Source organism: Amblyomma americanum, chromosome 2 (assembly GCF_052857255.1).
Source record: "Amblyomma americanum isolate KBUSLIRL-KWMA chromosome 2, ASM5285725v1, whole genome shotgun sequence".
In the NCBI taxonomy this organism is placed as follows: domain Eukaryota; kingdom Metazoa; phylum Arthropoda; class Arachnida; order Ixodida; family Ixodidae; genus Amblyomma; species Amblyomma americanum.
In genome coordinates, this window is record NC_135498.1 from 72,477,229 (window position 1) to 72,621,407 (window position 144,179).

Consider the following 144,179-nt stretch of genomic DNA (forward strand, 5'->3'; position numbering starts at 1 on the left):
GACTATTAACATTGTTCAAATATATTTCCCACCCAATGTAAATAAACACACTGGATTGATACAGTTACAGCTCAGATGGGGTGACGGTCCCAATTTTCAGCCCCACCCCTCCACTAACCCTCTTAAGCTAAAATGATATCACCATTTGGAATAGCCGCCGTGCTGGCTCAGTGGTTATGGTGCTCGGCTGCTGACCAGAAAAATCTCTCTGTCTCAGGAAGGCTCTAGAAATCTCGCAATAAGGTTCAAAGCTGCCCTATAAACAACGGTTTTATTAAACACCAAAACAGAAAAGCCAAGGTTTATGAAGAAATTTGGAATAGTGAAAAATTGTGCATTGAGATTTAAGCGATTAAAGAATAATAAGAGAGATTCAGTAATAAGGAAATGGATATATAAATATTAAGTAGTGGTAGTATCGATAAGGAGGGGTAGAGTGACGCTGGCGTAGCATAATATGATACTTCAAATCAGGAAAGACATTTCAACAACAGTACTTTAAGCAAGGTTTCGAAAGCAAGACAGCTATCTAAACCAAAAAAAAATACTGCGTGAGGAAAAAGAAACATATATGGCAACACGGAAAGTTAAAACAACTAGTGAAAGCAATCTTTCCCCCTCTTGGGTAAGCACTTTTACCATTTATCTTGCTTACCAGATCCGCGCTTGCATCGTCCTGGCTCTGGCCACCAGCGCCTTCGCTGGCTTCGTTGGCACCTCTGGCTACGGTCTCGGCCTGGTTGCCGCCCCAGCTGTGGCGACCTACGCCGCTGCCCCAGCTGTGACTAAGGTTTCCACCACCTACGCTGCCGCTCCAGCCATCGCCACTGTTGCCCATGCCGCCCCAGTTGCCACCGCTGTTGCCGCTCCAGTTGTCGCCACCTACGCTGCTGCCCCAGCTGTTGCCACCGTCGCCCACGCTGCTCCAGTTGCCACCATTGCCGCTGCTCCAGCCGTGACCAGGGTTTCTACCACTTACGCCGCTGCTCCAGCTATTGCTGCCGTCCAGGCTGCCCCAGCTATTGCCACCGTCGCCCACGCCGCTCCAGTCGCCACCTACGCCGCTGCTCCAGCTATCGCCGCCGTTCACGCTGCCCCAGCTGTTGCCACCACCACCGTCCACCACGCCCCATCTGTGGCCACCGTTGCCCACGCTGCCCCAGCCCTCGCTGCCTACCACGCCGCTCCAGTCTACGGCTACGGTGTTGGAACCCTCGGCTACGGTGTCGGCCACTATGGCTACGGCCATGGTCTCCTCGGCTACGGCCTCAACTACGGCTACGGCCTTGGCACTCCATTCCACTACGGCGCTCTCCTCCGCAAGAAGTGTGAGTACATAACTTTTTCCCTCGTATTTAGGTGTGGGTATGATACGTAGACAGTGTCTTCGCTGCTAGCAGCAGGTGCGCCGTATGAGAGATGCCCAGTTGTCAGAAATTGCGCCGTTACTCGCTACTTATGTTCCTGCGGTAATAATAGTTTTCTCTAGGATGTCATTCAAGCAGTGTGAGAAGAATTAACGTATCAATCCAGCGCAGTTCCTCGTGAGTTTCCTATTCATAGCAATTTTGCAGTAGCACTCAGTGCGCCAAATGGCAAGCACAAGTGGCAAAATAAATTCATAAACAGGGGTCTGCGTGAAATATTTCTATTCAGCTCTAAAGTATACTTTACTTCCTCTTCTTTTCTTTTACAGAAACAACTTTCAAGCTCGTCAGCTTCAGCAATATTACTGCCACATTCCTTCGCTGATTCTACATCATCGACGGAATGACACTTCATTGGAAATAAATCTATTTATTATTGTAAAATCAGTTTTTATTCGTCCGTTTGTTATTAGGTGTGTCGGATTTTTTTGCTGGCTCAAATCTCGTTCGGTTATAGTTTCGATAAAAGTGGCTTGCTTAGTACTGGAAAAAAATTTGGACCTTGAGTCTTTTGCTGGCATGGGGAAGTAATAGCGATGGCGGTCCTGCTCGCCGGCCTCCTAATTCAGCTCTCTCCAAGAATCACGTGACTATATCATCACTTCTGGCACATCGTCAAAATTACACAATTCCCAACCCGTTTGTGGTTTATATAACATGCAGGCTATCAGACCGTCATTGTCTTTGAGCAGCATATAAGCACGATTCTTCTGGTTGACACCATGCTACGTCACCCCTGGCAATGGATATATCGCATAGGCCGCGGAATATTTATGAATTAACATTATCGGCTGAAAAAATATTTCTCGTCACGGATATTTCATGAGCTGAGATTACTTTCGCCTCATAAGATTGAGCCGACGCTTTATGCACGCATGAACCAAGTGCTCCACTCTCGTCGTAAGAGGTATCTGTCCCGAAACCAGTGAAATGAAATCTTTCAAAGTAGAGTGCAGCGCTGAGCGCCGTGAACAATTGTTGGCACAAGGCTTCTATGGCAATTTGAAAATGAAAATCAGTAGTGCAATCAGGCAGTAAGAGCCCTTGCTTACTGCAACACTGCAATGGTTTGCGTAGAATTAGAGCATTAGTACTGTCTTCCCTCCTCCATGGTAGCAACAACTGTAGCGGCAGGTAAATTTATTTCTCTGCGAAATGACCTGAAAATGTTAGCCGCTACAGGGAACGCCAGAAATCACGCGCATACCCTTCATGCTCTACGGCTTACTATGAAGTCCCACTTCCTAGAAGGGCCTGCCACTGCCGGCGCGGTAGCCGATCACCACTCGAGGACATGGATTGTGAACTAGCAGATGGGGGCGCCAATGTGTTTCGGAACCAACCCGCGGTTTACGAATACAAAATAAGAGAGATAACATGGTCGCCTCGAGTCAAATAACGGACAGATACACTGACCTTGGTACTAAAGGTCTAAAGGTGGCGCTCTCTTTCCTCCTCACAGCGAAGTCGATACACCGTGGAATTATTTCCCTAAGCGTCGACACTCCGAAGAGGTACCTCAAAGTTTGTCACAGCCTCAATTTGATCCCATATCAACCAAAATAATTGTTTTTACATTTACAAGGAAGTCTTTATCTAATGTGCCATTGATGATAGATGAGGTTACCTCACTCCCACAAAAACACCATGCTTTGCTCTAAACAGCACTACGGTTTCTAAAACTACGACCAGTAAACCCATGCAACGCATGTGCTTGGTAAATAAGGGTTTTATTTCCTTCTGTGTGCCGTCCGCTGCGTGGGCCTGGTCATATGCGCGGTGGCTCGTCCATAGTTTGCCAGGGCTCTCTCTAAGTCCCGGGTGTCTCTTTTGAATTTAAAGATCACATGCGACTCTCGCACTTCTGTGTCATGATGCGTGCGAAAGTTTAAATTAAGGATGGTTATTTTAGGTTTATTGAATTTGTGACCATCCATAATAACATGTCTGGACAAGGGGAGATTGGGAAGAGATTTAGCGTGTGCACGATGATTATTGAATCGTATTCAGAAGGGTGTCTCCATTTGGCCGCTATATTCAAACTGACACGTTGAAAACTCTATAAGGTATAACATGTTAGAGCTGTCGCAATGTTCCCGCTGATTTTGGTGGAAAAGTTGGAAGCTGTGCTGAGTGCGGTAAATGACGCGGTCATCTAGGCGCAGACCGGACAACGAGGCTTATTGCAGGGTGCGCCGCCCGCGCTTTAAGGAATGCTAATTTTGGGCGAAGTTAAAATGTCCTGAATGTTTCTGTTTCGTCGGTACACGACCCTTGGTGACTCTGTAGCGTTAACTTAAAGCGAGTATATTTTATTGTCTACTTGGAATGCGCGAGACATTTGGTAAAGAGGCACTGTGTGTGAAAATGAGATTCGTGCGGCTAGATTTGTCGGTGGCATTGGAGCTCCTGAAAATCTCTTCGGTGTTCAGTCTGCCCGATCTGTCTACGGCTTCTTCAATGATTTTTGCGAGGTGTTTTTGTCCCAACAGTGCGCCTCTTAGTTTTTTGCAGTTAGACCTGAAGTCAACATTCCTTGGGAAGATGCGCCTAAAGTGGTGTGCTTTGCTGTAGGGGACGGCTGTTTTGCGGAGCTTCATGTGTCTTCTCACAAAATGCAAATACTGCTGAGATTCTGTGGGTTTCGTAGGGCTTAATAACGAGCCGATTTTGATATACCGAGGCTGTTACGTTAAGTGCTACATTCAGTGTGATTAAAGATATTGACCTTTTTCCGCTGGTTTTCCCTTTTTTAACGATGTACTAAATTTTCCAACTATCCACCTTAACTTGATAGTGTGCTGTTGTCAGTTAATCTCTCGTTTAATGACCGGTTGTAAATATGAAGTTCTGTTTGAATTCTGTCAGTTTGTAGCATGTTTGCGCAGAGTGACGCAACGTCTAGAGTTACAAGAAAGGAATCGGTACGTATAATCATAGCTGAAATTTCGGAGAGAAAGTGGTTATTGTCCTTGATATAGGAGAAAATATCGACGGAACTATTCTTATGATGCTAACGTATTGGGAAATGTTTTCAGTGGCGGCACCTGCGGCGGAAAACCTTCGTGTGACGGGATTGAGTGGAATAAAGTGACGGGCTGAGCGCTCATAGATTTTTTTTTCTTCCTGAAACGTGTCAAGAGTCTCCTTGATAGTTTGTTTGACTTTTTTTGGTGGCGTTATTGTCCACTCGTTTGTAGAATGCCTTACCGGATAACTGTGCCTCGGCTTCCGCCGCATAATCGGTCGTATTCATGATAACAATAGGACCGCCTTTATCAGCTGGTTGGGTTACTATGTCCTGGCGCCTAGATAAGCAAACCATCACGAGCTTTACTTTCGCTTAGCGAGAGGTTACGGCGAAATGTTTTTCAGCGTTTATAAGCCTCTAACATGTCCCGTTGCACTGTCTTCGTGTTCAATTCGAGATATTTCACACGCAGAGGGGATGGTGTCCAGAGTCTTTGACTAGGCAAGCTAGCTGTATTTTCGTCCGTGTGGGGGTGATCAAACATTCCCGTAATCTTATGCTGCGGGCAAAGTTATTTAAATCTTTAACCAATTGCAATTCATTGTGCCCCCATATTCGTGGACAAAAACTGAGGCCTCTAAAGAGGGTTCTCACTTCTGCATTGCTAAGTGCGGCGCTAAAAATGTTGACTGTCGAATGATTAGCAATCTGATATCGTTTCATGGACTCTAATAAAGGAAGAGTGTGAAATGAGAATTTCGAAAGCGTGGGGACCGCTGCCCCAATCACGCAACAACGTTTTTTTTTATAGCTTGAATAGTGCAATTTTTTCTCTCTTGGTCAGAAAATTTGACTTCCGGTCAAAAGAGAATTTCCTTTACTTCACCGTTACGGTTTCCAAAAATCGGGTCGTTAACAGGCCCTATCAGAAACCCACTTACTCTGAGCAGTATTTGCACTTTTAGAGCAGCCACATGAGGCACTGCAAAACGGCCAATACTTAAAGGCAAGTAGGCCGTTTCAGGCGCATCATTTGAAGGAAGGATGACTTCAACTTTAACTGTACAGAAATAAAAGGCGCACTGTTGCCACTAAAGTACCCCGCAAAATTCATTCATGACGCCATAGTCAAAGCGGGCAGACTGAACCGCAGAGAGATCCTCAGGAGCTCCAATGCCACCGACATATCTAGCCGCACGAATCTAGTTCTAACACACTCTGCCTATGTTCCAAATTTCTCGCACATTGTAACAAGAAATTATAACATATTTACCGTAAGTGAACGCCGCAAATATACTTTTACGGAGCCAGCGCCGGTCGTGTACCGACCAAACATCAACATATCGTGACATTTTAACTTCGTACAAAGATAGCCTTCCTTTAAGCTTGGGCTGCGCACCCTGCAATAAGTTTCTTTGTCAGGTCTGCGTCCGGAAAACCACATCAACTACCACCTTCAGCTCAGCTTTCGACTTTTCCATCAAAATGAAAGGAAACCTCATGACAGCTCTAACGTGTTATATCTTATTGAGTGTTCAACGTGTCAGCTTCAGCTCTCGGCCAAAAGGAGACGCCCTTCCGAATACTGTTCAATAATCATCGTGCACACGCTGAATCTCTTCCCAATCTCCACTTGTCCAGGCATGTTAATATGGCAGGTCACAAATTCAGTAACTTGAAAATAACCACCCTTTAATAAAAATTCAGCACGCGTCATGACAGAGAAGTGCGAGAGCCGTATCTCATCAAGAAATTCAAAACTGCTTTCTGGGACCTAATGAGAGGCCTGGCGAACTAAGCTGCCCACCTAGTGCGGAAAAAATGCTATTTCATCTTCTTAGTTACGATTCGAAAGAGTAGGACTATTTCACAACATTGTTTTTCTTTTTGTGTTTTTTAATCTTTTTCCAGTTTTCGCTGCATTGATTGCTTCTTTACTGTTTACAATGTCGTTTTGTATTCTCTCGTTTGGACATTCGTATTTTTATTATCATTTGCACCTACCCTGACACACGCGGGTGAGTCCCTGGGGGGCGTTGACGCGACGCCACAAGTCACGTCTATTGTGTGCAACATGAACCAAGGTGATAAAGGCGCAGGGCACAGCCTGCGCCATTGCCTCGTCTCTTTCCTCCACCCCTCGCCACGCCTTTGGCCAGATGTACAGGTGCCTGTAGTAAAGACGCCAAAGGCACCATTTCTAGGTAAAATAAGGGGTGAGTCCACCGAAATTACCGACACTGCCTAGCCTTACTCCAGGCTCGAAGACCTGTATCTCTCTTCCGAATAGTTATCGCTCTTTCCAGAAAAATAGACTGGCCTACCAAACACTCATTCCTGGATCCAAATGCGTAACCGTCCGACGCACGTCCATCCTTCAATCAAACCAAACATATATCACATCAAGAAACCGTGCTTTGACCAAGGCACCACGCGCAATGAACAGTGAATTTATTGGCAGCTCGACGCGAACGGAATGTGTGTATGTGCGTCTATGTTCCGGCGTTTTGTGCTCTGTACGTGTGTGTGTTTATGCAATGTTTTGCTGTGTGTGTGTGTGTGTGCGTGCGTGCGTGCGTGCGTGCGTGCGTGCGTGCGTGCGTGCGTGCGTGCGTGCGTGCGTGTGTGTGTGTGTGTGTGTGTGTGTGTGTGTGTGTGTGTGTGTGTGTGTGTGTGTGTGTGTGTGTGTGTGTGTGTGTGTGTGTGTGTGTGTGTGTGTGTGTGTGTGTGTGTGTGTGTGTGTGTGTGTGTGTGTGTGTGTGTGTGTGTGTGTGTGTGTGTGTGTGTGTGTGTGTGTGTGTGTGTGTGTGTGTGTGTGTGTGTGTGTGTGTGTGTGTGTGTGTGTGTGTGTGTGTGTGTGTGTGTGTGTGTGTGTGTGTGTGTGTGTGTGTGTGTGTGTGTGTGTGTGTGTGTGTGTGTGTGTGTGTGTGTGTGTGTGTGTGTGTGTGTGTGTGTGTGTGTGTGTGTGTGTGTGTGTGTGTGTGTGTGTGTGTGTGTGTGTGTGTGTGTGTGTGTGTGTGTGTGTGTGTGTGTGTGTGTGTGTGTGTGTGTGTGTGTGTGTGTGTGTGTGTGTGTGTGTGTGTGTGTGTGTGTGTGTGTGTGTGTGTGTGTGTGTGTGTGTGTGTGTGTGTGTGTGTGTGTGTGTGTGTGTGTGTGTGTGTGTGTGTGTGTGTGTGTGTGTGTGTGTGTGTGTGTGTGTGTGTGTGTGTGTGTGTGTGTGTGTGTGTGTGTGTGTGTGTGTGTGTGTGTGTGTGTGTGTGTGTGTGTGTGTGTGTGTGTGTGTGTGTGTGTGTGTGTGTGTGTGTGTGTGTGTGTGTGTGTGTGTGTGTGTGTGTGTGTGTGTGTGTGTGTGTGTGTGTGTGTGTGTGTGTGTGTGTGTGTGTGTGTGTGTGTGTGTGTGTGTGTGTGTGTGTGTGTGTGTGTGTGTGTGTGTGTGTGTGTGTGTGTGTGTGTGTGTGTGTGTGTGTGTGTGTGTGTGTGTGTGTGTGTGTGTGTGTGTGTGTGTGTGTGTGTGTGTGTGTGTGTGTGTGTGTGTGTGTGTGTGTGTGTGTGTGTGTGTGTGTGTGTGTGTGTGTGTGTGTGTGTGTGTGTGTGTGTGTGTGTGTGTGTGTGTGTGTGTGTGTGTGTGTGTGTGTGTGTGTGTGTGTGTGTGTGTGTGTGTGTGTGTGTGTGTGTGTGTGTGTGTGTGTGTGTGTGTGTGTGTGTGTGTGTGTGTGTGTGTGTGTGTGTGTGTGTGTGTGTGTGTGTGTGTGTGTGTGTGTGTGTGTGTGTGTGTGTGTGTGTGTGTGTGTGTGTGTGTGTGTGTGTGTGTGTGTGTGTGTGTGTGTGTGTGTGTGTGTGTGTGTGTGTGTGTGTGTGTGTGTGTGTGTGTGTGTGTGTGTGTGTGTGTGTGTGTGTGTGTGTGTGTGTGTGTGTGTGTGTGTGTGTGTGTGTGTGAATTCCGGCGTTTTCTGCTGTGCGTGTGTGTTTTGGACTATGTTTAGGTGTATTGGGCTATGCCCCGAGTACGGCCACTGGACACCCTTCTTCACTATGATTCATGATGCGCCAATATCATAGGTGCCATTTTTGCACTTTTTTTTGTTGATTGTAGCAGCAGTGTTGCATTGTCGCAGCCTTTTCCAACTCCTATAAATACCCGTCTAGAATAATAATAGAGTACTCTGAATACTTGTCGCCAGTCGAAACATCAGTTACCCCTTGCTATGTTTCTAAGCGAATTTCAGTCTACTTTATAAGTATATGTACATATATATTAAATGGCTCTATCGGCAGAGGATGCCTACAAATTAAATAAGTAAAACAAATGTCGATTTTAATGTTTGACGTCCCTAAGGGGTACATGGGTTTGGGAAGCGCCGTAGAGGATCCCTGTGGATTTTTAGCCCACCAGGAGTTTCTTTAACATTCGCTGACAAGGCACAGCGCATGGGCGTTTTTCTCTTTCCCAATCATCGAAATACGGCTGGCACGCGGTAGATATCGAACCCGCGACCATGGGATTATCAGCCGAACGGCAAAGTTACTGATCCGCCTGGGCGAGCAACTGACAGAAAAGTTTAGGTGTAAAGTCGAACAAGCGAGCCGGCTAGTTGAGACTGATGTGTTCCACATGGGCGCTATAGAAAAAAGTAAGCAATACAGAATTAAGGAAAAGGGAATGAAATGCCGCTGGCTCATATTTTAATGGCGTTTCTTGAAGGCTAATTGTCAACAAGGTTATACGGCTGCAAAGCGGAAAATTATGAGATAGGAAACAATAGCGCTACAGAAGCAAAAGTTTTCTTGAGAAGGTTAGCAAACTCCGCAAAATTATATACTGTGAAATGAGTGAGGACGTTATTGCACAACGTTAGAAAAATATGCACCAGAAAGAGCCAAATTCACCGTATCCGTGCAGCGTACAGAATGGCTGCAGTAGCACTAACAGAAAACGAATATATTCGCCTCTGGAGAGCACGAACAGACGGCGTTCATTAGCACTGTTCAGGATTCGTCTTCGTGCCCTCAAAGCGGACTTTAATTCCGCCGGTATTGTGTTTATTGCTGCAGAGATCCTTCTAATTTGCTAGCTCTTTTAACTGCCTTTTCAGCCTTTTACTAAACGCTTGTAGTGCATGAATATAAGCAGTACGAAAGGTTAATTTGGCGTATCGGCTTTTGGTGTCACATCCGGCAGGGACCGGTTATTGGCCACCTCTAGATTGACAATGTGAAGAATTTTCAGGCGCCCAGCTGAATGAAACAAGCCGTAGAGTCAGGCGTCGAGCGTCCAAGAGAGGGGAGAAGCAGACGTACTTACAGGCTCTTTCCCTGCAGCAATTTTCAATTACCCGACTACTTGTCATTGAAAGGAAGCGTCAATAGGCACTCGTACACAAATATGAACGCTTTGGGAGACACAACCAGTTCACCTCTCATAAGGTGGCGGTAGATAGAAGTATCAAGCGTCAAGGGTGGACGTCTGATGACACGACAAATGCACTCAACTAAATTCAGCCTAGAGGCAAAGCGCTTTCATCAGGCGTAGCTACTTTGTGGCCACAGTTTTTGACGAATCGATGTTAACGCGCACCAACTTTGCCGCGAAATTCGTCGACGAAGTTCTTACTATGGAGACTGCAATAATTCTACACCAAAATAACACGATGTTCAGTGGGTTTTGGAAACGTTAGTGTAACATTCGGAGGGGGACTGTACGCTATGGTTGGGACGGTGCAGAAGCGGGGTTTGGGAGGAATTTCCACTAGCCCGCACTTCTTAACGCCCACCGAAAGAATGAACACACTCATGCTTTCTATAAGACAAGCTCCTAACATGACCGTTTAGCCAAAGAGTCCTCGCAGCGGCTTTGTGCCTAGACTCTGAGGCTCTGGAGAAGCAGTACACGGCTTTGAATCAATTAAGGGTTAAGGTGAACCACTGTAGTAAAGGTTGGTAACATCATTTATTGCAGCAATTCTGTCTAGGGATTTCGCATATATGATGCTGTGGCGTCAGCATTTTTATATCCGCGCTACAAAAATGGCTGAAATAGCATTAGCCCCTATAAAATTAATCGGACAAAAATTAAGAGCTACCATTTCTCATGATCATTGTTATCGTTGTCGTCACCACCATTATAATCAATATCAGCCAACCTACCGTCCACTGCAGGACAAAATCTCTTTCCATATCTCTCCGGCTAACCTTATCCCTGTGTTAGCGGCGCTAACGCTATTCCCGTAAACTTAAGAGTAATATAATGCCCTTATTTTTCATCACAAGGATAACTGACGCAGCAGGAACAAGTTAACAGTGTAGCATGACGGGCTCTCGCCTCCACGAAGAGAAACACACGATATTTTGTAAAACGAAACGGCGAACAATATCAACATACCTGAACAGAGTAAAGAGGTAGTTACATCACAACGAAATGAATGTAAAAATGCACAAAAATGAAAACAATTATAATATACATTGACAAGTTCTTATGAAAGATGGTATACATAATTCACAGTATTCACAATACTAGTTATACCCGCTCTAGTATAACTGAAAAAATGGCGGATATATTTGTTCTACCGCCTAATATTTTAATTTCCTACACATGCCTGAATTTTAGCTCACATGCGCTGCATTTCTTGCACATGGAACCCACATCGCTAAGCTAAGAAGTCATCGGTTATCTCTTCTTCGGATTAGAAGCGCGGCACATGCCCACTATTTCTTGCGTATTTCAGCTAGGATATCATATCCCCCACTTGTTCTAGGGCCCAGTCTCTTCAACTTCTGTTTCTTGACGTATGTCGCTACAAGCATGCGAAACATATGGGGAGGTCTAGGCAGAAGCATATCTCATTCGTGTAATCCAGGTGAAGCTAAGAGGTCACTATATTTATTTATTTATTTTATTTATTCAATACTGCCAGCCTCCATTTGGTGGCCAAGGCAGGAGCGGTACAAGGATACATCGTACATCGCGACAAAACAAAGCAAGTAAAAATGCGGATAAAGAAGCAAAAGCTAACACACAGGGTTTTATAGAAAGACAAAGAGCAAAGTTAAATGCACTCGGTTACCTAAAATACAAAAGAAAGCAAACAAAAGAGCATGAACGAATACACTGCGCTTAAAATGACGATATGACAGCAGATAAAAAAGACTTCTGGTCTGTCAAACGCACCACGTCACACGGAAGCCCGTTCCATTCCAATATCGTTCTTGGAAAAAAATAAAACTGATACGCTTTCGTTCGGCACCGTGGCACCATGATTGTCAAATTGTGTTTATTGCGCGTTGGTCGTGAAGTGTTGTATGCCATGTAGGTCTCAAAATGAATGTTTGTTAAGTATGAGAAGCAAAGCGGTGGCAGATGACGAGAGTACTCAAGGTAATATACATGCGCTTGCATGGGACTTCCGGGAAAAGATGAGCAGCTGAAAAAAGATTGATAATTCGTGATCAATCAAAAGTGCAGTCAGTGTAAATGCATGCCAAGGAAAGTGAATCCAACTGCCTTGAGGTTTCATCTGTCACTTTTATTTTCTTCCAGCTCAGCTAATCTTTCAGCGAGCTTCGCAATAGCGACCTGACTTTCTACCGCTATCTTGCCTTTCATTTTTAAGCATGTGCTCATGAGTAATTGGCATCACGTTTGCGCTGGAGTATCTTTCATCTGTTCTTGACTCTCAAAGTTACAAAGGAAGGGGGATTAAAAGGGAATCAAGTAGTACATGCGTGAAAAATAGGTCAAATCGCTGCATATTCCAGAACATTTGAAAAACATCGCTAAATATATTTAATTAAACTAAAGCGGGACAGCAGCGGGTAGCGACAGCAGGACTGCAGCAAGAAACCTTACGTGCATTTCATGCTCGTTTGTAACTTGCGGAAGAGAATGAACAAGAGTGAAGTAGGTGCTTTCCGGAAATGGCACGAAAATTTAAAGTAACGCAAAAAAAAGAAAGCTTTTGCGACGCTGTGTGCCACGTGCTTACGATTTCAGTATCACGTATTCCAAAGGATTCCGAGAGCATATGTCATCAGTGTAACATGGTGTAAGTAATGAACTTAAAACCGAAATGCTGGACGCCGTCAGAAAGATAAAAGGTATGTATGGTATGGTACGATACGGAATGGTATGGTATGGCGTGGTATGGTATGGTATGGTATGGTACGGTACGGTATGGTATGGTATGATATGTAATGGTATGGTATGGTATGGTATGGTATGGTATGGTATGGTATGGTATGGTATGGTATGGTATGGCATGGTATAGTATGGTATGGTCTGGTATGGTATGGTATGGTAAAGTGTGCTGTGGTGTTTTTGGTATACGGTTCAGAAGGGGCACATGTGCTGCGAGATACGCCATAGTGGAGGGTATCGCAATCACAGGATTTGAATTCCGAGTACAGATCTAATATTCGTATCACCATTAGCATTCACGCCTATCTTCCGACGGAAGTACCAAATTCTCTACTGAGCCTGTATTGTCCTTAGTCTATGTGTAGCGCCTAACACAGGATGAAAACAAAACTCGGGAATATTTCCTTCTTAGAATGATTAAAAGGACGCGAATGTAGCACACAGTTAGTCTTTTTATCAAACTCAGAGATGGGCTTCGAAAGGACCCCAAAGGCGAATAGCAAATCAAGCTAGACAGATAGGTTTTGGGTAGGAGATTACTACGAGTACTCTTTTTCTTGCTATCTTAAACTCCAACCAATAAAATATGTAGCCGATGTAATTAGCCCAGGTTTAGAGCACATTTTTAACTTCTGCCTCGAACATAGTGTTTCCCCGACGATTGCAGATTGCCAAAGTAACCGTACCCGCCGCGGTGGCTCAGTGGTTAGGGCGCTCGACTACTGATCCGGAGTTCCCGGGTTCGAGCACGACCGCGGCGGCTGCGTTTTTATGGAGGACAAACGCTAAGGCGCCCGTGTGCTGTGCGATGTCAGCGCACGTTTAAGATCCGCAGGTGGTCGAAATTATTTCGGAGCCCTCCACTACGGCACCTCTTTCTTCCTTTCTTTCACTTCCTCCTTTATCCCTTCTTTTCCTGCGCGTTTCAGGTGTCCAACGATATATGAGACAAATACTGCGCCATCTCCTTTCCCCAAAAACCGATTACTACTATTACTACTACTAACTGTTGTTCATAAGGGTGGATAAAAAATGACCTGTAGAATTATTGCCCAATTTCTATCCTCCCTATTTTCTCGAAGTGTTTTGAAAAAAAAATATTATACAAGCAAATCTCCAGTTTCTGCGAGAAATGTAACATACTAACGCCTAGCCAGCATGGCTTCAGGGAAAACGTTTCTACAGAAGTGGCGCTCCTAACCCCTAAAGAACTAATTCTAGAGTCCATTGAAGAAAACTTTTCACTCTCGGCATTTTATTGACTTTTCGAAAGCGTTCGATCGCATCAATCACAACACAATATTGGCGAAACTCGAACACCATGTTTTTCGCGGAAAATTTCATCAAATAATTGCATCATATCTTAGTTGCCGTGTCCAACCAGTAGCAGTAGACAACGAGCCATCAAATGTTTTACATCTGACTTCTGGTGTGCCGCAAGGCAGTATACTGGGAACGCTGCTTTCCCTTCTTTATGTAAACGACATAGTCTGTATAATTAAACTTCAACTTTTGTCCTATATGCAGATGACACCATTCTCTTCTTCCGAGCAGCACATGTGCGAGATCATGAACAGCTAGCTACAGATTGCTTGCAGAAACTTCACGAATGGTCTGAGTTCAATTAACTGATCATAAACGCAGGAAAAAGCAAAGCTGTACTTTTTAGACCTCGTATTAAGGATCCAGCTGTCTCACAAATTTATCTAAAAATGGGTTCCTCATTCATTCCAGTAGTTTCTACGCTCAAAAGCCTAGGAGTGCTTTCTAGTGAAAATTTATCATGGGATGAACACGTTGAAGAAGTCAGGGACAAGTTGTCCAAGGTTGCTGGTATTGTGTCCCGACTTCGATACCTCTTTCCAAAGCATATAAAGCCGACGCTGTACAACGCACTGTTTTCCTCTGTTGCTAACTATTGTATTTTGTTCTGGGGAACAACACCATTTTTGATTATTAAATGGTTGCATTTACTTCAAAAGAAAATTGGTCAAAATATTGTTAATGCTTCACGTTTTGAACATACGGAACCGATTTTTGCATCAGTTCGCATAACCCCCTTCCCCAAGTTTTTGAATCTCTACTACTGAGGCGGTATAAAACACGCATTAGGAAACATAATCCATTTATGGTGCACTTGTAGAACTTAAAATGTAAAGAACAGAAGTATGCCACCCGCACTGGTTTCACAATATTCGTACCCGAAACTGGGAACGAATTATGGTCGCCAGATGCTTTCATACACTCTTCCGTGCTCATTAAATAAGGCATCTAAATTTATGTACACTTCGATCGACTGAGATTTGTACTTACCATTTTTATTTTTTTTTCCTGTGTGCTTACATGCCGTTTTATTTAATTTCCATATTCACTTAGTGATCCTGCTATGAATGTAGTACGTGACAAGCTGTATACCATACTGGCGCTGCTGTCAAGCCATTGTAGGGTGCGTCGACCCCTGTCAGGCTTTTTCTCTGGCTTTTTGTTGACGCACGCAACATCCTCAAGATGTTGAATGAAATGGAAATTGAAATTGAAATAATTGAAATTGAGAAAGGTGCTGCATTGCCAAGAAAATTGCAAGTGAGATTGAGACTTACGAAGTGCGCGCGTTTCACCCGATTTAGACAATTTTGTGACACATTCGCTATCAGATCGTATCCTGAGCGACGATACGGCAACTAGTCCGCCAGTCACGAGCCGCGCCTTTCGCCGACAGCGATCGAGGCGTCTTCGACGAAAGCCGCTTATAGCGAACGAAGGATGCATTTTGCCATTGGGTGGGAAAAGTCAGCAGGGCACTTAGTGTGCGATGAATGTTTACTGACGAGAAGAAAAATGTTGGAAAATTTGCCCTTTCGTTGTAACACCGCCAGCAACAATAATCGCATCTCTTGTGGCGACCCGCAAGCAATCCAGCAACCAGGCAAATGATATTGGTGCGAAGGAAAAATATAAAAGCAGAAAAAGGATCCTCACCGCGCCGTAGCGTCGTCGTACGCTCGTACACCTAGGCTTTTGTCTCCGGCATAACTCATTCTCAATTCGGGAAAATATTTAATACATCTGACGAAGACTCTGTGTGCTATTGTATACATTCCACATGTGTGTGTATCATGTGTCATGCTTGTCGCTTCGGAAAGAGCTTGGGCTATTTTTCAACCTCGTGACGAAATTCGATGCTGAGAGTCGTGTTGTGCCGTTTACCGAAGGCTGGCTATTCATGCTGTGTATAGTGTCGCTAGTCCCGACACGTATGAACATATTTTATCCCTTCAGACACGGCGTGTATTAAGTTCCTCAACCAATTCATGAAGTTTTCGCTTGTCTGTTTGCTTTTATTCCTATTGATTTGTCTCTGTACAGTAAACAATCAGTAAGAGCTATTTTGCCTGCAGTCTTGCTGGTTGCCCCAAAAGCACCGAACTATTATACAATGCTGCTTTTTTAGTCTTGAATATCATTTTTCTCTAATATTTCTGAAATGTTACAAACCAACGATTGGATAGCTTTTTCTCAACCTTAACTAAACATTTGAAAAAGGTATATGCATCTTTCGCTAAAATGATAAAGTAACTTGCTAGACCATCTGACCACAGCGCGCAATAAAGGAAAAGGACCGACAGAGTAGACACCACAAAGTGCTTTGTGGTGGCCACTCTTTCTGTCCTTGTTCTTTTATTGTACACATATGTAACCACATGTACATTACACCTGTATTACAATACGCTTGTATTATTTACGCTTGCAAACTTGTGTAAATACACATATGCAACGAACTAGCTCCAAAATTTCGCCCTGCGAGTACAGGTCCGCCAATAATGATCCACAACTTCAATCAACACTTTTCAATGATCACAGGGCAGCGAAGGCGATACACCCTACAATTAACCGCGGTACATGCAACTCATACACTCACGGACGGATCCTAAAGCTTATACAGCCAGCTGTGAAGGTTAACAAAGCGACAGCAATGGCTTTGAGTAACGTGCATAGTTTTCTCATTAAAAGTTCCGGCTGGGCATAGAAACAATGGCAGGTACCGTATCCAAGACATTTAACGGCAACGCTCTGCTAGCTGAGAAACATAATTAGCACACACCGAAGGAAAACTTCTCGTAGACAATGCTGGGACATATTGGTAATTTTGTTTGATTGTAATATATTTTAACATTGCAATAACCTTAAAATTTGTATTCATTGACAGTCATGATCTGAATAATAATCAAACTTTTGAACACGGTGTTAACATAAAGGTGGCCATGACGTTAAAAAAACGTTTACGATGTAACACAAACAATATATTTTAATTTAAAACACTATCACATTGCTCCAATATAGCTTAACGTTACTGAAACTTATACAACTTCATAATATTATTCTGTTCTAACATTAGCGTGGGAAGTGGAAGGCTGGTCTATGTAATCACGCACATTACATGGACATTACATGTCCATGCGCATTAGAAATGGTCCTCCTAGCGGTTCCGAGTCCGATAATTTTCTATGCTGCGGCAACGGCCAGCGCGTCACGAACACATCTCACACCAGCAGAAAAGGTACCTCACCATTTTCGTGAAACGCCTCTGCCTAATCGGTTCCTGCTTGTCTAAATTCTGGTAGTCGACATAAATTTGGTTATCCCTTCTACCTTCTTAACTATATGCACATCGTGAAAAAAAATTAGCAGTACGCTTACGCTGCACCTTAAGATTAGAAGCGATAGCGCCTAATTCTGGCATAATTTATCTGGCTTTACTCCTATTCTTTCTCACTTTGTTGCCATCCTTGTCCTGCTCTCACTGACGGCGCTTCCAGCAGCACTCGCGCTCGAAGGAAACTTTCCATACATCTCCTCACGGCCTACACCCCCTGGCGGCCGCCGCGAGAAGTGGACAGTTTTCGAATTCACGACTATCAATTACAAATCACCAATTACAGGCTTTTTGAAATCATAGCCAACACTTACCAATCAAAGAACGCATTTTATTACGAAACACAATCTGAATTAACGATAGCAGTTATCGACCACTAATTATAAATCACTAATCACCGAATAATATTCACCATTACCGACTACCAATCCACAATCACTACATGATGAAAAAATAGCGCAAAAGAAACAGGAGCAAACTTACCACAATCACTGTGTCGATAACGGGCATCGAATACAATCCCAATTATCGATCATATTATCGATTACCAATAACAACTACAGGTTAGCAATTACCATTACCAATCACCATCTAGATTACACTTCACGACAAACTACACCACTACATAAGCATACACACATCTCAAACAGAAGCTACTAAATCCACCACAACGCGTTCACTAGGTGCCGCTCTAACACGCTTGAAGCAATGAGCTTTCGTGCCTATGCGTTGCGTGCCCGCATGGCTCGAAGTTGGTCTGGGTTATACCTCCAATTCCGGTGAATTTATTTGAATGAATTACTTCTATATTCTGAAATACCGCCTTTAAAGTAACCTCCTCACTAATTTTTTCTTCATTTGGACCATCCCCCCAATTCGTTCGCTTCACTTCACTTCATTTCATTTCACATTTCGCACATTTTTGCGACTTACGCAGAGCGACGAATGACACCCGGTTTTGAGTAGAACAAGCTCATACAGCTATAGCGTAAAACCGACAAATTGTAATTGAAGATCCCGTACAGCCTGCATATCCAAAGCATCGGCTTCGACCGCTCGAGCGCGAACAAAACCAGTTGACCGGCCCTAAAAGCAAGCCCAACCAGGCGTTAAGGCCCCTAGAGAGTTGCTGTTACGAATTTGCTCTCTAGAGCGGCTTCAAGCTGGCCACAGTCCCGCTCTCTGAGCAGTCAAAATGCGAAGCGAAGTACTCTTAGCGTCTTTTATAGTGATCACCTTAATGCTTTTTTCTTTTCGGCCATACTTATGCATCGCCGTCAAAAGAGCAATAAAACAAAGTTACCGGAATCCACGAGGGAAAAAGACGCATGTACTTTGCCTTTGCTTAGGTTTCCCTCTTGTCTGCGCTCTGTTCTCAGCAGCGTGACATAATTGCGAATTCTGGACACTAACCTATCAATAGAGTCACTTACTATTTCCCGTCATCTTCTTTGAGAAAACATATGTTTTAGGTCTAATGTGAGTGTAACTAACGTACAAGTGCGCCAGTGCATAGCTTCTGCAATCTGCATTATTGAAATTTTAATTTATTTGTTTCTAGAAGAATGTACAATAATGAGACCCTTACTTTTGCTGGCAGGACATCGGGAAATCGTGCACTAACTTTCTGAGCAAAGTTAAAGAAATTGCCAACACCGTTTCAATAGTACAAATAAGCTCTAGTGTTTACTATATGCATACTTTTCTTAATTAGGATTGCGGTCTCAATACAGATTATATCGATGAATATCAATGTATCAATTAAGGAGCTTTGTGCCAGTTTTGCTGCTTTAGGGGTAACGAAACTGACTACTCTAGACATGTATGCGAGAGTGAACGTGAAATCGTCGCTGTTTTCGCATTTGAATAATTTGAACGATCTCTCAAGAACGACCCCTTGATATTCGTTTAAAACATCAGGCCTCTTACATGTTTCTGGTTTTTATGGTATCTTTTTACTGAATAGCCTCCTGCACAGAAAAAAAAAAGAAGGCACTTTTTTTTCTCCTCCTACAGTGCTTATTATGCATTAGAAGTTTCCCATGGTATTCTGTATTCTCACTCGATTCAGAGCTGGACACCTTGAGAAGAAAGAGGTCGAGCCCGCATTATTACGAAGACCGCATTCGTTAGTAGCCTGGAAGGGCAACTCCATTTTTCTAACATGCAACAAGGTAAAGCGGACTCCCTATTGTGCAGCCGGTTTTTCAGGGTCTTTCGGGCCATCTTCGGGAATGTTTCTGACGCTGTAAAAAAGAACAAAAGGTATCATGAACTTTGAGGTAGAGCACCTAGACTGATGCTGACTGCGGTAGCATCCTATTCAACGGTCTGTGCTAGCGTATGAGACGACTAATTACCATTATCGTCAGTGAATAAGTTGGATGAGCGTGAACTGTACTGCAATCTACCTGATAGTGCACAATTTAAAAAACAGTACAAAAAAAATGTTATCACAAACAAAAGCTGAGTGCTCATCTTCCACATCAGTGCAGAAATGACAGCGACTGCTCTTGAACACACCTGGTCCTTCCCTTTCATATTCTTTAGTACACCCATTACCGCGCCCGCCTTTTGAAGCTAACAGGCGGCAAAGTAATGAAATCGCCAACTGCGTCGACTGGTTGGACTTTCCGTTCCGAGCCAAGTGGATCGCGTTACTTTAAAACGTTTGTTGCAGCAGGGAATTTCTCCAAAATAAGCGGTAAGGGCGTTCGAAAAGAAGTAGGTCGTATTTGGAAACCTCAACGTTCATCTGCTGACCAAGGAAAAATATATCCAGGTTGGCCTTAGCTTTAAAAGCCAACTCTGGTTGTTCATTCATTGGTTCTTCATATTCATTGTCAGCCATTGTAGAATTTGGCTTTCGCTCCGGCTCTATATAACGGAAAGGAATAAATAAACAAAAAAGACAAAGCGTTGCGTTAGTACAGTACAAAAACCAGTTTTTAAAATACCAAATACTTGTATTTAAAAAGATAAAAAGTAGAAAACCGAAAGCGAAACTGGGTTTTTAACAATTACGTCACAACAGACAGTAATATGATGTCACGGATACTATCACAAAACGTCGTGTGCGCACTGACGGGCTAACCTGGCGACCGTGAGAGCTTTGGTCATTATTTGTTTGAAATGACCAAAACCCAACTCGAAATTTTGTCCTTCAACAAACGCAGAGAAAATATAGACGGCTGTGCGTCCATTGACGTCAGACACGCAAGGTTATCCGTAGAAATATTCCACACTGAGGCAACGAAATGTGAAATTTTAAAGTTTTTAGGCGCTGCAACAGAACACCATCTTGATGAGAAACTTGGCCCAAAGGATAAAAACACTGCAGAGCACGCACGGTTAAAGTTTGAATAAAATTAGACGAAGTTGAAAAAAACATCGGAGTTGGCCTTATAATTTGTCAAAGTATTTTGCAGAGTCTTAGTATCAGTGCACTAGTTGAGGAGGTAAAGCTGCCTGGTAGAGCTGTCCCATAACCTATGCGCCAAATAAACTGGGTGCGTTTTACATTTCAGAAACTTTTCTCCCCAGCAGAATAGTGCTGCTTTCAATGAAGACATACTACGCAGACGTTGGGCCAGTGATATAGCCGTTTTTCACCAATAAAGTCATTAAAACAGCTTACGCTGTATAAGCCAATTCATTTATCCCCGTATATCAGGGGGAATAGCTTTATCCCTTTGACACGGGACAGCTATTACGCCTTGAGGATAGGGATTAGGCAGGTTTTAAAGAGTTACCGTGGCAGTCGCAATTGTCTGCCATTCATTCCCAGGGGTGTCAGCGCAGTATGTATTCCCCCGCGATTCAGGCACCTAGCATGCATGCTGATTTCGTTAGTTTGCAAGGTTTATGCAAGGTAACTGCGGCCCAAGTTAATCAGTGCCAAGGACCGACGCCACGTTTATGTAGTTTAAGTGCCAGTTTGAATTACTTGTTTGTTTTCAGCTCAAACAGGAGCAATAAAGAGATATTTTAAAAGTGGGCGCGACTGTCGGGTGGGTGAGCATTATTGTTAGCAGCTATACTAGTAGCGTCCCAAGTAATCTCTTTTGATGTTAAACCCGCCACGCTACCAACTACACTGTCGGCTGACGACACTAAAAAAATATAAATTTAAGTTTTCATCCAGTCGACGCTGTCATACGTCTGCAATGCAACCTAATACCACAGGCTTAATTTATTCATTTAATTCAGAATAGTCCTAAAAGGGATAATACAATAGTACTACACTGGGGGCAGCATCGACACAGAAGAGTACCAAACAAAACTGGCAAGTATAAAGGTGCAGTGTACAAATATATAAACTCGTAACACTGAAACCAGAGAACATCAGCGAGTAATATACCGGGAAATGAAAAAAGAAATAAAAGTTCACTTCAGGAATATGACAAATGCTGTTGCAATGCAAAACAAAAACAATACAGAAGTGAAACAAGTAGCACAACCAATGGACAATGCTAGGCAGACATTTTTATTAAGAGGCCCTAAAACTTGCAAAGGTTCATTTCTTTAGCAATGAGAGACGGTAGAATATTTCATTACAATGTAGTACGAGTTACGAATGATCCTGCAAAACAGAAAAGCGACATGAGGAACAATGAATGTTCAATGGCTGATCGTGGCGTGGATAATATGTTACGGATGATTAGAAAAAGTCTTCAGGTAGCAAATAATGATGTGATCATGCAAAAATGCCAAGCGTTCTACTTTGCGACAATGTGATGTTATCAAGTTCGACGCGCGTTTTTACTGATGTGACGCTAGTGTAACAAGTATAATCCGACTGACGAATATAATAGCGCTGTTTTGCAACGCGTCCATTCATCTAATCAGTATTATATGTTTGATCGGCGTCTCAGATGGCAGATGGTTACTCGACTTCACGCCGTATTAAAGTAACGCATGGTTCTTTTCAGAGGTGAGTTTCAGATTTTTGCGCTTCACATTTTCTTTTACAGAAACTCTCTTCATCCTAGAAACGATGTTTCGCCGAGAATCCTGCGAAAATACTGCCACTTTTCATCGCCGTTGCTACAGTGCCGATGTACTCCTAAGTCACTGGAAATAAACATATTTAATTTGATTGATATCACTTGTATTTGAGTCTTTGATATAATACTCAGGATTGAAAAGTTTTAGTTTTCTCGTAACTGTTTTAAACCAAAACTGATCTGACGAAAAGTTAAATGTCACGGTCCGCAGTCTAGCCTGGAGAAGTGATTGAGATTACTTAGTGAGAAATAACTGTCGGATTCGGACTTACTGGAACTGGAATCGGAAGTGAAAAATGAAAGAGGTCATGATTACAAACGATACGCAATCATTCAAAGGCCGCAGTGTTTGGGACTAAGTGCAGCCAAAGTGGAAAAGTCAATCCTATCATGCGTTAAAGACCAGAAACGAGCTAAAATAAACAATTGGCGAATATGCTCATTCTACACGGCAGGTCGTCAATAAAGAATGAACAAAACGAGCCACGCTGTCGACGGTTTCCATGCGAATATAGGGTAGAAGGAGGCAGGCGAGCAAGCAGTAGCAGTCAGCGACACGGATACCAGGTACACTAGGTGTGGCCTTTTGAACTTGAAAAAAAAATACTAGAAATACTCAATACCTTTTCCACCAGACGCAGTATTTAAAAGTGAATACTAAAAGACAAAGACAGAAGAGGGAATGTAAAAAAAGAATACATTTTGTTTTATGCTTCCATCACCATTATTGTGAAGTATATGAAGAACTGTGATGAACCAGAGAAAAAGACAATAGACAAGCGGAGAAGGAAGTCATGGACGGAAGTGCTGGACTAACAACTTTTGTTACAGAAAAAACGAGGACAAGATATTTAACCAGATTTTAGTCCAAACCGGTGACATAGAAAGCTAGGCAAGAATCATATTGAAATGAAAAAGCATCAGGAGATACCAAAATGACCAACAATAATTTAAGAGGACACTTAAGATCCGCCTTACGGGTATGACTTGATAGCGTATTGGGTTAATTCCCATATCTGCTGAAATTCGTTCTCTAATCTTTATTCAAAGATCCGCGGGAGTCATGATACACATCCTGGTGAAGCGGTGCAGCGGCTAGGCGATGCGCCACTGCCCTGCGATGGCAACTGGTCCCAGCGGTGGGACTTGTGCGGGCCACATTGCTCTTCTCGAGCGGCGAATCATTATTTAACTGCCATCTGCCACGGTGGGCAGTTTTCTCGCTCTCCGGTGGCCAGGTTGTGATGACGGCTCAAGGTGACGTCACCTAGGTGGTCCACCTGCCTCCTAGGTTGCTCTCTGGGCCCCACCCGCCAGTGTCAAGTTCGCCATTTTTCGCTCACAATGCTGACAACGTACACAGAGGATTTTGTGGACAACGATCGTTTAACGCTGTCGCGTTAAAATGTCGGCACGGACACTAAGACGTTTTACGCGCGCGAAGGCGTAAGCCCGCCCGCTCACTTTGTGAACGGAGTGTCCGCGCGCTGCGGCGTGATGTAACCAGGTTCCACGTAGTGGCAATTCTGCCTCTGCATGGCTCTATGTAGCCGCCGCTGTGACGCCGCCGTACCGCGGATCCACTCCGTCTTAGATGACGGCATAGCTAATGGGTTAATGCCGGCATATGCGGAATTGGTCTTTGTTTATTTAACATTCATAGGTCCCTGGCAGTCCACGTGCCACTCCTTGCCCAGTGGTGAAGTGGTTTAGCGGTGCGCTACTGCACTGATATGACAGGTGCGGCTACCGGTGGGACTCTTACGATACAGGTTGCTCTTCCCGAGGAACCTGGCGCGACCAATGATTAATTTAACCGCCATCTACCAGTGCCCTGGGATTGCAGGTGCTGTCACCAGGGGAACATACCATCGAGTGTCAACACACACACACATCAACTCACGCAGCACGCGTGTAGGCACGCATGCACAGACAAAGGTGTTTTCGCTCAATGGGGCAAGTAAGGCTTACGCCTTAAAACAGAGTGGCAATCAGGAAGAATTTTATGCGCCAATAATTGAAAGAAAGACACTACCCAGCAAAATCTGCAAAGCTGTTTTCTATGATACCTGAGGGCAGAAAACCGAAGGTTTCAAAGAACAGCGGCCAACAAGAAACACGACAAACCCCACGGTGGTGAAAATGAAAGGCGAGATCTTTAAAGCTAAAAAACGATAAAATAGGTTAAAGGCCAGCAATGAACACAGCAAAAAAAGAGATAAAAGGTACAATAATGAAAAGCTAATGAAAAGCGCAAGAAGGGAAGAAAATAAGGCAAAATAATAAAATTAAGAGCCGGAAAACCAAAAAGCGCATGATAAAGTCAGGTTGGATGACTAAGATTTGGAATTGCAAGACAGATAGGCAAGTTCTTTATGTCATAGCAAAATTGAAAGTTTCCTTATGCACTGATTCTCCGACGCTTTTGTCATGGCTGCCTCAATGAATTCACGAGGCCGTGTTTTTCTGTCCTTCGCTATTAATTCTGTATTTTTTTTTCAAATTCAACAGACTAGTCTCTTTCCAGAACTTTACAATAACGACAATGGATGCCAAGATGGCGGCATCTTTAAACACTGGCGCGCTATAGTCGTGCTCTTTGTGCCGTTAGCCTCTGGCTGGGTTCTCGTGGTAGGCGCATTCCGGCCTCTCCCACCTCACCCTACAAAAAGTATGTTGAGGTTGGAAACAGGTTGAAAAATAAAAGTTCCAACAAAATTAGAGAGGCAGTTCGCTCTTTCCACCTGCCGCTTGCCAATCTTGGCAGGTGGAGAGAGGGACATTTCCCTAAACACCACATACCACCAGTCTTGTTTGGCAGATGAAGGTTTTTGATCAGACGCTGACTGTGATGCTGGACAGTTTCGCTTTCAAGGTCCTCCTAATGCTCTATAATTAAAAAATACTGACCGCATGTTGTCCACTGACGCGTTCCGCACCCGCCGAGGACGTGTTACCCTCATAGACATGAAGCATCTTAATCAGCATTCCTACGACGACGTGGAGCAGGTGGGCACGTGAAACGAGCAAGCCAGATCAGATCTGGATTCTGTACCGCAGTTACCCCAGCCAGTTACCACAAACGGAGCTAAGAAACAACCGGAGATGGTAAAATGGGGTGAGCAAAAAGGAGCCGCTTAGTGAAATATCATTTTTTTTCTATATCAGAACCAGATTGGGATTAGAATCACAACTGGAATAGATTGGCGATGAATGAAGAATGCTATCGCATTTCGCAAGCCTCAATCCAGTTGTGATGCCTCGAAATTTCTTCAGTAGTCGCTGTTCTTTCAATTCTACTGCTGTGCACTTTCGGGGTTTGCCCTGCCCGTAATGTATTCAAGATTTTTCTCCGCCTTATCCAAACCCTTTCTTGCTCTTGCGGTGCAGGACAGGCAATGCTTTTTCGTGGCAGGCTTCTAAGAACTGCCAATTGTTCGGGGTTTTGTCGAGCGCTTTTGTTTTCCTTGTTTTGTTTTGTTCGTCTTTGTTGCGGTTTTTAGTTTGAGGAGTGTGAACCACATTTATTGGAAACCCGGTAGCCGCGGCTGGTGAGCCTGCGGAGCGGGCTGTTGACGTTGCTGGCTCGGTCGGTTGCTGAAATCGTTCCCTGATGCGCGAGGCAGATCTTCTTCATCCGCACCGCTAGCGATGCCAGCGCCGCTACTAATGCTCCCTCCCCACCACCCTAGCGCGATGCGCGATAAAAGAGAAAAAAACATTATGTAAAAGTTTGTACGGGTTCTCAAGTACAGGACACAGCTTCGTGAAGGCCGGGTCAGAGCTGGGGAATACTGTCGGGCGGAAGAAAATAGCTCTGGTGGTCGAGCCTGGCTGCCTCGCAAAGGGCGAGGGGAGCCAAAAGATGAGGATGACGGAAGCACAAGGCGGGAAAAGTCATCGAGGAATGGGAGGCGAGCTAGGCGTTCTTCAGTCGGACAGTCTACGGGTGGGGCCGGCGGTTGGGCGGCAGTTTTGCGCTGGCTCAGTTGGTGCGGACGAAGATATGGCGTGGGGAAGACAGAAGTGGAGCCGATGCCTCGGCCGCGGGCAATGGCGAAACAACGGTGGACGGCACTGAGCGTGAGGTCTGCGGCGTGAGGCACGTGCTGCCTCGTTAGGTAGTAGTCGAAACGGGTGACGGGGTGTACCGGATGGCTGCAAAAGTGAGCTCACCGTGGCGCTGGGACCGGTTGTTGGGGCACAAGAAGTCAATACGGGGAGTATTTGTAGGAATGGGAAGGATACGGTAGGGCCGAGTCCATAGAAGGTGTTGGACGGGGCATGCTGCAATGCATCACGAGCATGCAACCACCTTCTGAGGCTGTCTCGTCTGTCGCGGAGGCACAGGCACTGGAAAAGGCGCCAGGTGGGCAGGGATGTGTGGCAGGCGTTTCAGGTAGCGCGCTAGGCGCGACAAGGCCCTGGAGAGGCGTCCATGCGTGCCGCGCGACAGGAAGGGCAGTTGAGCTCACTGTGCTGGGGCTTGAGGTAGCAGAAGAACTTGGGACTAGAAGCGAATTGAGACCCGGGTCGAGAGAGGGTGCTGCCGGTGATGGCCCAAGGGCAGGTGCCACAGCTGGGAAGCAGGGCTGGACAGGAAGCACCCAGGGACGGGAGCTCGCAGGTGGATGGCCGTCCGTAGGGGCCGTTGGAGCAATCTTGAGAGAGACGGGGGTGTAGTACGAGACAGCTGGGCGTAAAGGTGGGCGAGAGACCAACGCGTAGTCACGTGGCACTTGCCGAACCGTGTATGGGAGCTCATTCGGTGGCGGCGACAGTGGACCGACCGGTGTCTGAAGGGGTGCCGACGGAGGAGCGGTCGGGGGGAAAGCCGAAACAGCTCGGGTAGGGAATGCGGCCAGGGGTGGTGGGTCCAGTGGCGCCGCAGTGGAGTCGGGAACAGGAGCGTACAGAGTCGGTGGGAGCTCCAAGCCAAAATAAGCCGTCAGGACCTTCTTGAAATCGGCGTATATGTCGGCGCCGGTAGGCGGCAACCACAGCTATTCCAGGAAACCGGGTGGTAGTTCGCGGCTGGCGTGCTGATAGCGCCGCAGCTGGCTGAACACGTTGTGGACATGAAAGTGCGAGTCCAGCAGCGCCAGCCACAAAACGGTGTCCCTGGCGTAAAACGCGGGCAGGCCGGGCAGCCGAGGAAAGTAGGGGCGCTGATATGGCTGAAGGAGCTGACCGGATGTGATGGGAGGTGCGTACATGGCGATGAAAATCTGCCGAAAGCCTGGTGCGAACAGGGGGCGTGCAGCGGCAAGGCCAAGTGGAGGGACAGGACGGGCAGGAGCGGTGAGCCGGTGGGAGCGGCGTTGCGTGCGTCGGGGCTGTCGTCCGGTGTCACCAGATGTGGAGGGTGAACCACATTTTTTGGAAACCCGGTAGCCGCGGCTGGTGAGCCGGCGGAGCGGGCTTTTGACGTTGCCGGCCTGGTCGGTTGCTCAATGCTTAAATCGTTCTCTGATGCGCGAGGCAGGTCTTCATCAGCGCCGCTACAAGTTCTCGCCCCCCCCCCCCTCCCCCAAACCTTGTACAGTCATGTTCTTTGTCGCCGTCCCCATTTCTGCACCTCTCTCTGCGAAATCAATTTTAAGTTGCAAGTCACCGCTGGCCCATACGCATGTCTTTGAATGTGTCCCGTTTCTTCCTTGATGTTTTCGCTCTTTTCGAGATCTAAGTTTATCGTTTGCGTGCCGTTTCTTTAACTCCACTGGTCGATCCGGAGCAGGGTGCTGAATCCGTGCCGTAGTGACAACGTCTGCCACAAGCCGACCCTATCATGATCGACCAGGGACACATGAACATGTCCCAGCAATGAGCCAGGTGTAATCTTTAATGCGCAACCAGTTCCGGAAATCGAAACTGGCAACCGTCTGCACAGTTCCGCCTGACCAGCTTGCTGATGACCAGCAATAATGACACTGTTCAGTCGTGCCTTGAACTTTGCTTGTGCGATGCGTCGCATTTTTCATGCCTAACGGTCAATGACAACATCGGCTGAACACCAATAATTAGTACTTGCCCTGAGTATGTGTCCTTACAGGTTCATCTTAATGCTTGCGCACTGCGGCGTCGATGTAGCCGGTGATTTTTCGACAATATGAGAGGCATCAAGAAACATTCCTTTAATAAAAGCTCCTAAGGAAACATATTTCGCCACCGTAACTGGCACTGGTTCTCTTCAACCACTTTCCTAATTAATCGGGTCGAGAAGCATCACACTGTGTTTTGACCATAGCTCTTAGATCATACTAGTCCATAAACTGGGCTTCAGAACGTGGCTAGTCCCAATAGCCACTCTCCGCGTATTTACGGATCGCGATGTCATTTGGAAGCGGACAATAAAACCTATTGCCGTACGTCGCCGTTGCCGTATAGAAAGCTCTTTTTGTTTTTGTTTTTGTTTTTCCCCTCTTAATTTTTCAATCAGACGACTTTTACCTGCATGTGGTTTCCAATGCACTTGCTTAACTAATTTTGCTTTCAAGTGAAACACAGTTTACGGTACTGACCACGAGACGCGCAGCAACCCGTAAACACATGAATCCTGGTCACGTTGGACCGCCGTTTTTTATACATGCACCCTATCCGGTGTTTCGCAACCAGCAATAACAAAGAACTCCGTTCTCAACGACGCTACATTATCAGAATAGAAAAAAAATCGATAAATAGAGGCGTACGCAGCTTGCCCAATACGGAAGTCAGGGCACCCTAGAAGTACCTTCTAAACCGTCGGTGGATCAAGCGAGAGCTGTCGGCTGCGGTGCGCATTGCACCACAACGACCAGCGGAACTAACGAACGCGATCCAGTTCGATCAGTGGAATTCGCCTTCGACGCTGCGGAGCTAGAAATTCTGCTCCTGATCGGCCAGCGAAATTGGTCATCAGAGGATGCGGTGGCGGGAAAAACACGAACCGGGAAGATTTCTTGCAGGAAATCAGTGTTTGCGACGACGGTAAAGACAACCAGGGATGTGGCTGCCTAGCAATTCCTCTGACGGCGGCCTAAAAGATACACGTCCCAAGTTTATCGGCATCCTCCACACCACAACGTCCCTGCAGCGATCATCTGCAGTCCGGCGGCACTCCTTGCGATCGAACCCTTCCACTCCGTAGACTAGCTATTGATTCGCCCCGTTCTCCTGATCTCTTACTTTGTCCATGTATTTCAATTTCTATATCTGGTCTTTTACTTTTCCGCCAAAGCCCCGGTGTCGCGAAAACCCACATGTAAAGGCCCCGTGTCCCCGAAAACCCGGTGCCGGCGATGCCGTCGGCGTGACAGAAAAATTAGGGCTAGTCAAATACAAGAAGCTCCCATTGATGGCGCCAACCTCATCAACGGCGCATTGGAAATCCGTGATCCTCGGGCCCTCGGGCTCCGAGTAATTTTCGCTACCGCTACGCCACGCTGACACGTTCGTGCGGCTTGTTTGAAGATATATATATATATATCGTGTGGTCATTCACTTAATGACTGTGAAAGAGGAAACAGTGTCCGTGTCTGCGTGGGAAACAGGACCCGCTGTCGCAACATACCTTTAAAGGCCGAGCTGACAATGAGCGGCCTGCATGAAGAGAAAGCAGGCTTTCATTACTGCCATCGTCGTCTCACCCGCGGCCTCAGAGGCAGTGCCCACCATCTCGGGCCCAGCCTCCCTTTCGGCGGCATTCGACCTGCTTAGGAACCAAGAGAGCCCGAGGAAAGGAGCCCGAATTTCCTCCCAGTGCGTGGAGTTCACGAGTGAGATAGAGAGCGAGAGTGTGGTCCACATTGCCCATCGTCCGCCTGAGGAATCTCTCTCTTATTGTCTGTTGAGGCCCTCCCCCTCACAGCCCCGTCCCAGAGTTAGCGGAGGTTTACTGTAAAACAGCGCTAAATACGAGGGACCAGAGAAAGAAAGACACATGACAGTTTTTGTCTTTCTTTATCTGGTACCTCGTATTTGGCGCTGTTTTACAATGAACCTCTACCAATTAGCACACATAAACGTTTTGCTAAGCAGCGGAGGAAGCGAGGAGGTGGCGTCCGCGCCATCATGTAGGCGTCCCTCCATTCCCCTTCGTGTCTCAGGCAGCCGGGTTCACGCACCGGGATAGTTGAAAGCGAGACGCCAGACGCAATGGACACAGGCGACAACCCCTCGGTGGCCCAGGTAACCAAGTGTTTCCTGTGGCTGCTGCCTGCGCGTGACCGGAGGAGGCTGTCCCATTGACTGAAAGATCCCAATAAACGGTGCTGCCTCCAGGCTATTCCTCCATGTGTTTGTTCTTCGCGGGAACAGCTGTGGTTTGAGCTAGCGGAGTGGTGTTGGCCCTCAGCCCAGGGTCCAAACCGCACTAGAAACCCCACTTATTATAATTCAATTTGGTGCTTTGCAGTTAAACAATGGCAAGCACCGTATACGAGACTTCCAGCTTCAATGTTCTGCTAGCACTAGTATATCATTAGTGAAAAAACACTGGAAAAACTTCTCAAAAGCTCTGCAAGGATTTATTTATAATCTTTGTTTAATGTTAGTTAATTTGTGCATTGTCATAACATTAAAATTTGCAATGATCTGAATGATCTGAATGAATGATCTGAGAGGTATGATCTGAAAAATAAATTAAGATTAGGAAAAAAGCGTTAACATAATGGCGTTCAAAACGTTAAAAAGTATGCCTGCCGCGTTGCATAAATAATATCATTTATTTGTAAACATTGCCATAATATTAAAATGTATTAAAGCATAAGTGAAACTTGTGCTCCATTGTAACATTATTCAATTGTTTTAACATGCATTCCCGACGTACTGCCTCGAGGAGTAGCAATTGCACTTACTTTTTTTTAATGAGCAGCTGTATAATAGTCTTCACATCGTACTTAGCAAGTTGAGGCCACATCATTTCATGTAACAAATTTTATGTTTACAAAAGTATTTATACCAGTTGCGCCCTGTTGAAGAACAGAAATAACAAAGCGCCAAAAGGATTTTATTCAGCATACTGACGTAGCGCCGAGCTTAAAATCAGCGGATCTGTCTGCCACAGATGCTGCCAATTTTTATTTAACAATAAGTCATGTCTCATGACCAAGCCTTTCAAACGACAAAATTTTGTTAGTAGTGTACAGCATATGCCTGTTAACAAAATCTAAAGAACTTTTTTTTTGTTCGACCAAGATAATTCGGCAATAAAATTGCATGTCTTCTCTAGAAGCGTCGTACACATAGGCAATGGCAAAGTAGATGACTGCAGTACACGAAAAAAAGGTTTTTAAATTATTAAGATTCTAATAGCGCCCACCCTCCTTTTCTACTCACTCCTCACGTTCAAGGCAAAAACCAAATAAATTTCTTACAGTGAACCGGCACTTGTACAACAAGAGCCTTGTAATCCCGACATCACTCTGTAATTTAGCGAGCATAGCTGCGCAAAAGAATGAACTCGTCTAGGCATTGTTATCGGCAGTAGGCACATCCTGTTTCTGCCAGTTCTCTGCCAATTCCTGTGCCTGCCAATTCTGATCTGCGGCTAGGCCAGCACTCCTGTCGGATACTGGTTATGCAACATTCTCTCGCTTTTCACCGTCTGGCAACCCGTGTTTCAAAAATTGAAGCCTGCTTGACCATGTATAAAAGCGGCTCGAGAGGCGTCATAAACCAGCAGTTGGATCCTACAGCACCTCTAATTTACCATGATAAGCCACCCTTCTTTTTTTATTGCAACAGTGAAAACACGTCTTTCTGCGAGAATGGGGCACTTTTGGTGCTGAGCTTTCCATCTTCCCAGCATACGTTTATAGTGGTAACGGCGTCGTAGCGAATCATGAAAGTAGTTTATAGCTACTAAGGGTTATTATAATTTTTAGAAACTAACACGTCGGTATAGAGAAGGCATTATTGAAGGAGGCATAAAGAAGGCATCCACCACCTGAGCTGCAACTGGAATAATTTTTCGGGTGGGATATGCATGATCCCAAGCTAACGTATGACAACTGGTGTTCGGAAAAGGCAGAGTTCTTCCCGTGCTCTAGAATCGAGTACGCTTATGAAAATATTATAAGATACTGAATTTTTTCATTACTACCGTTTCAATATAACACTTACGGCACTAGCGATATTTGGCTATTCAAAACAAACATGTACACATAAACACTATATGGCGGTTTACGAAGTATACGGCCGCAGCAACTGCACAGAAACCAATCGCAACGTTCTCGCGATTTCTTGTTGAAAGAATTCATATGATATCGAGAATTTACTTTCATCAATCAAAATTTAATTTAGAGAGTTAGGAAAAAGAGTACCATTGCTAAAAACTGCCGCAAGTAGTTGAAAAGTACATCTAAATCAGTAAAGTTATCATGGCAGATCATGAGGATTGCCAACTAATAGTAAGCCTATTAAATTAAGCCGCAGTTCAATAGGATGTTATCTGCCCATTAGTTACAGAGTAGCTTAAATATGTTGATTAAAAAAATATTCTACCTAACATTTCTTGTTGTGCAAGCCTATGGGGACAAATATGCAGCCTCAACATAAAGGGTTGAAATGAAGATAAAGATAGCGCAAACGGCAATACATATAAAAAAGCCAACAGCCCGTGATTTGAAGTAGAGCGTAAGGAAATTTTTTTTAATAGTGTTGATGAATCGGAACCGAGAAGTAAAATAATTTTTTCACTGACAGACGATTTATTTGAAAGTAGAGGAGAAAAACAACAAGATCCCACCAGTGCGGCCCGAGCCGAAAGCCTCTGTATCTAGCGTACGGTTCTCTAGTAACGTGAAATGGTAACAAATGGCCAGCGTTCATTTTATAGCCAACATCAGCAGAAAGGGAACACCAGAGACCTAAAGGAAAATTTAAGTTAGAGACAACTGGTAAAACTTAAAATCTGATGTGGCAAACAGCAGGAAATTCAATGCCGGTCACTAACCAGCAGCGGATTATAGTGCGGAGTAATGGATGCCTGGACAACACAACGATAAGCAGAAATCAGCTGCAAAGCCTGGCCTAAAATAGTACTCATCAAAAATAATTAGCAGCAAGCATAGCGCTGCAGTCCCCTGGTCGTTGTTAATTACAATACTTTTTCTTATTTTACACCCCAAATCCGCGCTTGCATCGTCCTGGCTGTGGCCACCAGCGCCCTCGCTGGCTTCGTTGGCACCGCTGGCTACGGCCTCGGCCTGGCTGCCGCCCCAGCTGTGGCCACCTACGCCGCTGCCCCAGCTGTGACTAAGGTTGTCACCGCCTACGCTGCTGCTCCAGCCATCGCCACTGTTGCCCACGCCACCCCAGTTGCCACCGCTCTTGCCGCTCCAGCTGTTGCCACCTACGCTGCTGCCCCAGCTGTTGCCACCGTCGCCCACGGTGCTCCAGTCGCCACCATCCACGCTGCTCCAGCCGTGACCAGGGTTGCTACCACCTACGCCGCTGCCCCAGCTATCACTGTCGTCCAGGCTGCTCCAGCTGTTGCCACCATCGCCCACGCCGCTCCAGTCGCCACCTACGCCGCTGCCCCAGCTGTCGCCACCGTCGCCCACGCTGCTCCAGTCGCCACTTACGCTGCCGCTCCAGCTGTCGCCGCCGTTCACGCTGCCCCAGCTGTTGCCACCACCATCGTCCACCATGCCCCAGCTGTGGCTACCGTTGCCCATGCTGCCCCAGCCCTCACTGCCTACCATGCTGCCCCTGTCGCCACCTACGCCGCTGCTCCAGCTGTTGCCACCATCGCCCACGCTGCTCCAGCCGCCACTTACGCTGCCGCTCCAGCTGTCTCCGCCGTTCACGCTGCCCCAGCTGTTGCCACCACCACCGTCCACCATGCCCCAGCTGTGGCTTCCGTTGCCCATGCTGCCCCAGCCCTCACTGCCTACCATGCTGCCCCTGTCTACGGCTACGGTGTTGGCTCCCTCGGCTACGGTGTCGGCCACTACGGCTACGGCCACGGCCTCCTCGGCTACGGCCTGAACTACGGCTATGGCCTTGGCACTCCATTCCATTACGGTGCTCTCCTCCGCAAGAAGTGTAAGTGCACTAATTTATTCATCTGATTCTCGCGGGTTCACCAATTGAACGGAAAGAATATTATAAGCATGCGGGTAGGCCCCCAGGCGACCACCCTCGAAGGATAAACTCTTTGTGAAAGTTTCTTCTTCCTTTCACAAGTTCGCTCCATTAGACAATTTGCACGTGTCTTTTAACAGGCTTAAGAGTAGCGAGGCAGCACGCTATTTGATTTCAAGATGTATCTGAAAAAAGACGGGATTCGGCTGAGTTTTGCTTCAAACTTTCTACGTGGCGGTGACTCCCGGCCGTTGTTAAACATTTAGTGCTGCCGGTAAATCATTTAAGAAAAATAGCGCTGAAGTTGTGCTTATTACATTGGATTGATATATTCGGTGTTAATATTGACTTCTGCGAGATATTTTCTTTTCCAGAAACTGTCTTCAGCCTTGTAACGAAGACGAACACCGATGCGAACAAAACTACTGCCATTTTTCTTCCACGTTGATACAACCTGGATTCTATGCTACGTCACTAGAAATATACATATTTAATACATTGGATAATTCTTTCATGGTCTCTTTAATTGATCATAGGCATAACAAGATTTTACGAAGAAAGCTCTTAGTACGGCAATCCTCCGAGCGGTCCTGTTATCGGAGCTCATTGTAGAAGTTCTGGTTATGGTAAAAATCCGCCGCCATGGCGTAACAAGCTAAGAAAAAGAATACATCAACCCACTACATCTGGAATCAGTAAGAGTGCCACGAGCATCGCGATCACTCTAAAGATTTCGTCCGAAAAATGGTGTCGGCTTCATATTTTGCAGCAATGCAGTAGATGCGGCGGATTATATAATGTTATGCATAGCCCTTTTAACGTTCTGAATCGACGCACAGGGTACAAATAACTTCAGTAGGTAAACTTCAGTGAAGGGCTCCACATTGATACATATAGCCAACAACGTTCCTTAAATGTACCCTCATCGCACAGCACGCTGGCTTCGCTTGTACCGAGGTGCAGCCGCAGGGGCAGGAATTCGATATCTTATCTTTGTTGTAAGAAGCCGAACGTCAATGTAACAGAGCCTGTGCCGCGGCGTTTAGTTTATGTAATGTTAGTGCGACGAGGTTCAGGTTGAAATTTCATTTATGACAGAGTATGGAATGATTGTCAAAGGGAAGCTAATGGGAGATCCAGCTGTAGCTAAAATGAGTAGTTGATAATGACGTTTCGGGAAAATTTATGGGGGATTTTAACCGCTGAGGACGAGCAAAGCGCAGGGCACGTAATTGACAAGAACGTGAATGTGCGCTGTGGGGCAAGTTCTGATTTGCGCGAATTTTTGTTCATTCGATCATCAAAAACGTATATAAAACGCTTCCTTTCCTTCAATTTGTAAAAAGTGTCGATGTTTTACTGATTGTTACTATTTATGAAACATGAAACACTGTTGCTTTCTGCATGGTGCCTTCTAGGCCAACAATTTCGCCGTACGCTGAACGCTATGGCAAGGAAATTCTATCCAATCATTTTCAAAAAGAAAACAACACCCAATTTCCGTGGCACCATTAGTTGATGTTGTCTGGCTCTAAGTAGATTACTTTATGTGTTTTCGGTCAAAGCTATAAATATGTTTGCATTGAAAAATACAAACTGTTTACTAAAGTAACCTTCTGGTACAGCTCATGATAAACATTTAACGGTCAATTTTTTATGCGTTGCCCTGTGGTCTCCGAAGTTCATTTGTAGTTCTTAGTTCTTGCTCACTCTGAACAGAAGTAAAATTGCTAGCCACTGTGTGCACCTCGAAACCACTATCCGGCTGACGTCTGCGGATGCTCAGGCATTTTGTAATTCTCGCGTGAAAAGGAAAAATAGAACTGTTTCCCGTGTGTTTACACGGTGGAACCTCATTAGCGTTCTAAAAGCATGCCAAGTTGAGGTTTGCATGATACGGTGAAAGGGGATCACCACCTTGCTTTAAAGGGAAGGTGAAATGGTTCTTTGAGGATGTGAGGCTCTTCAAGAAATAGAATCTATGAAGCTTCAAGGTGAAGCATGCAAAGTATTTTTTCGCCAGCATTTAAAATAGTGATGTAATCGCCGATTAAAACCACAGCGTTAGTCAAGCTTCTCCTCACTACACTAAAGAAGTGGGGAGAAACTTGCGACGACGTCATTGTTGCCGAAATTGGGATGTCCGCTACCTTCGTCAACGAGCTGCGGTGAGTCTTCCAACACCGCCGAACAATGCTTCGTGGGCTTCACCGTCAGCGGCGTTGGTTTAAATCCTTGAAACAACCGTTTATTAGCTGGAAACACTCCGCCGCCCCATGTGACGTCAACGTTGCGGCCTCTGCCCATCGCTGCGCACTGCACAGAAGCCTGACCACCAATGCGGATTTATTCTGCGATTACGTCACCATTTCCAATCATAGCACAAAAATACTTCGCATGCGTTACCTCCAAGTTTCACACATTCTAACCCTTTAAACTCGTCGAATTCTAAAACCACTTCACCTGCCCTTTAAGTTATGCAAGAGCGCCCTCGCGATGCCTCCTCCATCAAGGACGCAATTATATGTCAGTTAAAGACTTGCTTTAAACATGGTCCGAGAATCTACACCTGGAAGTAGCGGTGCCAAAAGAAGCTGTCTACTCAACATGGTAAGCAGTTTTGGCTGTTGTAATCTGTCCCGAAGTTCTCGGCTTCAACAGACATGCTGGGTGTTTGTTTTAAGTGCAGCTTGGAAGTGTTCTTCATCTGGTTTAATTTCTTAAACATAATCACTCTTACATAAATGTTTCCATCTAAAGAAAAAGTGCTCGAAATATTGGACTGCAGCTTTGCATACACATATTGTTTGGCGCGTCATTGCTTTTGTTACATTTATATTTCACTAACAGCTAATACCACCCATCAAAATTGCATGAAAAGTTCTCTGCCTAGCATATTCATGTATACGGGAGTATTAAGAATAAATCACGTGCTGCCCAAAGACAGGCCCTCAATTTACGTCTTTTCAATGAACTCCTGGAATGGGGGCCCACCCAAACAATCTATGCATTAAACATTTTGCTCTCTCTTCGTCTTATTCGTCCTCTTTGTATAGGTTTTGTGGTTTTTTTTTTTTTTTGCAAAACATGGCGCTTGGACCTTAATACATATTTTCGCTCTTTCTTTCCAGAGACTTTCGTACCATCAAGAATCACTTTCGTCACAAGGAAAATACGGCAATCTTCTATCTTTGCATCGGAGAAAGCGATGGAAAATTAGATCTAGCAAACAAAATCACCCGCTTTTTTTCATACACAACAGTGTACCTAATTCCTGCAAAAGATGCCTGCCTCGCCACTAAAATAGTTCTTTCTTATCCAAACTTATTCACCCACGTTTACTGTCAGTTTTTTTCTGGTAACATTTTTTAGGTCTCAGTGCTGCCTGCAGCAGAAAAAGCCTTGTATGCTCATATTTCAATATGAACATTTGTCAAATCCGTAGCGACATGCACCCACGTGTTCTCGCACAATTTTGGCTGGCGTGTTTTAGCTCAGGATATACTGTCTTTGTTTAAATAAACTTGTATTAGGGGAGGAAAAAGAGGGGCTCGTAATGACATCCATGATGGGACCTAACATAGGCTCCGTCGCGTGTGATTAGTGTAGCATGTTATCATGACGATAACATTACTTCCGCTGTTACTGGAAAGAGGCTTTCGTGTGAACTTCGACATCACAGCAAACGAGGATAGGAAATGACTGAAAGGCCGAGAAATAAGAGCCGCAGCTATTTGGGGTCGAACATCATGCCTTAAAGTATGTACTGGAAGCAAACTTAATTCAGTAATTGGTAAGGTTGCACACTCAGCACCTATCAATGCCGCTGCCGAGTCGAACAGAAGAGCTGGAGGAAAACCGAGGCCAAGGGAACACTAAGTACGGTGTCATGAAGACTGGACACCTTTCAAGCGCTGCGCCAAGCCTACGTGTTATGTTGGTTGAAGTCATCCAGTTGTCACTGAAATTCGACTTATTGACGCTTGAAACCAAGGGTACCCCTGTGTGTAGAAAATTTTTTTCCTCGTTTTTAGAAACATTACACAGAAAGCGGCGACTCATTAGACTTGCAAATTGTACAGCTTATTAGACACCCCTCGGTGCAGTAGCGATTTTCTGAGTGATGCAGCGTTGCTTTATCCCAGCGGGTCTCCTTACTGGAGCAATAGGCTGTGCGTGCTTTAAGCTCATTCGTTTGGCTTGGTCGTGCTTGTATCACCTTGAGCCGCCACCACCTATTAAATTCCATCCGTTGTATCTAACGGCAGAGACGATGAAGTCGCCCAACGTCACTAGGCTAGACTGACGCTTATCCCTGCTACAGCCACTTCAAAACACAATTGTACGTTGATCTCCATCACGTAACTTGTACTGATGAACTTTTGTATAGCTCCAAGAGCTTGAAGAGATGTTCTAAATTCCTTATAAAGTGGTCAAAACCCATCTATAAGTAGCAAAAGAAAATTCTTTTTTTTAAACCAAGAAATATTGATTTCGATCGGTTAAGCTGGCCTGGTTGAGCTACAGGAATTCATCTCGGCAGTCATTGCATACCCATGAACTACGGTTCAGAGTGATTGGCAATTTTAACTCAGGAGTCTATCGTTCTTTCTACAAAAACTCGTCGTGGCAAGAAAGAAGCATATCGGAGAAAGGGTACAAAAACGGCGACTCAAACCTCCACCTCTCCTAAGCCTCGCTCAAAAGATGTGCTATCTTGCGTCGCTGGTCCACGAACTCTGCCTATTCGTCGTTAAGATGCACAAGGTTCACCACGACACCCCACTTATATGCCACAATTCTGTTGTTGGTGCAATTCAAACCGTTTCGTTTTAGCGAACCCGCGTTTTTGTTACGAGCTTGAGACGCTCCAGGTGAACGTGAGGAGGACGAAAGTTTCGTTGGACGACGTCTGTCACATCGTGTACCCTGAATGCTCCTGAACTGAGTGGCCGTCAGTGTCGAAAACATTCTTGAAGTATTTATGGGACACTGTCCTTATAGAAGAGTTGTAGAGACAGAATTCCTTTAAAATGAGTGACTCAGGTGGAGCACTTGCCGGCAGGCCACTCTGGGGCTAATCTTGCCTGTATATTGTCACGGAAGACAGAGCAGAGACACAGACAGAAGGCAGAACACAGATTTTGCCAGGGCTAGCCCGCGCGGTACACTTCGTCGTCGACGGCTTCCAGCGCCACCTGAGAGCACCGGGTGGAAATATTATCGCCACCATCACTGCCCTATCAAGATTTTAATGCGAGAGCATTACTTGGCTCGTTGAGCGAAAAGCCCGCCGTCGCCACAAAGCCGTGGCAGGCACGGCTGGCAGAAACGCGGCCCGCGAATGACGTCATGACCCCTCCTGGCGCAATAGGCCATCACAAGGCAGAGGTAGATAAAGGCATGCAGACCTTAGCCGTGAATGTAAACAGGTTATGAGGCGCCCTTCCTTCTCCCTGCAGTGGCCATACAGTACCATCTCAGCTGGATAACAAAGCAGATTGCGCTGAAGATGAATACGGCTGGACCCCTCCGTCGCGTGCAGTGGATGAGGGGTCACCATCCCGACAGAATTTGTGTGGTACATGTACACCGTGGTATGTCGGCTCCACGAGATTCGCTAGGAAATACAATTGCCACTGTCGTATTCATGTAAAAGCGGCTCATGGAGTCATAAAGCGAAGTTGAATCGCTCGCGTCTACATCATCAGGCGGGACAGCAAAGCGTGGCCGGAGGCTTCGGTTGACTGCCGACGAAGTACTACCCCATCGTAACGCAGTCAAACGTGCGAAGCGAGCTGCTGCAGGGAAGCAACGTTCACCCAAACGTGCCCGACAACAAATAGGCGACAAGTATAAACTCTCCCGCATTTCTATATCATGAAAACTGCATAGGTGCGCCAATAATTTGTCCCGCTCCGCCCTCTTTCATAGGGCTTCAGTAGCAGTAGTGGAATCATGTAGGATTGCTGCGGCAGAAGAAATCGCGAAATCTTCGCTTGGTACGTGCTTCTTCTTTACAAGTTCCTGGTTATTAAGAAACCCTTTTGCAGAAAATACGCTTACCGAAGCGAAATCACTGCCCATGGAAGTGTTTTGTTAATCTTGTTCAACAAAAAAAAAACTTCTCCCAAGTACTCCACGCGAGAGAACAGCACACTTAAGACATTTAATGACCTTATTCTAACGAGTTTCGCGCCCACGTCGTTCTTTTCTACGTTTTTGCGTTGATCTGCCTAATCACGATTGACCACTGCCTGCTCCAAATTTAAAAAAAATATTTTCAGCAGACTTTTCCTCCCCAGAATTCAGTCGGTTCAAAAATGATTCTTTATGTGATTTTGAATCCTTTATCCAGGATGGCAGAAGACAGCCTAGAATCATTACTACAAAATGTAACTTCAGGATATTCAGGACGCGTACCTTCTCAGCTGGCCTCTCACTACAGTAAAGCGCACGCTCGCTTCGAGTCTCTAGGCCAAGGACTTCTAGTTCGTATGATTTGAGTAATTGCGACACGTGTTGAATACAAAAAATTCTGGAATAACGGATGCTCGATTCTTAGAAATGGGTGTGGCATATAGACTTGTTTTTCTTAGTAGTAATTGAGACAACGTGTAAAGTGCTCAACTCCGACTGTCGAACCTAGTGTGCAAGTAGCAATTAGTAATTTTCATTCGTGTCGTAACAACTGCAGAAACTCCACATCATTCATCGAATAGGCAGCTGTACATAAACAAATAAATAAATGCATTGTCAGGTGCTTCTAAGACTCTTCGATTAAGCACGAACCTCAGTTTTTCACAACCAGGCTCTTTTTTTATACGGTAAACAACTAACCTTAGAACAGGGTGGAAAACATTATTCCACCCTTTCGAGTGTAGTTGTGCATTTCTCTCACGGACGCGCACAAAGAACAAACGCTACCAAATACCCATGACAAGTAGCTTAAATTTGGATATTCACAGCATGTGGATATTCTCCGTGCAGTATCTAATGGCACCTCAAATACATCAACAAGTAAATCGAAAATAAGCTCTATACACGCAACACACTCGGTGCGAATGAGCTGCAGAAGTGTATTTCTTGCAAACTTCCGACAGCAGCCCTTTTTGTCCGTCAAGCCAATAATAGTGCATTAGCTCTTCATCATCTTTTTCTCGCAAGCTAACCTCGACATCATGGATAAACATGGATAACAAGCGCGTGCGCTAGTGTACTCAGCTCCCGCTTTTAAAGTCACGATTGGCCTCGTAGTGATTTCCAGGTGATAAATGCTTAGGCAAACGTGTTGGAATGAAAAATGCTCGCAAAAGTTGACCAAATTTGGATAAAATTTATATCACTATACTTTTGCACCAGAAATTGTAGTTACATTTCACAAACATTTCACTAATGTTAAGTATATATCCTACCAGTAAAAAAAAAAATTGGCTTTGACTGAACTCAGATCAGCCAGGATATACAAAGCGAAAGGTCTTTTGAGTGTGGTTAGACGCGTTTTATCTTTAGTTCATCCTTATTTCTTCAAGACGTGAGCGAGAGCAAACCACGTGCTGAATTACGTGCCAGAAGTGCAAGAGCGAGCGTCCAGAGCAGCAGCCAGCGCAGCGGCGGATGTGACTGCCAAGTGAAGATAAAGATGAAGATCGAGGCACCTGCCACGCGCGAGTTGGAAGTATGGTAGTAAAAAAAAATCTTGTCCATCAAATAAGCAGCAGTCTCCTAGTCCAAGTGCGCAAGTGCAGGGAAGCAGTATACCCGGACTCGGTTACTGTATCAAGTGCTCATAAAGTATTTAAAACGTTGAATTCCTCTGAGCGCACCTCAGATGTGCAGTCTAGTCAAAAAGAAAGAAAAAGAGTGACAGTCATGCCACATGTTTATGACCTCTCGCACTGGTTTAAAAAAGTGGGGGCTAAGTATGGAGTTAGTGTTCTTTTTTCAGATCCTTATAAACTATGTAAAGTGGGAGCCGGAGTACAGAAAAAAAGCGAAGGACATAGAAAGAGGAAATTGTGTAACATATCAGCGCCGTTGTGTGTGTTCCCTTCGTTCTTGGTACTTGTTGCTTAGCTCTGTTGTAATAATATAGAGCATTTCCAACTCGCCCAATATGCCATTCTTCTCCAACATACCCTGCCTAAGGGACAACTATTTCCTGGTACCTATGAAAGCGAACGAAAAGAAACATTTTCCGGATGATTATTGCTAAAATGAACGTAATTTTCCGGGCGAAATTACATCATAAGGCACGCCGTAATGTAGTTGTAAAATTTCCTGCAAAGCTAAAATATATTTTTCTTAAAATACCAAAGTTTCGTAAAAGTAAATATTTTGTGTAGCCTATGATACATCCTGAAGAATCAATATCTTATTCGATCACCACTCCTCTTCTTAGTTTTTCATCCAGTTCATAGCTCATCTTGTTCATAATAAATGAAAATAAGGACCCTAGCCTATAGGTGCACCGCTAAATCATAAATAGGCTAATGTCTTCTGATACTCGAACATTTGAGGAACTCTGGCGTTAAACCGAAGGTTCAAGTTACCCGAGTGTTTACAGGGTGGATTAATCATTGGGCTTCAGGCAGCCAGCCACCTCGAGTGCTGTAGAGCACAGTGAAAGGGGTTCGCTGCCTTGTTTTAAATTATGCTAAATGCCTTCCCCAAGCTTACGCCTTCCATGACTAAGTTATTTCTCACCTGGAGACTTGCTCTCCGCCTAGCCTGAGAGCCGCCACACGGTTGCAGGAAGTTTTCAGCTTCAACAAAGGCGGGCGTTTCCCGTTTTAAGCCTTTTATGTGCTTTCCGTTTTCTTTTCAATTTATTCTTATTTGTTGGCATTTTATTACCCAAAATTTTGTATAGTTTCTCCACTGGTGTTGTGTAATGCCACCGCCAACTTCCAGGGGGCCTCCGCTAAATTACAAGAAGCCTCCGCCTGCATCAATCAACTTACACTGTTCACATCTCTAACCTTCAGACTTCTCCTCACTAACAAACAACTCACCTTCACGCTTAAGGAGCCTCACCAACCATCCATGCTTACCCTGCAGAAGGTCTGCATCCCCTAGGTGCCTAATTTTGATCCCCAACAACCTTCCCCGTCAGGAAGCCACCCCCCACCACAAACCAGCCTACCTATACCTTCCAGAACGTCAGAAAACATTCGTCCACTCACCTCACCCGCCAGTCGCCTCCACCCACACGTACTATCGACATATCTGTCCTTCTGGTACTGTGAGAGGCTGCCGCAACCTTAAAAGAGGGCTCCGCCCACCCAGTACCCATTTATATTTGCCCTATAGCCAGCTACACCCTCGAAACAACGCACGTCCAACCTCGAAAAGGCCCCCACCCACTTCACACATACATTTGCAGGCAACCCCCCCCCCCCCCCCATCACCACCCAGATGCCGGCGCCCACCACCAGCCCACAAGCCCTCCCCCCCCCCCCCCCCCCCCCGCCCCCGAAGGACTGAAGCTGCTCCCATAATCAAAGACCAAGCGCCACCCTCGAATAGGTCCTGCCCACTACCCTACAATTAATATTGACCCTCATGACGGCTCTGCCCACGAGAAGCGTAGGCGGCACTGCAGTGATCAACCGAAGGCTACATCAAGTTCAAAGGGGCAACTGGAAAGCGATAATTGTTTTAAACGAAACGTACTGTTATCATATCTTTGAAAGGGAACGTGCTAGCGCGTGGCAGAATAGACTGCAGCCCCATCTTTAGCGCTTCTTGGTGCTGCTTTCAGAAACGAAGTGGAAGGAAGAGTGCGATCCTTTATTGCCAGCAGCAACAAAGCAACGCAGCCCTTTCCACCGAGTTGTGAAAAGCAGCCACCAAATGTGGCCGCAAGTACGGCCCCAGACTGTCTGCCACGCGCTAGCGCGTTCGCTTTAACACCGCTGACGAGAGTACACCCAGTACTGCTTACGCAGATTGCACGCATGACATCATATGATCGTCTGTTCATTTTTTACGTGTTCGCAGTACCAAACATATTTTCATTATCTAAAAAAAGTGCTCTAAATATTGGACGGTGGTCTACATAGAGCTAAAGTTGGCCGCTCGATAGTGTTTTCGAAAATCTTTGTCGGGGAGCTAAGTCGCATAATCAATTTAGGATGAGAAGGTGCCTAGCTGTCAATCACATCCGTGTATATGAGAGCATTTGTGATTAAACTATGTGCTCCTCAAGGGGTAGGCCATCACTCCAGGTGTTCTCTTTTCTTCGCCAGCTTTCTGTAGCGTTTTAATGTGTTTGATTCTAAAAGCTTGGTGCTTTGGACTTCATCTATATTTCTCGCTTTGAATGCGTTGACATTTAAGCCGCGCTTAGAGATTTGGCCGATCTTTGAAACCTGCTTGATCCTGAAGCAACCGAGGGGAGGCTCCCCTTAGTGGTTAGTGGGTCACCTAGGCCACACGCCCTTGTGGCGCCCTAGCAACTTGCCCACCGGATGTGAGCAATCTGCCCGCCCTGGCAGGTGGTCGATCAATTAATGATTGGTCCCGAGAAGTCGCACGGGAGAAGCAAACTCGGTCTTTGAAGCCCCACCGGTGGGAACACCTGCCAACATAGGGCACTGGTGTATCGCTTACCCGCTGCACCACTGCACTTGGAGCGCTAGGAGGACCCCCAGCGACCTATGAGTGCAAAGTAGAGAATCATCAATTTTCCACATATGGCCACTATCTCATTAACGCTACCGCGTCATATCCTTAAGGTGGGGCAAAAGTGTCTCCTCCAATTTGAGTGAGCCAGCACTAAGGCACCTCTCACCGGTATCACCGACCTTTCACTAAAGCCTCCTTGACCTGGAAAACCGTGCTTCGTAAAGAAACCGTACCGAAGTGGCATTCGGGCTGCTAATGAATTTCATTCGCATTTTGCGTAACCACGTTGAATCGTCCATCAGATTTTCTTTGGAGAAACTCTAATAACACGGAGCATCACATTCACCACAATTCAGATTGGACGCCCATCTTTCTTTGTCATATAGTAGTGGTGGTAAACTACGCGAATTTAAGACATTTTCCAATAAAATAGGCTATTTAGTTTCAGAAGGGTTGTGTACGAACCTACTTCTTTTCACGCGCGTCTAATGTCAATATATTAGTAAAAATATCAGAAGCTGCCTGCAGCTGAAGAAAAACCCTTGTATTCTCAGCACACGATGTGAACCAGCTGGAAATTTTCAAGTGGCATGTTAAGGTGTTACGTCTCGCCCCAAGCGGGCCTTCGTATTTCTCTTCAGGATATATAACTACTGTGTGAGATTTTGAAGTCTTTCCCCAGCATGAACAAAAACCGCCAACAATCAATATTACGAAATTTAACATCATTGTATTCAGGACGCGTACCGCAGACCGCTCACTGCGGCAAAGCGCACGCTCGCTTTGTTGGTAGGCCAAGGACTTCTAGTTTGTCTCATTTGTTTATAGCGACACCTGTTGAATACAAAAAATCTCAGCTATAAGGCACTCACGAATGGGAAATGGGAACCTCATACCTTCAATAATTAATTTATCCGGCCGCTACCAGATTGCATGTGGTCGAAATCTTTTATTAATGCATCGAGTGTGGTAACACAACCAAACACAGTCGGGTTTTCGCTCAACGGGCAGGTAAGGCTTACGCCTTAATTGGTATATGTTCACAAATAAATAAATGACTTGTCAAGCACTTGTTACGAATCTTCACTTAAGCATTAACATTAGTTTTCACAACCTCGCTCTTTTTTATAAGGTAGACAGCTAACCTTGCAGCAGGGTAGAATAGATTATTTCTCTTTTCGCATATCGCTGTACATTTCACTCGCGAACAAAGAAGAAACTTCCTGCCAGATACTCATGAAAAACAGCTTTCATGTGGATTTACACATCTTTGTCTATGTGATCGTGTTCATAATAGCTCTTGCACGTTTGTGCTCTCTGCATCATCTACTGGAATCTCACGCACACCAAAAAGTATAACAAAAATAAGCGCTATACCTGCAAGACACTCGGCGCAAGAGCTACAGAAGTGCATTCCTCACTAACTGCCGACAGCAGCCACTTTATTCCGTCTAGCTTATTGTCGTCTATAATTTTTTCATGTTTCTTATCTCCCAAGCTCACCTCGGTCACAGGGATAACATGCAAAACCCACGCGTGCAATAATGTATACAGCCTACGCTTTCAACGCCACGAGTGGTCTCTAGCGCTGTGCAGGTGCGCAGTGCTGACGCAAAAACGTTAGAGTGAGAAGTGCTCGCAACAGCAGAATAAATTTGGAAGAAATTTATACCGCTTCTTTTGTACCAAAAATCTGAGTGTCATTTCACATATATTTCAATAAAGTAATGTACATGCATCCTAGACGAAAAAGAGCAACTGGAAACAACGGAAGCATAACTGAAACCAATCAGAACAAACTGCACCCAGGCCGCTGCGGTGGCTCTGCGGTTATGGCGCTCGGCTCCAAACCCGAAAGACGCGGGTTCGGCCGCGGCGGTCGAATTTCTATGGAGGCGAAATTCTAGAGGCCCGTGCACTGTATGAGGTCAGTGCACGTTAAAGAACCCCAGGTGTTAGCAATTTCAGGAGCCCTTCACTACAGCGTCCCTCATAGCTTGAGCCGCTTTGGGACATTAAACGTCCGTAAACCAAACCATAAACGAAACTAACTAAAACTAAGTAGTATTTCATTTGAATCCAGTTGTGTTCTGGAAGTTCGCAAATCATCTTTCTTGACTGGAATGACACAACGCGGCTCATATCTATCCAATTAGAACACCACACACTCACACATGCACAGATGTGCTACAGTCATCAGCAGCTCGGCTAGGGCACCATTAATAGTGCTCATGATACAAAGAAATAGAGGCTAGATAACTAAAGAGGCTTAACTTAGCCAAATAACCGCTAGCGGCCTGCACTATATAGTGACGTCCAGAAGGGCGATCATATGCTGCTAAGGGTGTTCCACGCAGATGTTTAAGAAACTTACTCAGGAAGTTGTTCTCTATTCTGCTCCCGTATCGGACTGAAACACCAGTGAATCAGCTCTCAGGATCGAAGCCTAGCTGAAAAGCGAACAAGAAACACAAAATAAAGAACACAAATTGATGTTATCTTCTCGATTTGATTTCCTAAAAATTCTCTGCACTTCACTTTAAACACATTTCACGTATGGCGTTGTGTAGAGTATCTTTTTTGTTGTTTAAGAATAACGCACCCCACATATAAACTGGACACCAGCGTGATGGTCTAAGACAAAGAAGCAGCCCACAGGACAGTGTGCTCATTCTGCGTGTTTGTCCTTTTCGCTTATGCCAACTTTATATCGTGAATTCTTACACCACTTTCTCCATTAATTGAAATCGCTTCCCTCTGACAGGCGAAATATCATCCAGGAATCAGAGCGCTTACCAAGGTCCCCTACAGTTACTACTTATCACGAAGTTTAAAACAAAAGTGAGGCTATTATCTCATTTCGAAGGTAGTTGTTTTGTCTCATTCAGCTTTATTTTCGTGGAGGCCACGTTACCTCCAAACCACTACTTGCAATTGTAATTTTGGTGCCTTATATTCTGAGTGCAAACGAGGCAAAGCGATATCACGTCCACTACATGAAGGCCAAGACGCTTGTACTACAAAGCATAGCGAGACATTACACGAAATAACTGCTGAAGATGCGGAGATAAATTCGACCTGCATACATAGCTACACATCAACATAAAATTGGGTTTTCATTTTCTGCGACACAGTCTTCTTTCCTTTTTGTGTATGAAAAATATCGCCAACCGCCTACGTGCGACACGCAGATCGAAATTGCACTAGCTTACCTAAACTCCTTACAGTAGTGACACCAAAAGTTGTTAGAAAACCTTTTCTTTAAAACTTGTTCTGATTGGAACCAGAGGACACGAAACGCCGAGTAGTGGCCTTCATTGTATTTTGTATTCAAAAAGTAGCACAAGACAAAGAGGTGAGGCGGGGGCCGTCCTTGTGGTAGCAGTAAGTTGTTGCAAGCAATTGTGTGCTCGGGCCTGTCGGCTGGCACGAGAGAGCCACTAGGAGTGCCGCGTGCACTTCAATGTTGGAGAGTAAAAACATAACACGGAAAAAGATAGAAGAAAAGTCAGCCCCATTTGCTTTAATGCATGGCGGCGGCGCCGTTTGCCCTGTTTTTTTTAAATCTTTTTTTGCATTTGGCTTTCTGAAATTAGAGGAATTTGGCCATGACTGAACGAAAAAATCTAAGAAAAAGGAACAGAAAGAACACAAGATATAGACTTCACCTGAACTCTTGAGGACGCATGCTTCCTTTTTATCGGTAAAGTCGAGCCCTCAAGGCGCCCCTAAAGACGGAATCACATCGGAACTTAATGAAGAGGGTTCTTCACACATCGCAGGAGCCAGAAACTCCTCGCTACAAAAGCTAGAACAAAATATCTTACAAGAAGACTTCTGACAGGTGTACAGGATCAGACACCGTGAAAGCAGTACATGCGCAGTAGGGCCGCACACAACCTACATACTTGGCTGGAACTGCCGCGGCTCAGATCACTATTAGCGTGCTCGCTATTGGCGACAGTTCGACCTACAAATGATCGAAGAGGACGCAAGCATAGCAGGGGCGGAACAATGCTAGTTTGGTGGACGTCTGCGGGGTTAGTGTGGCCGCGGCTAGCAGATGACAATGTTAAATGAGAGACATGAGAGAGGCCTTTCTACTGCAGTGCACATAGTAAGGCTGATGATGAGAAGGACAGATATGACGCTCCTTTCTTCATTTTCTCAAAGTCCTCCGGATACTAGTGAGCAGGGCACCGCTTAAGTGTTTCCGGCTTATTTGTTCGCAAAACACAACTGGTGAAGTTTTGTGAATAAATGATTACGGCGATTCCAAAGTGTAGGCGGCCGCTTTCTGTTCGCTTCTTTGAATGCATACGGTATATGAATTTATGCATATACACAGGTACGCATGTGTACTGGTGCCGATAAAAGTCGGATATTCATCTTACCTTGTGCGTTAAGAATGGGCATTGTTGCTTTACAAAGCGTTTACTTTCTTTAACGTCTTTTCTGTACTCAAAATAGCTTTGAGTCATCAGCCTTCCGAGTCCTTTCCTAAGTTTCAGTTGTGTCAAACTCACTCATGTTTACTGGCACAGAAGGAGCATATTTGTTTGCTTTTAGTTTTAACCTGCGGCTGCATAATAATATAGTCATCCAGGGTGGAAAAGTCCATAGAAACCAACCGACAAACTTATTGCCCATACCATTTCCCTGCTTAGAATGTATGCGGGTGCTCGTATTACAAGCCACTTTGAGCTCTCCCCTTACCTTCCATGTACTTTCAATGGGCGTCACGCAAGTTTTATCCGGTGTCATCGCCATGGCCGTACGTGCTCTTAGCGTTTAGTGGCCTCTGAACGCCTTCTGCTTTCTCTCTGAACTTGTATTGCGCCCGATTTTTCAGTCATGCCACGATCCGGGGAAGATACAAGCTTCACGTTAAGTGCCTCTGACATACTGTTTTAGTTCGTTTGAATTAAAGTACACATTTCTAGCGTCGCCTGTCTAGGAGCGTTTTGTTCTCCAGTAATTTTGAGATCGGAGCTACAGGAAGGGGATTAGCAGCAGTGCTCCTCACGATGAGGTTAGGATTGCTTCTGCGGCCTTCTCTTTCACTGCCGTAACTAAGCTTTGCTTTATCGTTTCAATGTTGGTAATCTCGTGTGCAGAGGTTAATCAAACTGCCTCGATCTCGCCTCTGTGCGGGTGCCTCTGCAAGAAAAACAAAATCGTGAGCGCACAATGCCTTATAAACGGCTTATGACCTCGGCCAGGAAAAGAGTCGTTATATTGGCGTTAGCTGAAAAACTTTGGCACTGACTTTCGTGTTAAAAGTTTTTGTTCATTAGCTTCACAGAAACTTGCCTAAAAAGCTTATTAAATCGGGCGCTTGCTTTCAATGCGCCTGCTTGCAATTACTTATAATCAAATATTTAACGCCAGACTTCACCGAAATACAGATCTAAGGCGTTTTGAGCCTGAATTCGGTGCGGCGGCCAAGATTTATAAATATTCGTTTAGAGAAGGCAGACATCTTCTTCGATATGGATTCATTCCTCTCCTGCACATCAAAAAAATGTGGTCACAACACAAGCTTATTGGGCGCATTCAGAGTTCTTACTTTGTGCCCTACTGCCCAAGCAGCAGAGTCCTTCATGAGGACTCACAACTATGACGCACGAACGACAGTCTATCTGAAAATTACATGTAGAGGATGCATCTGCGGAGCACTACACCACAAGCCACGTCATGCTTCAATCTGAAAAAAAAATGTTGGCCACTTCAGTGCTGACAGAATAAATCTTTGTAGCTTTGAGATCAAGACACTGTAGAGGTCTAATTCTAGGTCGAAAATGTTGATTGCACTGGAGGTATTTGATAGCTCGGCGCTGGGTAGAAAGTCCGGTCCGACGATCACGTTGCGGCAACACCGCTGCTGAACGATATAATGCGGTGGATAACCACGGCCGTTCATTGCTACCATTAACACACGTAATTCAGAGGAATGAATAAGGAGACCTGCCGCTGGGCAGACTTCCTGGCTGTCCAAAGTCGCGATCACTATCTTGAGACGCGCGGTGAACAGTGCACATCTGACAGAGTAGTCTGCTCATGTCACCATTAAAGCAGCAATCCAGCGGCCGTCGTTAGTCACTTCATGATCAGTGGTTCGGGCTCTTGCTCTGCACGTTGGTCTTTATGTCGGTAACGACTTGGCCGTTTGTTCCTACCATTGAGAGGGTTTGTCGTCTTCGCAGTACTAGGCGCTACCCTACAGTATCGTGCGATACCATAAAATACCATGACATTACCAAACCACGCCGTAACATACCCTACCAGACCGTATAATACAATACCGTGTCATTATCATACCGTACCGTACCATACCGCAGCATACCCTACAGTACCCTGCCTTACCGTACCGTACCATACCATACTATACCATACAATGCACACTTTCCAGTACAATGAAAATACACATCTGCACAGTAAACGTATTATGTGTATACAAATTGAAGGGCGTTGGCAGTGCCAATCAGTCGAAGGCGAGAAGATAATTCCCAAACCTTGCATTCACGTCTGTGAGATGCTGTGATACTTTTCATATCATCTTTGAACAGCACGCTCTACCCCCTCTCCATTGTGCTTTAGCTGCCCGTTTTCTTTGGCGCTTGCCGCCTGTGTTGCTTTGAACCTATCTCCAAGTTTTCTATGGTTGTTTGCCAACGAAATGACGGTTAGGTTCGGCTCGCTAGCGTTTATAAGTGACAGCTTGATTGGCATCCAACACCATTCGAGATGGTGATTACGTGTCGACTATGGCGTGGAACCTAAGATGTGTTCTAACAACACAGCGCTCGATCAAACTGCCTGAAAGCAAAGATGAAATGAAATAAATAACTGCGGGTGCAGAACTACACGTTTTTTCAACAGAAGCCGACGCGATGGCTCAATGGCTATGGCACTCGGCTGCTGACCCAAAAGACTCGGGTTCAATTCCGGCCACGACGGCCGAATTTCGATGGAGGCGAAATTCTAGAGGCCCGTGTTCTGTGCGATATCAGTGGACGTTAAAGAACGCAGGTAGCCAAAATTATCCGGAGCCCTTCACATCGGCGTCCCTCATAGGCTGAGTCGCTTTGGAATGTTAAACGCCCAAAAACCAAACAATTAGTCTACAAGTTTGTGTCATAGAATATCAAAAGGACACGCTCATGCCAGGTACATTTGTGACACACCTTACTTTTTTTTCAAGAAACATGAACTGTCGCACCTACGCAGCCTGAGCTCTTGAAATTGATCTTCGTCTCGCCGTACAGAAAGAGTTAGCCATAGCAACTGCTGTAAAAGGCATATTAGCATGCGTTTCTTAGGTGAGCTGTCGCTCGAAATCAAAGAGAATATGACGCTAGTGTTCCTGGTCAAAGTGACGTGTGATAGCTCTCCAGGTTCCTTCATTTCTATAGATATCAGCGTACTCAATTACTACAGCTTCGTGTGCAATGTTTTCCCTGGATTCTCATGCATACCCTGCTATGACCGTAGAAATTTGTGATTTGTTGCGTTATGTTTTAGAATGCGCTATTCCCAACGTTATATTTTTATCTTTTCCTCACCGTCGACTGGAATGCTGGAAACAGTGCAGAGAAAACAATTATGCAGGAATTGATTGCACAGATATCAAACGCAATTAAAAGTTCACTTGATGAGAAAACCTACTGCCCTTTTCATATTGCACGCAATCTGTCCGGATCACCCCATTTAGACTGAAAGATGTTAAGTTTTCCTATTTCGTGACTCTCGGTAGTTAGAGACGGAGTGTCAGGATGAATGAATTCTTTTTATTGGAACACCCAGCTAAAGAACGAGATCTAGAAGCAGCTCCTGAGTGACGAGCGATGATGATGATGCCTTTTTTCTATCGAAGGACTGAAAACTCTAAAAGCAGATATATCTTTACCAGGATTCCACCATATTGATAAATGGTAGCGATCAAGTGCTAAGGAAATTTGTTTCTCCAGTTTTAATTAGCACCAAGCTAAAATGAGTGCTTCTGCTCGCCACCTGACGCTGCCGAAATTTTAAATAATGATTGAGTAGCTTGGACTATCAAGACATTCAACATTTAAGCGTATTTAACGAGGGGACGCCATATAGCTCCTAACAAAATATAAATGTTATTTTTCCTTCTCTAGCCACTTAGGTCTCAAGTAAAATTCTATGTGTTAAAACCTAGCCGTTGAGAAAGCAGAGCGCTGCGAAACGAGAACGAACAGTTCTAGATCAGCATAAATGTCCTTGTACCCGCAATTCTTTTCTTTGAATTCGCCTAACTCGAGGCAAAAAAAAATAATTTCTTAAAGTGAACCGGCACTGATGTAACCCCCATGTCGCTATCTCTATACATTGTAATTTGGAGGGCGTCATTATGCAAAAAAAATACTGAACTAAGCGTAGTAATTGGGTGTAGGCTCATCCTGCTTCCATATGCGTACTTCACCTGCCCACTGTGATGCGTGACTAGGCTAGTATTCTGTTCAGATGCTGGTTATACAACATTCTCTGGGTTTTTACCGTCGAGCAACGCGTGCTGCATAAATTAAAGCCTGCCTGAACTTGTATAAAAGCGGCTTGCGAGGTATCGAACAGCAGCAGTTGGCTCCTACAGCAGCTCTGAACTCATCATGTGTGAGCCACCTTCCTTGCGGAACTTGGCACTTTTGATGTAGAGCTATCTCTCTTATCAATATACCTTTGGCGGCAGTCACTGCACTGTTTTATAATAAGAACAGTGATTATAGCTACTAAAGGTTGTTTATTTTTTACAACTCGGTTCGGCGATACGGACAAGGCAGTCTGCAGCAACATGAGCGTGTTTATGCCTGCTTTTTCTTCCACTATTTCAGCTGCAAGGAGAATAAATTTGATAGCATTAAGAGAGCGACCTTATGCATAGAGTGTGAACACTGATTTTGCTTTTACGTCCTAACAAAAAAAAAAGAGCAGCGTTCATGCTGAGATCTAGAGAAGCGCTCGCTTCGAAAATTTTGTCACAAAATTTTATGATTATCTCTCAATTGTCTCAGTAAAACGTCCGAGAAACATGTGTCCAAAAACTTCCCCTACACATTTTACAGAATACTGCGCTCCAGATCATTAATTATCAGGATCTGTGTTACATATAAAAGCATACATTCCACAGTACACAAGGCATGAGGACCAAGAAACTTCGCATAAACTAATTGCGATATTTTCGACGTTTTGCATTGTGGTTTTCTTGAGCTCATGAGAAATTATTCTCCATAAACCCAAAGTCAAATAAGAGAGACTGTCAAAGGAAGAGCAGTTTTCAGACGATACAGGAAAAAGTTTACAAGTATACTTTTATGCGTAAAGTGATCAAAGCATCATGAGGATACGAAAGAAATCTGCAAGCGTATGGAATTATGTGCAAGTTCATAATGATCTAAGCCCATCCATTCACAGTAGTAAATCGGTAAATACATATCTTCATTTACTGGACTGTAAATAGCCAAATTGTTCCTAAGTGCTACGGAATGAAGAGAAATATGCAGAATTACATGATAGGTATACAAGCGGAGCTAAAACCACTGTACTGGGCGACGGAAAGAAATATTTCAGTCAACTTGAGAAGAACCAGAGCAGCAGAATTTTCTGAGAAAGGGTGAGCAAGGCAGAACATGAGACAAATTAAACACCGAACATGGTGAAAGGTAAGAAATGCAGTGCGCAGCACTGATACCATAAAGTTTATGGAGTGACATAACGGGTGCATACTTTAGGTAAAGAGCAGTTTGAAATCAGCCTGAAGAACATACGGCCCTCGATGACTCAAAACACAAACACCTCTAAGCAACTGGGACTGGGACAGTGAATTCATATGTCCTGAAGATAATGTTCTTTTTATTGTATACACCACAGATCCGTGCTTCCATCGTCCTGGCTCTGGCCACCAGCGCTTTTGCTGGCTTCGTTGGCACCGCTGGCTACTGCGTCGGACTGGCTGCCGCCCCGGCTGTGGCCACCTACGCCGCTGCCCCAGCTGTGACTAAGATTGCCACAACCTACGCGGCTGCTCCAGCTATCGCTACTGTTGCCCACGCCGTCCCAGTTGCCACCTACGCTGCTGCCCCAGCTGCTGCTACTGTCGCCCACGCTGCTCCCGTTGCCACCACTGCCGCTGCTCCTGCCGTTGCCAGGGTTGCCACCACCTACGCCGCTGCTCCAGCTCTCACTGCCGTCCAGGCTGCTCCAGCTGTTGCCACCATCGCCCACGCCGCTCCAGTCGCCGCCTACGCCACTGCACCAGCTGTCGCCACTGTCGCTCACGCTGCTCCATTCGCCACCTACGCTGCCGCTCCAGCTGTCGCTGCCGTCCACGCTGCCCCAGCTGTTGCCACCACCACCGTCCACCACTCCCCAGCTGTGGCTAGCGTTGCCCATGCTGCCCCAGCCCTCGCTGCCTACCACGCCGCTCCAGTCTACGGCTACGGTGTTTGTACCTTCGGCTATGGTGTTGGCCACTACGGCTACGGCCACGGTCTCCTGGGCTACGGTCTGAACTACGGCTACGGCCTTGGCACTCCATTCCATTACGGTGCTCTCCTCGGCAAGAAGTGTAAGTGCACTGCTTTACTCCTTATATTCTGGCGCAGTTCAAGTCTACTGAACAGAATATTTACGGCATCAGAAGGAGCCTGGAACTGGTCACCATGGATGGGAAAACTGTTCCGAAATATTTACTCTGCTTTAAAGAATATTGCAGGGACATGACAACAGACCTATGACTTTTAAAACTTTAATAGTTGCAAGGAAGCGCACTTGTCTCTTTTTTGAATTCTTCAGAAAAAAAAGTGTTGAGTCGCTCTGTTTGCTCGAACCTTTGTATCCTGTGTGACTGCAGGCTAATTTTTCAATTTCGGTGCTGCAATTTGAAATAGCTCTCATGCTCTGTGCACTGCATTCAAGTGATCTATTCTGTGTTAATGCTTACCTCTTCTTCATATCTTTTCTTCCAGAAACTGTTTTCAGCTCTGTAACGAGTACACATGCCGAAACAGAAGAAATTACTACCATTTTTCATGGACGTTGAATAAACGTCGCTGTAAAACTTAAATCATTGAAAATAAATATATTTATTCCGTGCATACTTCTTTTTCTTAATTCCTAATTTTAAACTCACCTCTGAACGTTTTACTTCGCGAGCTCTTAAGTACGGCTGCCTTTCTTGTAGTCGTGTAACTCAAGCTCGTTGCAATACGTATGTGTGGCTTTTTATATTATTTCGCACACTTGTCATAATGGCATAAATTCAGGTCACTGTATACTACAGAAAATCATGTAAGGTATTTTCGTGCAGGGTCAAGAAAGGCTGCTGCTCTTATTGTTGTCGGTCAGCCACTTGAGAAATCCTCTTCCCTTTTTGCCGTTAGTCCCACTTCTTATGAAATGCGTTTCCTTGCAGCCCTTTCCATGCACAAGTTCACAGCAGTTAGCGAACATCCACCTCCGCAGCCAGTATGGAACACCTCGGGAAGGTGGTTGGTCCTGCATCTTGCAAGCCCCATCAGCACATGACCGACGGGTGAAGGGCCGCCCCACTCCTTATCCTTTCAATGAATACCTCCTCCAGTAGCGCTCGGTAATGAAAGAAGGGGAAGTTTTCATCTAATTTTCTTCATTTGTCCCAAATTATAATCTATGTCAATGGTGACGTGGTCACTAACCTACGCATCTAATTCTTCCCGTCACAGTAGTGCACCCGAGCCCTTCTCCCGTCAGATTTCAAGTGTGCGTTCGTTTTTCAGGCAGTGTTACGACCTCTGAGTGGTTTAGCAGTCCAAACTTCATTTCTATGAAAGCGGTGTGAACTTGTTTTTCCCTTCTGGAATCCTAATGTCATCCCCAAAACAGTATGCGGAGCGTTAAAATCTTCAGCCATTAGTATCGAGGTTCCAGGATATAAATTACGAATGTGTTTAACCCATCCAAGATTAATTACTGCGCTTCTACGTCGAGCGTACTCTGAAACTAGTTTTAGGGGCGTTTTATTAGGGCGCGCGAGCACCACAACTACTTCCTGCTGAGGGCTGCAACACTTGCGCAAGTCAAGGAGCGTTTGGGGAATGTCAGCCGTAATATAGACGGCCGCTTTTCCTGTCTTTTCCGTCTCTGCCGTTTTCTCTTTTATTAGGGGCAGAATGGCACTGGTACGCTATAATATCTCTGATTGGACACAACTGATTATGTTCCTGTATCAATAACTCCCATGAATGCTGCTTGCAGCGTAATAAATTTGTCTTAATTTTCCTAGCCTTATTAGAAAGCCCTCTGCAGGCTATATTTTGTAATCTCTTACCGATTCTTTCGGCTCTTTCTATCTATGATGTATACTGCTCTGATTGAGTTGTGCCAGTTGCGCAAGACTGTCTAGTACCGTCTCCCTTTTTAGTAAGCCAGCGGCAGCTTTACATTTCAGAACATCCACTCACCATGGTGCCTTATTGCCTTCAGGAGTCTCGCTGTTTTTTTGTGGTTTCGTTGCGCCGTTAGGCTATACGCGCTCTCTTCTGGCACAGTTTTGGTGTGTATCTTTGTAATGTCAAACTGTGGTATTGGTCTGATGTGCGCTCTGAAGGAATGCCGCAAGGCTGGTGTTGGATAAGCACTCTGGCCTGTCAGGGGCGCGCTTACCTTTGCCCGTGACCGGCTGCCCTGGTAGTTTGACCCGTCGGGGTGTTCGTTGCGAAGTGCCAGGGGTGACTTCTTGTTGCACCTCCATAGCCTGCAGTGCATCTCTCTGCACGGGTAGCTGCCCGAGCGCTGTCCTTGTATTTGAAGCGTCATCCACTCTGTGCTGCGACTAAGAGCTAGCTCCTGGAGCTGGATCGTTACCACAACCGGCGGCGGTCATGTAAACGCCCGGTCTGGTACTTGCCATTGTTTTTGTAGAGGTAGCAGCAACGACCCGAGGTTCCAGTGACGTCCCCATCCTTGGCACCTTAATTCCGGTGAGGCTCAGCGTAGCACCGGTAGGCCTAGCAGCTAAGCCTCATCGTCATTTGATAACTCCTGCCCGGAGAGTTGTAACCTTTGGCAGTCTTCTTGTCACGCTCGGGTTGTTTGGCCTTCATGCTCATCTTCAGGAGTTTTATGGCCGCTGTGTGCGCGAGAAATACAGAAAAAATTCGAAACCTTGCTGGGCAGACGTAGTTCTTGTTTTTGCTATCCTCAAACAATGCCACATGCCCACAGAGTGGGATCGGCCAAGAATTGGGGTGCACAGAGAGTTTTTCAGATGAATATTTTTATGAACGAAAATAAAATGAATGCTGGGGAATAGAGGAGTGAACAAAAAGAAGAAACACCGAAATAGAACTGGAAATGCATAACGCAGGAGATGGACACAGTGGTATTTGTAGCCGAGTGATTTAGAAAAAAATGTTAGCAAGACAGCCGATTAGATTCCAGTAAGAAAATTTGAAGGGCTGTAAAAACAGGCATGTGACTGTACCCAAGTATGGTACATATGACCGACAATATGACCGGCCTGCTCAAACTAAGGTCAAGCTGTTACACAATGTAGCCACAGTGCAGAGTAGCACGTCTTCTTCCTTCTCCGTTTGTATCGATACCGCAGAAATCTTCACGACAAGAAGAGCGAATCCGAGAGAAATAAGATGACAATAGTTGCTAGAAAGGGCTTGCGTTATACCTTATTGATTTGTTTCACGTTTTCAACACCAGTCTGTCGCCGTCTGTGTCTTGGCCAATCTTCCGCAGTTGCTATGCGCCATTATCCTCTTGAGGGCAACAACGTTATATCATACCTCGGAATGGTATCCCAGTAAACGTTATCGGAGTAGAATGCAATCGACTTTATATTTTCCACCCAATCCACCATATTTGCGGACTCGGCGAGATAAGGCAACGTTAGAGTTTAGTTATGTATAGTTCGACGTTCTGAAACAACACATAAGCTTCAACGGACTCTTTAGAGTAGGGCTGCGGAATAATTTATACCGCTTAGGGTTTTTTAATCTGCACTTACAGCGCAAGCCACAAAAGCTTTTTTGAAGTTCGCCTGCTTAGGAGTGGGGCCGCCGAGGACGGATTACATCCCGTGGCTCTGGCCTCTGTAGCGAAATCCTGAAATCATGGTGCCACCTCAACCTGTAGTTTAAGCAAAGTGTTAGAAATGAGGGCCGCGCTAAAATATTATTTTTCTGTTGCAGTATGTGTTAATTTTCAAAGAGAAGCAAATGGGACAACCAGCTCTAATAAAAATATGCAGCACTTGATGATTTTTGCAGAAAATTTGCATGCACTGTTCAGTAATTGATCGAGGCGCTCACAGCGTAGGGACTGCGAGTGACAGCCTAACAAGGCACTTAAGCTATAAGCTTGCCGGCTTAGCGTATTGATCAGCGAAACATGTTATAGCTTCAGTTTAGCCATTTGGCCTCGAATTTGTGCCGTGGAATATATATTGTCTGTCGAAAGAGACCGCCTAGCTGTGCTAATACGAATCAACTAAATCTGATCTGGCCACCTACCGCCCTCCCACCCCCTCTCTCTCTTTTCTTTCTCATTTTTTCCTCATGGCATGAAGGGAGTTTCCTTTTCTACTTTGCCATCTGCCAACCATGGCTGCTCACCTCATTCTCAGTTGGCAGGGGGCGGCCGTTGAAATTGGTTAAATCAAACCAATTCACTTCGTAAGTAATGTCTTACGGCTGACGCTGTAGATTCTATAGTAGGATGCAGTTCTGTATGGCTAAATCGAAGCTATGACAGCTTTTGCTTTAATACACGCTGAATGCATAAGACAAGCAAGCTTATATATGTATGACACCAGCTAGGTCATACCTAGCCAGTTTACAAGCCATAGTTGTAATAAATGCTTAATTCTGAATGTGTCATGCACTAAAATTAGGTAAATACCGCAGAAGTGTCTAGGATAACTATCAGGCTGGAGATAAGGTGGCCTAATTGGTACTGATTGTTTCCAATAGAAAAAGTGTCCTATGATGAACTGTAGGTAACTAGCCCAAATAGCTGAACTTTTTTTATGACCGTGTTTCAGGCTATTATACTTTTCTGCAGACAGCTAAAAGCTTTTTATGGTTTGGAAGCTATAGCCCTAGGGGCACAAATTTTTTAATAGCTGGCAATAAGCGCCGATTTGTGAGTGTATAGACGATCATGAAAGGCTGTAGACTTGAAAGGCTATAGACCGATATAGCCTTTTTTACAGATGCCCATAGGCCGTTTACGTTTTGGTTGGTTCTTCTCCATATGCTCTAGCCACCATTTCTGTGGTCATTACAGTTTCATGATGAGGATGTGCTCAAAGGCATGCGTGACCAGAGCCTTTATGCGCGCCACCAAATCAAAAACAGGCTTATGTCTGCTGATACTCAGGCATTTCAGGAACGCTCGCGAGAGAAGGAAGAATAAAGTTGTTTCCCGAGTGTTTACAGTGCAGCCCGATTACACTGCAGCAAGCGCGCCGCCTCGAGTATTGCAGGGTACGGTGAAAGGTGTTCCGTACCGTCTTTTTTCTTGCGCAAAGAATCTCTCCTATGCTTCTGCCTTCATTGACCCACTTCTCAGCTGGAGACTTCCTTTAAACACAGCCCGAGAGTCACTGCACGCTAGCAGGAAGTTATCAGCCTCCAGAGCCAGGCGGGATGTGTGCCTTTAAGGCTGCAATGTGCTTTCGGTATTCTTTTTGAATAATTTTAATGCTTTCGGATTGTTATCCTAACTTTTGCAAACTCTCTCCTCCTCGTCTTGTGTTACGTTACCCTCTTCCCACCTCCCACCTCCAACCTCCAAAATCCTCCTCCCAAAAACAAACAACGCACCATTACCCTCAGGAAAGCCGCACCAATCACTCACCCTTACCCTCAGAAGGTCGCCACCCACCAGCCACACATGTTTGATCCCCAGCCATCTTCACTGTCCACAAGCCATCTGTCACCACCAACCAACCCAATGGCGCCCTACACAAGGTCAGCAATCGCCCATCCACTCACATCACCCCCCAGTCGCACCCTACACTCCCTCACTTTTTCAAAATCGGTCCGTCTGCTGGTTTGTGATACCGTCGCCACCTTCCAGGAGGCACCTTTGTCCTCATCCCATCGTCACCCTTATACAGCGCACCTTCAACCTTCAGAAGGCCTTCACTCAATATATGCGCCCACTTTCCCCGTCCACCCAACATCACCGTTCAGAACCAGCCACCCACTACCAGCCAACGTGCGCACCAAAGTAGGCCCTCCCACCACCCATCCACTCACTCTCACCCTTAAGACGACTCCACCCAAAAGAAGCCGATACAGCACTGAAATGATAAACCAGCAGCGAAATACTGTTTACAGACACGACTGGAAGGTGATCATTCTTTCAACCAAAATATACAGTTGTCTTCTTTATCGAAGGGAACGTGCGAACGCGTGGCAGATAGAATGGAACCTGTTACCTAGAGTTGCGAGTTTGTTTTCCCTGCGCCGTTAGTGCCTCAATTGGCCAAACGCGATGACATGACTGGAAAACATCCGCGAATTGCGAAAAAGGAAACTCCTTTGCATCGTTTACTGCTAGACTGTTGCTGACAGTCTATTCGCACACCAACTGTTATCGTGCTTTATTGCGTTTGGTTTTGTTTAGTGCACTTGTTCACTGAAAACTGTTTTATTATCGAAGCCACGCAATTTTATGGCAAGTGTTGGCTGATTGCTAAAATGAAAACGTGTGTGATTTGTGACGTTAACAACAAACGGTGCCACCCATCCACCACAGGGCGAGCAGTTTGGTCGTAACTTATTGAGATAGGCCTTGGTGCAGCTGACGCATTACAAGCAAGCTGTGTCATTAAATGCAACAGTGATCTGCCTAGAAGTAAGCAAGTTCGGCAGCCAGAATCATGCGAATTATGATTGTTCTCGCGCCAACAGCTTCAGCAAGTCCACCTCCTGCATGTAAGAGTCGCGCTTTCGCTCATAATTTAGATGCTCTGGGAGCAATAAGGCTGACATACCCGCAACTCTAGATAGTATACTATAACGCTAATGGAACGCTACTTCTGGCGAAACACCGTGGCAGTTTCAGAAACAAATTGGAACGAGAGGAGCTATTCTTTGTTGCCAGGAGTAGGAAAAAGAGCACAATCATTTCCATAATACTGGAAAAAAAGAGGCCGCCGCTCATCGTCACAAGTAAGGTTCGAGGCTATCTGCGACACGCTCGGGCGTTCCCTTTCATAGTGCTCGTGAGAGTCAACCAATACTACTAAAGCAGATTTCGCGAGTGGCATATGATCCCCTTATCAGTTTTTTTCTTGCAAATTCGCAATACCGAAAACGTTTTCATTATCTTAAAAATATTTCAAAATACTGCACTGCGGCTTTACATGAAGCTACAGTAGGACACGCCATAGCTTCAACTAAACCTGTGAAGCGAATGCGTACAAACTGCGCGAACAAGACGGGACGTATGGCACACAAAAGAACCGACAAAGAGCAGATTTGCAACTTGTTTTGTCAGTCCTTTTGTGCGCCTTACGTCCCGTCTTGTTCGCGCAGTTAGCACTCAATCGGTTCATTATGAACCAACTAGCCCGCCAGAACGTCCTTCTTCACTAAATCTGTGTGACGGTGAGCTATATCAAGAAGCAAAATTTGTATGAGGAGCGCTTTGTCCCACACGTCCAAGTAAACGGTGCACTTGTGATTAAATCATGTGCTCCACAAAGGTAGACCATCACTGCAGGTGTTCTCTTTTTTTCGTCCCTTTCCGTAGACAGTAAATGCGGTTGGTCGTGTAAGTACCGCGCTTTGGCCTTCATCTACAGTGTTCGCTTTCAGTGCGTTAGGAATTAAGCCACGCTTAGCGATTTCGTCGATTTTTGTTTGAAGCATGCTTGACCTTTAAGCAACCCAAGAGGGTCACCTAGGTCATGTGGCCTTGTGATTTAATCGCAACCGTTAACCGGATTGTGATAAAACTACTCACTGTGGCAGGTGGTAGTTCAACTAATGATTCGTTGCGAGAGGCTGCTGCGCAAAAGCAACCTAGCTCTCATAAGCCCCACCGCTGGGAGCACTTGCCATTGCTTACCCGCAGCGCCACTGCACCAGAAGCGGTATTACAACTCCCAGCGATCTATGACTCTAAAGTATAGGGTGACCCATTCCGCTCATACGGCCACTCTCCCATTAATGCTATCGCGTCATATTCTAAAGGCGGAGCTCAAGTGTCTCTTTTAATTTTAGCGCGCTAGAATTAAGGCCCCAACTCAAAGATTTCACCAATCTTTGTCTGAAGCATTCTTGGTCACGAGAACCGGGCCTCGAAACGAAACCGAAGAGAAAACTACAGATATAGTGCACCTAACTCATTTGACCTAACGACTCTGAATCATTCCTCAGTTTTTTTCTTGGCAAAAACTCTGATACCGTAAGGATTCACTTTCATCATGGTTCAAATTCGATGACCATCTTTCTTTTCTCCTATTGCAGTGGGGGAAAGCTACGTCTCGCGAAATAAAACATATATCGTCACCGAAAGCCGACAGAAAGGGCAGCAAGGCACGCCAGGACTAGGTAAGCAGACACACTTAACGAACCGACGCACGAGCCGGGGAAGATAGGGATGTGCAGCGGGTGCGGTCGTACCGCATGGCGGCGCTAGAAAACGGCTGACAGTGTGGCATTACCCCTCCTCATGGAAAGAGCATCGCCACGATGCCGCGGAATCACGGGAAGCCGGAATAAAGTCATTGGCGCCAGACTTTGCAGAATAAGTCCTAACGGGCGAGGTAGACCTTCATCCTTGTCACGAGGACGATTTCGGATGCCGCCTGCCGCAACAGACTCTTTCGGAAGCACTTCGTAGTTTATGTCACTAAGTTTGCGCAGTACCTCGCAGAGGCCGAAGTAGCGGCGCAGAATTTTCTCGGAGCGACTCCGCAGCCGGATTGGCGCCCAAACCCAAATTTGATCCCCATGGCGGTAAAGCACCGCCCGGTGATGAAGGTTGTAACGTTGAGCATCGTTTTCCTGCTGGGTACAGGATCGCTGTCTAGCTAGCTGGCGGGCGGCTTCAGCGTGCCGAACGAACTCTTCAGCGCCACCGACGGAGGGACGTGCAACATCTGGCAGTAACATTGCGTCCAGCACAGTCGTGGCTTCGCGACCGTACACCAAACGGAACGGCGTGAAGGGCGTCGTCTCTTGAAAAGCAGTGCTATAGGCGAACGTTATGTAAGGCAAGATTTGGTCCCAGTTCTTATGGTCGGTGTCGACGTGCATGGAAAGCATGTCGGCAGTGATCTTATTGAGCCGATCAGTCAGTCAGTTTGAGGATGGCAGGCAGTGGTTCGACAGTGACTGGTGCCACTGAGACGCATATTTTCCTGAGTAACGGCTCATGTAAAAGTAGTGCCTCTGTCAGTTATAACGACCGCACTGGCACGGTTATGGGGGAAAAAGTTAAAGATGAAAAAGTTAGCAATTTCAGCAGCGGTGCCGCCGGGAACGGCTTTCGTCTCACAATACCGGGTGAGGTAGTCGGTGGCAACTATCATGTACCTGTTCCCCAATGATGATTTCGGAAATGGTCCTGGCAAGGCCATGCCGACCTGGTGGAAAGGAATTCAAAGCGGATCAATGGCCTTCAATAGGCCGGCCGGCTTCATAGGTGATGTCTTCTGACGTTGACACTCGCGGTAAGACTTAACATAGTGCTGGACAACTGTAGTAACCCGGGGCCTCTACCGCATCCGCGCCAACGAGCGAGAAAAGCCGATGTGGCCGGACGAAAGGTCGTCGTGGCATGCGTGCAGAACTTCGTCTCGAAGCACCCTTTGGGACCACTAGCAGGTACGGAGTGTCCGTGGGGCCATAGTTCCTATTGTAGAGGATGCTACGCCGCAAGCATAACGACGATAGCCCGCGTGTGAAGAAGCGGGGCGGCGACGAGGTGTGGCCTTCGAGGTACTCTATGAGGGGTTGTAGCTCGGCGTCATCTCGCTATTGATGAGCAAGGACGGACGTCGTTAAAGCACCAAGAAAAGCGGGATCGTCTTCCGTGTCAGCAATGGTGTACGGGAGATGAGCAAGAGACAGGCGGTCTGCGTCGCTGTGTTTGTTGCCAGACTTGTACAGGATGGTAACATCGAATTCTTGCAAGCGGAGGCTCCAGCGCGCTTGCCTCCCCGATCGGTCTTTAAGGTTCGCGAGTCAACAAAGCTAGTGGTGATCATTCACGACTCCAAATGGGCTACCATACAAGTATGGGCGAAATTTTGTTACCTCCCGAACGACAGCGAGGGACTCCTTTTCCGTGGTAAAATAATTAGCTTCAGATCGCGACAGAGTGCGACTTGCAGAAGCAATCATGGGCTCAACACCATCTTGCCGCCGAACGAGGACGACACCCAGACAGACGTTGCTGGCATCGGTGTGTAGTTTCGTGTCCGCCTCCTTGTGAAAGTGGCCAAGAATGGGCGTACTTTGGAGGCGGTTCCTGAGGTCGTCGAAGGCCTCCAGCTGTTCTTGGGTCAGATGAACGGTTGTTTGTCTTTTGTCAAGCGAATTAGAGGCTCGGCTAGCCGACAGAAGTCTTGCACAAAACGTCCGTAATAGGCGCAGAGACCCAGAAAACGGCACACAGCTCGCTTATCAGTGGGGTCGAAAACGCAGCGACGGCAGCGGTCTTGTCGGGGTCAGGGATAACACCTTCAGCGCTCAGGACATGGCCCACAAACTTCAGCCGTTGCAACGCAAAGTGGCATTTTTCTGGTTTGAGCGAGAAGCTGGCCGATCGTTTGGCCTCAAGTATTGCACTCAAGCGCTTGAGATGCTCGTCTTAGGCGCAGAAAAAATGAGATCGTCAATGTAGACGAGGCAGGACTGCCATTTGAGGCCAACGACGACAGTGTCCATCATTCTTTAAAAGGTGGCAGGAGTGGAACACAAGTCGAAGGGGAGCACATTGAACTCATACAATCCGTCAAGAATAACCAACGCTGTCTTCTCGCGGTCCCGTTCATCCACCTCAATCGGCCAGTACGTACTGCGGATGTCGAGAGAAGAAAAGTAGCGGGCATGACGCAGCCCGTCGAAAGATTCATTAGGTCGCGATAACGGGTAAACGTCCTTTTTGGCCATTTTGTTAAGTCTTCGATGGTCGACACAGAATCTAAGTGTCCCGTCTTTCTTGGCGACCAGAACAATGGGCGAAGCCCATGGGCTTGTAGACGGTTGTGTGACATCATCCCAGAGCATTTCGTCAACCTGCAGCTGTATAGCCTTACGTTCTTTCTTCGACACTTGATAGGGGCTTTGACGGATAGGCCGCTCACTGTCATCAACTATGATGCGATGTTTTGTTATAGACGTCTGCCTGACTTTAGAGGTGGTCGCAAAGCAGTGATGAAAAGAGTGAAGGATGGTTTGCAAGGGGCGGGCTGATCAGTGTTCAAGGCAGGGTTCACGTCAGCCTTAAATGTTCGACTAGGTCCTCCTGGAGGGGTGTCCCGGAACGTTGACAACACGCAGTGGGTGGCGGGCTCGCTAATTTCATCGGAATTGGTGATAGCTATATTTTTCGTTAGGTGGCGGTATTCGGCGCTAAAGTTCGTAACCAGGAGCCCAGTTCGCTGGTTCTGCAAGGCAACAACACCCCGTGCGATGCAGACTTGTTGGCTCAGCAGTAAAGACAAGTTTGCTTCTGCGATGCCGTTGGTCGCGCGGGGCTTGTCGCACTCCACCGTAACAAACAAGCTGGCACGCGATGGTAGAGTGATGTGGTCGTTGGGCACGCGAAAAATGGGTCTGCCTGGCGCACTGTCCTCGGCTATGGTGCATGGGGCGGAGAATGTTACCATGAGTTCGCGGAGGTCAATTATAGCACCATTTCCGCGAAGAAAATCGAGACCGAGGATGAGGTCTTTGGAGCACTGAGCCAGCACAGCGGGGCAACCAGTGAAGATGATACCGCGAATCTCAATCCTAGCGCTGCAGACGCCGAGCGGCATCACCACATGACCGCCAGCGATCTGAATTTGTGTTCCGTTCCATACAAAAATGTCCTATGGTCGGCTATAGGATTTAGACCCAAATAGCTATAGACCTTTCCTATTTCTGTCTATAGCTGTATATACAGGTTGATATATTTTTCTATAGAGAGCTTAAGACCGTTGTATGGTACCAAAGCTATAAATTTAGTGGCATAGATTTTTTAATAGCTGGCAATAAGCACCTCTGTGGGTGCTTATAGACGTTCATAAAAGGCCATAGACGGATATAGCGTTTTCTACAAACGCCCATAGGACGTTTTAGTATGGGGTGCCAATGTGTCAGCACTTTTCTCAAGAGGGTAGCAAGACCACGACTCATAACGGAGAAATCTGCGCCGTAGCTGTTTTTGGATCTAAAATGGAATTACCCAGTCTGCAGCCCGAGAACGGCGGGCCGCATCTTTCCCTCCCTCGTTCCCCTTCCCCTCTTTCGTTTCGTGGCCTTTAAAAAGGAGAGGAATAAACTGCCGAGGGGCTTTTTTCTTCGTCGGCACAGCACCTTGCTGCAATGTGTGCCTATTCCCTTTAGACGTACGATACATGGTGTCAGAAGTGGGATCCGAACCCACGCCCGGAAAACCAGACTGCGAATGGAATTACCCATTCTGTGGGCTCATCCACCTTTTTTATAATGGCAGCCTTTTCCATGCGCTCCAGTTCTTGTCGAAGAGGGTCCCGGAGGGCCAAAGGTACTCTTCGTGCTGGATGCACTACTGGGACAGCATCCGCCCGCAGGACCATCCGGTACTGCCGTCCAACACACCCCGTACCCTGGAACAAGTCTGGAAAGGCTTTCTCCGGTGCTGTCTCATTCCATTCCACCGAATCCACAGCTTTCTGCACTAGCCCAAACTGCTGACATGTCTGCAGCCCTAGTATGGCCTGCCGACCCTTCTTGACAACGAAGAAGGTCACAACGGGTGCCACACCGTTGAGAACAAGGATCTCTCTATCCACTCCGACATGCTTGATAGCACTGCCGTTGTACGCCTTCAGTACTGCAGTGCTTTTCTGGAGGCTCGCGGTGTTTTTCAAACGACGGTAAAGAGTTACAGGAACTATGTTTGCTTGTGAGCCTGTGTCAACTTTGAATCTAATTTCTTTGCCGCGTATTTTTCCGCTGACCGTCCAGTCTGCACCGGCCCCGTCGCTGATTCCGCACACTCCGATATCTAAAATATCGAACCCGTCCTCCATCTTATCTTCTTTTACTTCATCTACCTGTCTGCTCTGGCGGCGCCTGCAGCATACCGCAAAATGATTCGGCTTCTTGCAAGCATAACATATCTTTCCATACGCCGGGCAGTCTCCTTGCGCATGAGCCCTGTTGCATTGTCGACATCGAAAAGGTTTCCGGTCATGCTCCCGTTTGTGGGCGTAGTCTTCTTGTAGGGTGTCATTCGACCAAGCAGCATTTTGCCGCGCCGAGACCTCGGCCGCTTTGCACATCTGCTCCGCCTTCTGTAAGGTTAGGTCCTTTTCTCGTAGCATTTTCTCCCTTATCTTCGGATTGTTAGTGCCGAAAACAACCTGATCTCTTATCATAGATTCTTCGAGCGTGCCGAAATTGCATAGCTTCGCCTGTTTCTTTAACTGCCGCAGATATTGCTCAAAAGGCTCTCCTTCATCCTGCACGCGGAGGCGAAAAACGTGTCTTTCGTAAACTTCGTTTCCTTCATCCACTCAGTACGCCTCAAACTTGCGCAGCACTGTCTGGTAGTCTTCCTTGCTCTCACCTGCTTCGAAGGAAAAGTTGTTATAGACGTCGAGAGCCTCTTCACCCGCGGCGCTGAGAAGGATTGCCGTCTTGGCGGCTTCCGATCTGAGCGGTGTAGTGGGCGTAGCCGTGAAGAAAAGCTCCAGTTTTTGCTTGAACGTGTGCCAGTTTCTTCGTAGGTTTCCGGAGAACTGTAGCGGCTCTGGAGGCTTGACAATATCCATATCGACGGGGCTTCGGCACTTCTGACACCAGGTATCGTACGTCTAAAGGGAATAGGCACACATTGCAGCAAGGTGCTGTGCCGACGAAGAAAAAAGCCCCTCGGCAGTTTATTCCTCTCCTTTTTAAAGGCCACGAAACGAAAGAGGGGAAGGGGAACGAGGGAGGGAAAGATGCGGCCCGCCGTTCTCGGGCTGATAAGCTTCTATCTGATACAGTATCTACGAGGGCTGCCACATGGTGGTTGTCAGCGAGGACCGGTATTTCGGCTGAAACAAGCTCATTTTCAGGAACGTGCGTCGTGGAAGGTTCCGGAGTGGAGGGCCGAGGTGTTCTTCGAAATGTGGCGTCAAGCAGAGACTGGTCTGGGCGTCGGAAGGTGGTCGGAGCAGAGGGTGGATGATCGACTCGACGGATCAAGTCGGCGAGCGGAGGATCTTGTTCAAATTGCGGATCGACGGTTGCCCTACCCCCCGAGGTCTCCGTGTTCAGTTATCCCGGCGTGGTCTAGAGGACTGCCGGGTGGACGGCTGGCGACCTGTGGAAGAGAACCGACGGGGCGACGACGACCTGGACGGCCGCTGTGGCGAAGGCGCAGAGAGGACGCTGGCCGTCAGGTACAGCTCGATGTGACGGGGTCGTTCACCGTAGCGTGGCCGGGGTGCGTCTGGCGAAAACCCTCGCAGGCCCATCTTACGATACGAGCAGTGGCGCAGTATCTGGCCGGCTTCTCCACAGTGGAAGCACAAAGGCCAATTGTTCGATGTGAGCCACGCGCGTGCTTTGCTGAGGGGTGGCAATATTTGTCTTAAAAATAGATGTTTTGCGCTCAATCCATGGTACAACAGCTCCTCCTGATCCATATCAGTTCACGGCAGTCTTATGTCAGTATCCCTGTCAAAAGATTTTGACAACATTATACAGAGCTCAGTGCTTCCTACAGCACAGGGAACTGAGCCTTGAATGCTCGACATATTATGTGAACCAGCAGTAAAACGCCATCTGACGCGCTCCTATGTTGCATGCTCGCTGCAAGCAGGCCTTCATGTTTTAGATCAATATATATAGCTTTCCTAGAATACGTCAAAATTTCATTTTATTAGGTAAGCGCAGTCGCATGAGCTGCACTTTACCTGCGTTGGTTTCTAAAAAACAGGATTTTGTGTAACCTTTGACACTCACCTACAGGAACTAATTGCCCGTGACAGGAAGGTCCAAGTTGGGCAGCAGCGGTGATTTAAGGTCAAACATCCTGCAGAAAACAAAGCACTGCAAAAATAAGTTCTTCAGTAGATGCTTAGCTTGGCAGCTCAGCATTTAGTTCTTACTCTTATTTCTCAGTTAGGCCTTTCTGTTGTCGGATCGAACAAAAGAGAAAAAGCAAAAAAAGAGGTTAATGCAAAACCAATCCCACTGTTATAAACACCACGCACAAAGTAGCCGATTCAACGGCTGTAGTGAGTACGGAAGTGCTTCAACGGCGACTTAGCAAGCACGACAGAGCGTGAAGGATGCTGAGAGCTTGCGGTTCTGAACCTTCTGTGTACAACGGCCACACGCAGTCGGAGAGCACAGAATGCGAGGCGAAAGAGTCAGCTCTTCATTTGCAGCTTGCCTTTTCTCCGCCGCCTGTTTTGCATAGTTTCAATCTTCAGACTCTTCGCATATTTGGCAGCGGTAGCTGAAGCAGTGCCTTCCTTATATTTCGATGACAGTTTCCCACTGTCGGCGAAACACGGTATTTGTAGAAAGCGCCAAAATACGTCACCAGCCGCAGTTGCAGAGTACTCACTTTTAGGCACTCATTGAGAGCATAAAATGGCTGTTTCCGGCAAAACAAAATGGATGAGAACTTTAAGCTTCGCCTTAATGGCATAACAAGATAGCAGTAATGAGTTAATTCTCCCATATGCGGAATCGGTAGTTCTTGCCTTTACATTCATAGATTTCTGGGAGACCTAAAACCACTCCTGGCGCATTGTTGCTGCCCATTCATGTGCCACTGCACTGCGATTGCAGCTGCTGCTCTCGGTAGGGCTTGTGGTACCCCGGTCGATTTTCCCGAGCAACCTCCAGCGTCCAATAATTAATTTCATTGCCACCTCCCAGGTTGCTCAGTTTGCTCACAATCCGACAGGCCTAGTTGTGATGACGCCACAAGTTTACGTGACCTAGGTGGCCCACCTATAGGTGGCTTCTCCGGTCGATCAGGCTACGAGGCTTCAAACGGTCGCCGACGGCGCACAATTTTTTTCCGACATGAGGGTACAAACGCTCTCGTGTTAACATTCTATATTTGCTGTCACTTGAGGCTAACCTATCAGTCTAGACTGAGTTAGCCCTCCTTTTACTGTCCCTTTAGTGCGGCACGAAGAGCAGCGCTAACTGTAGGGAATAACAAACAGGTCGCAAGGAGACCTTACATGTAATGCAAACTGCGGAACTGACTTATACCCCTGTCACACTAGCAAACTTAATGTAATTCCAATCGAATGTCATTTGGTCTCTTTCTGTGCTACACGGTCAAAAATAATGTCGTTCGAAAATGATGGCAGTGACGATCAGTGAAAAAAAAATGGCGATGGTTTAGCTCTGGTTCAACCTGTAGTAACGCGATAACTACTGCTTGCCGAGTGGAACTTGGTCACGTGACCAACCCCGTGACGAACCACGTGATTAGCCACGGCGCCGCGCCGCCGGCAGCTGCTCCGCACCACGTTACCACCACATGACAGCGTGGAGGCGCAGCCACAGGGTGGCGGCGCCGCCGCAGGGTTGCGCTCCGCCATGCACAGGGTGGCGACGCCACCACGCTGAAGGCTCAAAATGATACCGTAATGTAGCTATCGCTACAAAATAGTACACTTCACACATCAGCGCGCATAAAAGAAGTTTGAAATTGTTTTGCAGTGTTTTAAAGGCGAGTGAAAACATTTCTGCGCAAAATGATCAGTTTAAAAATTTTTTATGGCCATCCTGCAGCACTTTAGCCATTAAAATCCAAGCCAAGACACGAATGCGAACGAGTTCCCCAAACTCATTCGATGGCTAATGTCATTCGAACCTTATCACAATAAATATTTCCGTGTAGGAGTCGATTAATGACAATAGGTACTAATTTCATTCGATGAGATTGACATTAGATGCGCTTGTGTTCCAGGGGTATTAGTCTAATAGTTAAGCCAGCTTGGTTGCGCTCCAAACCGGGAGAAGTTAAAGGGCCACAGAAAGTACTGTTTGAGCTTGGCTTTAAAATGATTGCACGATGTAGAGTACAGGGCACCGAATGTCCGGACATGCCGCATACAAGACCTCAAAAATGAGCGGGAAATTTACAATACATTTTTAAAAATCTCGCTTTCGCACGTCGCGGCGACGCGCGGAAACCTGGCATACGACGTCACTTCGTGCAAGTGACGTCAACAGCCGGAATTACCTTTGGTTCACAGCGCCGAACTTTTTCGGACGTCACGCGTTACCGCGGCCGCGGCCACACCGCGCGCTGCAGCTGGCGCAGGTAGGCGAGGTGCCGAGAGGGCGAGGCCAGCGGAGGAGCGCCGCCGTTTTGGCATGCGAAAGGAGAGGGAAAGGTGTGAAGACGCGGAAGTTAAAATTTTGTTTAAATATCACCTAGCTTCCACAGACTGCATTAAAATATTATTGCCGGAGGATAATTATGAAGCGGCATCCTTTAACACCCGAGATATATCGAAAATTTATTAAGAGCCCCTTTCTAGAGCCATTTAAGCCTGCTAGAAGTGAGAAAATGGTTGTACCTGTTTTCAAGCGAAAATCACCGCGCGAAAATTTATCTGCGAAGCACGTACTGGCTGTTCAAAATAGATGCTGCCGACCAAGATAAATGGCGCGGAACGATACCCATAAAGAGGCCATATAGTGCATCGCTCCAGACTGCTCGTGCGACTTTAGGCAATGGCGTCGCGCTGGCACCCGTGTTCGTCCTCTTTAGCAGTCTTGTACTGCTAGCGTGTAGGCTGCTTTTAATTCCATTGTGCATGGAGCATGCAAGCACTACTTACTGGCGTGCTGCCCGCTGGCTAAGCAGGCTAAAGCCCGGTGTGGAGTGAATTACGTCGAATGAGACAGTTGTCGTGCGGTGGTTGAGTGCGCGGTCATGGCGTTCAAAGATAATCTGCGTAGCCTCCATCGAAACAGCATCCAGAAATCGTAGCGCAAGTCTTGCTGCACTCTGACGCTGCACTTGAGAAGCAACTGATGGCTTCATGCCTGGTAAAGGCCAATGAATTCAAGGTATTGATTACTCACTCAGAGGTCTGGTCAAAGCTGAACAAATGCGCTCCAGGATATAGGGTAACACATCGCTAAATTCCACAAAAACAGGAATTCAGCGTGCCTTTTGACATAAGCGCTAATTTGATGTTTCCAGCTCTAACGAAGTATTATTTCAGAGTGATGACGACGATGGATTATAATAACACAAGTGAAACTTTGGCCCAAGAACGCCATGGCACATGGTATTTTCTGTCTACACAAGGTGGGTTCCAACGCCCATTCTCGAAGCATTTCACCCCAAAATAACCCAGCACCAGACCTGATTGCTCCTGGTTTCTCACGCCATGCGCGGCATTATGATGTTTGTCTTCCTCTAAAATAAATCAGTTGCCAGCATGCGTCTGTTTCTTCTCCAAAGTGTTTGTTCCTGGCTTTTGTATTTCAAAGAATAAACTCTTCTTAAAAAAAGTAGTGAAGTAGCTAAGCAATGTCAAGGCAAATGTCAGTCCCAAGTATACCATGACGTTTGAGCGGAGCACATTTTGCACTCTGCGCTAGTGAAGAAGGTTGCAGTAGCGGCAGGGGCATCATATTATATTGCACCCGCCGAAGAACAAAAAAAAAAACGGAATCGCTTCTGGGTAGATGGTTCGTCAATGCAAGTTCTTGGTCGAGAAGCAGTCCTTGAGTTGCTGAAACACTCAGTTAAGCTAATTGTCTGCCAAAAAGTGTTTCGTTTTTAATTTTCAAAAGAAAGATATCGGTTCTCCTAAACACTTGATACGACAAAGCGGCGACAGTAGCGCGTAGTATGTAAACTAGACGTCAATTCGTGTTATTTCAAAATCCTTTTAGCATACGGGTCGTCTTTATCTTCATTTTTGTTTTTATCTATACTGGAGTCATCACTGCCGGATAGAATAGAAAACAATACTGAACAACTAGCAGGGCCGCAAAATTAAGAATCTCCTGATGAAACCTCCCGTGTGTAACATGGAAACTTTTCTCCAGCCTGACAGAGATCCGCTAGTTAAAAAAACTACAATATAAAACTTCATTAACATTCCAAACACGTAGCTCCTCCGGTTACTGTTCGCAACGTTACGTAAAGCGGGCCCACTTCACGTCGAATGGCGAAAGATTTCTGGTTCGTTTTATATCATTGTGGAGACACTTGTTGTAAATAAAAAAACGGCCGCATAACAAATTATTGTTTCAAAACAAAGCGTGCTGCGCAAACTCTTGCTGTTTTCGGCTGAGAATAAGGTAATTGGCTGACCCCGTGTAGCAAACACAGGAGGCATACATTAAGACTGTGAGCTCAGAGCTCAAATATTCATGCGTAATCTACTCTCCCTTAGGAATGAATAGATTTAACACGTAAAATTGATTGCAAAACAATCTATAATTCAGGCATTAAACACGGTTAACTTATAAATAAAGAAAATAGCAAATATTTTTAACACGCACTCGTTGCCAATCTATGCCTGTGCGCAAGCATTTGTTTTTAGCAATGACGGCATTTATTTTTGCATCGGAGACAACTCAGGGCTAAACAGCGCGAACATATATCCACCCCCTTTCGCCATATCGTGGAACAATCTCATTCGCGGTGAAAAAAGAACTGCGTGCAGATATCTGCTGTTTCTAAAATGAGTCGCTTAAAATTGTTGATGCACATTTCTTCCTTCGCAGATGATCTATCGGTTGCTCAGGTTCGTCAACTAGTAAAATAAACATGTGGGATTTAAGCGAGACACATGAAGCAAGTGCCGCACAACTTCCTCCCTTAGCAACTGTCGAAAGAGGCTCTTTTATCCTGTTTAGGCTATCGCCGTCTTCCTCTTGACCTATCCCTTCCTCCATACAAACTTCCCAAAACATAGATGACCTACCCTCTTGCCTATGCGACCGTTTATGCAGCTCACGCATTTAAGGACACAGGTGTCCGTACTGTTTTCTTTTTTAATTTGATATCTGCGCGCACTTTTGGCAAAGGATATCGCATCCACTCTATGAATGCCTAGAGGCATATACGACGTAGCATAGTCAAAAATTATGCACAAAAATGGTCGAAGATAAGCGGATAAATTTTCCTTTCAAACAAGATAATATACCAGGATAAAATTGTGTTTTCATTTTCTCTTACACACTTCTCAGTATTTCGGGCATAAGTAGGATGCAGCTGACGACACACCTGCGACACGCAGACATATGAAATGCAACAGTATGCAAAAAAAAAACTTTACAAGCATGACAGAAACGTGATAGAGATAGCAAAACTTTCTCTTTGAATTCTGTTCTCTTCGAAACCAGTAGATAAGCAACCTCGAGCAGTTGTCTTCAGAGTGTTTTGTATTCAAAGAGGAACACAAGAGGAGTGGCGGTACTCCTGTTTCAAGTAGTATTAAGCGGGTGCAAGAGACGGTATGCACTGGGTATTCAGCTGGCACTAAGTGGTACAATACGAGTACCGGGAAGAGGGAAAGGACGAGGAGTAAAGTTCATAAAAAGGAAGAGGGAGAGATGAAAAGACCACATGGGTATGTGCCACTGTGTGGGTAACAACAACAACAAAAGACCACACACTGCCCCGTTAACCTCACCGAATAGCGCATCAGACGTTGGTTCTGTCTTCGTTTTATGTCATTTCTCGTTCAGAAACGAGCCGAATTTGACTATGGCGGGACGAATCAAGATTGGGAAAATGGCGCAGATAGAAAGAAGGGCACAGCCTTCGGCAAAGTCTCCAGGTCGCATGTTTACATTTTAATCGATGTAGAAGCGCGCTCAGGACACCCCTAAGGACCAAGCAACTTACAAAGGCGAGGAAGAGGGTTCTCATGTTACAAAGATGCCGAGTTTTACAGAAGTCGTAAACTGCCCGCTAGAGGAGTAAAATTCATGCTGTAAGAAGGCTTTTGTAATATGTGCAGGAGCCCAGAAGGTTAAAAGAGTACGTGTACATGAAGGGTTCACACTATCTACGCATACATGCTCGAGGGTGCCATAACCCAAATTAATATTAGCCCGCTCTCTGCAGGCGACCCTGTGGCATTTCTAGCGACCCAGCGTTAAACCTTTAATGCCCCTTTCTGTTTCATTGCCTCCTCATCCTACAGATGCCCGTGAGAACGGCACCTCTAAAGTTTCTTCGAGAGATCTGAAGGCGAAAGCCAGTCGGGGCGATTTGTTTTTATCTAGAAGATTGCAGCGATTAAAATTATAGGTTGCCGCTTTCTGTTGTCCCCTTTCTATGCAGAATACAGCCATTAATTTGTGCGTATATGTGGGCATGCCTGTATATTATTGTTGAAACGTCTGATATTAATATTTATTTCGGTTGCTGGTGTGCGCATCGTTGTTTTACGTGTACTTTCTGCTGCCTTGTCTCTCTATTATACAAAAAGGCTTTAATTCATTGATTGTCTTTGTTTCCTGACTTTCTAATTTGTCCTACTAGTCGTATTTATTGGCACATCCGAAACTTCTTCATTCACTGTTTAACTTGACCTGCTACTGTAGTGCAATATAGCCCTTAATTCTGGCAAGATTTCGCAGAAAACAACCCGCACTTTTTTTTCCTTATCAGTTTCCTCTTCAAAGCCTGCGCGGTTGCTCGTATTACACGCCGCTTTGAGCTCTTTCCGTTCTTTTCATGCACTTTCATTGCGCGGCACGCAGGCTGTGTCCGGTGCCAATTCAATGTCCGTACGTGCTCTTAGCGTTTAGTGGCCTTTAATCACCCGCTGCTTTCTCTTTGAACTTGCGCTGGGCACGCTCCCTTCAGTCGTTTCATGATCCTGGGAAGATATCTGATTCGTGTTCGGCGTGTCTCCCAATCTGCTTTTCTTCGGAATATCAAAAACGCATTTCGCTAGCGTCGCCTCGCCCGGAGGGTTTGTTCGTCAGCAGTTTGTAATTGAAAACCCTCGGGAAGATAATCTCAGCAGTTCCTTACTGCTGAAAATGCAGTTAACGATACTTTTGCGCCTATTTGTTTCAGTGGCGGAGTTCTACACTGTTCTCTCTTGCCGTTGGTGATAGGCGCATGCACATTGTCCTGGCTCCCACCCTCTCCGGATCACGCCTCTGCCACGGAGCATTTTCTCGCAAACTAAAATCGTGCCCGCACAATGCCTCATCCACCACTGTTGCCTCGACCAAGGAAAGACGCGCTAATGTGCTGCAAAGAGAAGGCAGTCATTTCTCACAAGAAACTGGGATGCCCATCTTACAATCGAGGTTTCTCGCAACAGCCTCGAGGGCCATTGGTTACACCAAAGAAAATATCTGAACGGTGCTTTACTGGGACAGGGGAAGTGCCGGCGACGAAGCCTGTTGCACAAGTTGTCGACAAAGCAGCGGGCGGGAGGCCAGGTCACAAGGAGCAGTTGTTGATATTGTTGTTGTCCTTTGTTCTCCAGCGTGAGCGTCGCTGTTGTTGCCTCAAAAACGATGGCACCCACCCACGGTGGGGAATCGGCCAGGGTTTCGTGCAGACCCAAACAGTAAAAAACTCATCCAGGTTTATGTAAAGAAGCTCAAAAATGTAGAGAAATCTGCGAGAAAAAGAAACCACGAATTTTGAGAGATCTTGAGGACGTCGGAATGAAAATGGAGGGAACAAAGCGGTGTGGTTTGAAAAACTAAATTTTAAAGAATTAATCAGAAAGAAAATTTTGAGAAAAAGGTAAAGGCATCGAGAACTTAACACACAAATCTCCCGGTTTCAATAATATATTTGTGAAGAAGCTGGCACACCTGCCTAATGACATACCCTTTAATGGTTGCACTGAAGGAGGGGAGGACGGGAAGAGTAAACGGCAGCACTAATTGAGCGAGAGGATTTTGCAAAAACTGAATTCTCTGCCGTGCAAACTGTCGGTAGTAGAGGATAAAATGATCTATCGTTTCAACGTCCTCGCAAGACGTACATAGATTCGACGGCGTGAACCCAGAGCGGCATAATTTAAGATTAAGACTATCGAGCAATCCTGCAGCGCAACAGCGTCATGGAAACCTCACATTGTCTTGATGCGCAAGAACGTTTGTTCCATGGGAATTTTAAATGTTCGAAATCCGCTGTACTAAGGATGGGCTCATGGCTCAGGTACTGGTGTATTTGGTACAGTTCATAACGGGCGAGCGTCAGCCGGCCGCTTGAACAGCTTCGTCGGCGTTGGAGTCGGCGCATGATCATCTTCTTCACCGATTACCTCTTAACTCGAGTGTTTCATTAAATGCGCGCTTATTATCCGGCAGTCACCTGCATAATGTATCAGTTATTTGCAAGAATAATATAGTTCATTTGTACAGATATATTAAAAGGAAACCCCGAGAAAAGTGCACAAAAATGTGTGCATTTACGTTGTAATAAAAAAGCAATATTTTCAACCGCTTAAAAAGGCAACGTTTTTATTATTCACTGCGACAAGGTTATTATACGTACAATAAATTCAATTTGCTAGGTGTTGGTTGCGGTGTTCTTTTTCCTTTACCAGAATCAACGAAACGGGAACTTTAGAAAACATTATCAATGCCTGCTGAATATCACATAGGGGAGAAGCAAAGCCCTCATTCACAGGGTAATTAAAAGGACTAGTACCTACAGTACATCGTGCATCAATCTGAAGTGTTCGAACGGCTTGCTTTTGTCGCTGCAATCGCACGGAGACGAGTAAGACAAGGCAGACACGAAAGCACGATCATGACAGGACATAAAATCACGCCGTAGTGCCGCTCTCCGCATTAGTTTGCCCTATGTAAGGATCTTTAAAGTGCAACGAAATCTTTGCAAAAAGATTGCGCTAACTTTCACCGACGTTTAAATCATGACCCTGCGGCTGTGATGAGAACCGCGACCTAGAGCACAGCAGCCAAGAGGTGTTAGAATGCTGGTTCGAGCCTAAGGAAAGCCCTTAAGGAAATATATGCTTTAAGAAGTTAAATCATCAACCTGACTCCGCACACTGCAGAGCAAAGGCCTCTCTCATATCTCTCCGATTAGCCCTGTACTGCGCCAGCTGCGGCCATCTTATCCTCGTAAACTTCGTAATCTCATCCGCTCACATAATTTTCTGTCACCCCCTGCTACGCTTACCTTCTTTTGGTATGCAGTCTGTTACCCTTAATGACCATTGGTTATCTTGCCTAAGCAATACATGCTCTGCCAAAGGCCATTCCTTATTCCTTATTTCTACTTGTATGTCTTTAACAGGCGTTTTATACCGGACCCCCCACTGTGCCCATTTCCTGTTTCTTAACGCTGCACCTATCATTCTTATTTCTATAGCTCGCTCCGTTGTCCTCAATTGCCCTCATCGTCACGCTAACCATTCGGCCTTCCCGGTTGCATTTTCATGCTATACCAGTGTTTGTTTGTTTTTTTCTCATTCAGGGATTAGTTGTAATTTTTTTCAGTAAGAAACTCGTAGTGAACTCAGTTCTTCAGAATTAACATGTTTCGCCAACCAATCTTGAACTCTGGAGTTATGATCACTTTAATTGGCCGCAGCACTTTTCTTACACTAAATCTATTTTGCTATTAACGTTTTCTCTATCGTCAAAAGCGCTCCTTATTGGTTTTTTGTGGCAGTCTTAACTGCTCGGTGCAAGCGATGGAACCACTATAAAAGAAATATTTCGCTACATATAGGGAGAATGAACCATTACCTTCAATACTTCTGCGCCAGTGTCTTGCAGTTTTTCAATTTTAAAATTTTTTTCCCACCAATGCTTGGCTTGATTTCAAATAACGGCTTTATCTCTATTCTTCAGGGGAACACGATGTATTAGCTTTTAGCTCAGTTTTGCGTAAAAATGCTTATTTTTTTAGCACTCCGCCAGGAGGCACTGTAGAAGCAGCAAAAAGAAGGTGCTAGGGGAGCTACAAAATGGGTTCCGGAAACAGAGGAGGTTGGAGGACAATCTGTTTTCATTGATGCAGTATATAGAGATTGCTGAAAAGGAACACAGGCGCCTATGGCTAGCATTTCTGGATATTAGGGGAGCCTACGACAAAGTTATTCAAGAGTATTTGCGGGACATACTGGGCACATTGGATGCGGAAGATGGAGTAATTAATCTTTTAAAAGACATATAAATAAAGGTAACAGAGTGCGTATAAAATGAGAAACAAATGTATCAGGGCCTATAGAGATACAGCGGGGGCTTAGGCAAGGATGTGCTCTGCCTCCTTTGTCGTTCATGTTGTGCCTGCAATGGTTAGAGCCCAAACTAGAGAGAAGCGGATTAGGCTTCAACCTTTATTTTTTCAAGCAAGGGGAACGAATTAAAAAGTCATTACAGGGACTAATATACGCGGATGATATAGTGCTAATGGCTGACAACTAGGAACATTTGCAGAAGTTAACAGATATTTGTGGTACAGAGGAAGATAGATTAGGTCTCAAGTTTAGTAAGGAATAATCTGCAGTCATGATATTTAATGATGAGGCCAGTGAGCATAGAGTACAGGATTTCACGCAAGAAGTAGTGAATGAGTACAAGTATCTTGGGGTGTGGATAAGTAATGGTGCTGATTATCTGACAGAGCATGAAAAATATGTATTAAATAAAGCTATTAGGAGTGCAGCTGTCATGAAAAATAAGACACTGTGGAATGACAATAGGTATGAAGTAGTAAGAGGGATCGGGAAACGGGTGATGGTTCCTAGCCTGGCTTTCGGCACTGCGTTCCTGTGCACGAGACCAGATGTTCAAGCAAGGTTAGAAATAAGACAACGCAGCTTAGGGAGGCTAGCGTTGGGAGCACATGGCAGTACACCAAATCAGGGGGCACAGGGTGAGATGGGATGAGCGTCGTTCGAGAGCAGGAAAGGTAGCAGTAAGATACCATTTGAGGAGCAATTGGGAAAAATTGGGAATAAGGAGTGGGCTAGGAAAGTTTTCAGATACCTGTACATAAGGAATGTTGACACGAAATGGAGAAAGAACTAGAAAATTAACAAGCAAATATCATGACAGCAGTAGGGGGCAAATCAGCAATTATCGGTTAAGACAAAGGTTAAAGAAACAGAGAGAGCTCTGTGGAAAACAGGGATGCTGACGAAATCAGCACCGAGAACATACAGAAATTTTAAGGAGGAAATTGCCAAAGAAAATATCTACGATAATTGCAGGGGAAACTCTTTGCTGTTTGAGGCCAGGACGGGAGTTTTGCGGACTAAGACATATAGAGTCAGGTTCCAGGAGATAGACACTTTGTGCATTGCGTGCGGAGAGGAGGAGGAAACGGCTGAACACTTGATACTTTTCTGTAAAGGGCTTCACCCTACAGCGGAAAGCAGCGGGGCTGATTTATACAAGGCATTGGGGTTTAAGGACAGGGAAGGGAAAGTAAGCGGGTAGAAGTAACGAAGCGAAAGTTATCTGATTGGTGGCTAAAATCAAGACAAGAGTAAAATTTCACAAGTCATCGCATCCATCCATCCGTCCGTCCGTCCGTCCGTCCGTCCGTCCGTCCATCCGTCCGTCCGTCCGTCCGTCCGTCCGTCCGTCCGTCCGTCCGTCCGTCCGTCCGTCCATCCATCCATCCGTCCATCCATCCAGTGACATAATTTTTCAGTTTTCCTTAGTGCTGATTCGCATTTTTGAATTCATGTTTCTTTGCAGCGTGCAATGTCCTTAAATGTTCACTCCTTAGAAAAACGTCAAGGAAAACTTTAGCACATTTTTCACGTTCAATGCTCCGATTTTTATCTCGAGCTTTGAGGATTGCGTGCAAACTGACTAGCAGCATTAAAGAGAAGTATATTGCTGCTTCATGTCGCTAGTTTAAATATACGCCAGGTCATTTGTGCCAGGACAGCCACCTAATCTTTACTGGCAGAAGAGCGAAGTCAGTAGGCTCTGCTTCATGAGCGCATAGAATGTTAATATATTTTACGAAAGCGTCAAAGTGTGTTAAACAAATGCGCCCTTCTTGTTGCACTCTCAGACTGTAGCAGTCATTGCCATTTTTTTTCCTCGTTGATGATTGCCTATACTCTCTTCGGGAAATAAACCTTCATTTTAAATTCGTGATTTCGGATGTTTTCCAAGGTCCCGCCCTTCGACGCTCGTATTTCGACCGCTATAATTTACCACAGTAATTTTCCTACTCTAAACCAGTTATCTGCGTTTGGAATACTATCAAAGCTCTACATTTCTTGCATTCGTTCATGGAAATGATTGCCTTCTCCTGAATGAGGTCTCTAATATTACCTTTACTACTACGCAATGAGCTCGCGTCCTCGAGCAAGAAGTAAAGGGTTCTAGTGCCATTTTTTCTCGCTCATTCCTAATCGCATTATTTCAATATTTCTTTTATTCCAGAGGCTGCAGCATAGTATTCTCTCATTACTGTCGGCACAGTAATGACTGCGTGATGTAATATGTAGGTGATATAAAAAATCAAAAAGTTTCAGCGTGCCAGAGTAAAAAAATGACAAAATATCTCAGAATAAAAATTTTGATTCCTCAGAGGTGCATTATTGGTCGCACTGGGACGGATGCCGTTATTTTTATGCCATCCTCTCACCCCTATATCCGTGATCTAAAGCGCAGTACGCAGTAATCACATTTGGAAAAGTTCATTACTCATCCTGTCCTCAAGTGCACATTAGCCTTACAGTCATGCCCCTCACAAGGTAGCAGCACTTTAAGCACTAAATTCAAAAACTCCCGACGCCTTTCGGCAGTTATGGTTTTGCAATCATTCAAACGCATACAAGAAAAGAAACTTGTCTCGCCCGCATGCATGGAGCAGCTCCGTTAACCTTCATGGAGCGAAGCCTCTGCAAGCCTGCTGTGTGCAGCGAAGTAATTTCGCAGTCTTCCAGTGACTCAACACCCCCTCGCCCACAGTCCTTGTATTCGCGGAGACCAGCACTCGATGCCCTATAAAAGCGCCTCGAAGCTCGACACAAATCAGCAGTTCGCCTAGCATCAGCTCTAACGTCAAAATGGTAAGCTGCTTCTGCTGCTGGTCTCAGTGTAGCCTTTGTATATCTTGAAGGACCATTGGACTACCTAAGATTCCTTTGCTTTGCATGTTTATTTCGCTGTCCTTTAATTTTAACGCGATTTCAGTGGTACGCTGCAGCGAGAAAAGTGTCTATTACCGCAAGCAAAAACTGCAATGAAACGCATGATATCAGCTAGTCATGCTACGTACTTTTGCTTTCTGTTATCACGTTTCTGTCAGGCAGTTAGATGAATTTATTGCATCGGTTAGTTTCGAACACAAAGAAATCAACGCCTATGTTCCAAGACAACCGCCGGACTCAGAAACAGCTACAAAAGCAGATTGCTTGGGTTTAGGCTGTCGCATACAAAGCTGATTAATCACTGGAAAGAAAAATTTGTCTTAATGAGAGCCATGTATAAGTCACATTGTCAGAACACAGAAAAAAAATCGCCTAATAGGTTTCGAATGCGCGTAATGTGCAGGATTACTGGATTAATTTTTTACAAAAAAAATACTCACTCTGAAGACCAGAATTAATACCAAAAAGAAATATTATCATTATTGATATAGAATATTCACGTGATAGTTAAACGCAAGTTGTAAGAACGGAACAATAGAAACTACAAGCAGAGAGTCACTCCTATAGCAGTTAATATTTCAAACAAAAAAGCCTGTATCACTCAGTAGAGGATAAAGGTAGAGGGCACGTTATAACAATACGCAAAGCCGATGAGCACCTCTACTCATTGAAAATGTCTAGAGCTCTGTTTCACGTTTTTCCGCTAGCCTAAATGCTTATATCATTTTTAAGCTATTTCAATTTTCCGAGTTAGGCTATTTACTTTATTCAGAAACTAAGGTTGATTAGACAACGAGCATTCTTAACAAACTTTCTGGTATCGAGTATTCGTAACGAGTATTCAGCTAATCTGCTTACGGGTGTATACGACCGGTCCAGTCAAAAACCTACTTCTGTCTTTTAAGACCATAGCTGCTCAGCTACGTGTGTGAGAGGCATTGTTGGGTAACATAAGGCACAACAGAAAAAAAAACTTGATGTACGATTTATACTTCAAAGGGTTATCATGTTTATGAATCAAGCAAGGCATGCGTAGTCGAGTTAACTAACGACCACACAATGACTCCCAGATGCTTGCGATCTAGACTAACTTGCGCCTCACGCAGTCACTCGCACGTTACGTTCCCGCTATATCATTGGTTTTATAAATCTCAGGTACCCAAAAACTATCCAGTCTCTCTCTGAGAAGGACAAGTCCCAGCGACACCAAGCTATTCAACGCAATCTGCGACACTGATATTGCATGTGTAAACCAGGAGTGGCATTTTAAATATTCTTGTCACTGCAGTTTAGGCCGCAAAGAGCACCGAATAATGCGAGGAGGTTATATAAATTGGGTTTTATATACTAATGGCAGTAAGAACCATTCGGTTAACTGTAGAGTGATTGGATGTAAAATTGCGTTACATCGTAATACGCGAAGGGTGTAATTGCAAGCTTCCGTTGCATCACCGAAGCGGGTGCATTTAACGCAACCAGATAGGTCGAAGTCACATCGTGATTATTCCATCGGGATGACTGCGCTGAAATACGCTCAAATGTCGCTGTAAAATAGTTTAAGGGACTTTGTTAACACTCTAAATTTCGGCTTTTCTTTGCCAAACCGCTTGTACGCGACGCGTATACAACTTTACAGATCCGTGCCTGCATCGTCCTGGCTCTTGCCACCAGTGCCTTCGCTGGCTTCGTTGGCACCGCCGGCTACGGTCTCGGCCTAGCTGCCGCCCCCGCTGTTGCCACCGTAGCCCACGCTGCCCCAGCTATCGCCACTTACGCCTCTGCTCCAGCCGTGACTAAAGTTGCCACCACCTATGCTGCTGCTCCAGCCGTCGCCACTGTTGCCCACGCCGCTCCAGTTGTCACCGCTGTTGCCGCTCCAGCTGTCGCCACCTACGCTGCTGCCCCAGCTGTTGCCACCGTCGCCCACGCCACTCCAGTCGCCGCCTACGCCGCTGCTCCAGCTATCGCCGCCGTCCACGCTGCCCCAGCTGTTGCCACCACCACCGTCCATCATGCCCCAGCTGTGGCCACCGTTGCCCACGCTGCTCCAGCCCTCGCTGCTTACCACGCCGCTCCAGTCTACGGCTACGGCGTTGGCACCCTCGGCTACGGTGTCGGCCACTACGGTTTCGGCCACGGTCTCCTCGGCTATGGCCTGAACTACGGTTACGGCCTTGGCACTCCATTCCACTACGGCGCTCTCCTCCGCAAGAAGTGTGAGTTCATTTCCATTTCTTTATTGTTTGATTGAAGTACAGATTTTGTGAGTTATGTTCGAGAAACGAGACATATCAGGGTAGTGTAATTGGTTCGACTGATTCTTCTCGCTCGCCACTCAGTGACGGCCATCCTTCAGGATGCTTTGTTTAAACCTTTTCAGTTTTTAAAAGACGAGATCTACCCACGTCTTGCCATTTTATACCAGCTTTTGTAACAAAAGAGCGTCTTAGGTATTTTTTGCTCATGACGTAATTCGTGAGGCTGCTGCAATCTCTGGGCTAACTGGTAGCTTTTATGTTGAGAGCTCAGAGGTCCAAACGATTTCTCAGGCTTTTATTATCTATTTTTTTTCATAGCTGTGGTGTGTTCGCAATGCGTTGCCGCTGTGAATTTTTAATAGCTGTTGTCCTCGTCGCTAACATTTGTTTCCATTTCTTTACCCTTTCAGAAACTGCTACTATTCCAGGAATCACCATAGTCATGCTGACAAAATAACTTATTACAAGCTTCGATCGCTGTTTCTACCACGACGATGGAGCGCAAATTGTCCGGAAATAAAAAAAGTTCAATTTAGTCTTTTTACCTTCACGTGTATTATCTTCTTAGTGAGCACTGAAAACTAATAGCTTCACTCAAGCTCATTCCTTATTCTTTAAGCGAGGCTGTAGCGGCGATCTCGTAGAAATGCAAAAGAAGGGAGTTGCTATTTCTCTAGAACTTAAGGTTTGAAACTTAACTTTCAGAAAGTTGGGGATGTCCGGCTGCGTGAGTGATGTTTGCGTACTGACACAAAATTTTGTAATGGTTGTTTGTTCTTGCTTCAAAGCTGCCGCAAAGCGGCTTTTAAGCTTTGTTTGTTGTGCAAGATGGGACCAGATTTATCTCTATTCTTCGTTGTTTCATATTGTTGTGGTTACTCTCCAAGCCGTATCTCGAAGGTTCGTTGTCAGGTTTAAACTACACGCCGGAGAGTGCCACACATCCTGCTCGAGGACGGCCGAACACACTTGTCGCTTTAGCTGCTGCCGAGTCATTGAGTTCTTCGCGTGCGCGAGTCAGGCAGATAAAAAGTTCCTTTCCGAAGCCATTTTCGTTGCCTTACTGGTTGTCGAACTGCCGTCACCACTACATTACAATATATTTTCTTGGCGTTTAATCCAGAAACTGTTTGGACAATGACACTGTCACCACATGGCAAGGTTTCTGATGCCAAAGCAAGTAACCGGTCTAAAGTAACCGTAATTGACAAAAAAACAATTCGGATCATGCGTGGTAGAGCTACATTTCAAAGCACGGGTGGAATCGAGAGTGCGAGAAATTATCCTCCGCCTGACAAAGCGCCGCTAAACCAGCAATTCTTCCTCAAACGCATCATTAATTCTACGAATCACAAGTTTTGCTCTTTAAGCACGCTGCTGAGCGGTAAGGCTCGGTTGAATGGCTTAACTGTACAATCATATAACGTGCCCACCTGGCTATGATAAAATGCAGTCATACGGCAAGACAATATCGAGGAGCGGGGCGAATGTGCAACTTTTTAATATAATGTTCACTTCTTATGTCGTCAAGGGTAGGGCACAATTTGTGGCCGCAAGATATCCTGGCGTTGCAAAAATCGTGGTAATATCTTCGATGTCCACTTCACATGGAGGTAAAATTTTTCGTCCTCCATTATCTCATGAATGTGGTGACGTTTAGAAATAACACTTTTAGGAATGTATCAAGCTGCCATTTCGTTTCTGGTGAAAGCGTATTAAAGAATTAAGCTTAATCCATTGTGAAATGCTTTGCCAGTTCACACAACGCTTTTTGCGAGCGGAAAAAAACTGCTGTCTCGAAGCTGCATTTCTGAAAATTTCATACTTTATATACAGCGAAAACGCAGGAGTGTGTAAAAGAAAGCCCTCCTTAGACCCTCTTCTACGGCTTGGCTCCAAACAGTCTTTTCTTTACGCTCCTGTTAAGCTTAGGTTCCATGGAATGCCGTGAGCCTTGTCGGCGGGTTTCCGCCTCTCTATAGGCTTTACTTAGTGGCACGGGCAGGGAAAATTTATTTTTCTTTCTTTTCTTTGGTCCCACAATAATTTTGGCCGTATAGGCTCACGTCAGGAATCCGCTGCTAGCACTTGTGGATTCCTGACAACCAATACTTTATGCTCACGTATAGGTCTTGCACCTATTTGGTCATTGGCCATAAGTTATGTAATTTAATTCATCCCAGCCCAAAAAAATAACAACACAGGAATGCAGGTTCTCAACACAGCCTATGCGAAGTGTAATGTGTCAGGGTAACACCCGGAGATTAAAGCAGATAACCTGAGTGCACCCTTCGTGTTAACCTCTGTGCTTTATTCTCCATTTCGAAAACTGTTTCCTCTCTACTCAAACGTCATTATCGATCTACTTCATCGTATACTGGAACCTCTGTGCTTTATTCTCCATTTCGAAAACTGTTTCCTCTCTACTCTAACGTCATTATCGATCTACTTCATCGTATACTGGAGGCTCCTTTGTATTTGCAACTGACCGGTAAGTTAAATAGCGCACTTCTTTCACCAGACACGGAGCGTGACCTGCTGCAATAAACCTTTGCAGTGCTGTTAGAAATCTGTCCCCACTGACTAGAAACCTTAACTTTAACTTTATGTGTAAACATTTGCTAATTTTTTCTTGAGCAAACACTTTCGGTCAAGAACCTTAATCTCATTTACCGGGAACCTGGACTTCGACACCCTGGGTGGTGGCCATTCAGGAGAGCCTCACATATTTGCTAGCCCACCTTTTACTCCTCTACCGACAAGCACTCAGTCCCGATCTCTTTCACATATCATAATTCTTCAATCCACTCAAATGCTTCCCAGTAGGAGATAGAACAAAGCCGGAGATGTTCACCTTGCACTGGGAAAGATAAAGAGGAGATATAAATAAAAATCCTTAGTTAAAACGTACAGAACAGCATGACAAACTTATAGCCTGTCGCGCAGGCAGGACGCCCTCAAGAAGCGGTGCAGTGCTTGATGCTGTCCAGCTTTCTCGTTAAAAAAAAAACTTTGTAGCTTGCCGCCGCCTTGCTGCCGACGAGGAGCATATGGCACTTCGGCCACGGTTCAGACAGTGCAAATACATTCGGCCGCTTAAACTTTGGGCAATGTGAAACGCAGTAGCTTGCGTTTAATTATTTTTTAATGTGATAGCATTAGAGGTCATACGGGGCCAAATGGTGTCGTTGGTCATGAAATTAGTGCATTTGTTTTGTAATAATTGACGTCACCAGACAGGAGCGTTCCCATTGGCTGGAGAGAAAGTCACCAGAATGCATGCGACGTGACCTGTAGTAAAGGAGTGAGCGGCTGCTAATCGGAATAAGGTGTCGCTTTGAGTTAGTTGTATTTCTCCAGTACTGCAAAGCACAAGCATTTTTTACCAGCAGAGGACAAAAAAAGCAAAATTATTAATAAAAACGAAATTTAAATATAATTGCATAGTCCTCCGTGAACAAACTACATCCTTTACTACAAGCGCAGGTATTTTGGGGCAACAGTTACCCACCTTTATTCGCTTCCTTTACCCTCGTCGGCACCCACACTAGCATCACACCTTAAGCAATTCCTAATGTTCCAGAAAAACTTTTGCCGGAAACGTAGCATAAACCGCGTTTCGCTTTTTAGCAAACTTTAGCCATTGCTGAGAACAAAGAAACTTACTACGAGGCAGAAATTTGTCGTTCTCGGTATCTCTACTGTCTTTGACTGCGGGTGCAATTTTTGAAGGGAGGCATGTGAAAAATGAGCGCATGAGCTGGAACCAAGTAATACGCAAACAGACAAGCCAAGAAAAGCGTACGCGCGGCCGATTACTAACGGCGAAAAAGGGTGTCCCAACGGCATACAAACGCAGTCTTATATAGATCGAAGAGTTCTTATCTATGCATCATTCACGCCAGAACCGCCTAGGCCTGGGGCGTTGAGGAGGAAGGTGTCCGTAAGCGGAATTAAAAAGCGTGGACATGATGAAGAGGGGACCTGAGATAAATGGGCGTCAGATGGCTCGACTGATATCAGAATTAGAGCTGCAATAAATGCGATATATTACTTAAGCTGTATATCCGGTTTTCAAGAGTCAGAATTCGTGCTCAGAATGACTTACTTCGTCAGAATGCGCAAGTGGCACTCGTTCATTTTTTTTTGACCGACGTTAGTAAGCTTAGTGCCAAAAAGCAGCAAGTGTCTTGGATCACTACGTTGTCATTTTCTGTTTCATTTCTTCTTCCGCAAGATGCCACATGTAGCAGCGTGGTCATCATGCCCAAGGCATACCTCAGCACGCTTGGCACACATAAAAGCCTATAAGTGACGTATAGTCACAAGCCTAACCAGCTATACGTGAACTATACACAGCCTACCTCCGAGCTCTTTGTTTCTGGCGTCTCCCACACCCTCACCTCTTTTTCATTTGTTTTTTCTTCTCTTTTGCAGTGCGACTGTGCTTTCCGCTGTACATAGCAAGAGGCACCTGCATAGCCCCATATGATCCTAGGTGGCGATGCTTCCGAAAGTTTCAGATATAGAGAACTCGAACTGTTTCAAACTATACTGCTCAACACCGGATTGAAGCACATTTCACGTTTGGCAGCCGATAATTTTTATGTTATATTGGGAGCACAGTAGGTAAGGCCTATCTTAATACAGACAAAAGCGCTCAAATGAACACAAAGAAAAAAAAGAAGACACGCGCCACATTTAGGCACGGTAGATTGTGAACCTGATAACTCTGCGCCATTCGACTCGAATGCCATTTGGCAACTAAAGCTAATAATCAGCTTCTATACTAGGATATTAATTGTCATTAGGTCCGAATAACAGTCTGCACCGAATTAGTTCGAGGACCTCATTAGAATTCAGCCTTGAACCGAGTGTATGCCCTTCACTACAGGTAAGCCGAACACGTGCTCCATCCCTCCATTTGCAGTAAAATTTCCCCCCGTCCTTACCCGTGCAGAGGAGGTTGCGCTTCGGAAGTTCCGGATAGGAGTGGCCGTCGTCTTGCAGTGTGTTGAAAGTGGCCTTAATTTTGCGGCTTATTTTGCCTCTCCAGGTGGCCAGTATTCAAATATAAAAATGCTGAGCCCGATATCCATCATCTGTTGTTGGTTTCCGCAGCAGTTAATGCGACAAGAATCCGGCACCTGAAGGCAGCGGAGCGGTAGCACAACAATTTCTGGTCATATACCGTTTGGACGCAACGATCGCATCTTCGTTCACACCTTGAGTTCATTTGGTCAGCCAGCCTTTCTTTTGTTTATTTTACCATCCTTTCCTTTGAAACCATTATTACATGTCCATTTGATATCTTGTGTCGAAAGCATCTATTAAAAAAAAACACCGCTGAAACAAGGAACATAAAAAATGCAAAAAATAAGCTGTGCATTTCCATAGTTACAACGTATGCATGCTAAGTTGCGCAAAAAGTGCTGGATTTGAGGTGAAACTATCTGCACGATCTCTTCGTTATAGCAGCGACCAGCCGTAAAGCACGGCCAGGCCGGCGTCCGCCAATCATTTTAGGCTCTGCAGTCCTTGGTGGTTGGCGTCCCACGTGCGTTTAGCTCGGAAGTACTTAAAAACGGAATTTAAGGCTTCACCATTTGTACGTCAAATCCACGCTCAGCGCTTCTCTCCGCACCGCCCTGTAAGCCATATTGTTTGTTTAAATTAATCGGATATGTCATTGACTTTAAGCTTTTGACTTATAAGACCTGCAGAATATTCTGACAATATTTGATACCTATAATACGGTATTGAAATGTTTGCCCCGCTTTAAAATTACGATACAAAAATTTCATGCCTATTTTATTCTCTTGGATGTCCATTTCTCCCCTAATTTCAGCTTCACGGATAGTTATTGCTTTCATTTGAAATTATTTTCTTTATTTCTGTGTAGCAGCGGAAGAAACTCTATGACATTCGGTGGATCGAATATCCTTCGATTCGAATGACACTACATCATCCTTCAGTGTAGCACGGGTGTATAGGTCGATTTTACCGAGTTTTTTTTTTAAACTATATTCGCGGTTCACATCTGTTGGAAAATCTGATCCAAGCAACCTATCCTTGCTAAATTGTTGGACCAGCGCTATTGCAGCGGCAGTCGTCTTGTTGTTGGTGCCATATTTATCTGTAGTCAGTAGCTGGTAAAGTGCAGGCAACCTCAACAATCATTACTATTCGCAGCATATAGTACCGGGAAAGCTTTTGCCTCTACACAAACATGGCACACGATATGGTTTCTTAAGGCATGTGTGCTCAGAAAATAGTACCGATAACTTTTTTGTTGGCACATCTGAGGTCTAAGAGAACGGGACAAAGGCAAATTTTTTTAACCTTAGTAATGAAAACTGAAAAGCAACATGAGGTTTGTTTTATGCAACTCTTAACGTTACTTGCGCTTAGAGTTTTAAGAGCTTTATAAAAAACGATGAAAATTAACCTCTAACATAGTAATGTCAAGTAACGGTATGATATCGTATAAAATGGTATGTGGGTTTAAGTTCTAGAAAAGCACTTTGGCTATAAGGAATGCCGTAGTGGATATTTTTAGATTAATTTCGATCACCTGAGGCTGTTGAACATGCGCTGACATCGCACAACACACGGCCGTCTTTGTAATTCGCCTCCATAAAAATGCAGCCACCACTGCATGGATTCGATCTCGCGTCCTCGAGCTCAGCAGTCGAATGTCACATCAACGAAGCCATTGAGGAAGGTTTTGTTATAATAATAAACAATCACTTGCTTCTATTATTTCTTCCACAAAATTCTGGGTTAAACTTTGTTCACTTGATTTTGGTTGGCTTATGAGGTTTAACGCCCCAAAGCGACTCACGCTGTCAGGTACGTCGTAGTGGAGGTCTTCGGAAATTTCGTCCATCCTAAGTTCGTTAACGTGCACTGACATCGCAGAGTACACGGACCTCTAGAATTTCGCCTCCACGGAAATTCTACCGCCGCTGCAGGGATCGAACCCGAGTCTTTCAGGTCAGCAGCCGAGCGCAATAATCACTGAGTCACCGCGGCGGCTACTTGGTTTTCAAGTAACCTGCAGTACAGTAGAAATTGGAAAGAAGCTCATTATTTGTTCCCTCATTTACACTCAGAGAGTAAAAATACAGTTGCAAAATACCAGGTCAAAGCTTCCATATTTCATCCCCTTAAAGAGGAGATGGAATTATATTTTATTCTCTCCCCTCTCCCCCGCCTGCCCCTGTTGTCTTCGAGTTCTGGTTCATTATACTTTGCAGCCGTCTGCGTACGACTTTCATTAGATGAAATCGCAATCATTCCGTACTGTCACCATGAGAAGGAACAGATTTTTTATGACTCACAACCATTTAACTGTACAGGACGAGTAGTTACTGGGCTGTTCTGTTGAGCACTATGTCCTGTGTAGATCCGGGTCGCACCGATGGGATTTCGTTGGACACAAAAAATCCTCATAAAATAGGACTTTGGTGCATTTTTGGACGAAATTTTCTGCGGTCGCCTTACGGCTCCCCCTTTAGTTATGCGGCATAAAGCATGCTGAACCGTTTGTGAAATGTGCCACGGGCGTGATTTATGAAATCCCGCTCAAGTATGTTTGTCCCGCTACGTGGGACAAATAGGCCGTTGCGTGAATGAACGCGCAGAACATGCCCGATCAATTCGAAATAAAGAAGGTGCTAATCTGCCCGCTCATTGCTTTGCTTACAGTGGATGCGAACCTATGCTTAAGAAGATAAAAATTCTAGAAAAAAGTAAAAACAAAACAGTGCGCGAGCTTTTGAAGGCCTACCACATAAAAGAAAACGGCGATAAATGTATAAGCGACACTTCTGTCAAATTGTAAAGAAGGAGAAGAATTTTCTGCGCAGCTGTTGTTTATCAGATGACCGGATTTACCCCCTCTCTCATTACCGTTGTCCTTTTGCTGTGATTCTGCATATATAAGGCACATTCACACAAATAAACTCAGTTGATAGTTTGTGCTCTTTCCGTTTCCTTGGTCTTTTCCTGCGTTTGTCTTTTTTGAATGGGCAACGTGGCTCTTGAAAGCAATGCACCAAACTAGCCCAACAAGAAGTTCTAAACGAAGAGAAGCTTCCTGCTTGACTCCTGTTTTGAATGACTCGCTACACAGAGCATTCTAGGAGCATTGATTTCGCAGCACCTGAACACTATGCTCTTAAGACTTTTGACCATTTCTTGTACGTTTTTTTGTGAAACACGTGGAAAAGCAACAACCAAGAAATGGCCAACCAGTGAGTAAGAGAAAAGTGGCAGGGATTTAACGTAGTTTCACCGAATTACCATGCGAAAGCACGGCAATTCGGTGAAACTACGGCATTCAATTTGAAGGGACACTTCAGCTTCACCTTAATGGTATTACGCAATAGCTTTAGTGGGTTAATGCCCATATATGCGGAATTGGACATTTTTTTACCTAACAGTCATAGATCGCGGCGAGTCTTCATACCACCACCATCTCTGTGGCGCAGCGGTTAAGCGATGCACCACTGCACTGGTTGGTGGCTGCTTCTATCACAGCCACGAGTATGAATTGTGCGACCCATGTTGCCCTTCCCAAGCCACCTCTCGCGACCATACATTGCAGGCAGTTGCCACCTGCCTCCCATTGGCTACAGCTCACGTGACGCTCCTCCGAACTTACCCGAGTAACTCGGGCAAGCTCGGCTTAGTTCGGAGCACGGGACAAGATTGTCGCTCAGGGTTGATATGTCTCGAGTAATGCTTTCGCACTAAAAAGAAAGCACAGCACATGTTTCGCACACTGTATCCAAGTTGCTCCACTTTGGCCTGCTTCTTGCTATAAACCTCAACTAGCCGACCTATCGATCGTCTAGTGCTTCTTGGTACATTTACACATATAATATTGTTAGTTTGAATATAGTCTTCTCTACTCCGTTGGCCAAAGGTGAAGCTAAGCGACACATAATGGCAGGGAGTTTTAAGCAAGAGCTATATGTTGAGCAAGAACCAGGTGCTGTATGAGACGAAAACAAAGGCGCTGTGAAAGTTATGCTATCCCAAACTTATTCGATGCTTAGCACATTCCAATCACGATTAAGATACATCACATCTCCCGGGAGACCACAAGAACCTTCACGTACACTATCTTTAACTAGCGTCTTCCTAAGGCCGCCATTTCAGCACAGTACAGAAAGAACCCAAACAATCAGAAATGTGTAGTGAGACATGCACCGTCAGTCAGTGCCAGTTGGGGTGGTAGGACAACCATTGGCGTAGCCAGCTTGATATAGCCGCGTGGCAAGCGGAATATAGCCTAGCACGTTTTCAATGAGTGCAACATGGCACTCATCGTCTGGGACAAAGTGCGGGACTTTATTTTTCTTGGGGGGAGGGGGGGGGGGAGAGGGGGGAGGGGGAGGCTTCGTTGGGAAATCACCTAGCCAGGCCTCCTAGCCAGAAGCCTAGTATGCAAACTGCACACGTAATTCCCCTAGAGGAATTTTACATTATTACAACTTCACTTGTTTGTTTTTCTCGAGTTCTCCTCTAGCATAGATGTACATGGTGACAAACAGCGAGGAACCTGTGTGCGCCACAAAAGCCGCCCAGCGCCTGAGGTTACCAGCAAGTTTCGTTATCAAGAGGAGCAATAGATTGGGGTGTGGAACGGGGCACCTTTATTTATATCATGGCCAATAAAGAAGTAAAAGTGTTAACAACTTCACGGCTGGACTAGTGGAAATGTGAACATATCGACAATTTAACGGTTAAAATGAGATAGCGGTACATTAGGTGGTCTCATACACCTTCTCATTCTCAAATTTAGAATTTAGCACCCCTTTCTCTTGCGACAAAAACCACTTATTTCTTGTACACAGATATTGAGATAATGATTACACGTGAGTACTTCCAGAGGATCAAAACATTTGACACTAAAGGCAACAGCACACATAGCTATAGTTGCGGTCAGCTTATATAGAGAAAACATTCACCCGAATGACTCATTATAAGCAGCAAAATAATATATAGGTTTCAGTACCAACACCCTCCGGCTTCCCCATCGCCATGATGTCACCAAAAGTGGCTGAATGGCTGAGAATTTCCGTGCCGACAATTGTGCAGCCTATGCGGCCTCTCAACTTTCCAGCTTAGTGGATATTATATATCCTAAGCAACAGCTTGCAGACCTGACTACGTAGCTAATGAGCGAGACAGAACAGATTACGTGTAAATTGTTTGCTTCATGTTCGTAGGTTCCACATAACTGCGACCTAGTCTTCAAATAGAGGTTCAAAACTTTGCGTTTCAGGCTACAACACAATTTGGTGGTCGACTGCCGAAGCGCGCGTAGCTGGGGTTCTTCTTATATTTATTACCTGGCCATGTAAATTCTTCCCAAGCTTTATTTTCGACGAATGGGAGCAGCTTGATGAGCATAGTAAGTGCCCAGACGATAGTTCATGCTGGAGAAGATCAGCCCCCGCGGCATTAGCGTGAGAAAGCAGCCTACATGGTGATCTAGATCATTTCGTTTCGCAGAAATTTCACTCTGAAGATCATGGTTAACTTTAGGATACAATCAGACTTTAAACAGCTTGCAGTGATCAATCACATAAACCCTATACACCAGAGCTCAGCAATTTTCCGGCGCCCTATTTCCAAAGCGTGTAAATAGCTTTTGGTTCTGTTATGTCTTGTTGCTATTTAAGCTGGAGGAAACCGCATGTACATGTTACCGCGAGAAATTTGAACTGACCGCACAGATCCACGATGTTTTAAAAATGCGTCTCCGTTTTCGTATATTCTTTACTCTAGGACTTATATCTGTGGTTTGTCAGATATATGGCCAGGTATCCGCCGGCGTTCATATGCGGTGCAAGACGCGCCTATTACATAATTTCGTCGACGCAATTCGAGAGATATCAGGCTTACAGAGTGACATGGGTCAAATACTTGTACAGTGGGCGCAGAGATAAAAACATCAAGGCAGAACTAATTTGTTACCAGAGGTATTAAACAAAGCGGAGACGTATCGACATAGATGCGTGCCGGAATACCGGGCGCCTCTAGCTCATGAACAGTGGCAGAGGTGGTGACATGAGTAGTCAGTGCGTGCGCAATTGACGTACGGTAACCCGGAATGTGTGTATGCTGTCATGTACACTGCATGCTAAATCTCTCTTTATCTATGAGCCCATAAAGCAGTCCAAACGTAGCTCTCGCGTGAGCGCTGTAGACTCTTTGGAAAACCAGGCAAGAGACATGCCACACGCTTGGCAGCAAATACATAAATGCTACAGCATGAAGGCGGGTACAGAGCGAAATATATTGCACTAAAGTATACTTTGGTAAGGGACACCTCTAATGTCTTTCGCAAAGTCTTTCAACAACCAAGATCTTTCACAAAGGCGGATCGTGAGCGCCCTGGTAGCCCTTGTCATTATGTTTTAAAATACCACCAAGTTCTGAGATTCATTAATAAGCGAATTGCCCTCTGTAAGACCTCGGTCAGAGCAGTGAAGTACCATATCCTAGTTGCTCAGCCACACTTGACCTCAGAAATTCGAGCTGAAAGCGATAAGCGCTAAGTCAGGCATTGCAAACAGCCTCAACACGACAAATGCTGTTGATGAGATTAAGAAGTCACCGGCTTAAGGTGGCTCTGAATTCTGATGTCTCTATGGTAACATGATGTTGGCAATGAAAAAAAAAACGAGGCTTGTACGACATGTTTTAGAAACACGTTGCCGTTAAAATATTGCTAGCACGAGCAAAGGAACTGAGCGGTAAGTGCCTTGGTTGAGTGAAGAGGCAAAGAAAATGAGATCAGTCAATAATAAGCGACTGCGTGCGCGACGGAAGCATCCATAAGGTGTACATTGTTCCTTAAATCAGAAAGGAAATAAATGCCAACAGCGTGATTCGAAAATGAGAAACCACTAAGGAACAACCCTAGCACCGCAGTAACGCTTTTAATGGGCCGTCAGGGTGCAAAAATATATTAGTTAAGCTCGCAAGGCAGTTTACTTTACTAATCTGTCATGTTCTTACCGCAATTTTGGAATTGACAGCAATAAATTGTGGATCCTGTTTTATTAAGGTCACATATTAAATATCTCGCGTGACCTAACTTGGACCTGTCATATTAATCACATAATAAATTCTGCTAATTGTGCTCTAGGTTATTTACGCCGTAGCCTTTCACTCGCTCCTCCCCCTATTAAACAACTTGCTTTTCAAACCTTTGTGCGTCCCAAGCTTGAGTATGCTAACGCTATTTTTGATCCGCACCACGTTAATCTTACTAACGCCCTCGAATTGGTTCAGAACCGCGCAACACGATTCATTCTATCAAATTATTCCTACCACTCAAGCATCTCAGCACTAAAAGCTGGAATCAACTTGCCCCCCCTAGCCTCGCGCCGTAAGATAGCACGTCTTAACCTTTTTCATAAATTTTTCCATTCTTTGCCTCTTGATAACCCCTACATAAAAAGAGCCCACCGCATCACCCGGTTCAGCCACAGTAACGCAGTGTATCCCCTTACAAGCCCATACTGTGACATTTCAGCAGTCATTTTTTCAGCTTACTGCACGAGACTGGAATGACCTGCCCACCGAAGTTGCCGTTATCATCAACCCACTAGAATTCAAGCGGAGCGTCGCCAACCTTTCATCTTAACATTTTTTACCATTGTTTGCCAGAAACCGTCCACTCCCTCATGTAATGTCTCAACCGAGACCTTTGAGGAAATAAATAATTAAAAAAAATTTGTAGTACAGAAGCTGCTTTCAGGTGATGGCAGCAGTGCAGGTTGGTGCACTCAAGGCTGCAGTTATTACGACTTTCTACTTCGTTGATATCTTAGGGTTAAGTCATATAAGAACTGAAAACAGATAAAGGAACTTATTGGCTTCTCCTACTCCGAGTGAATATGCTCGACTTGCTTCCAAGGCCTCTCCTCAGAAACCTACATGATAAAAATTCTCAGTGAGAATCTGTTGCCCAGGGACACATTTCTTCTTGATATCTTCCACTGAAACACCTTCTGACATCGTCCAAATGCCCGCAAGCACCGCAAGACCGTGCAAAAAATAAAAGAAACTCACCTTGCATGTTGACTGGGTGGAGCTTCATTAACCTTCTCAACGCGTATTCTCTATTCTTCTGCACTGCGCTCTGCTACCTTTCTTTGCTGCCTTTCTTATCGTTACGGAACACCTTCTCACCGACAGCCAACGTCGGAGGCTTGGATCCGGTCGAAGGTGACTTAGTATAAAAGCCGCCCGAAACTCCACAGAAACCAGCAGTAGAAACAACAGCACCTAGAGCGTCAACATGGTAAGCTTTTCCGGCTCTTGCTTTGATTTCGCCTTTTTAAATTGCTACCCAAAATGACTAGCAGTATTGTGAACTCGAGAGATTTTTTCCCCATGCTTTTTCCAACGCCGGTCGTTACAGGTAGTTTAAGCTCCAAAGGTTTTCGTTTCCCTACTGGCCTGCATGTTGAACGTTTCTCGTCGAATTCATAAAGTTTATTTCGACCTGTGAAAGGTAATAACACTAGCCCGCTCTTTAGCAAAAATTCGCGGCGCCGAATGAGCGGATGGCAGATGATGAAGCTTGCGACATCGAAAACACCGTGCCTAAGGCTACCAGTTTGAGCACGCACCCCGGAAGCCGCTGGATCGCAAGTTCAATAAATATTCAGAAACTGCGCCAATGGACCAGTATAAGCAGTTGAGAAATGAAACTACTCCTTGGCGTCAGTGGTTTCAGCTCTGTTCACGGTGAATGTTTTTTTATTTTTGGCACAGTCTGAGCGAAATTGTTTCGAATATTGTGGTTAACTGCACTTTCAAGTTCGCCATTAAGTTCGCTGCAGTTTCCTGACGATGCTCGTCCTTAATTAGCGAGACTCAGAGATAAAGGCCTCTAATTCTGGTGACAATAACATGCGGAAGGATAGTGAGAGAAAAAAAGCTATATGATTTGGGAGCTTGTATGGAGCAAAAATAATACCTGTAAAGTAAATGTTGCGTTGATATAGTGCTATTATCTGCAAAGTGATAAACATGGATTCCAAGCCTAAATAAATAACACTTATACTACCTGCCATAATTTCCAGATCCGCGCCTGCATCGTCCTGGCTCTTGCCACCAGCGCCTTCGCTGGCTTCGTTGGCACTGCCGGCTACGGAGTTGGCCTGGCTGCCGCCCCCGCTGTGGCCACCTACGCCACCGCTCCAGCTGTCGCTACTGTCCACGCCGCCCCGGCTGTTGCCACCGTTGCCCACGCCGCCCCAGCTGTGGCCACCTACGCCGCTGCTCCAGCTGTCGCTGCCATCCACGCCGCTCCAGTCGCCACTTACGCCGCCGCTCCAGCTATCGCTGCTGTTCATGCTGCCCCAGCTGTTGCTACCACCACCGTCCACCATGCCCCAGCTGTGGCCACCGTTGCCCACGCTGTCCCAGCCCTCGCTGCCTACCATGCCGCCCCAGTCTACGGCTACGGTGTTGGCACCCTCGGCTACGGTGTTGGCCACTACGGTTTCGGCCATGGTCTCCTTGGCTACGGCCTGAACTACGGCTACGGTCTCGGCACTCCATTCCACTACGGTGCTCTCCTCCGCAAGAAGTGTAAGTACCGTAGTCAGCTTTTAGTGATACAGAACTTTGTTGCGGACTTACCGGTTCTGCGCGTTGGAGTCTGCGTCATCGGCGTAGCAGAATGAACGCGTAGATCGCAAGGAGGAAAGCTGATAGGCGGTGCGCCACCGAGATGGATGAGGCTGAATTTCGGGATACGTGTCGCCTTTTATGAGCAGCTGCATAAACTACCGCGTGTGCACTGACAGCCGCTCCTCGGATTAGCGGGACTCCCTGTGACAAGCGGTGCGCAAAAGGGCGCGTCAAAACGGAGAAATCTATAATTCCCTTCTTCCTTGCTGCGATAGCCGAGGCATAGCCGATAACACCAATCACATTTCTGTCAAAAAAGGTTGCTTTACGCATGCATGGTAACTGTCGGCAAATATTTTGGGCAGATTCTTCATTTCAAGTAAAAAATATTTTGGTGCTTCGACGTGCTAATTTCAAGCAATCAATAAGCGTAAAGGTAGCACTTGGTTGTCATTTCTATCGAGATTTTTCATTGGTGTGCTTGTTATATGTTTTTGCATCTATTTCAGAAATTGCCACTCTACCTCTCAAGATCATGACTGCCGTCATCTAAGTCAAAATGACAAGTTCCTGACGTTTTTCCTGTTGTCACGATGGCATCCATAGTGCACAGAAATAAAAAGGTGTATTCTGCTATTTATGCGCTTTTGGTCATTTCTGCCCATTAGTCAACTAAGGTTATTTCGGAAAATACAGGTTCATTAAAGGAAACTAAAGGCAAGACTAGTCATGTGTATCCACATTTTACTTTGTTGGATATAAAAAAATTCCCTGTGTGTAGCACAAATGACTGTAAAGTCACTGCTATATATTTTCAGTTATGCAATTATATGAAATGAGAAACCCGTTTTTGCTGAAAATAAGTTAGTTTTTGCTGGTCTCTTTACATAGTAGGCGACACTCACCTCATGCAGCACAATTATGAACATTACTGGCTAATCAGGACCAATTTTTGGAACAGTGTAGCTGTGTGTTATTTATTCCCTCCAGGCTTGAACATATATTGCTATCGAAAAAACTTTACAGTGCCTTTCTAGCGGATGATAACGTGGTCCAGAAGCCTTATTTCGTTTCACGCAAACATGATGCTGTAGTCGGATACAACCTTAGCCAGAAGTGAAGCTCTACCCATATTCAAGACCAGCGCACAGAATGCCCCCACGGAAAAAAGTAGTCGTTTGTTAAATTTTTTCTTACCTATACAAGAAGATACTGAGAAGAGAAAATTTCAAGCTCAAGAACGTTCATGTCACACTTGTTGAATATTAAGTCGACCATTAAAAAGCTGGCACCATTTGATTTGTCATAGGCTAGTGCAGTACCACAGGACGGAGCGGACCTTGTCCCAGTGTTGCCAAATTCAGCTTTTTTATTTTTGTCCGACTATAGGAGGCGTCCTTTCAGATTAAAGTGCACGTAAAAAGTACCAGGCTGTCGAAATTAATCCAGAATCCTCTACTACGGCTACGCTCATTAGCAGCGCGCAGATACAGAACGCTGTACATGCGACCAAATATCTTATGGAGATTATGCACTGATCCGGAGTTCCCGGGTTCGAACCCGACCGCGGCGGCTGCGTTTTTATGGAGGAAAAACGCTAAGGCGCCCGTGTGCTGTGCGATGTCAGTGCACGTTAAAGATGCCCAGGTGGTCGAAATTATTCCGGAGCCCTCCACTACGGCACCTCTCTCTTCCTTTCTCCTTTAACTCCCTCCTTTACCCTTCCCTTACGGCGCGGTTCAGGTGTCTAACGATATATGAGACAGATACTGCGCCATTTCCTTTCCCACCAAAAACCAATCATTATCATTATCATTATGATGATGATGATGAAAACGTCGGCTAGTTGAACCTCTACTGCGTATGCATTTGAAAAAGCTAAAAGGAATTTCGGAAAATAGTTGCGAAATAGATTTTCAATGTTCATTGTGATCTCAGTGGGATATGATGACTGAGTTTGGTATGTAAAGGGGCCTTCTTTACATGGTTGCGTTTTCTCGGACACGCAAATACCGCCACCGCTTACTTCATCCTGTATACGTCAGAATGCTGCCAAGTATCGGTCTAAGTATGTAAGCGGCTAAGTATCGGTCTTACTAAGTATGGTAATCAGCTATGACGCTCCGGTAGGTGAGTCGTTACGGCGCTCGGCTGCTAGCGCGAGAGACGCGGGGTCGATTCCGGCCGCGGTGGTCGAATTACGGTGGACGCAAAATTCTAGCAGCCCGCGTAATGTGTAATATGAGTCCACGTTAAAGAACCCCAGGTGGTCGAAATTTCAAAATTTGCGGAGCAGTTCACTTCGGCCTCCCTCATAGCCTGAGTCTCTTTGGGACGTTAAACCCCCATAAACCGTAAACCAAAAATATTCATAATAATTTCATACTTCTAGATCAAGAACTCCTGAGGAGTTTGCAGCATTGCCATCCACCGCCCGAAACTTGGCTTAGGCATCAGAACTTGAGGCTTTGGCCATTTGTTGTATGGTACTGTTTTTTTCCGTCAGGGCTCATTTTATACAACGAGCTACATTTTTTTTATTGTTGATGCTATGGCGCTAGGAACTGCTCAGCACAATAAGTGTTCCGAGCGACCTAGGCTGGTCTTAATAATAGACATGACATCTGATTTTCAATAAGAACAGCAGGAGTGTCTGCAGACTTCCTGTATATTCCGTTTTTAGAGCCACTCTCAACTTTTGACGCAACAAGCGCTCGAGGAACATTCTCGAGGAGTTCTTATGCTTATCTCTGTGTGTCATGTCAAATTTAGCACAACGCCTTTTTTTTAAAATCGGCAGCTCCTCAGCAAACTTTAAATTTTTGGCACTTTCTAGCTGGCGCATCTCTACCAAGAACATATTTTGTAAATCTCCACTCAGTCCAATGCGTGAACTGTTCCTGCAGTAAAGGTTAGTGCTTACGGCATCTACATTGTGTAATTTCTGCCAGCATCACTGCTGCTTAATTTCTGACGTGGTTCGTTACGTGTTCGCCGGTTGCAGCTGCGGTCCGCAAGTCCTGTGACCTGAAAGACGCCCTTTCTCACAGTAGCTACCGACCGGGAAATTTCCAGATATATACAATGGTCTTTGCAATCTCGAATTTGTTCCTATTGCCTAGGCAACAGATGTGAAAGCTCGTGCTGCGAGAAAGGCATGCTTAAATAACAGTTCAGTTAGTGCATCCCTCTTCAAACCGGCGTGTAACGCGTCATTACCGAGAAAACGTAATCCCAACACCGTTTCCCGCAGTCTAGAGTAGATTTATAACACTATATTTTATATTGTGTGGGGGTTCAAGGCCCCATCACAAAGCATAGACATTGATCGAGAGAAAAAACGTCTATTACAAGCTAAAGTTGACGAAGGCCTCCGGAGAGTAGAGCCCTTAGACCAGGGTCTCATCTGCTTTAACTATCTGGATAAGCCGAGCGACCAGGGACCCTTAGACGTCCAGGATCGCGTTAGGTGGAATGGCTTCCACTTTGGCGGAAGGCGTGAAATACGGGGGCTACTAAGTGAGAATGCGGTGTTCCCATGTGAATCAGTAGAGGGCGGGACGTCAAAAGAAAGAGAAAAATTTGTGGGGTGACGGCAGGAAAAAAGGTGTCCTAAGCGCAAGGTAAAGGGAAATGTTAGTCTGGAGTTGGCGCCAGTAGGCGTATTCTCTTGGCGGGGATTGTTCGGAGGTGGTGGTTATGTGCAGTGGTGCAATCGGTAACTTTCTGCAGCATGTGCGAATGGGCGAGTGTACATGTAGAAATGGAGGTCTCCACATAAACGTCTACAGCCTGGTGTTCTCGAAAGCATTGCGACATTGTAGAGCATACCAGATCGTCTGTATCTCGCCTCCATGGAAATACAACCGCCACGGGCTGAATCCGTTCCGAAGTCTTTGGGCTCCCCAGACAAGCGCTTACACATCTTTTCCGCGGAGGCATTTAATTCTCGTCCTTAATAACCACATCCTTAAAAAAGAAATCTTATAGCATTTAGGTTCCCTGCTATGGTGTCTGGTGTTCTTGTATTTTTTCCGCCAAAACTCTCGATGGAACCAGTTCCTTTGCCCTGATATGGTATGCATTAGCCATGGCCTTCAAGAATGTACGAGTACCTACTATTCAATTTTCATATGAGATTATAACCATCCCTAACTGGTCCACCTTAACCCACAAATTGATCACTACTAATCCACCTTAAACGGTTTTCCATGGTGGACCTACTTCCAACTTTTTGAGGTTTTTTTTAATATTGGGTGGTGAACTTCTGAACTTTAGGCGAACGCCTGCCACGGTGGGCTGGTTGCTGACAATCTGGTGGCCAGGTTCCCAACTGCCACGGTAGATTCGTTGCAATTATGTCACAGTCACGTGACCACTCTCGATCAATCAGAGAGTTTTGTTAGTGGGAAACCGGAAACTACATGACTATATTTCATATATGCGATCGCATCGATAATAAAGAATCACGTGCTCTCATTACTGTTTCCTAAGTTTTTTGCAGAAAAATTTGCCCATGTTGTTGTGACAGGCTCGATTTTGCTAAAATACTGTCAAAGCTATTCCTTTTGAATTCTCCTTAAGAAGTATGGAAAAAGTGATAGGGGTTGAAGGTAGTTCTTACGAGTTCATGAACGAAAGCATGTGTTCATTTTTTAGTTAGAAGGGACACAAAAGCTCCGCCTTAGGATATGACGCGATAGCTTTAGGGGGATAATGCCCATATATGTAGAATTGGTCATTCTGTACTTAGCATTCATAGATCACGGCTAGTCCAGCTAGACCACATGACTCAAGCGGTGCTGCATTTTTCTTACTCGTTTTAAAAAAAATAGAAAAACTGGTCGAGTACGGTAGCAGCTTACATCACTGGTAGAATGAATAGAAAATCGAGGTCAGCTCCCTCAATGACGTTTTATCTAGTTCCCGTTCGTAACTGGTTCCAATGCATGTATTTTCGCTTCTATGGCGTGACAGTCCTCTCCCCACTGCAGAGATTTCCACTTTTACAGCGGTAAACCTTAATTCATGGCCTTTTAAACACGTTCTCCGTGCCTTTAATCAATTGGGCATTCAGGGCGCTTTCCACAATATACTAAACAGAAAAAGGAACATGCACAGCCAGCTTTGTGCTTTGCATTATTAATTCTCTAGACATGGGAGTGTTGCCCAGCAGGTCGAGCGCGGTGATCCGTGCTTTCTCTTATGCGGTTTGATAAATCTCTACACCTCTAGGTGCCACTTTCTAAGATAAATAGTTTGAAATCTACTCTTGGCATAATGATATCTTAAGAAACGACAGTGGGACGTTGACTTGAAATGAATTTAGCTGGAGAAACATTCAGTGGCATACCCTAGTCTTCAAACTTTGCCTTGTATGTGACGTATTCCATAATGGATGACGATTCCTAGACCCTGGACAAAACCCTGAAGAAATATGACCACACATATGTCTCTTTAATTAGCCGCTGATATAAATCATTTGCTTATACATAAAGAAAGTCCATCGCAGGGCTGCGATGAATCGCTGAACCGCAGCACCACTGCCCCAGTGATGGCATGAGGGCTGCCAATAAACTGCACACCTTAATATAAGCATTACCTTCAATATTCTGTGATTTCCAGCACATAGTCTGCGAACTATAACTTTTTAAATTTTATTTTTACGCTCTGAAAACTATCTATAGATGCGCAGTATGCAGTGTATTTTGTAGCTATCGCTATATTACGATAGCATTTCGAGCCTTCTGCGTGGTAACCGCAGCGGCGGCTTAATGGTTGAGCATCCGCCTCGCATGCGGGTGGTGCGGGGCTCGATCCCCAGTGCCGCCGTGTACCCACCGGTGAAAATTTAAGTGCAAGCTTTTCCCCGCCTCGTGATCTTGTTCTTTAGGGAGAAATGCTTGGGAAATGGGTCTTTGACCGCACCTTGAATAGAAAAAACAACCGTGTGCAATGGCGCTCTTTCGCCTCAGATGCCCTTGCGGCATAAAAAATCTTTATCATTCATTCAACCGTCAGCACGGCGGCACCGCCACCCTGTGGATGCGCCCCCACGCTCTCACCTGGTTTGTCACGTGGTGCGGAGCAGCTGCCGGCGGCGCGGCGCCGTAGCTGGTCACGTGGTTCATCAGGTGATGCGGACAGCTGCTGCTGCCGGCGGCGCGGCGCGCCGGCGAAACCGAGCTGCAACAGCTGTGCGCATGCGCTGTTTCAAGTGGGACGAAGATGAAGAAGTAACACGCAGCGAAACGGAGCGGCGAAAGACTGACCTTGAAGTTGAACTGAGCAAGTTTCACTCCAGGTTTAACCAGAGCTAAACCACCGCCAATTTTTTGTTTTGTTTCAGCGATAAAGATGTCGAAAAGAAAATTTACAGGGCTGGTACAATTGTCCCCTGCCGACAGGCTGATGGGTTCGGGAGAAAGCTGAGGGCACACTTTTGAAGTCAACGATAGTGTAGGAATGTGTGTGCGGAGAGGCTTTCGCGGCCACATAACTGGAACGCCTGCTTGTGGCAGGCCATGATATCAGGCGGAGGGGAGGGTTAAGGGGGGTGCACCGGTAACGAGCTTGGCGCGAAAACTTCAATGGTACGAGTTCTGCGCCGCCGAAGCCGTGAAGAACCCGTGGCGTGCCTAGGAGGAAAATGTAACGAAACCACACGCCTAAACAAAGCTGCACGTTTATAGAGTCCGTGTTCTATTTCCTCCTCTTTCGGAACAGCCTAAGCTCCTTACAACACAACTAAGGAGATTTTTCTCGAATGTACTGAAAATTGTTTGCAAGCTGTCTGTTATTGCGAAAGCGTTACAAAGGACAGTCCACGTCACCCTTGTGTCCAGCGCTCGAGCCGTGTGTACCTGGTAAAAAAACTGTAATTACAGAACAGTCCCTGATTTCTTGGCAAAGTGCTCATGTCTATTTTGTTTGCCTTTCTATTTTGGCACTACTTCCGCGCAAGTGTTGCCCCTGGAACCTAGCGGCTGCGACAAGACCTGGATTTGTTAGCACGGAAGTGCACCGCCCGAGCGCTCTACAGAAAGCTCACGCAGGTTATACATCGACAGCCTTCACATGGCCAACATGAAGTGCGAATTAAAGGAATTGAACGCTGCCCTTAAGCGCAAGATCTGAAAGCACAAGCAGTAACTATCATCTCAATCTTTTTGAGCAATGCGAGAATGAGTTAAAAGTGAACTGAGTGTAAGCCCTGCCAATTCAACTGTTACTTTGATTTTAAAGGACTGTAAGAAATGGCTCAACTTCGCCACACTTCGCCACTCCGCATTAAACGATTATCGTCAGTGTATACCGCAAATCGAAAATAATCACCGCGGTAGCTCAGTGGTTATGGTGCTCAGATTTGGACCCGGAAGACGCGGCTTCGATCCTGGCCGCGGCAGTTGCATTTCAATTGAGGTTAAAGGCTCGTGTACTCTGCGATGTCAAGGCATGTCGAAGAACTCCAGGTGGCAGATATTACCCGGAGACCTCCACTACGGCGTCCCTCATAGCCTGAGCCGCTCTGGGACGTCGAATCCCCATAAACCACAACCACAAACAATGGGAAAACATGGAAGTATCCCTGCTTCTGTCGTTTAGAAATGTCCGCGCGAAAGAAGTTGTCTGCGAAGAGGCATTTTCACTCGTATGCTCTTTTTATTATATGTTTACAAAAACATGATACGAACTAAGTATTCCTGTTCCGCTCTTTCAGGATGTGGGCAACTTCACCTACACCCGAGCATGGCTCACAATCTTTCATTTCACATTTCAAATGGCTAAATCCAGAGGTAAAGGGCAAGCATTGTTAACTCTACCAAAACCTCCTCTCAAGAGTAGCATAAGGCCGAGGCGGCTGATTGTGTACCATATCTTATATGTAGTCTGTATGAAACAAGTTCGTTTTTCAAGGTCGGCACTACTTCAACACTAGCTTTAGCACCTGCTGTGGGAAAAACGCAGTAACGAGAAGATTACCGTAAACTAACGGGTGCTCATTGTAATAGGGAAATCAATGCGACATTGGTGCTTTGGAACGATTTTCAGACAGTATATTAACTGCTTTTATGAAAAAATAAGAAGACTTGAATGACATCTAGTATCTTCACAGGGTCTCTCCAGAGGTTCAGATGCGTTTTGAAAGGACGAAAAGTTCTCCTCCTAGCGGAGAACGCTGGCTGCCATTCTATTGCAGTCGAAAAGTTTGTAGGCTCACCGTCTTCTACCTGCAGTCGAATATCACAGCTGTATTCAAAACGCTTTAGCTTGACGATTTAAAAACTGTTGACGGTTATTATAATAACATAGTTTCAAGAACCGAGCTGCTGTGGTAACAACCGCTAACTGCAAGCTTTCGGTATTGTTTAAGGGCGCAAAAAATGGCATCAGATCATGTTCAGCTATTTCTAACAAAAATTTTGAAAATCGAAAAATTATAAGACCTTTACAATGATATTGAAGGTAATGGTCCACTCTTCTGATATGTAGCAAATCTGAACTGTTTGCATCGGTCGCATCGAACACTTAGGACTCCCTCAGAAAACCAATAGGGAGCGCTTTTAGCCATAGCTAAAATATTAATAGAAAAAATTAAAGACTTCCGTCAGGTCAAATACGGCTATGTTCGTTGTCCTAGTGAAATGTTAAATTATATGAAAAAAATACGCTCATAAATGGTTTCCCGTTCAAATATGCTTTTATCCACATCAACAGGGTATTGAAGTCAGTGGAGCCACAATAGCAAACCTTTGGCGCTCTTTCTTGTATTGCCGTCGGAGGCTTTCGACTCCGACGATCTGCTCTTCGCAAGGCTACGAGAGTGTTTCAGAGAAGCTGGAGCAGAAGACCTTCATTGAACCGCTGAGCAGCAGCGGCTGGATGGCGACGACGAAGGCGACAATGAAGGACGTAAACTAACGACAAAGTCAATGTTGGCGGCTGTAAGTTCTAGAAGGAGATGATTATTTCAAGGCGCGAGCACCAACGGTGAAAATTACATCTTTGTCAAGACAGCTGTTAATGCTGTCATTGGGAATGAGGTCCTAAAAATGGCGCTTCAGGTTTGACCACAATGACGAACGACAGAATCCAGTTCACGTGGGTCAGCGTTTGTTTTCATTCAAGAACAATGCTTATTGTTATGAACGGAAACTAACTCTCGTCACCAACACCTTTTGCGCAAGGAATATTATATGTTTTCTCGTAATTTCGTTCCTATGAAAGACTAACTTCATGGTCCCTTCTTGCCGTAGATATAGGTGTTTATATATCAAAGATGCTGCGACTGCGTATTCCAAAAAAGAACACGAGACCGCCACCGTGGAAGCTGGGCTTGTAGAGCACTGCATGAAACAAGTCGTGGGCTCTCTCCAATAGTCCACATCGTAAAAAGCAATATTTCCCCGTCTTCCTTATTTACAATGGCTGCTGCCTCCTTTCCTGAACGCGGTATTGAGTACACAAACCAGAAGCAAAACTTTGTAGCTGCATAGACGAATGTTTTCGCAACTAGCGCAATTGCGCTGCCTATTTGAACACTCGGGGAAGGCCTGGTTTCCAGTGAGTGTTGTTAAGTGAAATACAACGTAAATATCGCAGAACAAGCGCCTCACTTGCTGCCAATCTTTAACTATCTCGATATTCTGTAAATTTATTAATGAAGCACATCCTTACACGTTACGGATGAAATGCAGGAGAGTCCAATCAAAGTCGCCACATTTGAAGCTCCGTACAGGATTGACCTCTTAGGCGTATGCTAAAGCAAGAAATGAAAAGATGAATGAAGACAAACCATCGCCTGCTCCTCCTCGTGACGTGCATTTTCGGCTTCCTCCAAAGGCCTCTCCTCGGAGAGCTAATTGTTAAAAATTCTGTGCAACAACCTGTAGCGCAAGCCCGAAACTCTTGTGATGTCTTCCGATGAAATGGATTTCGGCATCGTCCAAATGTCCCCTAGCAACATAGGACAACGAAAAACAAATAAAAGAAATCCACCTAGCAAGTTTGCTGGGTGGAGCTTCATTAACCTTCGGCACGCGTACTATCTATTCTTCTGCACTGCTCTTTCAACCTGCTTTCTTGCCTTTCTTATCCTTACGCAATACACCTCCTCACCAACAGCCAACGTCGCACGCATAAATTTGGTCGCCGGTGGCTCAGTATAAAAGTCGTCCGAACCACCGCAGGAACCAGCAGTTGAAACAACAGCAGCTATAGCATCAAGATGGTAAGCTGTTACCATTTTTGTTCAATCCCGCCGCTTTATTGCCCTATCTAAAGCAATACCATGACTGTCAATTCACGCGCTTTTTCGTACAGATATGCTTCATACATTGAGAAAGATTGAGCTTGGGCCCTACATCTGGCACGGAATATCTAATGGTTGCAGTTGACTATTGCACAGAAGCGTCAGAGCGGTGGTTGTCAGGAATATTTCAACCTAAATTCCTAAATTAAAGCGCTAAGTTCTGTACATGCAGCCGACGTTAACTGACAGCTAGAATTCCAGTTTACTGCGATGAAAATGAATTATTTTTGCCTCTGCACGGAAATTGTGAAGGTCGTTGTGACCACATATATGAAGCACTCGCTCTGTCACAGTAGTGTTCAAAAAACTACATTGTGGCTCGATTAGTCGTGATAAATTTAGGCTCCCTGAGTTCCACCAAAAACGGTGCTAACATTCGAGTAGTTCCAAAGAAGCGCCGTCAATATATCCTGTGTTACTCAGTACAAGAATATTAATCCAGAATGTGGGCCGGCAACCGTGCGCACAGTGGAAAATGATTGCTAAAATGGCCTGGCATGGTCACGTTATCGTCTATGATTTTGAGAATGTTCTCTAATTAGTATGTGAAAGCGAGAGAAACGCCGGGTGGAAACTCACAGCTTAACATTATGATTTTGAATGCCTCATTTAATTTGAACTCTACACTACGGCCTTAGTCCATACGCTGATGAGTCGATTTGCAGAAAGTTTGATAAACGTAATACGGAGCACAGGAACGGTCGCAGAACTACGGAGAACTGCTTATGCGCGCTACCTAGCATGAGCGTCGGGAAGTTTGCGTGTCGGCACGCGCAGAGAGGTGCCGGGACATGGACCCACTTTTTTTCCGCACACCTATCGGCATCAGTGCTTAACGTATAGTCTGCATGTCTGCAGCAAACGAAAGGCTGCGCGCTTCGTAGTGCAGCACAAATTGGCGCCCGTCGCACGACATAGACGATAAACTCAGCCCGCTTGGAGGAAGGCATTACCTAGCAGAACTGCTCGGAACAGCTCAGCATCCTTCGAGCAAAGATAACGGCAGAGTTGAAGCAAAGATTGGGGCTCGGTGGCGGGTATTCTTGCTGCACGCGGAGAGCCAAGTGTTTCTGGCGTTGATAGGTGGCGCCTAGATGCGGCATCTCCTTGATGCGTCGCCTGTCGCGTGCTCCGTATTACTCTGGCCGCGCCTGCACAAATTCTTCCTTCTCTTCCCTTACTCGAGTTCGAGTTTTGAACGCCCACTTTCACTCTTCTCTTCTACCATGCAACTCGCACCTAATATGACGGCCGCATAATTACAAAGTCAACGTCCCTCGACATTGGACTTAGAGCTTTTACTTTCCATGGCTTCCAGAGGCAAAATTAAGAACAGGTACTTGCGAACCATTTAAAAAAATCATAAATCATCCTGACCAAACTCGTCTGTTATTGAATAGAGTTGAAGTATACAAGGTTCAAAAAAACATTGTTTCTTTCTGCCGCATCATGCCTTAACTATGTCGTGCTCAGCAGCTTAAGTTCGTGAACGGAATAACACCTATAGTATAATGACGCGATCATTGACATGTATTAAGTTCCACGGACTGCTATGGCTAGTGGAGAAGATGTGGAGTAAAAGCAGATCATAAAGAGCCTGAGGTTCCCAACTGGAGGCAAATGACCTCTGGAATCTTTTCACTTTCAATATAGTATCATTTAATAACTGTCGCTGGCAGTTTGACAACAACGCACATATCTTTATCCAGAATAGAAAGAAAATGCTGTGCCTTTCACAAGAGACAAGATTATAAGAGATAACCTGTCTCAGACGGCGCTTTCTGGGAACGAGAATTGTAGATAAGGAGAAATGTACGTTACAAAGATAAATTGCTAAAGTCTACACAAGGTGATCACGATTTATCCAAGCCTACACTAGTTTCACTCATAGGATATACCTTACTTTCCAGATCCGCGCCTGCATCGTCCTGGCTCTCGCCACCAGCGCCTTCGCTGGCTTCGTTGGCACTGCCGGCTACGGAGTTGGCCTGGCTGCCGCCCCCGCTGTGGCCACCTACGCTGCCGCTCCAGCTGTCGCTACTGTCCACGCCGCCCCGGCTGTGGCCACCGTTGTCCATGCTGCTCAGACGCCACCGTTGCCCACGTTGCTCCAGCTGTGGCCACCTACGCGGCTGCTCCAGCTGTAGCTGCCGTCCACGCTGCTCCAGTCGCCACTTACGCCGCCGCTCCAGCTATTGCTGCTGTCCATGCTGCCCCAGCTGTTGCTACCACCACCGTCCACCACGCCCCAGCTGTGGCCACCGTTGCCCACGCTGCCCCAGCCCTCGCTGCCTACCACGCCGCCCCAGTCTACGGCTACGGTGTTGGCACCCTCGGCTATGGTGTCGGCCACTACGGTTTCGGCCACGGTCTTCTCGGCTATGGCCTGAACTACGGCTACGGTCTTGGCACTCCATTCCACTACGGTGCTCTCCTCCGCAAGAAGTGTAAGTCCAAAATCCAACTTGTTTTCTTTGGCATGATCCTGGCTAGAGGCAGGCTTCGCAGAAAAACTACATGAAAATTGATACACATAATTAATTGTCAATTTTTACTGGACTTCTTTTGTTTACTCGTCATTTTATATTGTTGTGCTTATTCTGTTTGTTATCTATTTCAGAAACTGCCCTTGTACCCAGTCTCATCACTGTCATCATCGAAGTCAAAATTACAAGTTGTTGCCGTTTTCTCTGTGGTCACCATGTAATCCAGTGTGCACAGAAATAAAAAATTGTAATTATTTATTTCCACTTTCATGGTCATTTTTCATAGGAACTCTTTATTTTAAGCTCGAAACACAGCGGTTGAAGGAAAAGAAAAACGCATGAAAATATATGGTGTAGAATCAAGGGAGTGGACACTGTACAATTGCATTTGACAGCGTTTACTGGAAGCAGCGTTTATTTCTCTTCCACATATTGAAGCTTGACGGTTAGATGGAACTCAGGAAACCCTTTTACTGATTAAAATGAGATAAAAGTAGCTTTGTCTGCTAATTTAGGTCATCATCATCATCAACAGCAGCAGCGGCCTGACTGCACCCGTGAAGGACAAAGGCCCCTCCCATGTCTCTCCAATTAACCCTGTGATTTGTAAGCTGCGTCCACCCTACGCCTGCAAAATTCTTAATATCATCCGCCCACCTGACCCTCTGCCACACCTTGCTACGCTTGCGTTCTCTTTGAATTCACTCCGCTACCCTTAAGGACCAGCGGTTATCTTCCCTTCGCATTGCAAGCCCTGCCCAAGTCCATTTCTTTCTCTTGATTTCGACTAAGATGTCATTAACACGCGTTTGTTCCCTCACCCCCTCTGCCCGCTTCCGGTCTCTTAACGTTACACCTATCATTTTTTTCATGTATAACTCGCTGCGTTGCCCTTAACTTAAGCTGAACCCTTTTCGTTAGTCTCCGTGTTTCTGCCCTATAGGTAAGTACCGGTAAGATACAGCTGTTGTACACTTTTCTCCTGAGGGATATCGGTAACCTCCTATTCATGATCTGCCTAAATCAGTGGCGAATGCTTTGCTGTACTTGAAGGCGCGGGCAGATGATATTAATTTGCGGTTTCAGCTTCTTACAGTGCGGACGTTTTTAAAGTCTTTCGAGCGTGTTCCTGGATTTGCTAACCTCATATTCACAACGAACCCATCTCTATTCTTTTGTACTTTTAGTCCTTGGTACAAGCTTCCACAGGTTGTATTCACTAATTCCCTGCTCTCAAAAAAATTCTGTATCATTAAATTCGGTAGCACCAATTATCCACCACCGCGCTGACACTGTAGTCTCTTTTGATCACACCCTCCCAGGGAATGCTAAAAACCTGCCTCCCAGTGTATTCGATGGGCTTATTGAGGAGTATCTTCCCAATTTTCCTAACCATAGTGCCGTTTTTACAGACGCCTCCCAGGAAAATTAAAAGGCTGTCATTGGCATTTACTAAATGGCTCTTGATTGGAGTTTTTCATTTCGGGCCCTGACTTTATCCCTATTTTTGTCGCCGAGTTTCTGGCCATTGAGTTGGCCTTATAAAGATTCTCGGCAGTATCTCTCAGGTTATTATACTTTCAGACAGCCTCTCCGTCTTGACAGGGCTCGAAAAATCGAGGGATACTCCCAAGAGCCGTTCCTTTAGATTTTTTCTTCCACCACATATTCCAGAAGTACGTTTTCAGTGGGCCCCTGGGCACTGTGGCATTGTTTCTAATGAGAGGGTTGATTTTTTACCTAAATCCGCCCTTTGGGGACCTATTCTCCCGTTCGTCTTTAATACTGTCTTCTTGACTGCAGCACGCTTCCATCGGTTCCAGCGCCTCCCCTGCATGAGCCATGAGCCTGCCCTTGCTGTAGCGGAATTTTAACACCTGGCATTTCCTTTGAGTGCGCAGATGCGCAGTTCAAGGAAATATGATGTGCCTATGACCCTCTTACGCTGCAGAATACCGCGACTAAAGCTCTATTTATGTCGATCAGGCTTATCGCTGACCAATTTTTGTGAGTCTTGTGACAAAGTTGAGTCAATAGATCACTTTCCACTTTTGCCGGCGGTCCGCTTCTCTCCGTAGAACATACTTGGATACCCCGCTCGCTCGACTGGGGCTACCTCTGTCTATTCCGATCCCCCTCTCCTTTGGAGCAACCTCTAAGGGATATGCCTTGAAACCAGTGTGCGTTTTTATTCACGGATATATAATTGCATCGGGTATGTACTTATGCTAGAATGTGAATGCACAGCTTAATCATTTTCGTTTTGTCACCTTTACCAATCCAAATTCGAGTCTTCCTCGCAAAATAATACAATTACTCAACTCCTTACCCATGTGTGCGTTTGAATCAGCAATACACCCTTGCTAATCCCTCGCCTTCGGTACGTGCCATTCAGACTGAGGACATAATCATCATCATCACCTTCAAAGCAGTGAACACTGTGTTATTGCATTTGACAGCGTTTACTGGAAGCAGCTTTTGTTCGACTTCCCCGTATTGAAGCTTGACGGTTAGATGTTATCCATGAAACCCTTTTACTGACTAAAATCAGATACCAGTAGCTTTGTCTGCTAATTTACATATGGGATCCACTCCCTGTACGAGCACTATAGCCCTCACTTTGATACCGGAAGCGAACGTTTATAACCCAAACTCTGCAAATATCCATTAGTATATCATACTAGCTTGAGTGAGCTTAATTATCAGATTGTTTCACAATGGTGCTTTGCAATCACTGAATGGTTTGAACTCTCTGTAAATGCTAGACTAATCCTTAAGGATCTCGTTTTTAAAACGCAACCCTCGCTCATGCGCTAGGGTTTTTCAGGCAGCTACCTACGCCTTGGTGAGAAAATGGCACAAAACTGTTGCGTCCGACTGTACAAGAAAATGATGGTAAAAGCCAACGGTGCGTCAAACGCTGTAACAAATTACTCATCGCAATGTGTCCAGGTGCCTGAGTGCCAATATCCAGCATTGGGCTGCTGATCGCAAGGTCCCGTGATGTAGTGAGGAGCCCGACAGTTGAGTTTCGGGAGAGAAGAAATTACCCTAAAGGTCCAAGTGCTTAGAGTTGAGAGCCAATGTTAACGATAATCCACAACTCAACACTAAAGCACCCCCTATCGATCACTTGTGGCTTGGGGACGTTGTACATTGAACGGTATACATCATGAAAAGTAAATTAGTTATGACTGCGCATCCATTTGTGAAATTCTAATAAAGGAGGGAATAGCGAAAGAACTCAGGCGATGCATTTTCATTCGTTTCTACATCAACCTGTGCGCTGGGATCTGAGCATTAAAACTATGAACTTTCAGTCTGTGAAGTGGCTTGTTTCACACGGGTCCCCTCTTCCAAAAGAAGATTAATGCCTCTATAGTTTATTCTAACCCGGACGCATCACGAGAAAGTTTTAGTTAACCCGGCATTCTCTCATACGTTATTAGTGCCGTGAGTCTAATTTTTGTACTGATGCAAAGTGTGCGCGATTTAGACCCACCACAAGGAACTTGGCATGGAAAATAAAATATGCTTCTTTTTCTCGTGTGTCGTTTCAAGTGCCTCCTAACTTAGTTTTGTCTCGGCTCTAACACGTCGCTATCGCCTTGCATTCGTCAGAGCGGATTTAACCCTGCTTAAAAGTTACCTACTATGCGACTCCCTACCGGCTCTCCTTATATTTAGTGGCAAGACATATGTTTAAACTTCTGTCTAACAAGCATTCAGAGAACGTTTTAGAAATATATTTACTCTTTAGACCATATGTGATATGAATCGAATTTCGTGTTTGTTGTACTGCAACGGTTCGGAAGCAAACTAATTGGTGGCCCAGTTGAGTCAGAAGCTCTCATCTGTACTTTAAACCAATAGCCTTGAAATCCCCGTTACGCCGAATATCTCACATCGACGCTGTCGCCGTTGTGGGCTAAAAATCACGGGCATAGATCTAGCAGGTGGCCCCCAGAGAACAACCTAGGAGGCAGGTGGGCCACCTAGGTCGCGTGACGTCTCCCGGTGTCATCACAGCCATGCTCAGCGGATAGTGTTCAAACTGCCCACCGTGGCACGTGGCTGTTATATTAATGATTGGTCGCTCACTACCTGTCCATCGCTGGGAGCACATGTCATCGCACGGGTACGATGACTCCGATAGATCTATGAATGTAAAGTAGAGAATGACATTCTGCTGATATGGGAATTAACCCGCTACCGTATGGCATCATACCCTTAAAGCTGAGCTTAAGTGTATATCCTCCCATGTTTGGCTATTTTATTAGTTGAGGTTCAGCGACATTTGGTCCTTATATTATCCAACTTCTGCCAAGCGCTCTGATTAGCTCAAAAAGCCATCTATAGGAAGTCTGTAACCTCCATCCCAATGAATCTTCAGTCCCGTGTTCTTATCGGTAGACTTGGCTCTGGTATTTGCTCGGTGGTCATGTCTGAGAAATTGCTATGGCTGCATGCCCGCAGTAAAAATATCCTTGCAAGAAATATTAACGAAAGAACTTGAGGGAGCACAGATAGAAAAATTTCGGTTTCTTTCTTGTTGCTGATAATGGTCCCAACACATATAAAATGAAGAAAGTGTTTTCAATTTTACGTACCAACTGGAAACATTGTACAATATTCCTTACTACTTTACTCGTCCATTGAAATTAGTAAACATTAGAATGTTTCTTCTTAATTTCTCTTCCCAACGTCATCCCCTCGGCTTTACTGTATTATTTTGGCATGTATGCAAATAATTCTTCCTTTAAATTTTCCTTCTAATTTATACAACTTCCCCCTCCCACTATCTATAACCCTAAAAGGCTCTTGTGTTAAAAATGAGTAAATATGAAAGTGTGATTGGTGTGCCCCAAAATGGTTTAAATAATTTATTAAAAACCACATCTCATACATTTCGGTCTAGGTTTCCGCAGCCTGTAACACAATCTTGCACACAACACGGGGTTAATTCACCGCGCTCACAAAACAGCAGTGCGATCAGCCCGCTGTCATCTCTTGCGAAGAGCGTGGACATGAGCGCGACTTTGCCGTTTCCGACCGGCGGAGCGCCACGAAGATTATGGTTCCGCCCACATTACAGAACAGAGCCTATGGGGCCATATATTTAGGCTGAACGGAACGCATTGCAGTTCAAGGCCGTCTCTTAGGGGGAAGCATATTCTTACTGTTTACCTTGGCACAGCGGGGCAATATGGGCCGGGGGATAAGAGGGGGCGGGGGTGGGCATGGGAGGCCAAGGGACCGCCAACCACCTCCTATTGCACCGATGTGAGCGACAGCCTACCTATACAGGGTTATTTTTCTTTCGTTTTAAAATTTTATTTGAAAATTTACGAGAAACAATTCAGTTCTGTGAGTGAAGGCGGATTCATATCCAACATTCTTGGACAGAAATATTCAATATTGGAATATTATAAGACATTTTTATGGAAATATTGAATGTAATGGTCCGTTCTTCCGACATGCAGCAAAACCTTGATTTTTGAGTATTTCCATGACTCGTATCGAGCAGTTGAAATTTCCCTAGCAGACCAAAGGGGAACGCTTTTGACGACGGCAAGAACGTAAATAGCAAACAAATTCAAGCATGCTGATGCGCCATCTGCGCATATATTGATTGCTATGGTGAAATCTTACGATATCCGTAAAAAAAAAATCTATTCACAAACTGGTTCCCATTTAAAAAGAACGCCGCCACACTTCTGGGAGACGTTGAAATAACGAGCGTTAGCTGTTTGGTTTACTACATGAAGAAAGCGAAGAAGAACGCGCCGCTCGTCTCGAGAAACAGAATGTAATACCTTTTTAATCGGGATGGATTGCCACCATGCTCGCCTACGCGTGCACACACGCCACCTAATGCCGTCTATCGAAGAAATTACGATGCACATCTACCCATTGTCGAGTTGCACACCCTCAAGATACGTCCCAAACAGAATTTTGCTTCGTTTGGGGGGTCAAAGTGGGCCTAGAATTCAGCTTGCGATGCGATATGGTACCTCTTCAATTAGAAATTGTATGTACAATGTTTCCCCATTATTTAATTGTGATTTTATTTCCATACCACAACCCATAGGGTTTTATTTGCGTACCAAATTCGGTGTCAACTGTCTCCGGATGTGTGCCCGTTGTTGTCGGAGAATATATATCGGAAGGAATAATCATATATATAGCTGCCATGTAACGGGACAGTTTTCCTACCGGTTTAATATATTTTTGGGGAGGGATGTGAGGGCGCAATAAATTTTAATGGCCGCCATTTTGGATCCAACAAACCAAAACTATGACGTCATACTCACATAGCTCCACCTCTATCCACCATATTGGACCGCGACGTCATAATTGGCGCGCGGCAGTTGGTTGTTTCTACAATGATATTGTAGATGGCGCTACAAGTCTCCATGCGAGGTGCGTCAGTTGTTCTAGTTGCAGCCACAGATAGCGCTTTGATCTCAGGGTGGTATGAGCTGGGCAACGTTCGAAGCACGGGAAGCTCAGAGTAAAGTACTATACGAAGAACGCCTGAGGAAATTGGACGATAACTGGCGGGCAGCTAAGGTATTTAAATACCTGTACAGAAAGAGCGTTCACACAAAGTGGCGGAAACGAACTAGAAAGCTGGCCAGTAAGTTTGTCAGAGACGAGGAAGGAGAAGGAAAGAGCATTAAACGACAGGTTAAATACCTCGAAGGTAAAAATTGGATAGATTCAATAAAAAAGAAGCATAGTGTAGAACTGTATCGATGCTGGAAAAGGCAGATCAGGAAGGAAACGTTTTATGATAACTCAAGAGGCAGTGCCCTCCTCTTTGAAGCTACGTCAGTGTGTCTTAGAACGCGCAGCTACAAAAAGAAATTTAATGAAGAAGACACATGTGCTGTGTGAGGTAAATCTATAGAAACAATAGAACACCTCATTCTAAAATGTGATGGTATGCAACCCGATGTCGACGCAGGCACTGTCACTCCTCCTGAGGCCTTAGGGTTTAGAGATAACAACAGTCACGCATATAAACCAGCGGTGCCAATTGGCAAAAAGCGATTTGAGGATTGGTGGCTCAAAAGCAGAGAGATGACATAAGTTTTAAAGTGTAGGAAGACGTATTTTAAACAAAATGGCGAATTTTATTAACAACTTACAGCAGAGTTAAACAAAAATAAAGGAAAAAACTGAGCATGGTGACAACAACCACTGCCCCGTTTCAAAGGAGACGCTCCTACCTTCCATCCATCCATCCGGTAACAGATAGAGCTCCGTGGAAAACAGGGATGCTGACGAAATCAGCACTGGGAACATAACGAATTTTTAAGCAGGAAATTGTCAAAGAAAATATCTATCATAATTGTAGGGGAAGCTGTTTGTTGTTTGAGGCCAAAACGGGAGTTTTGCGAACTAAGACGTATAGAGTCAGGTACCCCGAGATAGACACGTTGTGCGTTGCGTGCGGAGAGGAGGAGGAAACCGCTGAACACTTGATACTTTTCTGTAAAGGGCTTCACCCTACAGTGGAAAGCAGCGGGGCTGATTTATCCAAAGCATTGGGGTTTAAAGACAGTGAAGAGATAGAAGATTTTAAGCGGGTAGAAATAACCAAGCGAAGGTTATCTGATTGGTGGCTAAAATAAAGAGAAGAGAAAATTTTCATAACTCATGGCTAGGTGTCTTGAGCCACCGCCCGATTTAAAGGCTTCAGCTGTATCCGTCCATCCATCCACCCATACATCCGGTAGGAGAACTCACGAAATCTCAAAACGTGATCAGTAGTTGCTGCTACAGATGGCGCTGTGATCAATTACTGTAACAGACCCCACGAAATCTCGAAAAGTGATGAGTTAGAGCTCACGCTCTTAAAATCCTTTCCTCCAGAATTCTTGAGTTTGGCACAGCAAGGCGGACATTATGTGTCTGATAGATAATATTTATGGGAATATGCTAAAGTTAACTACCCAACATTTTGATTTCTCGTGTTAAGGGGCAATATGGTATTACTGAATGGCGTCAACATTCAAGCTGAGCTAAGTTTTTAAATTTTCTTAATCGGTAACGTACAGTTCGAAATAACGAGAGCCAAAAAAGAGCATTTGAAGGCTGTTTCAGCGTTCTTTAGCCGATTATATATACATAAACTGGCGCTGCTGCACCTGGTTGCATCGCGAATGTTGCGTTAACTTCTTTTAAATCGTCAAATAGATAATCGGCGTCTGTGTGTGATGCATAATAAACGCAAGTCTAAAATATGCAATGCGCGCAGAGACAAATCAACAAGCTTTCAAATGTGTATTTTTTACGTTAGGCATTTTGAACCACATTGCCGATTAAGCGAATATAAATTTCAGCTCGCCTTTGATGTTGACGGCTTTCAATTGTGCAATAAAACATTGTCCCCGTAAACAAAAACAGAGAAGTTGAATAGTTGATTCTAGGTAATTATGCATCCAATTATTGAGCTCTATCACGTAACTGAAGTCCGTCTTGATGTACAAGTCATCTGCTCAGCCCGCACAGACGTAGCCCTCATAGTTTTTGAAATATAAATCAGTCAACGTAAAATAGTCAGTCAGTCATAAAACTTCGTTACTGGGAGTGACGGATTCTGTCGACCCCACCAGATGGCCCTAAATCGATGCTGGAGGCGACATTTTGGATTCGTGCTGTGACCCGCATTAGTACTTCTAAATCAGAGCTGGCCAGCAGCATCGTCCACTTTTACGAGTCTACGAGTTTCCATGCAGCCCTTCGGGAGGTGGGTCGGCGGGGCAGCCCAAAAGATGTGTTCCATCGTGGCTCTCTGGCTGCATAGGAAACGTAAAAAAAAGACATCACCCCGTGTAAAAATCCAGCAATCGACCAGGCCGAAGTGTATATTAGCTCATTTTCGGCCATCTGTGGCCTTCGTATCAACTTCCCCGAGCTATTCAAAGCAAAAGGTTCAAAGCGCCACAAGGAACTGGCTCGAAGGCTCGTAGGCGCGCCATCATCCACCTTCTAAGCTAAGAAAAGTGGCCGCTGGTTAGCACGATTTTAATATGGAGTGCCGCAACCAGGGACTCGGAAGGGATGTAATAGAATGTCCCTAAGCTTGCTCTATGATCGTAGTTCCTATATTTCATGGCACATTACTTAATGATATCTGCGATATGGCGAGCGCATCACGTTTCTGTCAATCGTGAGGCTCAGCGTGGTAAGTCTGCCCTTGATTTGAAAATTAAATATCACTCGCGAAACTTGGGTCACACAGGTAATTTTTGCATTTCAGGAACAACGCATCAGGCATCGCGCAAAGTAGAGATTTGGAATGGATAAATTAATCGTCGAGTTAGCACGGAGCCCGGACAACTTATGTTCAGTGCTATTCTGAGTGCCCACATTATATCTAAAAAAAAAGCGGCTTGGCTCCAAAGCCATAGGATTTCGTCGCCAAAGCGGCGTCTCATGGCTGGCGCTCATTTATCGATGTCGCGATGAGCTGGGTGTCTGGACTGTCCGCGTTGCTTTGAGGTTTCTTCGTGAGTGCGCAGTAGGCTTATAGGATCACAGGAACAAAAATAACAGTGAACTGCCCCAGGCAGCGTGTGCTGACTACAGTTCTCTGGCACTTAAGTGACGGCATTGAACCTGTGGTTTTAAAATCGTCCAACCAAAACTGGACACGACCATCAGCGGCCGGCGCAGCTGATTAGCTGCTTTGGCATTCAAGAGCCCAAAATATATTAGATGCAATTAGCGTTCATTGGTTTATTCAATGCTTAGGCATAAGAGAATCAATTTTTATTTCATGACCAAACCTAGTGCTGTCTCTAAGCCGGCACTCGGCCGATACAGCCGGATTCGTCAAACGGAGTGCTGAAACGATCGTTGAAGTAATCAACCAGCTTTCGCAGTGTCTGCAGACGGCTGAAAATGCTGCACCTGTTTTCACGGCGGCACGAGTTGCTATAGTCCTCGACAAAGCTGGAAAAGACGACAGAACGGGCTCGTGCATAGTTCAGAATTGCATCCGTAATCAGAGGGAATATGTGCGCATTATTTCCATCGACCAGTAATGAATGTTCTATGTTTTCCAGGGATACTTATATGTCACAAAATCAATTGCGGTTTGCTTGCGACTGAGGTTGCAAAACGTTTGTGAAACAGAGAGCCCCGCATGGATTTGAAGGCGCGGTAATACCTGAGGGCAGGAGCGAAAAAATAGGGACACATCTCATTTTCCAGCTTGTGAAGCATACACAAACGGCGACTACCTACATAGAATCGTATTCTTGATGCTTTCTGTGGCTACGACTATCTATCTTAACGTGGTCCTCAGGTACTTTGCAAGGTTAGTCAAGCAATCATTTCAGATGCTTCCAATGGGTGCAAACGCGCAAGCTAAGCTAACAGCCGCTATAATATTCGTACTCATTAAGATATCACCATGGATCTGAGAACGCACTGCTTATATGCAACTTCTTGGGGTAAGGAAGAAGAAATGCAGGCTTTGGTGCAGAGCGTCATAGAGGTGCGCGATAGTGCGAGAGATAAGGATCAAAGATAAGGCAGTACTAACTATAGAACTGGATGGAGTCTTGAGGGCAGTGATTGTACAGAGGAATGTTCCAGGTTCGCGTTGGACAGAGGAAGATAAAACAGGGATCTTCTGTTCTGCTGCTAGTATGCTGTATACTGTACGCGTGTACAATGTACGTACAATTTACACTTCCGCTGGAGCTACGATCACGCTATAAATGTAATGTTTATTCACCGTAATTTTCGGTCTATAGTTCATTGAGTACACATGTTCAAACGTTGACAATTTCCGCTTTGCGGTGTACTTAAAAGGTCAAACAAATCTATATTTTCATTTTATTATAACCGGATACGGGATGAAATTCCCAAATCATATCGCACCACAAGTTTTGAGCTACTTGGGCTATGCATGCAGAAACATTTTTATGCGCTGGCTGCACACTTTGCTTCTCCAGGGTAAGTACCGGGTGCAGGCAGTTAAGAAAATATTTTTAGATGAAAACTTGAAACCTGCGGGCTTTGCACCGCAAATTATAGCAGATAATACGGAGTTAGATGAAGGAAAATAATTGTTACATCTCCGGCAAATATAAAAGCAGTGCTCCGAATCGTCATACCATCGGCTCAATTTGAAAATAAAAGGGGCAGAACTCCAAGCCGTTATACTCCATTTACTTAGTTTCATAGACCATTAGCCGAACAGAACGCGCAGGAAGAAGACACTGTGATGTGCTTCCCTCAGGGGAGCGTGGACATTTCATTCTCTATTGAAGAAAAGTCACATATATTTGTTTACTAGCCCTTACTCCCCACTCTCATAGGTACATCTGATATCATACCCACTAAGCCCACAAGAAGATAGGTCGCCCGTTGTCCAGAGCTCCAAATCATTGCGCCATACATCCGTTCACCTCCAAGTTCATATAGGAAAGATTTTCTTTGTTTTAGCCATTCATATGAAAATGGCTGCAAAAGCCGTCATGTTGGGTTGAGGGTGATTTGCGCGTTGCAAGCTGAACAAAGAGGGTTGCGGAGCACAGCGTACTTTCAAGGTGAAAAAAAAAATTCTCTCTGCAGCGAGCCCTAACACGTTATTACTTTACAGGAGGATACGAGAAAAGCTCGCTGGCACCTAAAGTGTTTCGCAATTTTTTAAGAATGCACAAACCCTAGACATGCGAAGATATGGCTTTAATGTTACGGCCATGTTTTTGAAGATTACCTTTCTCTAGAACGATTCTTCGTTGTCATAACAAAACATCATATTTCTCTTGGTGTTCCCAGACAGCATGGCGTGATGCTTTGTGTCATACGCGGGCTTCTACAAGAGGTCTTGATTGTTGCAGACCTGGATGGAGACAACAAAGCTTCGATTAAGAAAATGCATGCGTTGTATTGAATTACAGGCAACAAGAATTCGGCGAGCATCGACATGACAGCGCTTATAATGCACACACATGGCAAGAAGGTGAAAACCAGGCACCACAGGTGTAGAAGAGCTCAGCTATAAAGGTTCATGACAATGAGCCTGAGTGGTCGTTTGTTTTTAAGCTGTGAAATACTACCAGCCGCAATTTCGCCGTAGAGCCACCTGTAACAATAAACGGACTGTGCAGACTGGAGGAGGCCCAGAGCGTTTACATGGCATCATTATATAAGCCCAGAGTGGGAGCTGACGAAGCGAGATAAGGAGTGTGGCTAGGGCTGCAGCAATGATTCGTTATTTTGTGCGGGCCTAATTTTTGCCTGCCACACCCGGCCCCTTAGGACTGAAACGCAGTCTGCTATATGTGCCTTTGCTGCACCACATTCATTAGGTTATAACTACAAGGGTGAGTTGCACTGGTAAAATTGTTTGCCATTTCGTAGCCGGTTTAGATTAAAGATAGAGGGAATGTGTCCGCCTTCCACTGTACAAAAAATAGAAAAACAATTACGCATTGTTTAAGGTATAACTTCTTGAATCTGTAAACTGAGCAAGAACTTACAACACAGCTCTAGCGTGCAGAGACCGCTGGATTCTGCGATCTCTCAAACCGCTCCTTACATCCGAGTGGTGGTGGTGGTGGTGGTGGTGGTGGTTGTTGCTTTGATGGGGGGGGAGGATACTGGCCCCCACGTATGTTGGCCCTGTGGTCATCACTCTTGGGGTCCAGGGGAGGGGCATAGGGATGTAGGGGGGAGGGGGATTGGGATGATGACAAGGGAGGGGGGTCACTGTCCGCAAGGTCACCAATGGCACGGCACGCAATCCAGGCACGTAATCCAGGGGCGCGGCGGGAGATGGACCTCGGCATTCCTGGGAGGCAGGTCACCGCAGCAGCACCAGTCTCGACAGGGAAGGGGAGGATGATCGGCGCGTGCAGCGAGTGGCGCGCGCGCGTCGGGGTCTTGCGGGAGCAAGCAGCCATGACCCCGGATCAGCCGAAAAGCTGACCAGAGGCAGGCGAGGACTGCAGCACAGCCGGCGCTGGCTGCAGGAGGCCACCATGTGGCGGGCGGTGAGTACCGCGAAAAACTGCTACAGGGTAGCAGCGCGGCGGGGTGCGCTGATTACCGCCGTTTCTGGCGGCGCGCAGGAGCTGTGGTTACAGCTGGGGCCTCAGTGGGCTGGCGCACAAGGACCGGCGGTCGTTCCAGGATCACGGGATGTGGGCCTGGCCGTACCGCCGGAGGCTGCGTCAGGATGGCAGCAGGGCAAAAACGCTGGAGACCGCCGTGGGAGGCGGCGCGTCGGGGCCCCGCGCGCACCAGTGCGCACGGGGAGGGCGTAGGGCAGCAGGGAAGCCGCGCCCTCGTCCAGGACAGCACTGCAGGCGTCGAGGCGATGGTTGAGCCGCCGCCATCGTAGTCAGCTGTGCCGGCTGCAGGTGGTTTTCAGGAACATGGGCCGCCGCCGCTGCAGCTGACGACGACGGCCCGAAGAGGCTCTCCGGGCGGGCGAGGGTTACCCGACCGCCGAAGTGGCCGCCGGGTAGGCAGGCCTACTAGGAGTAGGGCGAGGGGCGCCTACGCGGGCGATGGGTCGGCGGGGCGCCTTAGTAGTTGGGGAAGGGCGCCGGACGGCGCTGGGCGCGAGCGGTGCTCCTGGCGAACGTACAAATGGCGGGCAGGAGGGTGCACAGGGCGCGGCACAGGCGAGACAGCGTCGTCGACGAACACGTCTCGGGAGGCAAGGCAGAAATCATCCTCACGTCTCGGGGGTCCCGACAGAACGGGGAAGCGAGCGACCGAGGTCCGCTCCCTTCGAATGCTCCGGAGAGACTGTACATCCGAGTCGTGACGTCAGTTCTTAGTCATATCCAAAGCGAATGGTTCAACCAGAGCAAACCAGCTCCTGCACATTCGCCTCTCGAAATATGTCCGCGCTTTCCATTTAAAGCGAAAAAAATTCAAATCGATATATAAATTTTCCAGTTAGAGGTGTGGCCAAGTGCATCCGATAAAATCCGATTAGACAGATAAAATTAAGCCGGACTGATTTTTTTACATTCCATTTTTAACCATGAAAATCAGTATTCACACGCACGCCACAGGCCACCAAGTAGTAGATACACATAGGCAAAGTTGAAAATTAATTAATAAACGGCGGAAACTAGTGGGATAGTGAGATGGTGTACCGTTGGATTAAGTGTCGTAGTTGTGTCCTTTGAGGTATTGCTCCGATACCTTACACGTATTTGCAGGAGGGGGGACCCACAACGCAGCGCTAGCCGGCGACATCTGGCAACGGCAGATGTCGCCGGCTAGCGTTGCGTTGTTTACTGGCGGACTATCTTGGACAATTACTTGGATAAGCAGCTCCAGTGCATGGAAGGGCACTCGAAACCATACATAACCGACACAAAAGGGTAAGGCTTTTTTTACCACAAAGGTTAGGTGGCAGTTCTGTCACCCTCATCAACACGCGGACCACCTGATGCCCGCCCTATCGCTCAAGTTGGAGCAACAACCCTGCGGGAACACCTCAACTCACTTTTTATAAATGAACTTCCATTTGGGTTTTGTAGTGATAGCTAGATTACGCCAGGTTTTCGCCCCTTCGTCGCCGTATTTTGAGCCGTGGCCGCACTGTGACGTCAGACCACGGCCCTCGATCCTCCAGCAACTCGGCTCGTCACGGTCGCCGCGCAGCCACCGCTCCTACAGACGCATGTCCTCCGTTGCCTGGCAACCGCCAAGGTTGGCGCGCTCACCGCGCCCTCTGTGTGACGTCATACCATGGGCCTCGATTCTCCGGCAACACGCCTCGTTGCGGTCGCCGCGCGGCCACAGCTCGTGCCGTTGGTATGGTGCATCGATGCGCGCTCGCTCTTGGGCGCTCGCTGCGCCCTCTGTATGACGTCACTTCTCACGTTCCGCAGCTCTGATACCCGGGGGTATAGTTGAGGCCATAGCCGTAGTTGAGGCCGTAGTATGAATGTTGACAAGACGGCCAGCCTGAAGGAGGCCAAGGATCGCCGTAGAAATGAAGTGAAGAGCGAAGCCTATGTGCAGCCGCGGGTCTGTAGCTATCGCTACTCGGCTTGGTTTCACCAGAGCTAAACCACAGCCAATTTTTTTGGCAAACAGTACCACAATTTAACTACCGCTACATTCTTTATCGGCAATAGCAGCTGCTTCAGCAAGCATTATCAGAAGTGCTTTACTGGTTATTAACCATCACTTATGTCTAACGAAAGCCTCAGAGCGACATTTCACCCCACTGGAATACATGATATCGTCAAAAAAGAAACCTTTAATCCGCAGAAATGATACTCGGAGGAAAAAATTGAAAAGTGTATTCGGAAATAAACACCAAAAAAAGTCCACCGTACATCTAAAGCAGAAAAGTATAACCCATAGGTAAGACGTCCGAATGGCGTAGGGACATGTGTGCCCACTCCTTTGTAGACAGAATGCTAGTGCATGCGCTTATCACACTACATCTTCCTCCTTTCTCTTTTCTCCCGACGTTTCTATACTCACCAGTTCTCAGGGAGTGTTGTATGGTTCTTGGACTGCCTACCTTTTGGTAGGCGCTTGTAGATGTCTATGGTGGAGTACGCGCGCAGCCTACAACTTGCGCGATGGCCATCTATCAAGGAGAAATGGACAGCGAGTGCGCCTGAGGCACCTGGCTCCAATGTCTGCCAGCGAAAAGGGATGCCGCAGGGTCCCACGATCCAGACCGATTGCATGGCCAGATAGTACAAGCGGTTTGGGTACCACCGAAGTCGGCACTAGGCTGGCACCCCACACAAACACTCGGCTTCTCTTACTTTCCCTTTTCTTTTTAGCTTCTGGTAGATTGAATCTAAGGCAACTGTGTCCATACCAGTTCCTCCGTGCAGCCGGTCCGCCCGTTCTGCATACTGTTACGAATGGCGACAGCCCGTCTGGGTAAACAACGGCGACAGCAAGCCTCGCCTGCTGGCCGCCAGCACTTATGCTTCTTCGGGGTGGCTCCGAGCAGCGCGATGGTGATCGCTCCCACGCTTGCCTTCAAGGACCAGGCGGAGTGGACCCAGTTGTCAGTTGGTTACAATTAGCAAGCGTCGCCCGGTTGGAATATGGGACCAGAGAGAGCGGAGGCCTGAAAGACGCCGCCGCAGCGAGCGAGCGGCAGTTACGTTCCCAAATTGTCGTCACTCTGTTGGGGGAACAAAGGGACCTCGTTTCCGGTGGAAGACGGCGTGCCGAGTACAGCGGCGGGCTAGCGGTCATCGTCCGCAATCTTCGCAAGAATCTCAAAGGACGGACGACGCCTTTCGGCTTCTCGACACGACCTTGCGATCTAGCCTAGCGCGTCGGCTGACATCTAATGGAAAACAGGTGTCAGCAGCGCGTAGCAATCTTCGACTGGCCAGATAACATCACTTCCCGCAGCCGCCGTGAACCCGACGACATCCTCCTCTCTCCCATGCTTGACATGAGACGGCGGCGTGTCCCTATGTGCGGTGGTGTGAGTTTGAGCGCGTGAATGGAAGTATGAGGCCACTCATACCTCGGCGAGGGCGTCCACAACTTAGGGAATTCAGGGACAAAGAACTATATAAAAGTGGACAGCGAGTGCAATGAAAATCGTCCTCCATTCGGAGAAATCCCCATTTTTTATTCTCACGCTTGTAAAAATGTAAATAACCCCTACTGCACAGTTCCCTCTCTAACGAAGTCCGACAACGTCATTCGGAGACGGGACAAGAGAGCCTATTCAAAGGCCCCTCCGTCCCCAATTCTGGTGGCGCCGGTGGCGTTGAAGCGCCATCCCCAACACTGGTCAGGTGCCCTGCGATAGGGTGGGAGCCCCATACCCAACAATACCTTCAGCAGGTTCATGTGCGTTTGCGTTCGTGCCTGGTTCTGCTAGGTGATGTTAGCGCGCTTTTCGCTCTGTGCTCTTAGGCTGTAGCCGAGAAGCACCCTTCTAGGTATGTGTGCGAATAAAATTGTTTTCTGAGGAAAAAAAAAGTCAATCGTGGTTTAGCGGTTAGCATGTTTGATTGATTGGCTGCGCTACAAAGATTAAAATCCTGGCGCTGCTGTTTTAATTTGTATTCTATTTTTATTTTTAATCCCCATTCACAATATCGATACATTACCACATAGTAAATAGTTAGGATTTCTTTTTCATTCTAGTCCTGCTTTTCCCTTCCAGCAAGTTTCCCCATATGCCACGAAATCTCTTATGACACCTGAAACGCACATTCCAGTATCTCGTATGCACAAGCCTAGCATTCAGTCTGCATACGTGATTCCCCGATAGGAATTTTACATTATTATAACTTCGCTTGTTTGCTTTTCTCAATTTCTCTTCTCGCATAGAACTACGTGGCGACCAACTGCGAGGGACCTGTGTGCGGCGCAAAGGCCGCCCAACGCCTGAGGTTACCAGCAAGTTTCGTTGTCAAGAGGAACAACAGATTGAGGTGTGGCACGGGGTACTTTTATCTATATCTCGGTCAGTAAAGAAGTAAAGGCGTTTACCACTTCACGGCTGAACTAGTGGCCATGTGAACATATCGACAACTTAATGGTTAAAACAAGATAGCGGTACTTTAAGCAGTTTCATATATATTCTCAAATATAGAATATAGCGCCTCTTTCTCGAGTCAGAAAAAACACTGAATTTCTTGTACGCAGCTATAGATATAATGATTAGAAGTGAGTACTTCCACAGGATCGAAACATTAAACACTGAAGGCAACTGTACACGTAGCAATTGTTGCAGTCACCTTATATATAGAAGGTATTTCCCCGAATAACTTACGATAAGAAGCAAAATAATTTATATGTTTCAGGACCAACACCCTCCGGCTTGCCCGTCGTCATGCTGGCATCAAAAGTGGTTGACTGCCTTAGAATTTCCGCGCCGACAATTGTCCAGCCTATGCTGCCTCTCAACTCCCCAGCTGAGTCGATATTTTATATCCTAAGCAACAGCTTGCAGACCTGACTACGTAGCTAGTGAGCGAGTCAGAACAGATTACGTGTAAATTGTTTGCTTCATGTTCGTAGGTTCCACATAACTGCGACCTAGTCTTGAAATAGAGGTTCAAAACTTTGTGTTTCAGGCTACAACGCAGTCCGGTGGTCGACTGCCGAAGCACACGTAGCTATAGGGTTCCTCTTATATTTAATATCTGGCAGTGTAAATTCCTCCGAAGCTTTATTGTCGACGAATCACATCATCATCATCATCGGCTACAATATATGATCTTCTTTAAAAAAACTCGCTTTTTTGTCGCGTATGAATTCATATCAGCTGCATATTGCCGCACATCTTTGTACTGTTCTTTCGTTCACGCTCCAATCCGCCGGAAGTCGGCCCTATATTTTTGACGAGCGATGCGACCAGACTTATTACGATCGACCGTGATCACGTGCAACTGCTTCCGTATTTTTCCACGTTGTTGTAGTTGCTTTTGGTTCTTTATCTGGAAGGTTTCTTGCCAGCTTTAAATAGTGCGCGGTTAGAAAATACAGGATTTCTGTTCAATGACCGCCGAGCACGCTTGTTGCAAAGCCGCAGCCTAATAATTCAGTTTTTTGTGGTCGCAGGTCAGCCGAAAAACCAGTTTTGTTTGGAAGCCTTTTCGATATATTGCGCGTCGCTGGCCTGCCGTCACCACTGCCTCACATCTGGTGGAGGTGCTGGCATTCAAGCGCGGTTATGTCCTCTTTGTGTCTGCGAAATGGCATACTCGTGAAAAACTCCGCCCCCAAGACCCCCTATATCCTCGTAGTTCCGAACAACTTTAGCTATTATGCAGGCTTCGCACGACAAACAATCAGCTGGACATGTCGGGTTTACTTGCACCTTCCGTCGCATTCAAGATAAATCCTACTCACCCCAATTATCCGCCGATGTCACGCGGTATATCAAAACACGCCGTGAGTTTCAATGACAAAAGAGGCCGCTGATCAGAGCAGCTGGACCTCTGAGTCCGTACAACAACCGAGCAAGCCCTTTCAACAAATTAGAATACATCTCCCGGGCCCCTTTCCAACGCCAGCATCGGGAAACAAGTGGGTCATCGTAGTGACGGACTACCTGACCCGGTACGCTGAGGCAAAAGTCTTGCCGAGTGATACTTTGGTTGAAGTCGCACAGTTTTTTGTCCAGCCGATTGTTTTGCCTAACGGCGCTCCAGAACTCCTTATCATGGATAGGGAAACAGCCATTGCTGTCGATTTTACCCAAGCCATTCTGAACTACCGGTACACAAGCCACCGGAGAGCTGCTGGGCACCATCCGTAGACCAACGGTATAACGCAGGGTCTGAAAAATAAAATATAGCTGGTATGCTCACGATGTGTGTGGAAGCTGAAAACAACACCTGGGATGACATGCTCCCCAACATCGTCTTCGCCTACGCCACCGCAGTGCAAGAGACCACCCAGATGACACTGCTCAGTCTCGTCCACGCTTCGTTGGGAAATCACCTAGCCAGGCCTCCTTTCTCCTGATGAGTTCTCAGGAAGTGTTGTATGGTTATCGGACTGTATACCATTTGGTGGGCGCTTTTGGCAATCTATCAAGAAGAAATGGACAGCGAGTGCGCTTGAGGCGCATGGCCTCAATGTGTACCAGCGAGAAGAGATGCCGCGGGGTCCCGCGACCCCGACCGTTTTCATGACCAGAGAGTGCAAGCGGTTTGGGTACCACCGAACTCGGCACCGTGGGCAAGAACCCCGCCCAAAGCACCCGGCGTCTCTTACTTCCCTTTTTTTCAGCTTCTGGTCGATAGAATCTAAGGGCATCGGGTCCATGCCAGCTTCTCCGTGTTGCTCGCCCGCCCGTTCTACATGCCTTTAGCAGGTTGATGTACGTTTGGGTTTCTGGCTGTTTCTGCCTGTTGATGTTAGCGCGCTTTTCGCTCCGTGCTCTTATGCTGTAGCCGAGGAGCACACTTCTTGATATGTGTCCGATTAAAGTTGTTTCCTGAAAAAAAAAGCCAGTCGTGGTTTAGCGGTTAACGTGTTCGATTGATGGGCTGCGCAACACAGATTAAAATTCTGGCGCTGCTGTTTCACTTTGTAGTCTGTTTTTCTTTTAAATTCCCATTTGCGTTATCAACACCTTCCCATCTACTAAATAGTTGCGATTTCTTTTTCATACCTGTCCTTCTTTTCTCTTCCAGCAAGTTTCCTCATATGCAACGAATTCTCTTATGACACCTGAAAAGCAAATTCCAGTATCTAGTATGTACAAGCCTAGTATTCAGACTGCATACGTTATTCTTCGAAAGAGATTTTATATTATTACAACTTCACTTCTTTGTTTTTCTGGATTGCTCTATTCGCACAGTTGCGTGTGGTCACCAACTCCGAGGCACTTGTGTACGCCACAAAGGCCGCCCAGCACCTGAGGTTACCAGCAAGTTGCGTTGTGAAGAAGAACACTAGATTTGGCGTGGCACGGGGAACTTTTATTTATATCTTGGCCTATAAATAAGTAAACGCGTTTATCACTTCAAGGATGAAATAGTGGCAATGTTAAAATATCGAATACTTAATGGTTAAAACGAGATAGCGGTACATTAGGCGGCCTCATACATCTTCTCATTCTCAAATTTAGAATTTAGCGCCACGTTCTCTCGCGAGAAAAACCACTTATTTCTTGTACACAGACATTGAGATAATGATTACACGCGAGTACTTCCACAGGATCGAAACGTTTAACATTGAAGAGAAATGCACATGTAGCAATGGTAGCAGTCAGCTTATATAGAGAAGGCATTTCCTCGAATAACTTTTTATAAGCAGCAAAATTATATATTGGTTTCAGTACACACATTCTCCGGCTACCCTCTCGTCCTGCTGGCACGAAATGTGGCTGACTGGCTAAGAATTTCCGTGTGACAATTGTGCAGCCTACGCTCCCTCTCAACTTTCCAGCTGAGTGGATATTATAAATGCTAAGCAACCGCTTGCAGACCTGTCTACGTAGCTAGTGAGCGAGACAGAATAAATTACGTGTAAATTGCTTGCTTCATGTTCGTAGATCCCACATAACTGTGACCTAGTTTTGAAATAGAGGATCAAAACTTAGCGTGTCAGGCTACAACGCAGTCTGGTGGTTGACTGCCGAAGCGCACGTAGCTAGGGTTCCTCTTATATTTATTATCTGGCAGTGTAAATTCCTACGAAGCTTTATTTTCGACAAATGGAAGCAGCTAGATGAGCACAGTATATACTCAGAGGATAGTTCATACTGGAGACGATCAGCCCCCAAAACACTAATGTGAGAAAGCAGCTTAAATGGTAATGTAGAGCATATCGTTTTGCAGAAATTTCACACTGAAGAACATGGTTAACTTTAGGATACAATCAGACTTTAGACGGCTTGCAGCGATCGATCACATAAACAGTATAAACAAGGGCTCAGCAATTTTCCGCCGCCCTACTTCCAATGCGTCAAAATAGCTTTTGGTTCCGTTATGGCTTGTTGCTATTTTAGCTGGAGGAAAACAGATGTACATGGTGCCGAAATAAATTTGAACTCACCGCACAGAACCACTATATTTTAAAAATGCGTCTCTCTTTCGCATATTCATGACGCTAGGATTGGCATCCGTGTCTTATCATTTATGTGACCAGGTATCCGCCGGCGTTTATATGTGGTGCAAGACACGGATACTACATTTTTTCTTCGGCGCAATTCGAGAGATATCGGGCTTAAATAGTGACCTGGGTCAAATACTTGCAGAGTGAGCGTACGAATAAACGCATCAAGGCTGAACTAATGTGTTGGCAGAGGTATTAAACAAAGACGAGACGTATCGAGATTGACGAATACCGGAATACCGGGCGCCTCTAGCTCATGAACAGTGGCAGGGGTGGTGACATGAATAGCCAATGCGCTTGCACTCTTCCAATCCGCGTGCGCTCTTGGCATAAAGTAACCCAGAATGTGTGTATGCTGTCATGTATACTGCATGCTAAATCTCTGTATCTAGAGCCCACATAGCAATCCAAACGTAGCTCTCGCGCGAGCGCTGTAGACACTTTGGAAAACCAGGCAAGAGGCATGTCACATGCATGGCATCAAACACATAAATGCTACAGAGTGCAGAGGGGTACAGAGCGTAAGATATTGCACTAAACAATACTTTAGTTAGGGACCCCCCCCCCCCCCCCCCCGGAAATCAAATGCGTATCGTTAGCGCTCTGGCAGCCCTTGTCCCTGTGTTTTAAAATACCACAAGTTCTGAGCTTCACCATTAAGGGGATTGCCATCTGTAAGACCTCGGTCAGAGAATTTAAGTGTTATATCGTAGTTGCACAGCCACACTTGACCTCAAAAATTTAAGCGGAATATATATAGACGCTTAGTGAGGCCTTGCAAAGAGCGTCAAAGTCACAAATGCTGTTGACGAGCTTAAGAAGTCACAGCCTTATGCTCTAAGGTGGCCCTGAACCCTGATGTCTCTATGGTAATAGGATATTGGCAATTACATAAAACAGAGGCTAGTTCGACATGTTTATAGAAACATGCTGCCGTTAAAATATTGCAAGCACGAGCAGAGTAATTGAGCGGTAAGTGCTTTGGTTAAGTAAAGAGGCAAGGAAAATGACATCAGTGAAAAAGCAACGACTGCGTGCGTGACGGAAGCAGGCATAATGTGTATATTGTTCCTTATATCAGAAAGGAAATAAAAGCCAACAGCGTGATTCGAAAATGGGAAGCCACACAGGAACAACCGCAACAGTGCAGTAATGCTTTTCGTGGGCCTTCAGTGTGCAAAAATATATAACTTGCAAGACAGTTTACAAGGCAGTTTACTGTACTAATTTCTGATGTTCTTACCGAAATTTTATAATTACCAGCAATAAATCGTGGATTCTGTTTTACTAAGGTCACATGTTAATTATTAGTAGTACAAAAGCTCCTTTCAGGTGAAGGCCGCAGTGCAGTTTGGTGCACACAGGGCTGCAGTCATTACGGCTTTCTAATGCGCTAATATCTTAGGGTTAAGTCTTGTAAGAACTGAAAACAGAAAAAAAAGAACTTATTGGCTTCTCCAACTCCGAGTGATTAAGTTCGGCTTGCTTCAAAGGCCTCTCCGCAGAAACCTACACGATAAAAATTCACAGCGAGAATGTGTTGCCCAGGGGCACAGTTCTTCTTGAATCTTCCGCTGAAACGTCTGACATCGTCCAAATGCCCGCGAGCACTGCAAGACCATGCAAAAAATAAACTCACCTTGCATGTTGGCTGGGTGGAGCTTCATTAACCTTCGGCACGCGTATTCTCAATTCTTCTACAGTCCGATTTGCTACATTTCTTTGCTGCCTTTCTTATCGTTACGCAACACCTTCTCACCAACAGCCAACGTCTTAGGCCTGTATCCGCTCTAAGGTGACTTGCTCAGAAACCTCAGTTACTCCTCAGAAACCAGCAGTTTAAACAACCACATCTATAGCGTCAACAGGGTAAGGTTTTCCGGCTCTTGCTTTGATTTCTTCTTTTTAATTTACTACCCAAAATGACTAGCTGAATTGTGAACTCAGGAGATTTTTTCCTCATACAATTTTCGCTGTCGTTACAAGTAGTTTAAGCACCACAGGTTATCGTTTTCCTACTGGCCTGCGTGTTGAATGCTTCTCGTCGAATTCATAAAGTTTATTTCGCTCTGTGAAACGCAGTAACACTGGCCCGCTCTTTAGCTGCCTCAGCAAAAATTGGCGGCGCAGAATGAGCGGATGGAAGACGATGAAGCTTACGATATCCAACACATCGTGCGTAATGCTACCAGTTTGAACACGCAACTCTAGAGGCCGAAGGATCGCAAGTTCAATAAATATTAAGAAACTGTGCCAATACCGACCAGTCTAAGCAGTTGAGAAATTAAACTACTCCGTGGCGTCAGTGACTTCCGCTCTGTACTGGGTGAAATTTTTTTATTTTGGTCACCGTTAGAACGAAAATATTTCGAATATTTCGGTTAACCCCCCTTTCATGATCACCATCAAGTTCGCTGCAGTTTGCTGACGATGCTCGCCCATAATCAGCAAGACTGAGAGATAAAAGCCTTTCATTCTGGTGACAATAAAATGAAGGATGGTGAGAGAAAGAAAGCTTTACGATTTGAGAGCTTTATGGAGCAAAAATAATGCCTAGAAAGTATGACACGTTGCGTTGAGAATGTGCACATATCTGTAAAGTGATAAACAATCATTCCAACCCTAAATAAACACTTCTACTACCTGCCATAATTTCCAGATCCGCGCCTGCATCTTCCTGGCTCTTGCCAACAGCGCCTTCGCTGGCTTCATTGGCACTGTCGGCTGCGGAATTGGCCTGGCTGCCGCCCCAGCTGTTGCCACCGTTGCCCACGCCACCCCAGCTTTGGCCACCTACTCCGCTGCTACAGCTGTCCCTGCCATCCACGCTGCTCCAGTCAACACTGTGGCCGCCCCAGTCGCCACGTACGCCGCAGCTCCAGCTATCGCTGCCGTCCATGCTTCCCCAGCTGTTGCTACCAGCACCGTCCACCACGATCCAGCTGTGGCCACCGTTTCCCACGCTGCCTGAGCCATCGCTGCTTACTACGCCGCCCCAGTCTACGGCTACGGTGTTGGCACCGTCGGCTAAGGTGTCGGCCACTACGGTTTCGGCCACGGTCTCCTCGGCTACGGCCTGAACTACGGCTACGGTCTCGGCACTCCATTCCACTACGGTGCTCTCCTCCGCAAGAAGTGTAAGTCACGCGGTCAGCGTTTAGTGATACGGAACTTTGTTGCGGACTTACCGGTTCTGCGCGTTGGCGTCTGCGTCATCGGCGTAGCAGAACGAACGCGTAGATGGGAAGGAGAAAAGCTGATAGGCGGTGGGCCACTGAGATGGATGAGGCTGAATCCCGGATACGTGTCGCCTTTTGTGAGCAGCTGCGTAAACTACCGCGTGTGCACTGACAGCCGCTCCTCGGATTGGCGAGACTCCCTGTGACCAGCGGTGCGCAAGAGGGAGCGGCAAACCGGAGGAATCTATAATCATCTTCTTCCCTGCTGCGATAGCCGAGGCACAGCGGATACGACCACACACACTTATGTCAAAAACCGTGTTACGCACGCCTGTTATCTGTCAGCAAAAAGTTTGTGCAGATTCTTCATTTGCAAGTAAACAATATGTTGCTGCTTCGACGGTGTTAATTTCAAGCAACCAATAAGCGTAAAAATAGTACTTGGTTGTCATTTCATCAGGATTTTTCATTGGTGCGCTTATTATATATTTTTGTATCTATTTCAGAAATTGCCACTCTACCTCTCAAGATTATGACTGCCATCATCTAAGTCAAAATTAAAAGTTCCTGACGTTTTTCTTGTTGTCACGATGGCGTTCACAGTGCACAGAAATAAAAATGTGCAATCTGCAATTTATGCGGTTGTGGTCATTTCTGCCCATTAGTCAGCTAACATTATATCGTAACATACAGGTTCATTAAAGAAAACTAAAGGGAAGACAAGCCAAGTGTATCCACATTTTACCTTGTTGGACATAAAAAGTTTCCTCTTTGTAGCACAAATGACTGTAATGTCACTACTATATATTTTCAGTTATGCAATTAGATGAAATCGAGAAACTCTTTTTGCTGAAGAATAAGACAGCTGTTGCTGGTCTCTTTGCATAGTTGGCGACACTCACCTCCCGCAGCACCATTATGAATTTTTCTTCCTTAACTGGAATCATCTTTTGTAACAACAGTGTAGCTGTGTGTTGTTTATTGCCTCCAGGCTTGTGCATACATTGTAATCAATAAAATATACACTGCCTGCCTAGCAGATGATAACGTGGTCCAGAAGCTTTATTTCGATTCACGCAAACATGATGCTGTAGTCGGATACAACCTAAGCCAGAAGTGAAGCTCCGCCCACATTCAGGGCCAGCGCACAGAATGCCCCCACGGAAATAAGTAGTCGTTTGTTAAATATTTTGTTACCTAAACAAGAAGCTACTGAGAAGAGAAAATTACAAGTTCAAGAACGTTCATGTCACACTTGTTTAATATTAAGTCGACCATTAAAAAGCTGGTACCGTTTGATTTATCATAGGCCAGTGGAGTACCACAGGACGGAGCGGACCTTGTCCCAGTGTTACCAAATACAGCTTTTTTTTATTTTTGTCCGACTATAGGTTGCGTCCTTTCAGATTAAAGTGCACGTAAAAAGTACCAGGCTGTCGAAAATAATCCAGAATCATCTACTACGGCCAGGCACATCAGCAGCGCGCAGCTACAGGACGCTGTATATGAGACCAAATATCTTATGGAGATTATGCTCATTATGATGATGATGATGAAAACGTCGGCGAGTTGAACCTCAACTGCGTATGCATTTGAAAAAGCTAATAAAAACACTAACAGGAATTTCGGAAAATAGTTGCGAAATAGATTTTCAATGTTCATTGCGATCTCAGTGCGATATGATGACTGAGTTTGGTATGTAAAGGGGCCTTCTTTACACGGTTGCGTTTTCTCGGACACGCAAATACCGCTACCGCTTACTTCATCCTGTATACGTCAGAAGGCTGCCAAGTATCGGTCTAAGTATGTAAGCGGCTAAGTATCTGTCTTACTAAGTACGGTAATCAGCTATGACGCTGCGGTAGGTGAGTGGTTATGGCGCTCGGATGCTAGCCCGTGAGACGCGGGGTCGATTCCGGCCGCGGTGGTCGAATTACGGTGGACGCGAAATTCTAGCGGCCCGTTTAATGCGTAATATGAGTTCACGTTAAAGAACCCCGGGCGGTCGAAATTTCAAAATTTGTGGAGCACTTCACTTCGGCCTCCCTCATAGCCTGAGTCTCTGTGGGACGTTACACCCCCATAAACCATATACCAAAACTATTCATCCTAATAACCTCGTACTTCTCGTTCAAGAACTCCTCAGGAGTTTGCAGCGTTGCCATCCATCGCCCGAAACTTAGCTTAGGCATCAGAACTTGAGGGTTTGGCTTTTTGATATATGGTATTTATTTAATAATTTGTTTATTTGTTTATTTATTTATTTATTTACTTATTCAAATACCCTCAATGCCCCAGCGGGCTTTACATCAGTGGGAACAACAGGAAAAACAAAGCAACAAAAACTTGCGATAAGTACAAAATTCTTTGGCCGGGAACACCATGTTGAAAAGCATCAAACACTCAGAATATGAGGACGCATGGCAACAAACATTCAAGTTTTCTTGCAAAGCAGTGCTTCAACAGAAATGCAAAAAACAAAGAATGAAAGGGTGAAGGTTACAGCTCGAAGTGGCGTTTTAGGGTGGTTACAAACGCTTCGTAATCATTGCCAGCTGCGATGGTGCCAGGGAGTAGATTCCATTGACGAATGGCAAGGAGGAGAGGCGAATGAAAGAAAAGATTAGTTCTCACAAATATGGGTTAGACCTTGAGTTAGTGATCAATGGGTGGGAATATCCAATTAGACCGTTTTTTTTCGTCAAGGCTCATTTTCAATGACACCCTTACATAGTTTATTGTTGATGCTATGGCGCTACGGAACTGCTCAGCACAATAAGTGCTCCAAGCGACCTAGGTTGGTCTCAATAATAGACGTGACATCTGCTTTTGAATAAGAACAGCAGGGCTGTCTGCAGACTTTCTGTATATTCCGTCTTCAGAGCCACTCTCTACTTTTGACTCAACAAGCTCTCGAGGAATTCTTATGCTTGTCTCTGTGTGTCGTGTCAAATTAAGCGCATCGCTTTTTTTTTAATCGGCAGCGCTTAAGCAAGCCTTGAACTTTTCGCCTTGTCTGGGTGGCGCATCTCGACCAAGAATATATTTTCTAAATCTCCGTTCAGTCCAACGCGTGAACTATTCCTGCAGTAATATTTAGTGCTTACAGCATCCACATGCTGCAGTTGCTGACAGCATCAGTGCTGCTTAATGTCTGACGTGGTTTGTTACGTGTTTGCCGGTTGCAGCTGCGGTTCGCAAGTTGTATCCCCTGAAAGACGCCCTTTCTCGTAGTAGCTGACGACCGGGAAACTTCCAGATATATGCAATGGAGTTTGAAATCTCGGATTTTTTTCCTACTGCCTAGGCAACAGATGTGAAAGCACGTGTTGCGAGAAAGGCATGCCTAAATAACAGTTAAGTTCATGCATCCCTCTTTAAATCGGCGTGTAACGCGATATTAGCGAGAAAACGTTATCCCAACACCGTTTCCCGCTGTATAGAGTATATTTACAACACTATAGTCTATATTGTGTGGGGTTCAAGGCGCCATATCCATGGATAGACATTTAACGAGAGAAAAGACTTTTATTACACACTAAAGTAGAAGAAAGGCCTCCAGAGAGTGGAGCCCTTAGACGGTCCCATCTGCTTTACCTATCTGAATGGCCCGGACGACCAGGGACCCCTGCACGTCCAGGAACTCGTTAGATGGAATAGATTCCACTTTGCGGGGAAGGCGTGAAATGCGGGGCTACTAAGTCATAATGGGGGTGTTCCCATGTGGAACAATAGAAGGCGTGACGTCAAATACAAGGGAAAAATTTGTAGGGTGACGGCAGGAAAAAAGGTGTCCTAAGCGCAACGTAAAGGAAAATGTTAGTCTGGAGTTTTCACCAGTAGGCGTCTTCTCTTGGCGGGGATTGTTCTGATGTGGTGATTATGTGCAGTTGTGCAATCGGTAACTTTCTGCAGCATGTGGGAGCGGGCGAGTGTACATGTAGAAATGGAGGTCTCCACATAAATGTCTACCGCATGGGGTTCTCGAGAACATTGGGACATCTGCACAGCATACCGGATATTCTGTATCTCGCCTCCATGGAAATTTCGAAGTCCTTGGGCTCCCCAGCCAAACGCTCGGACATTTTTTTTCGCGGCGGCATTTAATTCTCGTCCTTATTAATAGCATCCTTAAAGAAGAAACCCGATAGAATTTAGGTTCTCTGCTATAGTGTCTGGTGTTGTTGCATTTCTCCCGCCAAAACTCTGTCTGGAACTGGTTCCTTTTCTCTGATATGGTATGCATTAGCCATGACCATCAAGAATGTACGAGTATCTTATATTCGATTATCATATGAGATTAGAGAAATCCAGAACTGGCCCACCTCTACCCACCCATCGATCCCCACTAATCCACCTTAAGCCGTTTTCCAGGTAGAACCTTCTTCCAAAATTTTGGTTTTTTTTTTAAATTTTGGTTGTGGACTTCTAAACTTAAGGCGACCGCCTGCCATGGTGGGCAGGTTGCTCGAAATCCGGTGGCCAGGTTCCCAACTGCCACGGTAGGTTGGTTTCAATCATGTCACAGTCACGTAAGCTCTCTTGATCAATCAGAGAGTTTTGTTACCCGGAAACCGGAAACTACATGACTATAGTTTATATATGCTATCGAATCGATAATAAAGAATCAGTTGCTTTCATTACTGTTTCCTAAGATTTTTGCTGAAAAACCTGCCAATGCTGTTGTGACAGGCTTGATTTTGGTAATATACAGTCAAGGCTGTTGGCTTTGCATTCTTCCTAAGAGAAAATAGAAAAACGGAATAGGGGTTGAACGTAGTTAATACGAGTAAATGAACGAAAGCATGTGTTCATTCTTCAGTTATAGGGGACACATAAGCTCCTCCTTAGGGTCTGATGCGATAGCTTTAGTGGGATAATGCCCATATATGCCGAATTGGCCATTCTGTACTTAGCATTCATAGATCACGGCTAGTCCACATGACTCATGCGGTGCTGCATTTTTCTAACTCGTTTTCAAAAAAATAGAAAAACTGGTCGAGTACGGTAGCAGCTTACATCACTGGTAAAATGAATAGAATATCGAGGTCAGCTCCCTGAATCACGTTTTATCTAGTTCCCATTCGTAACTCGTTCCAATGCGTGTATTTTCGCTTCTATCGCGTGACAGTCCTCTCCCCACTGCAGAGATTTTCACTTTTACAGCGCTAAACCTTAATTCATGGCCTTTTAAACACGTTCTCCATGCCTTTAATCAATTCTGCATTCAGGGCGCTTTCCACAATATACTGAAAAGAAAAAGGAACATGCACAGCCAGCTTTGTGCTTTGCATCATTAATTTTCCAGACATGGGAGTGTTGCCCAGCAGGTCGAACGCGGTGATCCGTGCTCTCTCTTGTGCGGTTTGATAAATCTCTACACCTCTGGGTGCCACTTTCTATTGTAAATAGTTTGAAATCTACTCTTGGCATAATGATATCTTAAGAAACGACAGTGGGACGTTGACTTGAAATGAATTTAGCTGGAGAAATATTCAGTGGCATACTCTAGTCTTCAACCTTTGCCTTGTATGTGACGTATTCCATATGGATGACGATTCCTAGGCGCTGGAAAAAAACCCTGAAGAAATATGACCGCTGATATAAATTATTTGCTTATATATAAAGAAATTAGGTCCATCGCAGGGCAACGGTGAATCTCTGAACAGCTGCACCGCTGCTCCAGATGTGGCATGAGGGCTCCCAATAAACTTCAGACCTTAATACAAACAGTTCTCTCAATATGCTGTTATTTTCAGCACATAGTCTGCGAGCTACAATTTTTTTCTTTAATTTTACGCTTTAAGAACTATCTATAGATGCGCACTATGCAGTGTATTTTCTAGCGATTGCTATATTACATAAGCATTTCGAGCCTTCAGCGTGGCTGCGCCGCCACGCTCTCACGTGGTTGGTCACGTGGTGTGGAGCAGCTGCTACTGCCTGCGGTGCGCGCGCCTGGGAAACCAAGCTGCCACAGATGTGCGCATGCGCTGTGTTAAGTGGGACGAAGATGAAGAAGGAACGCCCAAAGAAACGGAGCGGCGAAAGACGGACTTTTCAATTCAACTGATCCAGTTCCACTCGGCCAGCTGTAGCTATCACGTCACTCGAGGTTTATACACAGCTAAACCATATCAAATTTTGTGTTTTCTTTAGCGATAATTATGTGAGAAAGAAAATTTACAGCACTGGCACAACCGTGCCCTGACGACAGGCTGATGGGTTCGGGAGAACGCCGAGGGCACACTTTTGAAGTCAATGATGGCCTATGAATATGCCTGCGGAGCTGCTTTCGAGTCTACATAAGTAGAGCGCCTTCTTGTGGCTGACCATGATCTCAGGCGGACGGAAGGGTGTGGGGTGCACTGGTAACGAGCGGGGCGCAAAAACTTCAATGATACGAGTTCTACGCCGCACAAGCAATAAAAAACCCGTGGCGTGCCTCGGAGGAAAATGTAACGAAACCACACGCCTAAACGAAAGCTGCACTTTAAGAGAGTCCGTGTACTATT

At 45.7% G+C, this 144,179-nt stretch overlaps 3 protein-coding genes and 1 pseudogene across 4 annotated transcripts in view; all 4 read left to right on the forward strand.

Annotated features, from left to right (window-relative positions):
• Positions 1–1,814, forward strand: part of LOC144121393 (uncharacterized) — a 2,126-nt gene extending 312 nt beyond the window's left edge. The window contains exons 2-3 of the mRNA XM_077654589.1: positions 659–1,328; positions 1,697–1,814. Coding sequence (XP_077510715.1) covers positions 659–1,328; positions 1,697–1,698 — 672 coding nt within the window. The 3' untranslated portion in view covers positions 1,699–1,814. The remainder of the gene's footprint in view (positions 1–658; positions 1,329–1,696) is intronic.
• Positions 1,815–29,771: 27,957 nt separating this feature from the next.
• Positions 29,772–85,992, forward strand: LOC144119745 (uncharacterized). The gene is made up of 6 exons (XM_077652292.1): positions 29,772–30,013; positions 33,249–34,089; positions 54,857–55,472; positions 83,008–83,108; positions 84,826–85,405; positions 85,858–85,992. Coding segments are annotated over exons 1-6 (2,382 nt in total). The 3' UTR covers positions 85,860–85,992.
• A 12,728-nt stretch (positions 85,993–98,720) lies between these two features.
• LOC144121404 (uncharacterized) lies at positions 98,721–100,753 on the forward strand. Its single transcript, XM_077654598.1, has 3 exons — positions 98,721–98,777; positions 99,565–100,075; positions 100,627–100,753. Coding segments are annotated over exons 1-3 (516 nt in total). The 5' UTR covers positions 98,721–98,774; the 3' UTR covers positions 100,629–100,753.
• A 9,573-nt stretch (positions 100,754–110,326) lies between these two features.
• On the forward strand, positions 110,327–113,179 carry LOC144121400 (uncharacterized; annotated as a pseudogene). Its single transcript, XR_013312612.1, has 3 exons — positions 110,327–110,348; positions 112,340–112,876; positions 113,050–113,179. The product of XR_013312612.1 is annotated as an uncharacterized LOC144121400 (transcript).
• Positions 113,180–144,179: the final 31,000 nt, after the last annotated feature.

What these genes read in the sequence shown, in the direction of transcription:
- LOC144119745 (XM_077652292.1), top strand. Translation starts at nt 29,772, where the DNA reads ATGAAGAGAAAGCAGGCTTTCATTACTGCCATCGTCGTCTCACCCGCG. An exon ending in CTGCCCCTGTCTACGGCTAC is followed by an intron (nt 34,090 to 54,856) that starts GGTGTTGGCTCC and finishes TGCGTCGGACTG; the next exon opens with GCTGCCGCCCCGGCTGTGGC. An exon ending in TCAGCTCTAACGTCAAAATG is followed by an intron (nt 83,109 to 84,825) that starts GTAAGCTGCTTC and finishes ACAACTTTACAG; the next exon opens with ATCCGTGCCTGCATCGTCCT.